Raw genomic sequence first — 144,179 nt, 5'->3', positions numbered from 1 at the left:
AGACTAGAATTTACTCAAATTTCTGATGTGATGGGATTCGGAGTTCTGACAAGTCACAAATCATGTCCTTCACAAATAGAAAATGCATATGCATGTGTGCTAAGCTGACAGGGCCATTAGCCATTAGGCCCAAATTTGAAAATTCCAAATCCAATTGAATCTAGAGCTAAGACCTCCATGCCTAACCTCATGAAGGGATTAAGAAGATAAAGTAATGATGCTTATGCTCGTGTGGCCCATAACACCCCTTGTAACTTGCTCATATCCTTGGATGTTGAGTCTTGAAGGAAGGTGGGATTAATATGATTATCTCGACTTGGTTTCCTTAGTTATGCAATACCTTTTACAAGTTTCATAGAACAGTCTGTAAGACTTGTAACCTTGTGAAACCTTCCGTATGCTTCAACTTTGATACCGGTATGTTCCTAGCGGACTAGATCAATGATTTTTTATTGCGACCTTATTTCAGTGCCACAACACTCCAAGACTTGTACTATAGTGACCGCGTCGGTGCTATGATTCCAATGCCACACGATTTGCCCCATTGTGATCCCTAGATAATAAGTTGCAGTTTTAGACACATTCCGAGGTGGGCCACGCAACGCATACGGGCCTCCACTTGCACAAATCTCAATATTGTCAAATCAATCAATCTATCTATCGATCAATCAACCCTTCGCTTCTCTCTTCCTATTAGTCAAAGCAACCCATGCCTCCCATCATGCAACCCATGTCTTGCCCATGCCTAGCCATCCCTCTTTCCTTCTTTCTCTCCCCATTAATTCTACCCCTCCATCTTCTTTTTATTTTCTCCCTATCCTAAAATTTCTACCACAAAATCTCTTAACTCTCTCTCATTTATACCATTTGCTAGAAAGAGAGTAGAAAGAAATTTAAAAAAAAAAAGAAAAAGAAAAAGAAAAAGATTAGAGAGAATTAGGAAAAGATTAAGAGAGAAAAAAATTAGAAATATGGCTTAAGATAAAAGAGAGAGCTTGAGAGAGAATTAGAAGAGATCAAGAGGTTAAGAGGAAGAGATGAGAGAAAAGAGAGATTATGGGTGGAGTAGAGCTTGGTGAGCCATCGAATCGCTGATCCAATCTAATACAACCGTTCATCCTTCGTTGTGAATGCATAGGAGGATCAAAACCCTCCATTTCCTTGTGATTTTTCCATCTTGGTGGGCACACAAGGGCGGGACCCACCTTGATCATGTATGGTGTGTATGGTGGACCACAAAGTGGCGGGGGCCACCCCGATGGCCAGATCTTCTTCCCTTGCTTTTCTTTCCTTTCCTTTCTTTTCTCTTCTTTTAAATTGTGATGTTGTGGGGTCCACAAGTGGGTCACGCTATTGGAGAGTGTGCCCTGCACGCTATCACAACGTGGACCACCTTGTGTGGCCCACTGTGATGTTTATTTGCCATTTAACATGTTGATATGGATAATAGTTTTGGATGGTGGGAAATCACCGAAATTGGTTTAATCCAAAGCCCATTGGCCCACAATGACCTGGCCAATCTAATGAATGGAGTGGATTTTTCTAGGTGGACTCCACCACCCATAAAACGAACCAAGAGAAAGAAAGAGACAGCAGTCGTGGCTGCGACATGCAAACAGTGTCTCTGAACCCGCTGCCTAGCCGCAAGTGCCACTCGGAGGAGCGAGTGGGACCCACATTAATTTATTTTTTCCATCTATGCCGTCCATCCTCTTCCTCATATCATTTTTACTTTTGGACCCAAAAATGACACTGATCCAAATCTCTAGGGGGCCACACCGTAAGGTGCAAGAGACTGGATATTCCCTACGTTAGAGCTGCCCTTGCATGGGAAGGTTGAGGTGGGTTTCCACTCGTGGGACCCACCATGCTTTATTTCTTAGATCTTCACCATCCATCTACTTTCCAGGTCAAGTTAAATATAGTGCTCAAATTTTAGTCAACCATTGAATAAACCACACCGAAGGCGACGGTGGTGCTGGGAGCACCCCTCACGTCGGCCATGCAAAGGTGGGGAGGAGGCGTCCCATCCGTGGACCCCACCTTGATGTATATGTTTAATTCTCGCCGTTCACTTGTTTCTCAAGACCATTTTATGCCATGGGCTGAAATATGAGGCAGATCGGAGTCTTGAATGGACTGCAATGAGGGAAATAATGCACGACTGTTGAAACCTTCCAGGCCCCTGTGGAGTTCTTGTTTGTCCAAACCAGTCCAAATATGAGCTATTAGACCCCGCTCGAGATGGCCAAGTCGGTGAGCAGAGTAGATCGTACTCATGGGGCCCACCTTGATAGGGCATCACAAAAGAATATTAAAAAAAAAAAAAAACAATAGCCAGCAAGAGCAACAGCGCTGCTGCCAGCGTCCAGGCAGCCAGACTCCCAGCCAGGGGCGTGGATTGGGTCCCACTCGTGGTCCCCATGATGTATGTGACTTAGCCACTCTGTTCTTCCATTTTTTTTTTTTCAGATAATGTTAGGCGATAGGCCCAAAAATCAAATGCATCCAAATCTCGGGCCGACTGCACAGGAAGGAAAAATGGGCAGGGAGTGCTGCCCATTTTGTTAGCACTTGGGGCCACTCGTGGGACCCCACGATGTTTATGTACCATCCATTCCGTTCATCCGTTTGGACCTATCATTTTAGGTAGGCTGCACCACGAGAAACTGTGGGGGTAGAAACCCCTTTTAACCTGGGATTTTTTGGACTTGGGATCCCTTCGACATGGAAATCCTTAGTTTTGGGATCCCTTGACTCCGGATCCCTTGGATTTGGGGCCCTCTTGGACTTGGGATTCAAGGTTTCTAGAATCCCTTGGCTATGTTTGGTACCCTGGATTTAAAATCTATATAATCCTAAGTTTAATGAATATGCATTTGCAAGTGTTTGTAATTAAATTAAAATCCTTAATTAGTTTGTGTATCTAATGTTAGCACTATAGTTGTATTAACCATTAAGGTATGTACTTTGCCTGAAATGACGAAATCCCAAGACTTAGATGGGCCATAAGTACAGGATCACATCCTACCAATTTATAATTGTCGATTACATTGGCAATGTTTAAACGGTGCAGATCATCCTATTAATGCCAATAATAATCTAATCGTTTTGGAATATCATCAATGGGCCATGTGCCCAATAGATTGATAGCCTAGTTGCACACAAATTGCGCATGTGGGTTGTCCATTCAGGTCATTCCCGGTGGACCCCACCTTGGTATATGTATCTTACTCATGCCTTACATCTAGTTATTAGATTTGTATGTGTAGGCCACATGAGGAGCCGATGTTATAAGTGCACTAATTTATGCACCATATTTGTTAATAACGTGAGTCCTTGTGTCACATGTCGGATGAGCCATTGGAAAGTGAAGACCGAAGATACAAGCGACGTTGAAACATCAAAGAGCATTGAACAGGTAAAAGTAGTGCCTTTGACCCTAATCATAGACCAAAAACAACCTACCTTTAAATGATCTTAGGGACCCAATTAGTAATACCTTTATTGATCATCTCAGAAACCTTAAGAGCCTAAAACTTATACTCTTATATTGGTTTAAGAGGTTTCAAGTTGCTGAAACAATTACAAAAAATTCAGCAACCTTTGGTCCCACCGAAACTAGCTAAAATGAGACGGTGAACTTAGACTTAAAAACATGCTAATTCACTCCAGCCAAACAAGCCTTCAACTAGACTTGGTGCGACCGAAGGGTGGCTTCGGTCCAACCGATCTTACCAAAATAGTACAACAAAAAAATAAAATTAATTCGGTCCCACCTTCGGCTGGACTCGGTCTAGCCGAAGGTCAAGTTCGATCTGACTGAAGGATAAGCTTAGTTCGACCGAAAGTGACCAAAATTGTCCGACAACTTTCGGTCAGAATTCGGTTCGACTGAACCATAATTAATTCGGTGCGACCAAATATATTTCGGTGTGATTAAAGAATCACTCAGTGGAACCGAAAACTATCCATTAAAGATCCGTTGGAGCATTTTTTTCTATAAAACTAACATCTAGATCTTTGCAGAGATGATGGATTTTGGCATTTTAGAGACCCTAGTGCATCCCAAGTTCTACCAAACATCCTAAACTCTATCTAAATGATATTCGTGCTCTCTTCTTAGTGAATCTTCATTCTAATAAGCATTCCAAGCTCCTCTTTAAGAAGATCATGATCTTAAGCCTCCTTTAGAGTATAGACACCATGTTTATTGGTAAATCCAAAGTGTCTATCAAACTCTAGAGTGTCCATCCAGGTGAATCCCCTAGGCATCTTAATTTCTCATTAATTATAGGAGATTTAACCAAACCTCCCATCACCTTGGTCACCGGATAGGAACACTACATGCAAGGTGTTTAATCGTGGAGTTAAGCCTTGGTGAAGCAATGACAAAATGATAAGGGGAGTAACGGGAAGCTGATTGAAGCACGGGGGAGTGACGATCAAGTTACCCAAGAAGGCACACCAACGGGGCTCAATCCAAGAAGTAAGGTTGTAATTTGTAAAGTTCATGTACATTCCTTCCTTGTGTAGGTTTGAGTGTAAGAGTTTACAAACCCAAACTTGACTAGGTTCTTATGTAGGACCCTGGCCTTTGTGTAGGGCCTAAATCCTAGGTTCTTGTGTAGGACCTTGGCTTTTGTGTACGGCCTAAATGTGAGACCCGTATCCTAGCCCGTATTGTTTCATAGGCTTCCGCGGTCCTCCCGGTCGAATTCCGGCTACTCGCGATGCTTAGATGTCAATTGCACGCGACCCTAAGTCGTATCCTGTATTCCAGAGTCGGCTCGACCTGAGACTTGTACCTTTAAGACCGCGCTGTCACCACGTCTCATGCGCCGATGCGATACCCGGGCTAAGAGATGTGGGCCCGCGCATATTTTGAAGAAATACCGTGCTTTGTAAACTTAAGAAAATCTCTACCCAAAACATCACATCAATTACCTCACTTGTCAAAGTACACCCATCACTCAACCCATTACTATATCCCATCCCCAGGTATAAAAGCAACCCCAAAAGTCAAACTTTCCATCACTTCACCCATCCCTCTCTCCCATCCATCACTCCATCCCATCTCCTCTGTAAGGCCCGTGTCCTAAATCGTACCGTTCTGTAGAATTCCGCAGTCCTCCTGGTCAAATTCCGGCGACCCGCGACTTGTAATCAGCATTTGCGCACGATCCTAAGTCATATCCCGCATTCTAGAGTTGACTCAACCCGAAACTTGTACCTTAGTGACCGCGCCATCGCCACGGTTCCGATGCCGCGTCTCGTGCGCCGAGGCGATACCTAGGCCAGGAGATGTGGGCCCACATTCAGTTCGAGGATAAACATCACATCAATCCCATTAATCACATCAATTAAGTACACATCACTCCCATCACTCACACCCATCCTCAAATACAACCACCCCCCTTAAAGTCAACTCTCTCTCTTACACAAGTACTCCCATCACTCACTCACCCATCACTCACATCTCTCATCTCTCTCATTCTCCCAAGCAACTCCCACGTCCAAGCTCCATGAGAGAACTTTGTGTGGCCCACCTCATACCTCTCATCTCCACCATCTAAAGTCCATCTCGACCGTTGAATCGCACCCCTTGGAGCTCTAGATCGCATTAATAGAAGGAGGAAGAGATCAAAGGTGGGTGATTTACCATTGAATTTCAATTCAATGGCCCACCTATGATGGGGTCCAATTTGATGTATGTGTTATAATCTTATGAGGGGCCCATAGTGACGGGGCCCTTCCATCTCACCACTTCTCTCTCTATCTCTCTTTTTCACTGTTGATGGCCCACCCGATGGTTTGCATATTATATCCATGTTGTCCATTCAATGGACCACAGCACAGTCCACTTGTGGGGCCCACCCTGCTACCTGTCCATACGGACAGGCCTTGATGAAGGAAGAACACAAAGATCAACTTGATTCAAAGCCGTTGGTGGGCCACACATGTGGACCCACCTTTATGCTTGTGTCGTGTATCAGCATCGGCCATCTTGACGGTGCCATCTGGGCTCCTATCTGGAGGGACGCAATCCAGACCATCCGTTAGATGGATATCCAAACCTTCCCTCTGGACGCTGGAATATATATTGTATTATAAATTATATATGATGTATATATAATATAATATATATTTTATATAATATTGTGATGGGCCCACGTGGGACCCACCTTGAGAAGCAGTGGTTGGAGTGCTTCACACTAGCAGCACTGCTACATCCACGTCACCAAGATCTGTGGGATCCACCCAATGTACGTGCCTGACATCCCTGTCGTCCATCACATGTACCCTATGTGGTTTAAATCCACACCGTCAATCTAGACGCTGGACTCTCTCCTTCAAATATAATACTTTATTATTATATATATGTGTGTGTGTGTATGTGTGTGTGTGTGTGATGTGTGTGTGTGTGTGTGTATACATACATGTACATATATGTACATGGTGGGCCCCATGTGGGACCCACCTGCTAACAGATTGGATGGTGTGCCTCATGCCCACCATATGGCTAGTGAATTGACGTCACCAAGTTCTGTGGTCCCCATGAGGTATGTGCCTCATCTATGCTGTCCAGATCAAGGACCCCATCTTGATATACGTATTTCATCTGCACCATCCGTTTGGACAGTGCCATGTGCGGTCCCACCATGATGCAACTGCATCGTCTGACCACCCACCATGATGCCGGCGCTGTATTTACACCGTCAACCATTTTGAGAGATAATTTTAGGGCTTAAGATAAAAAATAAGACATATAATTATCAAGTGGACCACAATGCAGAAATAGTGGGATTCAACGTCTACCATTGAAACCCCTTTGGTTACAGAAGTTTTGGACCAATATGATATTTGTTTTTCCTCCTAGTTCAGGTCCTCATGACCTTATGAACAGACTGGATGGAAAATGAACACTATGGTGGGCCCATTGAGGTTTTGACAGTGGAAAAATCATTATCTCCACCGTTATTTGTAGTATGGTCTGGATGACCTGTTGATATGATTCATTTTTTTTTTAGATAATACTTTAAATTGATCCTTAAAGGTGGATGAATGGTGTAGTTGGTATGGCTCATTTGATATGGTCCATTTGATGTAATTGGGGCCCATTTTGTGAGGCCCGATGTGATGTACTTGGGGCTCATTTGATAAGTCCCAATGTGATATTTGAGGCCCTTGTAAGAGGCCCAACTTGTTGTATTTGCAGAGGCCCATCATGATGTATATCTAGCCCATGTGATAGGGCCCACCTTGATATATTTGTAGCCCATCTATGATGGTCCATTAGTGCGGCCCATTAATGTGGCCCACTTGATGCATATGATGGCCCATGGGTGAGGCCCATTGTGATGTACTGAGGCCCATGGGTTGTAGCCCATTAAGATGTATTCCCGGCCCATATGTCGTAACCCATTGTGACATATTTTCGGCCCATGCGAGGTGGCCCATTATGATGTATTTGTGGCCCGTATGACGAGACCCGATGTGGTATAGATGTGGCCCTTGAGTGAGGCACAATCCAATGAATGTGTGGACCGATGTAATGTGTGATTTCACTATAATAAATGTAATGATATTTATGTGGGCCACTGCTCGGGAGTGATGTTGGTTAAAAGTCCACATTGATTGGCAATGATGGTTGGATGTTCACATTATGACCTTCCCTTAGGCCTTGATAGGCCCATTCTCACTAATTTCGATTGTCGAGGCCAATTTTGATTCCGATTATTGAGGCCAATTCCAATTGTCGAGGCCGATTGTTGAGGCCGATTCCGATTCCGATTGTCGATTCCAATTGATGAGGCTAATTTTTGTTTGTTGAGGCCAATTTCGATTGTCGATTCCGAGTCCGATTGACAAGGCCGATTCCGTTTGTCAAGGCCGATTGTCGAGGTCAATTTCGATTGTCGATTCCGATTGTCGAGGCCGATTCTGATTGTTAAGGTTGATCTGATTGTCGAGGCCGAGTCCGATTGACGAGGCCGATTCCGTTTGTCTAGGCCGATTCCGATTGTCGAGGCCGAGTCCGATTGATGAAGCCGATTTCTATTTATCGAGGCTGATTGTCGAGGTCGATTTCGATTGTCGATTCTGATTGTCGATCTCGATTGTCAATTTCAATTGTCGAGGCCAAGTCCAATTGACGAGGCCGACTCCGTTTGTCAAGGCCGATTGTCGAGGCCGATTCTGATTATCGATTCCGATTGTTGAGACCGATTCCGATTGTCGAAGCTGATTATCGATGCTAGTTACCGATACCGATTGTGAGTATGTGATATCGAGATCGATTATCGATCTGATTATGAGTATGTGATAGCATATCATCATGATACATGCCCATACGCATCATCTGCATGTTTGTTATGAGATGTGGTTGACCGTTGCATATGTCATTAGGGAGGTTGTTATGAGACTCCCTGATAGGCGGAGATTGTCTCAGATGAGTGCATGGTATGCGCAGGATTGATGCATGAATGGATTGTATGACTCATGCATCTTGCATTGTGTATTGTGATTACTGTACGCCCTAGCGACATAAGGGTCGTAGCCTCTACAGGCATGTCGTAGATGGCTAGATGGGACACCGAAAATGTTTGGTTCGAGCATCTGGGCACTTTGGATGTCCGTGGGTGAAAGTCTCTAAACCTCTGTAGCCAAGAGACGCCTCAACGTCGAGACCGAGTAATGCGCCCAAGTGCCGAATACTAGGAGGCCACGTCTCCCTGTGTCATGGTCGGTTGGGAGGGGGTGTGGCCTTATCCGCCCGAGAGTAGAGGGCATATCTAGACTGAGTTTGACCAGCTCGTGAATGGGTCCACTATCGACGTGCCGGGTAGATATTGGCCGACTACTAGTCAGGCGGATAGTGAGGTCTCTTCCACTTACATGGTTGCGCATCAGTGGGCGACGATTTGCATGTAGAGTGTATTAGACCCTTGTGATGATTCCAGAGATGAACAGTACTGATATGTGGACTTATCGAGCAGGAGTTGTATACTCATTCATTCATCCATTCACTATATACTCAGGCTGGTGGTATGCAACTAATTGTTGTGTACCTTCGCAATGGCCAGAATTTTAGTTGGAGCGCATGACTAACCTGAGATCAGGAGTTTACCACATTGAGTTTGACTATCCAAATTTTGGTATGGGACTAGTTTGGATAGAGGTCCTTTGTGATAGGCCCCATAGCCTGTAATACCACATACTATCATCCTGACTTCACACTGCAGCTTGGTCATGTCATTCGCACCATATGTTGCATATAACATTACATCCTCAGCATATGACATTTTGGGTTACTGTGTTCCTGCATTTATATGGTCTAGATATGGCTGACGGTATTTATGAACTCATCAGGAATTGTATAATGCATTGCATCCTCAACATTTGATATTTGGATCTTTATGACTCCTCATTTGTATAGCTGATCTGTATTGCATACTCTGATATTGTTTCACTCATGGACTTGTCAGTATTTCCGCTTACTCTAATATCATATGATTCATGATCTTACCAGTATTTCTGATATTGTTTGATTATGGCATTGTATTGTATACTTGGCACTTACCTTGTGCACACACTTACACCACCCTCTAAGCTTTCTATAAGCTTATGCATGATAGATGCGTGTAGGTGATGTTAGGTTGCAGCAGCGTGGAGCTTGGAGCATGTAGCTGACTTCTGGAGCTTTGATTTTGACATATGTATTTCCCTTTCAGCATTGTATTCAAATGTTTATATTAGTGGATATGTGATGATGATGTTGCCTTTGTGATTTGGGTAAACTTATGGTTATGCTTCTTACGAGATAAATGTACGTTGAAAAATCCTTCTTGTAGGATCCCAGGATCAGAACCTGGCATATGGGCACTAGGAACCGAAAATGGGGTACTACGGAGGTTGTCGGCACCGGATTCGGCTATCGAAATTTCTATGAATCCGACTTCTGGATTTGGGGCGTGACATCCTCTCTCCCTCCCTTTTTCTTTCTTCACTTCCAAGTAACCAACGTCCAAGCCTTTCCATGGAAGAAGAGAGAGAAGCTAGTGTGGCCCACCTTCCTACCTCTGAATCCCACCCTCCATGATCAATCTCAACCATTGAATCATGTTCCATTGAAGCTCTAGGATGCATTGGTGGAAGAAGGAAGAGGAGATCCAACGGTGGGTGTTCATAGCATTAAATTTTTTATTTTGCCTAGTTGAGGGCCCATATATGGTGGGACCCATCTTAATGTATGCATTGTATAGGGAGGGCCCATAGTAGCGGGGTCCCTCCCCTTCTCTCTCTCTCTCTCTCTCTCTCTCTCTCTCTCTCTCTCTCTCTCCCTTCTATGATGGCCCACCTATGATGTGTGTATTTTATCCATGCCATCCAACAAGTGGGCCACCTTGATCCTGATTTGGGGCCTGCATGACCAGTCGGTCACACAGGCCTAGATGAAGGGGAAAAACAAATAACAGCTTGATCCAAACCATGGTGGCCCATCCTCATGGCACCACATGGCGTATGTGCTTTATTTGCACCGTCCAGCCATAGACCCCACCCACGTGGGACCCACACATGTATGTGGCTCATCTAAACCATCCGTCCAGGTGGGACACACCGAGATGTACTTTACACACACCGTCCATCTGGACGGTGCTGTGCAAAACCACCATGATATATGTACTTATCCTTGTAGCCATCCATTTGGCACGTGTGGGGCCCACCCCACACGTACTGCACGTGTGGGATGGGACCCACTTTGATGTACGTGCCTTACATCCTAGGCATTCATCCGTTTGAAAACGGTGGAACCTACAGTGATTTATGTGTTTCATACATTTCGTCCATGCATTTGGGACGTGGGGCCACCGCACACATGTGACACGTGTGGGGGTGGGACCCACCTTGATTTATATGTTCTTATCCACACCGTCCATGGTAGGGACGGTGGGTCTCCACCGTGATGTATCTGGTCATCCTGGCCGTTCGGCCATGCACCTCACCTAATGTGTGTGTTGTCCACACAAGTGAGTCCCACATGATGCATGTGAGATATCCACACCATCCAATCTCTAGACGTGTGGACCTCACCATGATGTATGATTGTATCTGCACCGTCCAGTTGCTAGACGGTGCTGTGTAGGTCCCACCTTAACATCCAAACCGTTCACCTGGTGGGATCCACCGTAATGTAAGTGTTTTATCTACTCCATCCGTCCTTGACACGTGGGACCCACCTAATGTATGTGTTGTATCCACCGTCCAGTAGCTGGACGGTGGTACACACTATTGATGTATGTATTTCATCCACGCCACCCACCCGCCGGGCCTTCCTTGATGTATGTGACACATCCAAACCGTCCATCCATCTCGTGAGCTCATCTTAAGGCTTGAGACAAAAAAAAAAAAAAAAGACAGATCTAATTATTAGGTGGATCACACCTCAAAAATCAGTGAGGGGATTGAACGTCCACCATTGAAACCCTTTTTGGGGTCAGAAGTTTTAGAACAGTATGGAATTTGTTTTTCCATCTAAGTGAGGTCTTTATGACCTTAGAACAGATTGGATGGAAAATAAACATTATGGTGGGCCCTGTGATTTGTAAACAGTGGAAATCATTATCTCCGCTGTTATTTATGGTGTGATTTAGATAATCTTTCGATCATTATCTCCACTGTTATTTGTGGTATGGTCCAGATGGTCTTCCGATGTGATTTATTTTTGGGTAATGCTCTAAAATTATCTCTAAAAATAGGTGAATGGTGTTGATGGTGCGGCCCATGGATGCATCCCACTCGATGTATATGAGGCTCATTGGTGCGGCCCATGTGATGTTGCCCGACTTGATGTATATGAGACCCATAGTGATGTATTTATAGCCTATTTTTTGAGGCCCAATGTGATGTATTTATAGCCTATTTTTTTAGGCCCAATGTGATGTATTTATGGCTCATTTGATGAGGCCCGATGTTTTGTATATGAGGCCCATTGGTGCGACCCATGTGAGCGGCCCATTGTGACGTATATGAGGCTCATATGTGCGGCTCAATGTGATATATATTTGTGACCCATTTGGCGAGGCCCACTATGATGTAATTGTGGCCCAGGTATGAGGCCTAATATGGTATATTTGAGGCCTATGAGTAAGGCTCATTGTGATGTATATATGGCCCATGTGAGAAGGCCCACTATGATGTGTTCATAACCTTTGATGAGGCTCGATGTGATGTATGAGAGGCCCATATGTGCATTCCAATGTGATGTATATTAGGCCCATGTGATGCGGCCTATTGAGATTGTATGGGCCCACTATGTTGTGTATGAGGCCCTTGTGTGAGGTCATGGCCTACTATACGTTTGGCTCTATGTGAGCCACTCCTTGGGAGCAATGATGGTTAAATGTCTACATTGATGGGCGATGATGGTTAAATGCCCACATTGTGACCTTCCCTTAGGCGCTTTGTTAGGCTGATTATCGATTCCGATTGACGAGGCCAAGGCCGATTCCAATTGTCAAGGCCGATTCTGATTGCCGAGGCCGATTGTCGAGGCCGATTACCGAGGTTGATTTCGATTGTCGGGGCTAATTTCGATTATCGAGGCTGATTGTCAAGGCTGATTGATGAGGCCGATTCCGATTACCGAGGCTAATTCTGATTGCTGAGACCGATTCCAATTGTTGAGACCGATTCCTAGGCCGATTCTGATTGTTAAGGCCAATTTCGATTATCAAGGCTGATTATCGAGGCCGATTCCGATTGTCGAGATCAATTATCAAGGCCGATTGTATAAGCCGATTATCGGTGACGGTTGTCAATACCGATTATGAGTATGTGACAGCATAGCATCATGATACATGCCCATATGCATCCTCTGCATGTTTGTTATGAGATGTGGCTGACCATTGCATATGTCATTGGGCAGGTTGTTATGAGATTCTCTAATAGGCGGATATTGCCTCACATGAGGATTGATGCATAACTGGATTGTATGACTCATGCATCTTGCATTGTGTATTGTGATTACTGTACGCCCTAGCGACATCAGGGCCGTAGCCTCCACAGGCATGTCGTGGATGGCCAGATGGGACACTGAAAATCTGTTACTAGCATCGGGGCGCCATAGATGTCCCTAGGTGAAAATTTCTAAACCTCGTGGCCAGGAGATGCCCAACGTCTAGACTGAGTGGATACATGAGCACCCGAGTACTGAATACTAGTAGGTCGTGTCTCCTACTGTGTCGTGGTTGGTTGGGAAGGGGTTGTGGCCTTCCCCGCCCGAGGGTAGTAGGCATAACTAGGCTGAGTTTGACCAGCTCGTAATTGGGTCCGCTATCGACGTATCTGGTAGATATTGGCTGATTACTGATCAGGCGGATAGTGAGGTCTCTTCCACTTGCATGGTTGTGCGTCCAGTGGGCGGCGATTGCATGTAGAGTGTACTAGACCCCGGTGATGATCCCAGAAATGTACGGTGTTAATATGTGGACTTATTAAGCAAGAGTTGTATACTCAACATCTTACTCATTCATTCATTCATTCACTATCCCCTCGGGCTGGTGTTGGGCAACTAATTTGATATGTGTACCTTGTAATGGTTCAGGATTTCGGTTAGGCGTGTGACTAACATGAGATCAGGAGTATACCACATTGAGCATGACTATCCAAATTTAGGTATGGGACTAGTTTGGATAGAATTCTCTTGTGATGGATCTTGTAGCCTGTGATACTACATACTATCATCCAGACTTCACACTTCAGTTTGGTCATTTCATTCGCATCGCATATTGCACTGCATCCTCATCACATAGCATTTGGTTTACTATTGCATAACCTGATTAAGGTTGACGGTATTCGTGGACTTGGTATCTGATATTTGGCATACTATGTCTCCGCATTGCATAGCTGATCTACATTGTTTCCTCAGTATATGATATTGGCTTATTATGTTTTTGCATCGTATAACTTGGATAAGGCTAATGGTATTTATGGACTTACCAGCATATTTCCGCATTACTCTGATATTGTACGATTATGGATTGTCAATATTTTTGCTTACTTCGATATTTATATACTTGGCACATGCATCACACATACTTACACCACCCTCTAAGCTTTCTATAAGCTTATGCATGATAGATGCGTGCATGTGGCATTAGGTTGCAGCAACATTGAGCTTGGAGCGTCTAACTGATTTCTAGAGCTTTGATTTCGATATATGTATTTTCCCTTTCAGCACTGTATTCAAATGTTTATATTAGTGTTTCCTGTACATGAAGCTGATAGCCTGATATCCAATGGGCTTAAGGCGGCCCCTTTGTGTTAGGTACTTGACATGTGCCTCCTTGGTTGCACCTGCATTGTTAATAATTTTTAGGCTAACCCAGATAATAGAAAGTAACAAGGTGATTTTCACTTTAGCATATGAATATCTAGAAATCAAGTCAGTTGGAATCACATAAATCCAACACTTGACTTTCTTGTGCAATATCTGGAAATCAAGTCAGTTGGAGTCACATAAATCTGGCCTAAAGAGTTGGGATACATCTTGACTAACTATGACTGAGTGAAGTATGTTTTGAACTCTCATAATCACAGTAAATTTTTTTTCCCTGTATATGTGATGATGTTGTTGCATTGGTGATTTGGGTAAACTTGTAGTTATGCTTCTTATGAGACAAATGTACATTAGAAAATCCTCCTTGTAGGATCTCAGATCGGAACCTAATGTATGGGCGCTGGGAGCCAAGAATGGGGTACTACAGAGGCTGTCTGCACCAGATTCGGTGATCGGGAATTCTATGAGCCCGATTTTCGAGTTTGGGGCATGACACTAAATCCCTAGGTTCTTGTGTAGGGCCTAAATCTTAGAGTTCTTGTGTAGGGCTGTAAAGGTTAGAGGTGAACCTGATTTAAAACCTCTAATAGTGAAATCTGGTACACTCATAGGTTGAGTGTGTCCGCCAGGAGTGGAGTAGGCAAGTAACCGAACCACTATATATGATTATGTTTGGGATTGTCTTTTACGCATTTGTTTATTTATGCTTACATGTTTAAATACTTAATTATGTATGTATGACTGGATGATTGCCTTGTGTTGATAGTTAACACATCCCTCACACACACATATACATTATTATAGACTACTTTCTTATTTGCAAATCATTTATAATCTATGTTATTGGACCCTCTATTGGCTTGGAAGCCTTAGAGTTATATTGCCTTACTTAGTTTAATTGTTAATTAGTTTAAGTTAGGTTATTAGATTTTTAAAAAGCTAAAATTTTAAATTGGTCCTAGTCACCCTCTCCCCTCTAGGACATACCGTTCATTCCTTAGCTTCGCCAAGCTTCCGCACTTCATGCATAGCAGTAAGGACTACAATTTTAGATGTTAGTCTAACGTGGGCCACACTACACAGACTTATATATTTCTAGTGGAGCTTGTTGTTCGGCTCCCACTTTTTGTATATGATGTGCTAATTAAAGCTGATTATCTCATGATATCTCTAAGAACATGTTGGTGTATTTAACCTGATAGGACACACTGATAATATGCCTGGTATAATGGAAATTTTGCCCATATATATATGCCCATACACATCATTTGTATGCTTGTTGTGGATGAAGATTGATCATAACATACACCAGCATGTTCTAATCACTTTAAACAGTTCTATATATAAAAACAAGATTGTTGATTAAAAAACAAAAAAGATATTCTAATCATCCAATTAAAATTTGAAAAGAAAAAAAAAATTCCAAGAACAAAATCAAATATAGACCAAATAGCATCTAGTAAAGAACAAGAAACCCATGTCCATGAAATTCTTGTTGAAGAAAGATTCTGCAAACAAGGCAAGGGGAAACCCCCACAAATACTAACAAAAACGTACAAATCTGGTAAAAAAAAATCACTAGAACTACACAATTTTTTCTAATATTTCTGGGAAGAAAAGAAATCCACAACTCCCAAGCCAAAAGCCATCTTCATATACCAAGAAAAGTTGGAAGAGGAAAAAAGACTCCTTCACACAAGGAAGAGATCTAACATCGCATGGAAAAAAATCCATAGCAAGAAGATGTGAATACTCAAGTAGACGATATTAGGTTGCAGAGGAAATTCTATGGCAGGAAGATGCAAAACTCAAGTGGAAGAGGCCCCACTTCCCAATACAATAAGAAACAAGAAAAGCTCTCTTTTCCATAAAATAAAAATGTGAGAGAATGTTGCAGAATTATCCTTCTCTTAGCCCAACGAACTCCATGCCATTGGCACGCATGGACAAATGTCTCGATCATCCCCCAGCATCTCCCAGAACTGCTAGTGCGAACCATCTACGATCCTGTACATAATTGCTTTAGAGAAGACCTCTTCCTGCCTAAACACCTTTACATAAGCTTTACACTCTAGATAGGGGAGAAGCTCTAGTAACCCATGACCACTTGCAATTTCATTTCACCTCCATTCAGTTCACAAGATTAAAAAAAACTTCAAAGCCGCACATGCACCTACACTGCCCGTGTATGGTTCTTCTCAAATGAAATTCAAGTCAATCGCTTTCCATGGGATTTGAATCAAACTGTCTTAAACAGAGAATTTTAAAAGTACTTGGTGATGGTGATTTCTCAACAAAGCTGGAATAAGATAAATTAAAAAAGAAACTATGAAGAAACCTCGCTCTTGAGAAAGCGACAAGAGGGCCACTTGAATTTGGCCACTCACCGTTGTTGTTTTCCCTTTGTTTTCCTTAGATAAAATTTTCTCGCCATCCAAAACCAAAAGTTGTAAAGCAGCTCCATTGATGCATATGTTGGCAACTTAGCATGCTTTGTTCATGTAAGAAACAGAGAGCATCTAATGAAACAACCACTGCTGAGGTGTCTACCAGCTTCCGCTTCTAATGGTATATGAGAAATTGAAGTTCTTATTTCCCTCAAATGTGACCTAGACAAACACTAAAAAAATTATTATTCCTAAACACACGTAAAGGTCCAAGATTTATGAATGGTGCTTCATCAAGCAATCCTGAATCATGTATTTTACACCTTCACAAGCAGTCTTTTTCTTTTCTTTTTTTCTTTTCTTCTTCTTCTTTTTTGAAGGGTGATGGGAAATTTATTAAAGGCCTGCTTGCCAAAGCAAAAACAGGAAAAAGTACAACAACCAAAAAGCTAAAAAACAGCCCAAAAGGAAACCCTGTTACAAGTGATTAGAGCAATTGATAACTCATTTAGATACGGACAATTTGATAGCCTCTACAATTGCCTCGAAATGTTTAGAGGAATTCCGGAACCGTCCTCTATTTCTCTCGCCCCAAACAACGCACCACATGGCCGATAACGTCAAGAGCCAAGTAGAACAACGGTCATGCTTCCCTCCATCTCGCCCATGCCATGCCTAAGGAAGGTTTCTAACCGAGGAAGGAATAACCCATAGCACGTCAAAATCAGCAATAACATGCTCCCACACCTTGAGGGTAAAGGGGCAAAAGATGAAGAGCTGGTCAAAAGATTTGGCATCTTGCCTGCACATGCAGCACATGTTCGGGATGATCATAGACCACTTGGTCCAATTCTAAAGGTTGTCTATAGTCAACACTTCCTACCCACTAAACATGTGAAAGCAAACAGTTTAGACAGCACTCCATAGGACCAAAAGTGGTAAGCGTGCCCCTCTTGGCTAGAGCTTCCTTCAGGACAAAGCAACCTATAGAAGGATTTTACCAAAAGCGGCCTGAGCTATGGGCACGCCATACCCAAGTGTCTTCCCCTCCCATGGGGTGAACGAACTGCAACCAAGCCAAAAGGGGGACAAACTCATCCACCTCAATGTCCAAAAGATTCCTCCTACATCTCGAAGCCCAACTCATAAAGGAGCCCATCAAAAAGTAGCAGTCCACCGCTCTCAAGCCTTTAGCCGGAGACTAACGACCCAACTCACAAATGCGCGCATCAAAAAGTAGCAGTCCACCACTCTAAAGCCTTAAGCCGGAGACTAACGACCTATGTTGGGGAACTCATGATGAAAGGCATGTCCTCTTCTTCTTCTTCTTTTTAAGAAGCATCGAAAATTTACATTAACAAAAATTTCATTAAAAGAGAAAAACAACACTTAACAAATTATTTATTAATTTATTCACAACAACCTGAGCTAGATGACAACCATGCCAAAACACACCTCACAAGACCATGAATGGTCCCTGTTCACACCATGTGCATAAACTGACTCATCAATTATCTGAACCAATGGCCACCAACGGCTTGCGCTAATGAAATAATGTCTTCTCAAACTGCTACATTACATGGAATATTATACTTTATATATATATATATATATATATATATATATATATATATATATATAATTGACGATTTTATTCAAACTAGCAAAAACAGTTCAAAGCACAGGATACATACAAGGTGGATCTATGATGCAAGACAATTAACCAGTTGCTCTAAAAGCTTGAACTGTTAGAATATGTCGAATTAATCCCTTTATCTCATAGCCCAGGCTTCACATCTCATGGGTTAGGACCTCGGCCAAACCCCCCTTGTGGGCTCGTGGGCCCCAAATCACATGGGCCGCCCACCTCGAGTGTGCCCCCGCATCCCACGGGCTACCCCACTCGAGCCCGGTGTGAAATGTGCATTAATCACCCTCGGTGAGGAGTCTCGAACACGAGACTTCCCCCGTGGGCCCCAAATCACATGGGTCACCCACCCCGCTTGTGTCCCCGCATCCCACGGGCTACCCCACTCGAGCCCGATGTGAAAATGCCAATCTAATACAGAAGCAATGACCCTCTAGTCACTAAAGGATTAGGGCCCACCTAAATCCAAGATTTACAGCATAACCCATAGCCTAGACAGTTATAAGATCCCCCAGTTACCCGAGAAGGCCAATTTAGAACAACCCTAAAATTCTCATTAGCGAGAGCCCAATTAATAATCATGCATTAGATCTTCTTCCAAATATCTTCATCCAAAGAGATGTTGTTATAAAAAAAAATTCTAACATTCCTTTCATTCCACAAACCCCACAAGTTCTCAAAGAGGCAAATCTTCCACAGAATTCCTTTATGATCTTAAAAACGCCATCCAAGTATTCCATCATTGTGTGTCCTATTGAGAAATTAAATGTCTAGGCCACTCCAAATAAGGAAAGAAAAAAAAAACGCCCAACCTGCCTAGCAGCTGAACAGTGCAAAAGCAAATAATTGATTGACTGCAAATGATGGATTGACTCTGTCAACATGCATAAACAGAGCTTAAAGAGGCCAATCACTACTTTTAATATTACCAAAAATTGTATGTATATGTCATGTTGTAGGCATTTCTAGGGTTATAGTGTCTAATCACCTCATCTCCATGTATAACACCAAGACCATGTGTTTGACTAAATTGCATAGCTTAGGCCCCGTTTAGAAAAGCAAATGGCCATCAGACCTCCTTTTTCCTTTTCTTTTTCCTTCTTTGGAAACTGATAATGAAATTTCACTAAGGAGAAAAACCATGCTAATTGCCAAAAAGCCACAAACATCACAAAAGATGAAGACATTAGATCCCACTAATCCAAATTAAATGAATCGTTTAGTTGGGAATAAGCAGGGCGATCATAGCCACCTATAATAGATATATGAAGGGTAATTAAACTTTCCAATTATACTGAGAGTTCTCTGCCAGATTTTCTTTTGCAACTCAAGGAGATGGAGGCCCGTTCAATCATCCTGGCAGATGTAATCAAACAACGTTGTTAGTGAGCACTGCTTATCTGGATAAATACACCAATTCCTTCTTCTTCTTCTTCTTCTTCTTCTTTTCCATAATTCCCAGCACATCGTTGAGGGAAGGAGACACCTCGAACCTATTTAAACAGAACCCACCTTGAATTAAAAAAGTGCTCCCCATTCCTGAATGAGCAAAATACAAAGATTCCACTAAATTGGCTCGAAATGGCTATTTAGCCCATTTGAAATAGTAACTACCAAACCACTTTTATGCATCCATCATGCATATATATTTGACCTCAAGACCAAACTTCAAATGCCAGGAATATTATTTGAGTTTTAACTCAAGTAAATTAAAATAAAAGTAACTATGAAGGGCAATGCTGCAGATCAATGTCAATGTCAATGTTATGTTGCCTCATTGCTGTTGTGTCAACCATTTAGAAAAGGAGAGCTGAAAATAGATTACATCAAAATGGATTTGAGAAACCGAAAACATCATTAAGGAACTGCTAGTTTTTCCATTTGTGCTAATATATTATTTGAGTATTGTCATGCAAGAAGGTCCCAGCATACTATTTGAATGCAAGATGGGTAAAATAATCATAGCTTTTGAGGTCAGTCGGAAGCTCAGAAAAGATCCATGTACAAGTTTTATCAAACCCTCTCTGTTCCCTTGTGAAAGATTTTTACAAGAAACACTTTCATCTTTAGGAACACCAGATTAAGGCTGCATTTGGATGTACAAATGAATTGAATTGCTGACATTCAGATTAATCAAGAGGAAGTGACGACAGAAGTTGGTATATCCTAGTATTTGCAATGGACAAGTAGCCCTATAGTTGCAATTGCATTCCTTCAGAGTCAATTTAGGGCTTGTTGGATTTTCCAATTTGTTGGTAAATGCACGGTAAATGCGTAATAATTATTTCCTTATGTATTTACCGCACTCTTCCCTGTATTTGATTTGACTGCTTACTTTTTTATGCAAAAATCGAAAAGGCTGCAAAATACTTGTGGGTCCCACCGTGATGCATGTCGTTTATCCACACCGTTCATCCATTATGCCAGCAGAATTTATGACATGAGTCAAAAAAAGAGGCATATCCAAAGCTTAACTGGACCACGCCACAGGAAAAAAATTCAATCAAACACTTACCGTTAAAAACTTCTTGGGGCCACTGTTTCTTTTGGTGTGGGCCACTTGAGTGTTGGATCTACGTCATTTTTCGGATGTTGTGGTAAAATGGATGGATGGACGGAACAGATATGTCATATAATTCAACTTTCTTTTTTTTCTTGTCTATTTTATAGTAGTGATGACAATTTTATAGAAACAAAGATTAGCGGAATACAAGATTGAAGGCATGCCAATAAGTTCGAGATGATCTCATCACTCACAAAGTATTGCCAACATTAAAACCCAAAAAGAACAACAACAACACAAGATGTAATAATCATGACTGACAAGATATGGCTTGTTTGTTTACAAGGAATCCACAGTGTGGAAGTAGCTATGCGTAATAATTACCTTTTACAACACTGTGCATGGATTCCAGAAAGAAGGGGTTGTTTGTTTTGCAAGCAGAAATCCCAAATTCAAGTCACAACAGTCACCTTGTATATTGCACCAATGGGATGAGTGTAATTATTACTTTGCGGAACCCACATTTTTCTTTACAATACAAACATCCTCTGCTTCTATTATTTTTTTGTCATTGCCATCATCGTCTAAGCCTTATCCCGATATTGGGGTTGGCTACGTAAATCTTGTTCCGTCATTCCACTCTATCAAGAGTCATACCTTTAGTTAGACTATAGGTCATCAACTCTTTTCTTACTACCTCCGTCCACATCCTTTTGAGCCTTCAACTTGTACCAACTCACTCCTTCTAACCAGCACGGTTCTTAGTCTTCGTTGCACATAACTAAACCATCTAAGTCTACTTTCCCTCATCTTATTACCTATTGGTGCTACTCCTAAGTTCTCTCAGATGCATTCATTTCCAGTTCCATCCTTACTCATCTTGCCACTCATCCATCTTAATTTCCTCATTTCAGCTATACTCATCATATGAACTAATTGTTCCTTAACTGCCCAACATTTTGTCTACGACAAAAGCATTGCTAATCTTATAACTATTCTATAAAATTTCACTTTCTATTTGAGTGGTTCAAGATGATCACATGAAACTCCGAAAGCACATCTCCATTTCTTCCACCCTTCTTAATTCCATCATCCTTCTCAATCTTTTTCCACTCTCATGAATTATTAACCAAAAATATCAGTAGTGGTCATTTTGGGAAACATCTTGTTTAGCAATCTTAACTAATTCCTCATTTTCACTCATATTGTTACTAAAATTGCACTCCATATACTATGGTTTAGCCTGACTAATTTTAAATCCTTTTGATTCTAAAGTACCCCTCCATAAATCTATCTTTGTATCCATGCCCTCCCTTGTCTTACATCAAAACTATGTCATTTGCAAATAACAAACACATTAGGATCTCTTCTTGCAAATGCCTCGTTAACTCATCCAAAACGAATGTGAAAAGTTACAGGCTCAATGCTAACCCCAAGTGCAATCGTAATTCAAATTTTAATTGTCTCTCCACTAGTGGCCCTCACATTTGTTACCACTCCCCGATAGATATCACTAATCATGTCAATATGTCTTGTTGAAACTCCTTTCCCACCACCAACCAGATTATCTAGGAATCCTATCAAATGCTTCCTCTAAGTCAATAAAGACAAACCATGTGGATATCCTTCCTCAACTCCATATATTTCTCCATCAATTATCTAAGTAGGAAAATACCTTCATCTCATGACTTAGTCCTACGTCTTTTTTATTCTCCATTTTTAATCCCCCCTCAAAGGAACTAGATACCAGAAGGATCATCATGTTCTCCCTCTCCCCACAATTCAACGAAGTAGATGCCACAAGGATCATCATGTTGTAGGAAGGGTGTGCGCCGACACCTGATCTAAGGGGGTCCACCGTCATTGTGTTATCCACTACATCCATTGTGCCACCTCATATTCACTATACATAACATAATTTAGATCGATACAAAACATAAGCGAGCTACACCACTGGAAAAATGTGAAACCACAACTAAACCCACTGAATTCACCCCCGATAAAATATACCACTCACAATCCCTCCTCCATTCCTTCAATAGCAAAAGGCCCACCAGCTTAACAGATACAATTGTTCTCCCTGAAGTTTTTAGAGGTGGCCACATTCAAAGTGGGACCAACCAATGACCGGTTTGGATGACCAAACCATTGCCCAAACATGTCTTGCTTTTATTCAGCACTTAAAAAAGAAAGCCCACACTCTTAGAACAGTAAACTAAAAATTAGTATTAAAAGACACTATCAAATCATGAACTTAGAATTACTCATCGTTGGCTAAAATTACAGAAAAGAAACAAAAATCATTCTGCTCAAAACCTTAAAATTGACATCACTGTTCATCAATCAATCCCCACCATCAATCCAGCTCCTTCTGGACCTTGATCCCCATCGCGTTCGTGGTCCCAATCACTGACTTGTAGATGGACTCCAGCGGCATGTACTAGCAATAAGGATCGGACTGCTTCACCTTGGCGATCTTGTACACATGCTTGAGTGTGATTGTAGAAGCGATGGTGTGGCCGGGCTGGCTACTGCCCCACTCAGTCCCAGCGGCCTTCTTTAGGTACAACGTGACCGATGGGGATTTGACAGTGAATTCGAAGGTGTTGTCTTTGAAGGCGGTGATGGTGATGGACATTGGGGTTTCAGGCATGTATTTTTGGGTCCGAGCGTTGAAGTCTTTGCAGAACATCATGAGGTTGAGCCGGTATTGAACTAGAGCTGGCCCAACCAAAGAAGCCGGGCGGGCCACCCCGGCCGGTACCGTGAGCCGGATCGTCGCGGCGACCAGGCAGCCGGTTAAGATCTCTTTCAAGGTGGACATTTTGAAAAGAGGAAAGGAGAAATGCTCCGGAGTTGCTTCTCGATTTTTGTTGTATGCGGATGGCCAAATGAGATTAGCTATTGACAGGTTGAGTAGTGAGACTGGCTACTGAAGTGACATCACGAAGTTCTGTGGGGCCCACTATGATATATGTTTTATATCCACACTGTTCATCCATTTGGAGAGATCATATTAGGGCATGATCTAAAGAATGAATTAGATCCAAAGCTCGAGTGGACTCCACCGCATAAAACAGTGGGGAGACAAATGGATGAACGTTGTGGATACAAAACATACATCATAGTGGGCCCACAGAACTTGGTGAGGTCACTTCAGTAGGGAGTCTCCCTAATCAACCTGTCAGTAGCTAATCTGCGCCCCTAATGGACATTGCTACGTGGTCACAATCATGATATATGTGTTTTATCCACGCAGTCCATTTTTATTATTTTTTTTTTTTTTCAGAAGACATGAGGCTAAAAATGAAACAGATCCAAATATAAAGTGAACTACACCACGAGAAAACAATGTTGATTGAACACCGACCATTCAAAACTTCTTATGGGCCACTATAATGATTATTTGTCATCCAACCCATTGATTACTTGCATGAATTAAAAACAAAAATATTAAGTTCATCTAAATTTTTGTGGACTAATAAGTTTTTAAAGATGGTCGTTAAATCACCCTTCTTTATTATGGTATTGCTACATGAGAGTTGGGTCTACTTCATTTTTGGACTCATGACCTAAAATGATATAAAATATACGCACCGTGGAGCCAGGACGCAATATGCATCATTTTTGTTAGGGTTTTAAGGAGAGGTGTACAAGCCAATGGAGAGGGATTTCCTGCAAAAGCCTTTCACAGAAAGTTCATGCACTGGGATGATAGGTTGAGTCACCATGATGTTTTTGAAAAATCTGCCCTACATTTGTTTTTTTTTTTTTTTTTCTTAATGGATTATCTTAAGAGAAGATACCAAAAATCAGATGGATCCAAAACTCAAGTGGGACACATGAGAGTAAATAGTAGTGGAGATTCAGTGAACATTGATTAAACATTTGTACAGCCAAAATATTTCCGTATGAGGCTAAGTTTTTTGTTTTTTCGAGCCCAGAAGGTTTTAACTGGAGGCAAATCTTTCTCCAATTTTCCTTCTTGTATGGTAGCCTTGAGTTTTGGATCACCTGATTTTTAGTCTCACGTCCTAAAATGATTTAGGAAAACAGATGGACAATGTGGATTTTTCAAAAACATCATGATCGGCCCCACTTAGCATCCTACTGCAAGAACTTCTTGCGAAAGGCTTTAGCAAGAAATCTGCCTCCCATGCTACCTTTCTATGAAGTTCGACTCTTGGGGATACTAAATGGGAACCTTGTATAATTAATTTACCGGTTTTGTAAAATGGTCGAATTTGAGTCAGGTTTGTGGACCCAGTTCCAATCTAAAGCCCTGATAAAGCGATCAACTAGGCTTACTGCGGTCAAAATTAATATTTTTCATGATTTCGGCCATGACCAATTCAAAATCAAGGCTTGAACGAACTCTAGACCGAGTAGGATTTGGCTGCGACCCTGGAACTAGCGATGTAGGTGGGACCCTGACCACCCTGCCCTACCAGCGATGTGGGTGGGTCCCTGACCAGGGAGCCCACCACCTCAATGTGTGCATTGTATATTCATGTTGTCCACATGTTTTGACAACTTATTTTAAGGCATGGTCCAAAAACTGAAGAAGATAAAAATTTTAGATGGACCACACTACGGGATACAGTGGTCGTTAAATGCCCACCATTAAAAACTTCCCAAGGTCCACCGTAATGTTTGATGACCATCCAACCTGTTGACAAGGTCAAACAGACTTGGATGAAAGTTTTTTTTTTTTTTTTTTTTTGGTTTAAAAAAAAAATATCACCTTTATCCAAAATTTTATGTGGCTCACAAAAGGTTTTTAATGGTCAATAACCACCGTTTTCTATGGTGTGGTTAACTTGAAATTTTTCAATGTTTCTCATGGTGTGCTCAACTTGAAAATGTGTATCGGCTTCCATTTTTTATCATGCCCTAATTTAAATTGACAAAACAAATGAACGGTATGGATATACAATGCATGCATCAAGGTGAGAACTGCGGTCATGGTCCAGTCCTTCAAACTGATTCTGGCTCCTTTAGACTCGTGTCTCACCAACTCTAGTCTCAGATCCCACCCAAACTGGGGAAAGTAGTAGTAAATTAATATAAATATAGTAAAGCTTAAAATGATTAATTAATTAATATTACTTTGTATAATAAGTTAGAAATTAAGAACCTCTGGTTGAGATCCAGTGGTCACTACTAGGTTCATCCTACGTTGGAAATTGGAATGAACTATTAGTTCTTGCTATCAATTAATCTATTAAAGACCATTTATATTTGAATTTTTTCTAATATTATTACGTTTAGGTTAGCACAGGATGAATGACTTGGATGGGGATTGCCTACTGACTATGTCAGCTAGCCATTAGCTACGGATAGTGCTCTACTGACATAGTTGGGTCAAAAGAAGGTGGACCGTAAATTGACCGTAACTTTTGATCCGGGTATTGTTACGGGGCACACAACCTATCAATCCTTATAGAAACGGGCCATCTAAGGTGAATCGACTAACATGGTGGGTCACATTTGTCCGTTTCGTCAGAAAATGCATACTTTCATCTCAAAAATGAATTTTTTAAAGAAAAAATTACTATTTTTAGTAATTCTGAATTTTTTTAATATTTTTCTATTTTTAGAGTTTTTGATTTTCTTCCTTTTTAGAAATAATTTGTAATTATGCTAGGATTCTTCTAGCAAAAGTTTATTTGAAATTTTTATTTTTAGAAATTAGGCTTTATAAAAGTTTTATTATAATTAGGATTTTTATTAGAGTTAGAATTTTGATATCTTTGGTAATTATGAATTTTGGTTTATTTTTTTCTTTATTAATGATGTAGGGAGACACATTAGACATTCATCAATCAAATTATGAATTTTATAGAATTTATTTATATTTTTCTTGTTTTTTTTCCTCGTGGATTTGAGAAGTCTTTGTGAGGAGTCCAGAGAAGCTCCGTGGATTCGAAGTAGTTATCCTTGAGGAAGATGGTGATCAATCTCATCACGTGCATCCCTGCGTCAAGACCCCACCATGATGTATGTGTTTTATCAATGTCATTCATCCATTTTTCTAAATAAATTTAGGGCATGAACCCAAAATTGAGGCATATCAAACTCTCATGTGAACTACACCATAGGAATCAACTAGTGGTGATTAAACACTGACCATTAAATACTTCTTGGGGGCCACAAAAGTTTTGAATGAAGCTCATATTTGTGTTTTCCCTTCATCCAAGTTAGTGTGACCTAGTCAATAGGTTGGATGGCAAATAAACATTACAACGGGCCCTAGAATTTTTTTAATGATAGACATTCAATCAACATTGTTTTCTTATGGTGTGGTCTCCCTTATATTTGGATCTGTCTCATCTTTTGGGATCATTCCCTAAAATGACTTGAAAAAAATAAATGGACAGCGTAGATAAAACGCATATATCATGTCAGGGGTCATAGAGCATTGTCCAATAGTAACATCACTATTGACAAATGTTGGTCACGCCTCCTCATAATGGTTAAGCTGAATATATATGCGCATACATAATCATGAAATAATCACATCCATACATATAAACTCAAGTATCGAAAAATCTCAGTATAATTCAATGAATAAATATATACATGTGTCAATAATGACAGGTTGAGTAGTTACTAATAGGTTGAGTAGCTACTGACAGGATGTGGACGGAGGTAGTAAGAAAAGACTTGATGACATATAGTCTAACTAAAGGTACGACTCTTGATAGAGTGGAATGGCGGAACAAGATTTACGTAGCCAACCCCAATATCGGGATAAGGCTTAGACGATGATGGTAATGAAAAAAAGATAACAGAAGCAGAGAATGTTTGTATTGTAAAGAAAAATGTGGGTTCTACGAAGTAATAATTACACTCATCCCATTGGTGCAATATACAATGTGACTGCTGTGACTTGAATTTGGGATTTCTGCTTGCGAAACAAACAACCCCTTCTTTCTGGAATCCATGTACAGTGTTGTAAAAGGAAATCATTATGCATATGTAATTCCACACTATGGATTCCTTGTAAACAAACAAGCCATATCTTGTCAGTCATGATTATTAAATCTTGTGTTTTTATTGCTCTTTTTGGGTTTAAATGTTGGCAATACTTTGTGAGCGACGAGATCATCTCGAACTTATTGGCATGCCTTCAATCTTGTATTCCGCTAATCTTTGTTTCTATAAAATTGTTATCACTAATATAAAAAAGAAAAAAAAAGAAAAAAAAAAGTTGAATTGTATGCAATCTCTGGAATGGTTGAGATTGTAAGTTGGGTGAGAATTTTGTACCATGACCCATTCACGAGGGCTTCCAGATGATTGGCTTAGATTCCTGGACCACTATACCATGTATACCAGGTTTATGCAGTGCAAATGACAACTAAGCATATGTGTCAAGCTATAGGTTAGATTTTTCACTTTAATTTTAATCTAAAAGTATTTTTGTGAATTGGATGGATTATTGTCCCATTTCATGAGCATTTTGTTTCCTTTTCATTTCATTTGTTTATGTATGATCTTTGTTTGATGGGTTCAGTGTATATGTCAATGATTTGCTATTATCTCTACTTCATTGGGATGAATTTTTGTTATTATGCATCTTAGTTCAAACTTTTATGATGTGTTTGGATGAAGAAGAAGTCATTGTAGTTTCTTCTTTAGCATTCACAATGAGGTATGTGCCATTATGTTACCTTAAGGGCCTGTTTGATTTTTCAATGCTGTAAATACCCTGTAAATCGGTAATTATTACAGTTTCACCCATTTGAAAATCCACGGGAATTTCTGCCTTGGAAACCGGTTCAAAAGAGCTTGTTTAAATTTTTTGACCTCACAGTGATGTATATGACATATCTGTTCCGTCCATCCATTTTACCACAACATTTTGATAAGCCGAAAAATGACGTAGATCCAACACTCAAGTGGCCCACACCAAAAGAAATAGTGGTCCCAAGAAGTTTTTAACGGTAAGTGTTTGATTCACTTTTTCCTGTGGCATGGTCTAGTTAAGCTTTGGATATGCCTCTTTTTTTGGCTCATGTCATAAATTCGGCTAGCATAATGGATGAAAGGTGTGGATAAACGACACGCATCACGGTGGGACCCACAAATATTTTGCAACCTTTTCGATTTTTGTATAAAAAAGTAAGCGGTCAATTCAAATACAGGGAAGAGTGCAGTAAATACATAAGGAAATAATTATTATGCATTTACTAACGAATTGGAAAATCAAACAGGGCTATTTGTCCATTGCAAATACTAGGATATACCAATTTTTGTCATCACTTCCTCTTGATTAATCTGAATGTCAGCAATTCAATTCTTCTGTACATCCAAATGCAGCGTTAATCTGGTGTTCCCAAAGATGAAAGTGTTTCTTGTAAAAAAATTTCACAAGGGAATAGAGAGGGCTTAATAAAACTTGTATGTGGATCTTTTCTGAGCTTCCGACTGACCTCAAAAGCTATGATTATTTTACCCATCTTTACCCATCTTGCATTCAAATAGTATGTTGGGACCTTCTTGTTGGGATTTTGGCCTATGGAATCACACAGATCTAGATCTAGGATAGTAATCCAATGGCACCAAGCACACTAGAGAACACGCAGATTTAACGTGGAAAACCCTTGCGGGAAAAAACCACGGCACAAAGCGACAGAATTCCACTATGAAAGCATAAATTACAAAGAGAGAGGACTTACCGATTCGAACAACCTCGAATCTTACCCTTGCTACACCCTTTGATAACCCTAGAACCATTTAGAATACCTTTAGGAAGCCTTAGAATTACTTAGAATAGCCCTAGGGACCCCTATTTATAGTTTAGGAAACTTCCCTTTTGCACCCTTGCGAAAATCGCCTTAGATTTTCACAGTCCGCACAAGATCCGGACTTGAATCTGCGTAACCTCGACTGGTCAAAGGATGGCCACGACTGATCGAGCAACCCGCTCGACCAGTCATGCAATCCCCTCAACCAGTCGAGCATCCCAGACACCAAAAAATTGAGCTTGCTAGACTTTGAGTCGATTGGGCCACGACCAGTCGTGCAGCTCCCTCGACCGGTCGAGCAACCCAAAAATATGATGATTGAAGGTTTTCTGACAACAATCTCCACCAAGTCTTCAATCTTCATCTGTGTAGCTCATTGACCACTTCTCTTATCTCTTCATCGCATCATAGCTTCTCGTGCACACTCCATCTTTCTTTTCCGTCATCGCCAAGCCCAGAGAAGTTGCACAGAACTTGAACTTCTCTGCAGGAACATTCTTATTGATCATGTCTGTAGGATCTAAATCCACATGCTCAACCACATTTAATCCTGTCTTCTCAAAAGGAAAGACGTAGTCTTCTTACCATCTCATCGCTACCCAATATTGCTTGCCGGGGTACTTGCTCATAACACTGATAGCCTGTGAAATAACTGATCTAATCCAGACCATGGCATACACTACCAACAGCATTCGAATAAGGCTCATGAGATATCCTACTTTTGCTCATTTGTTTTGGGACATGTCCTGAGGAAAATTTGAGGAGAGACGCGTAAGGAACGCTCTCCGGCTTTACATGGTCCACCACCTCCTTGATCAATACCTACCCAAGGTATTCTACCTGAGATAACCAAAGCCTGCTCCTCTTTCAGTCTCAACGCCGAGAACTATCTTTACAGCCCTTCGATCCTTCATCCTGAATGTCCCACTTAACCGAGTCTTCAGTACATTGATTTCAGTCATGTCATAATTGGCGATCTATATATCATTAATTTCTAACTCACCATAAAGGAATCAAACCACTACCTAGGCGACAGGTCGAACCACGACCTCCTGTAAAGTCTTTTCTCAGCCCCTTTAACTTCAAACTACTCTGGTTGTTTCATGTAGATCTGCTCTTCACTTTCCCTTACAGAAGTGCAGACTTCACATCTATCCTTCCAGCTCAAGATCACATTGGCCAACCAGCGCCAATCACAGATCTAATAGACACCTGCTATACCGTCAGTGCGAATATCTCTGAAAAGCCGATCGCTTCTCTCTGATTATAACTCTTCGCTCCCAACATCGCCTGTATCTATGTTGTATCCTCCCAAAGATCCACCTACATCCAACCGCTCTCCGGCCCACTCGAAGCTCCACCCGCTCTCATATGTCGGTCTAGTACAACGAACCCATCATGTCACCCATAGTCACCTTTCACTTCTCAGCACCAGGCTTACTTAGAGCCATCTGAATAGAAGATGAATCCCCTGTGATATTGGAGTCATCCATGTACCTCGCCGATATCCTGCGATCTTGCCGTGTGATTCTTCTCACAGGTAGCTGCTCCACCTGCTCTGTATCCCTGTCTGTGCATCTCAGCCTTCCTGCCCTGCCCGCTCATGTGGTCATGCCCAACATGCCACACATGTGCAGAGGTGGATTTCGCTACATCCACTGCAGCTCCACCTTTTGAAGTGCTCCCGATCAACCTGTACAAGTTACCAAGTCATTGCGCTTTCATGATTACTCGTGCCCCCTTAGATACTTTAGGAGCACCATCAATACCTGTGTACTTGCATCCTTTTACCTCAAGTACACCAAGAGAAATCAAATTCTACTCAAATCAAGAATGTGATTGACATCAATCAGGGTACGCTCCACCCCATTAAACATCTTAATATGCATCGTACCAATAGCCACAACATTACAGGCAATCTCATTTCCCATAAACACCTGTTCACCATCTCATTTCCCATAAACACCTGTTCACCATCGCACTCCCTGCAGCTGGTGAACCAATTCCGATGAGGAATCATGTGAAAAGATGCCCCTGTGTCTAGCATCCACTCGTCCTTACGATCATCGTATGGCCGCCTGTTAGCAGACACAGACAAAACATTCCCATCACATGCACTCGATCCATCAGACGTGGCAGCATTGGCCTCCTTATATGAAGCCTTAGAATCTTCTCTCTTCGACTTAGGATTTTCACAATCCTTCTTCACATGTCCTTCCTTCCTACAATTCCAGCACTTTACTTTTCCTTTGCCCTTGCCCTTGGATTTGGATCTAGAACCTGAAGAACATGTACCTTGTTCAAAATTCCTACCCCATGTAAGCAGTGCCTTAGAAGATATCCTCATGTCGACGTTAAGCTTTCTCACAGCCTTCCCTTGAAGGGCCGAGATAATGATGTCGACACTCAGGGTTTTATTCGTGTTACATATAGTGTCCTTGATTGACTCATACGACGCCGGAAGAGAATTTAGCAACATACATGCCTGTTCTTTATCTTTCATCACTTCCTCTATATCCAATAATTTACAAACTAATTTATTAAAGTTGCTGATGTGAGCCTCCAGATCTCCACCCTCTGCCATCTTGAAGTTATACAACTGCCGCTTCACGTGTAGGCGATTTTTTGAGAATTTTTTCACATAGACATCCTCTAACTTCGCCCATAACTTAGCCGCAGTTTTCTCCCTCATGACGTTGTAGAGCACCTCATCCGTGAGACATAAACGAATCGATGATAAAGCCTTCTTATCAAGAGTATTCCATTCATCATCAGTCATAGTAGAGTTTTGCTCCTTAAGAGCACCATCTTCGCCTTGTTTGATTAAGGAACTCATCATCTTGACCTTCTATAACTCAAAATTATTTTTTCCTAAGTACTTCTCAATCTCATACCTAGTGTTTCCAGTTCAATCCCCAAGTATAGGGTTGTGAAGTAGTAATAAACTCGGTAAGACCGAGGTCGAATCCACAGGGACTGATACATGTACGTTATCTGAAACCAAGTAGAACTAGAACTAGCCTAAGATGTAATCAAAATCAAATGCAATTTAAGGAATAATTGTGGAATGAATATCTAAAACTTTAAACAATTCAGGGAAGGGAAACTAGAGATTCAGAGGATCCACTTGTAGAGATCAGGGAGATCTTATGCCTGCATTAAGAATCATGGAAATCAAACTGAACTTACTTGATTTAGTCTTCACGAGATGGAAGGAATATGAATCAGAATGGATTCCATCATCAAACCATGCCCAGGAGACAGAGCAAACAACAGAATTAAACTGATTACCAACCAATCAGATGATTATGAAGGTTAGGAAGGGTACCGCCATCCAACCATGCCCAGGAGACGATGGCGAACAACAGGGCTTCTTGACATCATAATCAAAATAAGGAAAAAGAAATACTCAAAGCCATTGCAAACCTATTGTAATTTCAGTCACAACAGACCATTAAAAACCAAAAGCATTCCCTTAATTAAAATAAAATCAACATCAGTTCAGTCTAAACAAAAGGCACATGCATAAATTCTCCCATCAGACTACAAGCTTCACCTCTTAGCCCTAGCTAAGAGGTTTAGCCCATCATAGACATGCTGGGGCTAAAAGACTCTCTAAAGGAAAGAAATAAATAAGAAAAATAGAAAAGGAAGAAAAACACTCTTGATGCCGGCCTGTTCCACGCCTCCATGGCTGGTCACGTCCCCTCCAGCTCTCCCTTGAATCCTCCTTTTTTTCCCTTTTTATAACAGCCAAGTAGGGTTGGTGGAGGAAAACTTCATGCGGACGTTTTTACGCAGCTGGCGACGCATCTTGTTTCGTAGCCAAAAGACAATGCCCAACAACTCCCACTTTCCCTGCATCTTGTCCACAAGATCAATGTCCCTTGGGATGTTTTGGACAGATACCCACGATAGACGGTCCAGATCAGCCGTCTGATCATCATCGTGGGCCTACAATGTCCCCAAAACTAGTCAGCGCCGGACACGGAAAGCAGGGCCTGCGTAAGATTCGTTGTGATGATCGGTGGGCCCCTGATCAGCGTCAAATGGAAAATCCAGTCCGTCCATTGAAAGAGGCTCGAAAAACTGGTCAGGAAGGACGTGTTGCAACTCAGGTTCGATGTGGCCCATGAAAGCTTTCCTTGCACCGTCTATTTTTCGTTTGGACGATTGGAAATCGTTCTTCGCTGCCTTCTGGGATTCTGTCACCTAGGCTGTGATAATAGGATTGGTGAGATTCCAATGGACGGTCCAGATCAAACCTTCGATGCACGGTGGTGGCCCACAAGATTTCTCCACAAGCTCTGTTGCGAAACAGAGCTTACGGACGTGACTGTGATGATCGGTGGGCCCCTTTATAGGCTTCTAAGGATAAATCCACTCCGTTCATTGTGATCCTCTCGAAAAATCAGTAAGAAATGGCTGATTTTGGATTGATTTCGGTGTGGCCCACGTAGTTTTCTTCTTTGCCGTCCAACCTGCGTTTAACTGCTGGAAACGCGCATACACTCGCATGGGGGAAAAAGGACACCTAGACGTGGGTTACACCCACCCTTTGGATGCAATGGATGGATCCGATCTTCAAACTAGATGATGAGTGGGGCCCACAACGCAGAACAGCGGCGAACGGCGTAACGCTGTTGCATTTTCATTTTTTGGAAGAAGAAGTCGGTCAAAGGTTGGTTTGACCGATTCTTCGTTTCAGTGCACGGCCAGTGCACTTGTGCACTATGCACACTCATACTCCAGTGGGGTCCATTATGATGTTTTCGAGAAATCCGCTCCGTCTATCCGCTTTGTCAGCTCATTTAAACAGTTGAGACCAAAACTGGAGAATATCCAGATATCAGGTGGGCCCCACCTAAGGATTTAAGGGGCTGATCTATCCGTTGGGCCACTTCCATAGTGATCCGAGGGCTGAAATTTGATATGTACGGTTAATTTATGGCCCTCAGGCCATGTATGAAGTTTTGAACCAATCAGATGGTGGGAACTATGTGATCTTGCATTCTTCACCAATTTCGGGCCTCTTTAACGTGAATGGCCTGATTTCCTCGGATCCCTGGTGTGTAATTCCATCGATCTTGGTCTCCTGGAGTCCGTCCCTTGCCTTGGGTGTCATCAGAGCGTTAAATCCATGGTTTAAGCACCCTTTTTCAGTTCATGCTTGTAGGTACACTCTGCATCACAAATACAATTAAATCAGGCCATTAAACGGTATCATGCTTGTAAATTCATGCAATAACTGGGTCTGATATGCAATATTTGACCCTCAACATTTCCCATTATTACTAATCCCTCAGATTCAGATCTGTGCCCCAACGATTGCTCTGATACCACTTGTTGGGATTTTGGCCTGTGGAATCACACAGATCTAGATCTAGGATAGCAATCCAATGGCACCAAGCATGCTAGAGAACACACAGATTTAACGTGGAAAATCCTTACGGGAAAAAACCACGGCACAAAGCGACAGAATTCCACTATGAAAGCATAAATTACAAAGAGAGAGGAATTACCCGATTCGAACAACCTCGAATCTTACCCTTGCTACACCCTTTGATAATCCTAAAACCCTTTAGAATACCTTTAGGAAGCCTTAGAATTACTTAGAATTGCCCTAGGGACCCCTATTTATAGTTTAGGAAACTTCCCTTTTGCACCTTTGCGAAAACCGCCTCAGATTTCTGCAGTCCGCACAAGATCCGGACTTGAATCTGCATAACCTCGACTGGTCAAAGGATGACCACGACTGGTCGAGCAACCCGCTCAATCAATCGTGTAATCCCCTCGACCAGTCGAGCATCCCGAATACCAAAAAACTAAGCTCGCTGGACTTTGAGTTGAGCGGGCCACGACCGGTTGTGCAGCTCCCTCGACCAGTCGAGCAAGGGCCACGACCGGTCGAGCAACCCAAAAATCTGATGATTGAAGGCTTTCTGACAACACTTCTTGCATGACAATACTCAAATAACATATTAGCACAAATGGAAAACTAGTAGTTCCTTAATGATGTTTTTGGTTTCTCAAATCCATTTTGTTGTCATCTATTTTGAGTTCTCCTTTTCTAAATGGTTGACACAACAGCAATGAGGCAACATAACATTGACATTGACCTGCAGCATTACCCTTCATAGTTACTTTTATTTTAATTTACTTGAGTTAAAACTCAAATAATATTCCTGGCATTTGAAGTTAGGCCTTAAGGTCAAATATATCTGCATGACAGATGCATAAAGGTGGTTTGGTAATTACTATTTCAAATGGGCTAAATAGCCATTTCGAGCCGATTTAATGGAATCTCTGTATTCTGCTCATTGAGGAATGGGGATTACTTTTTTAATTCAAGGTGGGTTTTGTTTAAATAGGTTCGAGGTGTGTCCTTCCCTCAACTATGTGCTGGGAATTATGGGGAAAAAAGAAAAAGAAGAAAGAATTGGTGTATATATCCAGATAAGCAATGCTCACTAGCAAGACTGTTTGATTGCATCTTCCAGGATGATTGAATGGGCCTCCATCTCCTTGGGTTGCAAAGAAAATCTGGTAGAGAACTCTCAGTATAATTGGAAAGTTTAATTAGCCTTCATATATCTATTATAGGTGGCTATGATCGCCCTGCTTATTCCCGTTTAAACGATTCGTTTAATCTGGATTAGTGGGACCTGAGGTCTTCATCTTTTGTGATGTTTGTGGCTTTTTGGCAATTAGCATGGTTTTTCTCCTTAGTGAAATTTCATTATCAATTTCCAAAGAAGGAAAAAGAAAAAGAAAAAGGTGGTCTGAAGGCCATTTGCTTTTCCAAATGGGGCCTAAGTTATGCAATTTAGTCAAACACATGGTCTTGGTGTTATACATGGAAATGAGGTGATTAGACACTGTAACCCTAGAAAAGCCTACAACTTGACATATACATATAGTTTTTGGTAATATTAAAAGTAGTGATTGACCTCTTTAGGCTCTGTTTATGGTTATATAGATGCTACACTAAAAAAAATGTTCTCATTGAATCGGGTGTGGTAGACTCACAAGAGTTTCAACACAAGGTCATGGATTCAAGTACCTATTGTGGTATAAAAAAGCCACTGTGGTGTGAGTGTGTGGGTGTGTGAGGGGTGTGAGTGCGTGTATTAAAAAAAAAGTGTGTAGAAATTGTTCATCCATAGAAAGGCATATTGTTCTAATAATGTTTCTGCTTGCCATGGTTGGGATGGCATTGATTGGATCTTGTATAACGAGTGTTCCATAAATGGTTTGTCGTAGATGTCTTACTTGCTTTTGTTGCTTGAACATTGATTCTCTCATGATCAAGTGTCTTTTTGATGAGAAGGCATTTTGTCAACTTGGTTATGCAAGTTGACAGAGTCAATCCATCATTTGTAGTCAATCAATTATTTGCTTTTGCACTATTCAGCTGCTAGGCAGGATGGGGGCTTTTTTTTGTTTCCTTATTTGGAGTGGCCTAGACATATTCTCAATAGGACACACAATAATGGAATACTTGGATGGTGTTTTTAAGATCAGAAAAGAATTCTGTGGAAGATTTACCTCTTTGAGAGCTTGTGGGGTTTGTGGAATGAAAGGAATGTTAGAATCTTTTTTATAACAACATCTCTTTGAATGAAGATATTTGGAAGATTATTAACTGGGCTCTTGCCAATGAGAATTTTAGGGTTGTTCTAAATTGGCCTTCTCGGGTAACTAGGGGATCTTATAACTGTCTAGGGTATGGGTTATGATGTAAATTTTAGATTTAGGTGGGCCCTAATCCTTTTCTGAACAGAGGGTCACTGCTTCTGTATTAGATTAATGCAGGGGCATTTTCACACCGGGCTCGAGTGGGGTAGCCCATGAGATGCAGGGACACTCGGGGTGGGTGACCCATGTGAATTGGGGCCTACGGGAGAAGTCTCGTGTTGGAGACTCCTCACCATGGGTGATTAATACGCATTTCACACCAGACTCGAGTGGGGTATCCCATGGGATGCGGGGACACACTCGAGGTAGGCATCCCATGTGATTTGGGGCCCACGAGCCCACGAGGGGGGTTTGGCCGAGGTCCTAACCCACAAGATGTGGGGCCTGAGCTATGAGATAAAGGGATTAATTCGCCATACTTTAACAGTTCAAGCTTTTAGAGCAACTAGTTAATTGTCCTATGTTGAGACTCAAATATTGCATAATTTTCCCCATTTACATCTTGGTTTTATGAACATGAATCAGCTTAATATTCTATTTTACTCATGTATGTGTTGCAAGGTGAATTTAAGAGCTTGGATTGAAAAATGGTACTAAAAAGCATGGATTTGATGCTCAAGAATCACCAAGGCAAGGGATGGATCTTAGGAGACCAAGATTGAAGAATTCACATGCTAAAGATCCAAGAAGGCCAAGTGAAGAACGAAGAAAATCAAAAATTTGAAGTGAAGAATCCTGAAATCGTCCTGAAAAAGTGTATTCTAAAGCTGTGAAGTTTATTTTGGAAAACTGCGCAGCAGGAAGTCTGTTTTAAATGCAGCGAGAAGTCTATTTTAAGAAAATATGTATATTTGAGGAGGTTTCTAGGGTTTTTCAACTTTGTACAAAAATTGGAGTTTACTACTTATAAATAGGGCTTCCTAGGGCATTCCTAAGCATTATTCAAGGCATCCCAAAGCAAAATTTAAGGTTTTTAAAGAGTTTTTTAGTTTTATTAAAGCTTTATAAGTTGTTTTTTTTTAATTTTAGATCTTTTCTATTTGTATTTTTTTCTTTCTTTCTTCTTGCTTTTTATTTCTACAATTTAATTATGTTTTTCTAAGTTCACTAGAAGGGAAGCACATAGGTTTAATAATTCTTTAAGATTATGATGATTGATTGTTTTAATGATGAGAAGAATGGTGTACGCATTTTATCTATTATTTAAGTTTTGTTTTTTATCCTCTTATAAGATCCATATGTTTCCATTATATGAGATCCACATTAATGGATAGGCTTACCCTAGATCAATCAGATTTCCTAGATAGGAGAGGTTCTTAACCTATTATATTTGTTTGATTTTCATTATCTCATTGATATTGAATTCTTAAAATCACTGACACTTAAGAATATATATCAATGGTGCAAATCCATGATTTTCTAATATTTTATATCACTTATTAAAATATTTAAACTGTTTTATTTTCCGATTAGGCTGACAATAGTGCTTAGATCCTAGTTATGTTATACAAGTCATCATGATTTTGGAACATTAACCTATGTGTGGAACTTTGAAGCTTGGGTGTTATTTTATTCAGTTGAATTACATCCATTTAAAAATCCCAAAATCAAATCATCAGATTAATTTTTATTACTTAGTTTGTCTTGCATTTGATTTTTTTTCTTCTTACAATTCATCTCCCTGTGGGATCGCCCCTATATTCACGAGATACTACTTACAAACCTCTGCACTTGGAGGCAAGCAATCAAGTTTTTGGCGTCGTTGCCGGGGAGAGATTGAGATAGATCAGATCTGTGCAAGATAGTTAAGGTAAGTTTTCTTCTAAGGTAAGTTTTCTTCTAAACTCTTCAAATTTTATGTAGATTTTTTTTCTCTTCTTTTTCTTTGAAAATAAATTCAGTTGGGTCTTTCAAGCACTAACTATGACATAAGGTTGCCCTGCTTGGGATTTTATCACCCAAGTGCTATGGTTGTCCTACAATTACTGTTTGATCACAAAGATCATCCGCTGAATCTATTTTCCAGATTAACATAGTTTAATTTTTGCATTAGTTTTACTTTTATTTTTTTATTTTTATTTTTTTGGTGGATTGAACCCTCATGGTCGGCCTTGCCGCCTGGGTCGTTGATTTATTTTGGTTTGTGGACTGAACACTCATGGTCGGCCCTGCCGCATGGGTTGTTGCTTAAGTTTTTATTTTTATTTTAAGTATCATACTTGCTATTTGAATTAGTGGTATTTGTTGTGTGGTGTGGATGGTTTATGTCCCGTTAGAGTAGGGATCAAAACAATCGACTCTCCTTTAAAGGGGGACTAGTTCCAAGCCTTGATCATTCACTTAGAAGAGGCACTCAACATCACTTGGATTCCATGGCAGACCCAGTTGATAATCCAAATCCAAATCTGCCAGATCCAACTATAAATCAAAATAGAGAAAATCAATTTAATCCTCCTCTTGAGGATGAAAATGAAGTTCATAAGAATGTGTTAAACCAACCACGGACTTTACGTGAACATTTACACCCTGAGAGATCAACTTTACCATCTTGTATAGTGTTCCCTGATCACACAAGGAACATTGATTTTAAACCAGGTGTGATTCAATTAATTCCTAAATTTCATGGCTTGAATTCTGAAAGCTCCTACTTGCACCTCAAGGACTTTGAGGAAGTAATTGCAACGTTACAAGTAAACAATAGCAATAAGGATGTACTTAAGCTTAGGTTATTCTCATTTTCTCTAAAGGATCGGGCTAAAGCATGGCTCAACTCTCTAAGACCCAATACCATCACTTCACGGCAAGCCTTAAGTAGAGAGTTTTTGAAAAAGTTTTTTCCCGAGCACAAAATAAGTGCACTAAAACAAGAAATCATATCATTCTCCCAAAAGGTGAATAAACTATTTTTTCAAGCTTGGGAGTGCTTCAAAGACATTCTAATTACTTGTCCACATCATGGTTATGAACCATGGCACGTGATTGATGCTTTCCGAAAGGGGCTCACCATGGATACCCGTTAGTTCATAGAGATGATGTGTAGTGGAACCTTTCTTGACAAAGATCATAATAAGGCTTGGGATTTTCTAGATATGTTAGCAGAGAATACGCAGACATGGGATGTCTCTACTAAATCAGACCAAACTAGACCCATTCCTAGAGAGAAAGTGGGAATGTATGTCCTAAGAGAGGAAGACGACCTTAATGCAAAATTCGCTGCATTGGCTAGAAAGGTCGAAGCCTTGGAAATTAGGAAGGTTGATATGGTTAAAGAAAACACTTCCTTAGGTAATTTTTTTAACATTTGTGGTGGTACAGAGCATGACATAAAGGAATGTCCAATAATCTCAGTTTACAAAATATCACGCATGAACATGATCAAGCAAATGCTATAAATAATTACCAAAGGTCAGTTATGCAACCAATGGGAAACACGTATAATCCAAATTGGCGTAACCATCCTAATCTTAATTGGAGGAATGGACTACAAATTAATGCACCCAATGTACCTCAAATGCCTCCACAAAACAACTTCTTTGGGGCACCTAACAATGCACCATATGTACCCCCGCCAAAGCGATCATCTATGAAGGATGCATGGACCACATTCATGAACTCTCAAGCTCCAATGAATTAGTCTCTAATCCAATCAAATCAGGAATTAAAGATAGCTGTGGCTAGGATTGAGATTCAACTAAATGCTAGAGAAAAAGGCACCCTTTCTTCTCAACCCGTGCCAAACCCTAGAAACACACATTTTATCGGAGACTCAAATCTAAGTGGGCTATATCATGAACAAGCTAAGGCCATCATTATCTTGAGAAGTGGAAAAGAGGTCGATAACAAGATAATGCAACAGGTAGAAATACCGGAGGATGAGCCACTGTCTCAAGAAAATGATGAACCGGTTATGGTTCAAGAGCAGCAACGGCAAAAGGATAAAGAGACTAAGTCATATGAGCCTCCAATTCCATTCCCATCTAGACTTCGGAATCCGACTGTCCCCATGAAATATCAAGAAGTGTTGGATGTGCTACAAAAGGTTACTGTCAATATTCCTCTGCTTGATGCCATTAGACAAATTCCATCATATGCTAAATATCTCAAGGACTTATGCACTGTAAAGAGGAAATTAAATGTGTATAAAAAGGCCTTCCTTACTGAGAAAGTGAGCGCTATCATTCAACAAAGGGTTGTACCCAAATACAAAGACCGGGGAAGTCTCACTATTCCTTGTATTATTGAGAATTTCCAAATTAAGCATGCTTTGCTAGATTTGGGTGCAAGTGTTAACTTAGTACCTTATTCGATTTACAAACAAATAGAGTTAAGCAAGCTTAAACCAACCACGATTACACTTCAACTCGCTAACCGCTCTATTAAGGTACTAAGAAGAATTTTAGAGGACGTGCTAGTCTAAGTGGAGAAATTCTACTTCCCCATGAATTCTATTGTACTCGACACTGAACCATATGTAAATGCCAGCGCTCAAGCTCCCATCATTTTAGGCCGCCCATTCCTAGCAACTTCAAATGTAATTATAAATTGAAGGAATGGAATGATGAACTTGTCTTTTGGTAACATGACTCTAGAGTTAAATATTTTCAATCTATGTAAGCAGCCCATTGATAATAATGAGATCCATGAGCTGAATTTCATGGACTGCTTGATAGAAGAAGAGGAATTGGAACCTAGTCTAACTGAGGAATTGATTCAAGTCATTGGGGACTTGAAAAATTCTGATTTAGAAAAAGTGCTTACTGAAATTTGTGATGATAATGAGAGCACTACCATCCAGAACATTAGTATGTGCCAATGGAGACCGCGCACTCAAATCCTATCTATTGAGGACTCGCGACCTCTGCCATCACCAACCAATGTTTCAAAGCTTGATTTAAAACTATTACCAAATGAGCTTAAGTATGTATACTTAGGTGAAAATAAAACTTATCCTGTGGTGATCTCTTCACTTTTAGAGAAGGATCAAGAGATTAAATTGTTGAAAGTTCTAAGGGACCACAAAGGAGCCTTGGGCTGGACCATTTCTGACATCAAGGGTATAAGCCCTTCTATATGCACCCATCGAATCCACCTCGATGAGGACGCCAAACCAATTAAACAACCTCAAAGGCATCTTAATGCAAACATAATAAAAGTTGTAAAAACTGAGGTGATCAAATAATTGGATATGAAAATCATCTACCCAATATCTGATAATGTTTGGGTGAGTCCAACTCAAGTAGTCCCGAAGAAATCCAGAATAACTATTGTACAGAATTCTCATAATAAACTCATACCAACATGTGTCACCACTGGTTGGCGTGTTTGCATTGACTATAGAAAATTAAACCAGGTCACAAAGAATGATCATTATCCTCTATCATTCATTGATCAAGTTTTAGAGAGGATAGAAGGTCACTCCTTCTATAGTTTCCTTGATGGATATTCTGGACATAACCAAATAGAGATAGCCATGGAAGACCAAGAGAAAACCACGTTCATTTATCCTTTTGGCACGTTTGCTTTCAAACGGATGTCATTTGGATTATGTAACGCCCCGGCAACTTTCCAACGGTGTATGTTAAGTATTTTTTCAAATATAGTTAGGAAGTTTCTTGAGGTTTTCATGGACGACTTCTCTGTATTTGGGAATAGTTTTGAGGAATGCTTCAACAATGTATCTCATCTTGTCTAGGTGTGAAGAGAAATACCTTGTCTTAAATTGGGAGAAATGTCATTTCATGGTTCAAAAGGGAATTGTTTTGGGTCATGATATCTCCAAAAATGAAATCAAGGTAGATCGCTCAAAACTTAACTATTACTAATCTAACTATCCCCCGAACTGTTAGAGATATTAAATCACTTCTAGGGCACGCTGGTTTCTACAGAAGATTCATCAAGGACTTTAGTGCCATTACTAGACCCTTGACTAATCTTCTGAAAAAGGATGTTCCATTTAAGTGGATAGATGAGTGTGTAAGTGCCTTTAATAAAATTAAATCATCCCTTACCACTGCACTTGTCATGCATCCACCAGATTGGACACTTCCTTTTGAACTAATGTGCGATGCGAGTGATTATGCCATAGGGGCTGTTTTGGGCTAAAGGAAAGATAAACGGCCCTACGTTATTCACTATGTGAGTAGAACTCTAAACTCGGCCCAAGTGAACTACTCAACAACTGAAAAAGAGTTACTTGCAGTAGTTTTTACTTTGGATAAGTTTAGGTTTTACTTACTGGGATCCAAAGTGGTCATTTTCATGAACCACTTGGCTTTGAGATATTTGCTATCTAAGAAGGATGCAAAGCCGAGACTTTTGACATGGATCGTCCAACTCCAAGAATTTGACTTAGAGATAAAATATAAGAAAGGAGTAGAAAATGTAGTGGTCGATCACCTTTCTAGATTGGTGTTAAAAGATTTCACTGAGAAGATGCATATCCAGGACACTTTTTCTGATGAACAATTATTTGCGATCTCCAAATTACCTTGGTATGCGGATATAATGAACTATCTTGTAATGGAAAAAATGTCATATAATTGGAAGTCACAAGATAGGAAGTGTTTTGAAACTGAGGTTAAGAACTTCTTCTCAGATGACCTATATTTATATAAATATGGGACTAATCAGATTTTTAGACGTTGTGTCCTAGAGGATAAGAGTGTTATTTCCTTTTATCACATGGAAGCATGTGGTGGCCATTTTTCTGCTAAGAAAACAAATGCAAAAATCCTGCAGTGTGATTTTTACTGGCCCACCATGTTTAAAGACACCTAAGTTTTCTGTGTTACTTATGATAGATGTCAAAGGTTAGGAAGAGTGTCCCGGTGCAACATGATGCCTTTGTCTCCAATTTTACCATTGGAGATTTTTTATTGTTAGGGTATTGATTTTATGGGCCCATTTCCATCTTTTTTTAGATTTCTTTATATATTGGTTGGTGTGGACTATGTTTCAAAGTGGTTTGAAGTAATTCCAAGTAGGATCAATGACAACAAAGTGGTCATACGATTCCTCAAAGAAAATATTTTTTCTAGATTTGGAACTCCAAAGGCCATCATTAGTGATGGCGGGTCTCACTTTTGTAATAGGACATTTGAGGCTTTGATGAAGAAATATAGCATCAAGCATAAAGTTAACACCCCATACCACCCACAAACGAGAGAAAACTATAAGGCCAGATAGGAAGGATTGGTCCCTCAGACTATCCGACGCTTTATGGGCTTATAGGACTGCTTATAAGACCCCGTTTGGAATGTCTCCATACAAATTGGTGTATGGGAAGACTTGCCACTTACCTGTGGAATTGGAATATAGAGCATACTGAGCAATAAAGAAATTAAACTTTGATATGGACCAAGCAAGTAGACAAAGGAAATTAGAGTTGAATGAATTAGAGGAGCTGAGGGGAGATTCCTATGAAAATTCTAAAATCTATAAAGAAATGACCAAAGCTTTTCTTGACAAAAATATCCTGAGGAAGAATTTTGAACCTCATCAAAAGGTCCTATTGTACAATTCCCATCTCTAGTTCTTTCTGAAAAAGTTAAGATCAAGATGAACAGGCTCCTTCATTGTGAAGAATGTTTATACTCATGGGGCTGTTGAAATTAAGAATCCATGTAATGGCAATGTGTATAAGGTTAATGATCAGATATTGAAGCCTTATGTGGAAAACTTTCATTTAGGAGAGGAATCATTCCCTCTTCATGAGTCAGAATATTCAAATTAATGCCCCTAGTCTGACAGAGTATTTCTGTAGGATTTGTATCATATTCAATTCTTTTTAGTGTCACATAACAGGTGAGTTTTTCATGGTAGGTACTATCCACCCTTTCTTTTATTTGTATTGTTCTCTACATTACATTATCATTACATTGGGGATAGTGTAGATTTTAAGTTAGGGGTGTGGATAGTCATTCATGTGAATGTTTTTTTTTTTTTTGGGTTTCAATTTATTTTATTATTATTTTTATTATTTTTAGATTTCAATTAGGTTTAAGTTTATTTTTTTAGGTTTATGGGGAAAATTTTTTCAACATTTTCAAAATAATATTTTTATATACAAGAATGTAAACATGATATTATGCGAATTTCAAAGGCAAAGTTAATACTTAGTCTAGGTTGATAGTAGTCAGAAATATGATAACTGAAAATTATAGACTTGAATTCAATTATCTAATCACTAATTTAAAGTGAGTTGTAATTTGATATAGTGAATTCACAATACACCCTAGCTAAGTGAGGAATATGATATATGAACTAGAATAACAACTTTTGATTCAAACAAGGTTGAATGAACTAGTACCATTGATATATGTTTAAAAGAGAGAATATTAAAGGAAAAAAAGAGTGATGGAAAAAAAAAAATTTATTATAGAGCATAAATGCAATGACCATAACAATCGTATCAGTAATCCGGAGTAAGGATACCTAAGTATCCATTACTATTACCATTATAAGTACGATAACTTAGGTTATGAGGCAAACCCGGTGGGAATCTTCATCTAAGGGTGGTCTATAATAATGAGAATATGATGATAAAATAAGAAATGTCATGAAAAAAATGAGATAACTAGAGATTTCATATTCTTGGGATGATTGAAAGGAGTTAGGATAGGGAACATGCATATTTCTCAAAGTTAGACTAGTGTCACGGAGCACCTAAAGATATTGGATCATAACTATTCTAAATTTTGATTAGGTCTCTGAACTCAAGGATGTAATGGCTTAGAAAATTGAGAATCTAACTCACTTCAGACTTAAAGTAAGTATTGTTTTGTTTTGGAATTCATATGATGAATGGAGGCATAATTGTATAAATTTCTGAGTGTTGAACTATGTTTCATGTTTTCAATATTTGTGGGTAATATTTTTGAAAACCCTCACGAGACTATAACTCATCCACTAGGAGAAACTTAAGGGTTTAAAGGCTTGTTGCATATGTTAAATGCAATCGAGATTACCTGCGAAAGTAATGTAGTTAGAATTTTGTTTTCATTTCAATTTTGTTTCTAGAATTAATTTTTATTCTTATATTTATTTTTCTTCGCTTATTTTGCTTGGGACTAGCAAAATGCTGGTTGGGGGAGTGTGTTGAGACTCAAATATTGCATAATTTCTTCCATTTACACTTGGTTTTATGAACATGAATCAGTTTAATATTCTATTTTACTCATGTATGTATTGCAAGGTGAATTTAAGAGCTTGGATTGAAAAAGGGTACTAAAAAGCATGGATTTGATGCTCAAGAATCACCAAGGCAAGGGATGGATCTTAGGAGACCAAGATTGAAGAATTCGCATACCAAAGATCCAAGAAAACCAAGTGAAGAATGAAGAAAATCGAAATTTTGAAGTGAAGAATCCTGAAATCGTCCTGAAAAAGTGTATTTTAAAGCTGTGAAGTTTATTTTGAAAAACTGCGCAGCAGGAAGTCTGTTTTAAATGAACTATGCAGTGAGAAGTCTATTTTGAAAAAATATGTATATTTGAGGCGGTTTCTAGGGTTTTTCAATTTTGTACGAAAATTGGAATTCCCTACTTATAAATAGGGCTTCCTAGGGCATTCCTAAGCATTATTCAAGGCATCCCAAAGCAAAATTTAGGGTTTTTAAAGAGTTTTTTAGTTTTATTAAAGCTTTATAAGTTTTTTTTTTTTTTTTTTAGATCTTTTCTATTTGCATTCTTTTCTTTCTTTCTTGTTGCTTTTTATTTCTGCAATTTAATTATGTTTTTCTAAGTTCCTTCTAGCCCAAGATAGAAGGGAAGCATATAGGTTTAATAATTCTTTAAGATTATGATGATTGATTGTTTTAATGATGAGAAGAATAGTGTATGCATGTTATCGATTATTTAGATTTTATTTTTTATCCTCTTGTAAGATCCATAAATTTCCATCATATGAGATCCACATTGATGGATAGGCGTACCCTAGATCAATTAGATTTCCTAGATAGAAGAGGTTTTCAACTTGTTAAATTTCTTTAATTTTCATTATCTCATTGATATTGAATTCTTAAAATCACTGACGCTTAAGAATATATATCAATGGTGCAAATCCATGATTTTCTAATATTTTATATCATTTATTAAAATATTTAAACTGTTTTATTTTCCGATTAGGCTGACCATAGTGCTCAAATCCTAGTTGTGTTATCCAAGTCATCATGATTTTGGAACATTAACCTATATGTGGAACTTTGAAACTTGGGTGTTATTTTATTCAGTTGAATTACATCCATTCAAAAATCTCAAAATCAAATCATCAAATTCATTTTTATTACTTAGTTTGTCTTGCATTTGATTTTTTTTTTTCTTCTCACAATTCATCTCCTTGTGGGATCGACCCTGTATTCATGGGATACTACTTACAAACCTCTGCACTTGGAGGCAAGCAATCATCCTGCATCATAGATCCACCTTGTATGTATCCTGTGCTTTGAACTGCTTTTGCTAGTTTGAATAAAATCGTCAATTTTATATATATATGTGTGTGTGTGTGTGTGTGTGTGTGTGTGTGTGTGTGTGTAAGTATAATATTCCATGTAATGTAGCAGTTTGGGAAGACATTATTTCATTAGCGCAAGCCGTTGGTGGCCATTGGTTCAGATAATTGATGAGTCGGTTTATGCGCATGGTGTGAACAGGGACCATTCATGGTCCTGTGAGGTGTGTTTTGGCATAGTTGTCATCTAGCTCAAGTTGTTGTGAATAAATTAATAAATAATTTGTTAAGTGTTGTTTTTCTCTTTTAATGAAATTTTTATTAATGTAAATTTTCGATGCTTCTTAAAAAGAAGAAGAAGAAGAGGACCTACATTGCATCATGAGTTCCCCAACATAGGTCATTAGTCTCCAGCTAAAGGCTTGAGAGTGGTGGACCACTACTTTTTGATGGGCGCCTTTGTGAGTTGGGTCGTTAGTCTCCGGCTAAAGGCTTGAGAGTGGTGGACTGCTACTTTTTGATGGGCACCTTTGTGAGTTGGGATTCGAGATGTAGGAGGAATCTTTTGGACATTGAGGTGGATGAGTTTGTCCCCCTTTTGGCCTGGTTGTAGTTCGTTCACCCCATGGGAGGGGAAGACACTTGGGTATGGTGTGCGCATAACTCAGGCCGCTTCCTGGTAAAAATCTTCTACAGGTTGCTTTGTCCTAAAGGAAGCTCTAGCCAAGAGAGGCATGCTTACCACTTTTGGTCCTATGGAGTGCTGTCTAAATTGTTTGCCTTCACATGTTTGGTGGGTAGGAAGGTGTTGACTATAGACAACCTTTAGAAGTGGACCAAGTGGTCTATGATCATCCCGAACATGTGCGGCAAGATGCCAAATCTATTGACTAGCTCTTCATCTTTTGCCCCTTTACCCTCAAGGTGTGGGAGCATGTTATTGCTGATTTTGATGTGCTGTGGGTTATTCCTTCCTCGGTTAGAAACCTTCCTTGAGCATGGCATGGGCGAGATGGAGGAAAGCATGACCGTTGTTCTACTTGGCTCTTGACATTACCGGCCATGTGATGGGTTGTTTGGGGTGAGAGAAACAGAGGACGGTTCCGGAATTCCTCTAAACTTTTTGAGGCAATTGTTGAGGCTATCAAATTGTCTGTATCTGAATGAGTTATCAATTGCTCTAATCACTTGTAACAGGGTTTCCTTTTGGGCTGTTTTTTGGCTTTTTTGTCGTTGTACTTTTTCTTGTTTTTGCTTTGGCAAGCAGGCCTTTAATAAATTTCCCATTACCCTTCAAAAAAGAAGAAGAAGAAAAGGAAAAAAAAAAAGAAAAAGGAAAAGACTGCTTGTGAAGGTGTAAAATACATGATTCAGGATTGCTTGATGAAGCACCATTCATAAATCTTGGAACTTTACGTGTGTTTGGGAATAATAATTTTTTAAGCGTTGGTCTAGGTCACATCCGAGGGAAATAAGAACTTCAATTTCTGATATACCATTAGAAGCAAAAGCTGGTAGACACCTCAGCAGTGGTTGTTTCATTAGATGCTCTCTGTTTCTTACATGAACAAAGCATGCTAAGTTGCCAACATATGCATCAATGGATACGCTTTACAACTTTTGGTTTTGGATGGCGAGAAAATTTTATCTAAGGAAAACAAAGGGAATACAACAACGGTGAGTGGCCAAATTCAAGTGGCCCTCTCGTCGCTTTCTCAAGAACGAGGTTTCTTCACAGTTTCTTTTTTAATTTATCTTATTCCAGCTTTGTTGATAAATCACCATCACCAAGTACTTTTAAAATTCTCTGTTTAAGACAGTTTGATTCAAATCCCATGGAAAGTGATTGACTCGAATTTCATTTGAGAAGAACCATACATGGGCAGTGTAGGTGCATGTGCGGCTTTGAAGTTAGTTTTTATCTTGTGAACTGAATGGAGATGAAATGAAATTGCAAGTGGTCATGGGTTACTAGAGCTTCTCCCCTATCTAGAGTGTCAAGCTTATGTAAAGGTGTTTAGGCTGGAAGAGGTCTTCTCTAAAGCAATTATCTACAGGATCATAGATGGTTCGCACTAGCAGTTCTGGGAGATGCTGGGGGATGATCGAGACATTTGTCCATGCGTGGCAATAGCATGGAGTTCATTGGGGTAAGAGAAGGATAATTCTGTAACATTCTCTCACATTTTTATTTTATGGAAAAGAGATCTTTTCTTGTTTCTTATTGTATTGGGAAGTGGGGCCTCTTCCACTTGAGTTTTGCATCTTCCTGCCATAGAATTTCCTCTGCAACCTAATATCGTCTACTTGAGTATTCACATCTTCCTGCTATGGATGTTTTTCCATGCGACGTTAGATCTCTTCCTTGTGTGAAGTAGTCTCTTTTTTCTTCTTTCAACTTTTCTTGGTATATGAAGATGGCTTTTGGCTTAGGAGTTGTGGATTTCTTTTCTTCCCTGAAATATTAGAAAAAATTGTGTAGTTCTAGTGATTTTTTTTTCCAGATTTGTATGTTTTTGTTGGTATTTGTGGGGGTTTCCCCTTGCCTTGTTTGCAGAATCTTTCTTCAACAAGAATTTCATGGAGATGGGTTTCTTGTTCTTTACAAGATGCCATTTGGTCTATATTTGATTTTGTTCTTGGATTTTTTTTTCTTCAAATTTTAATTAGATGATTAGAATATCTTTTTTATTTTTTAATCAGCAATCTTGTTTTTATATATAGAACTGTTTAAATGATTAGTGTCACTAGGAATGTGATCATAGTTAAAAGGCTCCATGACTCAGACTGAATCGTTTGATCCTGAGTTGAGTTGCGATTGAATTGGCCTGACTCGCCTGAGTTGGGGGTGACTTGTGGTATCAAACCGGATCATGTGCTACTGAGTCCGAGTCGACTCGAACAAGTTGCATGAGGCTTATTTGTCTTAAAACCATGAATGTGATGGTTACATGATACCTTGTTGCACGAACCTTCTAGTTCCACTTATCACACTTCGGACTTGTGCTCTGGCTTCCTAATTATTTATTACATATTCAATTAGTCGATTCCCTGCTCCTATACCTGAACTTGCTGTCTATTTGTTGGAGTGAAAATGAGAATGACTCAAATGCTTATATCTTGAAAGATATGTCTATCTGTTATTTTTCATGGATTAAAGTCCTTTTACATTGATATTTTAGAGTTTTTGGATTAAAGCCCTCTTGGATTGACATTTTAGTTTTTAGAAATCTGTTTTGATAGGTTGGACATTTGAATTGTGGAAGACGCTGTTTTCTCATTCTTCAAAAAAAAAAAAAAAAAGAGAGAGAGAAAAAGATGTTGTTTTCTCCAATTGAAAAGAAGTTGGGAAAGGCGAAGCGAGGCTGTTATTTCTCCAGTCGTCTACTTCTCTATCTCCACAACATGAAACAAACTCATACAAGATTTTTTTTTTTTTTTCTTTTTTTTTTTTACATGCAAATGAAACAAATGAATAATACCATTTTTATAAAATGACAACAAAATTGATTCGTTGCATTTTTATTTTTTTTTTGGTGAAATGAAAAATGAAGTAGTTGGGCTAGTAGGCCCCATGCAAGTGACACTCTATCATTTAGAGAAGCAAATAGCCAACCTGAATATGCTTAACAAAGAAGCAACAACATCCTCTCTAGCATTACAGGCCGTCTGATTTTTTGAGCTTCTTCTTTTTTGAGCATTCCTGAAACCGAACTCGTCTCTCTCAAGGGCCCAGTTGATTATCATAAGAAGGATTTTCTTTATTAGCGCCTGTAATGGGGAAGCTGCATCCTCAATTATTCTAGCATTTTTTTCTTGAGTGCGTCGCCTCTTGATTCCTCCATTGCATTTTATATAGAGGTATTTAGGCACTTATCAATCCCAAAACAGGGATTAAAATCCTCTGGCGACTCGGCAGTGAAGGAATAAGTGATTAAATCCATTGTTTTTTTCTAGTATTAAAATCCTCTTGTGAAGGAAAGAGTCTCGAGTGCCGTCATTAGCGCACCTAAGAGTATGATTTTCATGTTACAAATGCTCTTCTTATTTCTCATTTTTATATATGAAAGTACGATCAAGACCATAAAAATCATAGAAGGTGAGTATGAATATTGTATGTATGAAGCCACTCATTGGCTTGGGCTATGCATGCTTTTAGCTTCACATTCCATTCTTAAACTCCAGTTTGGATTGACCTGAGTCAGTTTGAGCCAGTTGAGCCAATGAGTCAAGCGTGGTCTTGATGAATTTTAAGCAGGTGGATTCAAGCCGGATTTTTTGGGCCATGCTTGAACCCTTGTCGCCCCTAAATGCAGCCTAGCTAGGGGCGTAAATGATTAGGTTGACCAGATGGATCATCCGACCCAACCTAAAATGGAATAGATATGGGTCCAAAATATGGACCCATGAAGCATCGTTGGCTCCAAAAATTTGACCCGATTACTAAAGTAATTTGGGTCTTGGAACCCCCCATATTTATTTATACGTAGCAAGAAGCTCCAAATCCTTAATTTGGCCAGGAAGTACTGCATTGCTCTGGGCCAGGAAGTGAAGGGAATGAGCTTGGCTTCTTCTCCTTCACACTTGTTTCTCGGTGCCCATTCTGCATGCGCTTCACGCACCATTAGCATTTTGCTCTCTTCTTATTCTTCATTGGACGATTCGGATGGACTACGCCGTTCTTTCCCAACTAAAATGGACTTGACCTGATTACTGAAGTAATTTGGGTCTTGGACCCCCCAAAATCAACCCAACTTGACCTAACCTTGAGGCTTTTTTTAAATGGATCTATTTTGATCCATCCTAAAATAGACCCGACCGAGGCTTGGACCAGACCTGGACCCAAAAAAGTAGGGTGGCCATGGGTAGGGCTAGCTTCACCCTGAACTTAAGACCCTAGGTTGAAGATTATCCAAGCCTGAGCCTGAAGAAAAAAAAAAATGCTTGGGATTGGATCCGATCTAAACTGACCTAGCCTGGCTTGAAATTTTGATAAAATCCCTATTACCTACTTGAATGTTCCTAACCCATTTGATCTAGTGGACTAGACCACCCATCCATTAGTCCATGTTCAAAATGAATGGGCGGTCTAGTCGATGATTGGAATTTGCATGTTTGTAGGTTAGAACAAATGCATATAAGGTTGGGTTGGATGGTGCTTGGGCCAGCTAAAATGACTTGAGCCCAAGCTCAACCTGATAATTAATCAGGCAATGCATGTGAGGCTCAAGCCAGCTTAAACCTAGGTCAAACTTGTTGGGTCAATCGGGGGCTACCGGTCCCATTGCCACCATTATAGAAATATGGTTAGTTAGAGGGTGGGAAAGTGAGAGTTGGGAGACTGCCTAATTACTAGGTTTAATTAGAAAAAAGTAGTAAGTTGGAAATTCTAATTAGTTAATTAGTGGATGGGCTGTGCATGGGTAGCCCCTATAGCTATTCGGAACGTATTAAATAAATGGATTGGCTTACTTTGACTTTACCTAATCTAGATTTTAATGAATTGGGTCTAGTGAAAAATATATAGATATTTACTACTAAATTTCAAAGTAATCTATATTTTACCAAATAATGCTTCCATGATTAAAAATTATGGAGGTGTTTTTTGAGGGATGAAAATATGCAAACAATCTCCTTCAACTTCTTTAAAAGTAGAGAAGCTCAAGACTTATATAGGGCTCACATGGTATGTGTATTACATCCAACCTGGGCAGTAAGGTTATCAGATAGGTTACATTTGAACTGGGATGTTTTGAATGGTGTATATTATTTTTTATGGATTGGCACACAAAATGATTAGATTTATCATTTTTTTTTGTTCGTCTAAAAGATTACCCAATGTGTTATATTTGAATTGAGATATTTTGAAAGGTGTACATTTTTTACTAATGCACCTTCTGATTAGATCAGCCATTTTTTTAAAAAAATTTGCCTGGAAGATTATCAGGTCGGCTACATTTGAATTTGAATATTTTGATTTGTGTGTGTGTATTAATGATTGGCTTGCCTTATAATTGAATCTGTCGCATTTTTGGTTAATCAGGAAGATCATAAGATAGGCTACATTTGAATTGAGATATTTCGAATAGTGTATATTATTTTTTACGCAGTGATAAACCTTATAATTAGATCAACAATAGTTTTTTGTTCTTCTAATAATAATATCGGTGTACATTGTTGGACAGGTTGGATTTTGCACGGAGCAAAAGAGGGCAATAACATAATTTCTCCTCTTTAAAAGAGTTATCTTAAAGTATTGGTAACTATTTTAGTAAAATACAATTCTTAACGAATTTTGTGATAAAAATCCAAAAATATAACAAATTATTAAATGGTCGAGTCAAGCCTTCCAAACCAACCCGGATGGACCTGACTTGACCCGACCCAGTTGCACCTCGCGACTATAGGGAAGTGAATTGGGTGGTGTGCCACACACCACCGACTTGGCTAGTGTAGGTACATGTGAAGACAAGCGCGCTGAAGCTTCTCAAGCTCAGTGTGAATACAATAAATACATCATTTTAGGGCCATGTAACTTTGATCTCCTTTGAACTGTTGTGCAACTCCGAGCTCATAGAGTGATGTGTACCACACCACCAGCTTGGCTAGTGTGGGTATGTGTGTGAGAAGATGAGCGCTCAGGCTATACCCAAGCTCCGTGTTCTAGGAATGACTTAGAGGAGATCCAAGTTACGCATAGTCACAATAATGTATTGTATCTACACATTTAATCATTTGTCAAAATTTAGATCATTATTTCGAAAATGAGTCATATCCAAAGTTCAAGTATACTGCACACATAACACTGACAACAATAATTCTCACCCTTAAAACATTCTTGGGCCGTCACATTTATTTTCCATCCAATCTGTTCATGAGGTCACACAGACCTCCGTATTGATCAAAGACTTATGTGACCCTAAAAGGGTTTCAATGGTAGACGTTCAATCTCCCACTTCTTTTTGTAGTGTGGTCCATTTGATCTTTGGATAAGTTTTAATTTCTTGGCTCAAGCCTTACGACGAGCTCGCCAGATGGATGGACGGTTTGGATATAACACGGAACTTGGTGACGTCAACACCCCAGCACACACCAGCCAGGTCGGTGTGTGCGGTACACCAGCCAATCCACTTCCCCTTGTAACCGGCGAGAGACAAGATAGAGTACTCAAAGCTCCCATCATCGTCCCTCTTTCTCCCTCCCTCTCTCTCTCTCTGAAAAAATAAGAAGAATTTCACATCCACCTAAAACTCTACTTCTCACATCCAAACACCCCTCTCATTTCCTCAAACCCCTTCATTTATCCTCTTCTCAACCACTACAGATGCAACACCAACAACAACAACTACAGCAAAACCTCAACGACCAGAACGACAACGGTAACCAAATCGCCCTCAAAATCACCAATCTCCTCAACCACCACCCCAACTGGCACCATCTCCTTACCTCCTCCGACACCATCCCCGTTGCCGCCCTAACACCTCAAGTCGTCCGATCCATTCTCCTCCAAGACCATGTATCCGACCCCGAGCGCCTCCTTGAGTTCTTCTATTGGGTCCAATCTCAAATTGCTCTCCCCCAATCCATTGATTCGTTCTCAATCCTTGTCGCCCGACTCTGCAATTCCGATCTGTTGGGCCCCACCAATGGCCTTCTCGAAAGAATGATAACAACCCATCTGCACCCTCCGGCCTCGGATGCAAGTACGATATCAGATTCGATTGCCAGTAGCTATCAAAGCTGTAACGGGTCGAATCCGGCCGTTTTCAATGTGCTAATCGATACATGTAGGGAGGTGCGTAGGTTGCGAGAGGCTGTTGAAATATTTTTGGGATTGAAAAACAGAGGAATTACTGTTAGTCTGCGGTGTTTTAATTCTATGCTGAGTGATCTGTTGAAGGTGAATGGGATGGATTTGTTTTGGAAGGTGTATGGGTGCATGTCGGAGGTGGGAATTACACCAGATGTTTATACATATACATCTTTGGTGGGTGCGCATTGCAAATCTGGGAATGTTGGTGAGGCGAAGTGGTTGTTTGTTGAAATGACCGAGAAGGGTTGTAGGCCAAATGCGGTTACGTATAACGTGCTTATTGCAGGATTGTGTCGAGCAGGCAGTCTTCATGAAGCTTTCCAGCTGAAAAGGAAGATGCGTGAGAATGGTCTGATGGCAGATAGCTTTACGTATGCTACACTCGGGAATGGGCTGTGCAAGGAACGGAGGTCAAGAGAGGCAAAATTGTTGGTGGCGGAGATGTGGGAGATGGGATTGAAGCCAAATTACGTTGCCTACACGGCTTTGATTGATGGGTTGATGAAAGAAGGTGATGTGGATGAGGCTTTTAGAGTGAGGGATGATATGTTTGTTCACGGAATTCAGGTGAATGTCACTGGGTATAATACACTCATTTGCGGCGTATGTAAGGTCGGAAAGATGGAGAAGGCCCACCAGCTCTTGAATGAGATAGTCGGGATGGGGTGGAAGCCAAATGCAATGACATATGGTTCAGTTATCGAGGGTTATTTGAAAGAGAAGGACACCGATAATGCTTTTGAGATGTTTGATGAAATGAAGAGAAATGTATTGCCTACGGTTGTTACATATAGCTTATTGATTAATGGGCTTTGTCATTGTGGAGATTTGCACCGAGTAAACAGTTTATTGGAGGAGATGGTTGCGAGTGGTCTCAAGCCGAATGTTGTTATCTATACGGCGCTTATAACAGGTTACTGTAGGGAAGGTAGAGTTGAAGATGCATGCAAGGTTTTGAAGAGGATGTTGGAGAGAGGTGTCGTTCCAGATGTGTTTTGCTACAATTCTTTTATAGCTGGATTATGCAAGGCGGGAAAGATGGAAGATGCCAGTATGTACTTGGTGGAAATGAAGGAGAGGGGACCGATTCCAAATGCGTTTACATATGGGGCTTTCATACGGGGGCATGGTAAGGCCGGGTAAATGCACAAGGTGGACGGATATTTCAAGGAGATGCTTGGCTGCAGTTTGGCGCCGGATGTTGTTGTTTATACTGTTCTTATCGACGGGCATTGCAAAGCAGGTAATGTAAAAGAAGCCTTCTCAATATTTCATGCTATGCTTGGAAGAGGGGTGCTTCCAGATGTGCAGACTTACAGTGTGCTCATCCACGGATTTTCGAAGGCCAGGAAGTTGGAAGAGGCTATTTGGGTCTTTTTGGAACTTCAAGAGAAGGGTTTGAAACCTGATGCTTTTGCTTAGAGTGGTTTAATTTTTGGGGTTTGTAGGCAAGGTGAGATGGAGAAAGCTTTCAGGCTTCTTGATGAGATGTTCAATAAAAAAAAATAGAGCCAAATATCGTTACGTATAATGCTATGATTGACGGATTATGCAAGACAGGTGACGTCAGGAGGGCAAGAGAATTGTTCAATGTCATCGTGGAAAAGGGTTAGGCACCAACTAGTGTGACTTACACTATAATGATCAACGGGTATTGCAAATTGGGAAATGTAACGGAGGCGTTCCGCTTATATGATGAAATGCTGTCGAGGGGACTGTTGCCAGATAGCTTTGTGTTTAATACTCTTATCGATGGATGCTGCAAGGAAGGAAACTTGGAGAATGCTCAGGACTTGTTTCACAAAATGGTGCAGGATGGCTTTGCGACAACCCTCTCCTTCAACACTTTAATCGACGGGTTTTGCAAGTTAGGCAAGCTTAAGGAAGCAAACGGATTGTTGGAAGATATGATAGAACAACAGATCATGCTCAATGAAATGACATACACAATACTGATTGATGGGCTCATCAAGGAATGGAAGTTGGAGGAGGCTACTCAGCTGTTCTTGGAGATGCAGGAAAAGAATCTGGTGCCAAATGCCATCACTTACACCTCACTCATTGATGGGCAAAGCAGACGAGGAAACACCGCAGAAGCATTCGCACTATTCGAAGAGATGGTGGCTAAGGGCATTAAGCCAGATGAAGTGACATATGGTGTGATGATCCATACTGATTCTAGAGAGGGAAACTTGATTGAGGCCTTTCGGTTGAGGAACGAGACCTTGGGGGAAGGCATGTCGATGAGCGGTACTGCATACAATTCACTGATAGATGCCCTTTGCAAGAAGGGTGATTTTCATGAAGTGTTGAAGTTACTCAACAAAATGGTGGAGCGAGGAATTAGAGCTGATGTTGCAACATGAAGTGCTCTAATCCACGGATTACGGAGCAAATGTAATATCAATGAGGCTAAAGTTCTTCTAGAGAGTATGATAAACAAGGGTTGGGTGCCCAGTAATACTACTTTTGAGTGACTTGGTCCCTGGGCGCCAAAAACTGGAGAGTGCAGAGGAAGACAGTGACCTTTAATGCTAAGGTGGCAAAGGGGGTTGTTTTTTAGCATAACAAGCTGCTCAAGAGAAGTACTTCAGCAGCCTGCTCAGGTTTAGAACGTAAATCCGCTGGGCCGAGAAGGGACATCGAGAAGACTAAAATCACTTAAGAGTTTGTTTTTTAGAAGGAGGCTGCCAAGGCTATTCATGAATCCTACAATCCCGACACTTGCCAGTGTTGCACGTGTTTGATCCTGGGAATTCACATGGCTCAAATATCATATGGGAGATGCACACATTGAATTTGGAGAATGGCTTAAGCCTTTTTAACCGTACTTTGTACACATGAGGCCCGTCTGATGGCTGGACTGACCTGACTTTTGGGACATGAAAGTACATACATGGATAGGCCCACCTGATGAATTGCCTGCATCTTGCACACATATTCCACACTGGCATGTGTGAGGAGAGTAGGATACAGAATTCTACTCTTGTAAGCATGTCCCATTGATTCGTTCTTCCTGAAGCTCCCTGCACCTTGGTGAAGTTTGCTCTCGTTGATGCTGATCTTAGATTACCAGAAGATCGGGATGCTGTTCACAAATCCTTCCGCATATCCAGGTGAATGCTTTCTTCTTTTTTGGATGTGGACATAGAATGCACCAACAATATCATCTATAGCTACCTCAAATAATCAGTGAGTACCTCACCCACTGCTTTGCTTCGAATATTAATCGGCTTCCAGCAAAGCAACAGGATTAACAGCTGGAAAAGGTTTCGATGACTGACTCTTGTACATCATCTGTATGTAGGAAGAGCTTCCCTAACTAATTTTGATTGTCTTTGTCATTCATTGGTCGACTCATTCTACCAATTAGCAAATGCTTGGATTTCTTTAGCATGCCAAAAAACGGAGTTGTCATGTAATCAACTTATTAATTCAGGCCATTATGTAAAGAAAGCCATCGTATGGGAGTATTCTTTTTGTAACAGACATCCTGTCATAAAGGGTCATATTGTGCTACAATTGGCGTGAATGGTTGTGATCTTTGGAATTTTCTGTATCTTTTTGTATTTAATTTGGTAAGCTACCATATGTGTATGTATGGTAGATGCTAATGTCCTCTCACCTTCATGGGGATGCTAGTGACATCCCAAAGCTTTTGAATGATATCCGATATGCCTAATCATCAATCAGACGGTCCATTCAGTACCACCATGACCAAGCCATGGTTCAAGAATCACGCCGATCACATGATCCTAACCCTTTAAATTGGGCCAATTTGTTACAATAGTCTGTTTTTACAGGCCATAAATTGCATGGTTAGAAGCATCAAACCAGAGTGCTACTGTGACATCATAAGCAATAAAAAGTGGGATCTATTGAATAGATTCTTCAAGGTGATGATTGGACCCATTTTGTTCTCCACTCAATCTTGATGGTCCATTTTCAATGCTACTGATAATATGTTTATGATCATATTATTGGCTTGATTTTTTATTTTATTTTTCACCACGGCTTGCCCTAGTTATATGAATAAATGGACAGTAAAAATTGATGATTGGTTGTCCCATTTATCATTTACTAGTTTTGGGGATGTTGCTAACATCCCCCCACCTTCATAGGGACAGTAGCATCCATGCACAAACACGCACACTCCTGTCAATAATACATTTTAGGCACTAGCCGAACCATGTTTCCTTTGTTTCTCCATGATGATCTTATTTATTATTATTATTATTATTATTTTTTAAAGATGAAACTCCTAGGAACTGTTCTATAGAGGTTCTCTTAATTCATTAGACCTTTTTTCAGAGATTGAAATACCCCATGCCTTGGTAAACTGGAATAGCAAACATTTCTCATCATTCTTTCTATTTAACTTTCACCTCGCAGCACCCCTGTTAGCCATGAGCTGTAGAGCTCCTTCGAACTGCCTCCTTGAGGATACTAGAATGGTCTTAGATCAAGTTATTACTTTGAGGGCAATTACTACTTCTGGTCACCAATCGCTTCAACAAGGATACTCTAACTGTTCCTTCTCAATGAATTAAGGGCCTGTTTGGACACACCCTCAAAAGGGGCATTTTACACCTAAACATCATTTTGACCCTAGCTCACATTATGCGTTTGGATGCACTTTCGCAAACCGTCTCAACCCCAACTCAGCAAAATGGGAGCTAGAAAGGTGACTCGTTTGTTGAGTTGACTGAAAAAGCAAGAGTGAAACCCCTTTTGTGGAAGTGCATCCAAATGGGCCACACATGAAGTCCCTCTAGAATTCAGGGAGCACAAGCGGCCATCCCAAAGCCAAAGAGACAATAGAAAGCTTAATGGAAACAAGAGGAGGAAGATTTGTCATCAAATGTTCTAGCACTCCACTCCCTCCAAATATGCCTACCAGGCTCCAAGAAAGGACCAGTAAGCCAGCTATGTTAACATAAAAAATAGATCTCTCCGCAGCCCCTCTGAAGGGATGGTTCACCGATTCTTCATCTTTCCTACGGACGCAGATTAAGTACTACACCTGCCTGTCCTGAGCTCGGCAAGTGCAGGGGCTCTGAAGATCCACTGTGATATATGGGTTTTATCCATACCGTCCATCCATTTTTCCATATCATTTTAGGGTCTAAGCCCAAAAATGAGGCAAGCTCAAGTCTCCAGTGGACCACACAGTGGGGATTAAATGGCTACCATAGAAAACTTCTTGGGGGGCTACAAAAGTTTTGGATCAGGCTGATATTTGTGTTTTCCCTTTGTCCAGGTCTATGTGACCTTATGAATAGGTTGGATGGCAATTAACCATCAAGGTGGGCCCTGGGAAGGTTTCAATGGTGGGTGCCATTATCACCGCTGCTTCCTGTGCTGTGGTCCGCTTGAGCCTTAGATATGCCTCATTTTTTGGGCTTAGACCCTAAAACCCATACATCACGGTGGCCCCTCAGAGCCCCTGCCTGTGCCAATCTCAGGATGGGCAGGGGTAGTATCCAAACCGCTTCCCTTTCCTACACATAATTCACATATTGTTCATCACCATATTTCTCTTGAGATTGTCAAGAGTTGATGGCAGTCGATACAAAAGCTTGAACCCTTGTGGAGGGATCGGGATTCAATTTTCTTCAGTTGTCCTGTTTGGTCAGCTAATTTGAGCGCCACACCTGGAGTTTTCTATTTGCATTATCTGTTTTTCTTTTGTTGCTATTTTTGAGTGAAGCAGAGTGACAAGTGGGTCACTTATTGCCCCTGTCTTGCCTTTCTTATCTCTGTTTCTTGGCGTGTTTAATGAAATGATCTTCTCCAATTTGAATTCTAAGGTAGGCAGTTCCAATTTGATCACTTCCTATTCATTGAATTCAATTATCACAATTCAATTTGAAGGAATTGTTTGCTTCTGAGTCCTTACTATCTGCAATAATCTAGAAATATTTAAATTTCTGTGTTATTTTATTTTGCATGTTTACAATAAATGGTTGTTTCATTGTTGTGTGTTTGGCAGGATATTCAATGATCCTAAATCCTGCTCTTATTCCAACAGAGGTAGTTTCTGTTCTGATTGGATGCAATTGCTGCCAAATGTGATAGATAGATAGCGGAATTACGTTGGTTCTTCCATAATATCTGGGCCACCAAACACACCTGGGGACCACCTCAGTGTATGCGTAGTGGATATCCACGCCGTCAAACAGGTGGGCAGAGGATTGTTTCACAGTGTAATTTTTGTTAGTTGCATGTCAAAGTTATGGGCCACCTGATGTAAGGTTCGGATTATCTGACCAATCTATCCGCGGGCATTGATCTGGCCCTCCAAGTGTGCATGTGACACAGGCAAGTTTCTCCTTCATTTACACAATGATAAGTGCTGTTATGTAACTTGAATTCCATCCCTACTGCACGTGAAACACTTTCCTCTCGTTGTGACTGGAAGTATTGATCAGGTGGGCCATCAACTAGATGGGCCATAGGGAAAAACTATAGTGAACTGATAACTTCAGACCATCCATCCAGATGTAAGTTTTGCCCTGTCCAAATCGACCCATTAGTCAGCTTTGTATCAACGGTCCATCTTTATATCTGCTGCACAGATAACTACACAGTCCACCCCTTTGGTTGGTGGCCCTGATCACCACATGTTCAACTTGGACACTTCGATTCTAACCGTCTATTTTGAAATGGGCAGCGACTGACAAATGGTTAGAATTGATGAATGATGGTGGCCCCAACTATAAAATTTTCATCTACCCTTCCAAAAAAAAAGGCAAAAAAAAGAAAAAAAGAAAAAAAAGAAACTGCCCTTTTAATAGTGTTTCGAGAATCATCTTCCACAATCTGAACCTCACCTAAGGTTTTCATAGTATGGAAATGGATCACACTTTGTTGTTGCCATTTTAAATGCATCTACTGTTTCAGGATGCATATGGACGTACAATCACTGTGGAGCACAATTATTGTTTACAGCAACGTGGAACTGAGCAATTTAAATATTCATCTGAATAGAAACATTAATCCTTTTGTCATCATTGCAATTACTCTTGTTTCATCCAACTTAAAATGAATCTGATCAGAATTTGCAGCTGGTTATTTTCTCCAAATAAAGCCTCACTTGTTGAAACTTAACTAGTGCAATCTATGTCAATAATATATCAAACAGAAGTGATAGAGAGAGAGAAAAGAAGAAGAAATAAACTTATATATGTGCATATAATTGTGTATAATCCATACTCATTTCCAATATTTTAGAATCATAATTGCAATGATGTCCATTGTTTCTAACTAGTTGTACGTGAGCATTCTGTCCTGCAATGCTAAACTCCTATGTGATTATCAATATCTGTCATCCCTCTACATGATGAAATTTTCATTTGATGGGACTTAATGGATGGCCTGAGGCTGAGGGACCTCAGTCGAAGGGGCCGAAGAATCAATAGGTAGTTTTTTGTTGGGATTCATTTATGTGTGATCTTTTACATACATATTTATGTTTTGTTACATTTCACTAGCCATTTAAGTACTCTTCAAATATTTTCTTGTGCATTTAATAGCCATGCTTAATTTGTTGCTAGCTATGGGTTTTGTGATCCCTTCGTTTTTTTGTAGTTCACCATCATTGAATAGTTGGTCCCTTTTTTTTTTCTTTTTTTTTTTCAGGTCAAGTCATATTTTTGTGTATTTATGTATTTGACACACTAATTGTTCTTTATCTACCCAACATTTTGTCTACAACAAAAGCATCGCTAGTCTTATAACTATTCTCTAAAATTTCACTTTCCATTTGAGTGGTTCACGATGATCACATGAAACTCCGAAATCACATCTCCATTTCTTCCACCCTTCTTAATTCCATCATCCTTCTCAATCTTTCCACTCTCATGAATTATTAGCCAAAAATATCAATAGTGGTCATTTTGGGAAACATCTTGTTTAGCAATCTTAACTAATTCCTCATTTTCACTCATAATGTTACTAAAATTGCACTCCATATACTATGGTTTAGCCTGACTAATTTTAAATCCTTTATATTCTAAAGTACCCCTCCATAATCTATCTTTGTATCCACGCCCTCCCTTGTCTTACAGTCAAAACTATGTCATTTGCAAATAACAAACACATTAGGATCTCTTCTTGCAAATGCCTTGCTAACTCATCCAAAACCAATGTGAAAAGGTACAGGGTCAATGCTAACCCCAGGTGCAACAGTAATTCAAATTTTACTTGTCTCTCCACTAGTGGCCCTCACATTTGTTACCACTCCCTCATAGATATCGCTAATCATGTCAATATGTCTTGTTGAAACTCCTTTCCCAACACCAACCAGATTATCTACGGATCCTATCAAATGCTTTCTCTAAGTCAATAAAGACAAACCATGTGGATATCCTTCCTCAACTCCATATATTTCTCCATTAATTGTCTAAGTAGGAAAATAGCTTCATCTCATGACTTAGTCCTTTGTCTTTTTTATTCTCCATTTTTAATTTTTACTCCCCCGAGCTAGATACCAAAAGGATCATCATGTTCTCCCTCTCCCCACAATCAAACGAAGTAGATGCCATAAGGATCATCATGTTGTAGGAAGGGTGTGCGCCGACACCTGATCTAGGGGGGGTCCACCGTCATTGTGTTATCCACTACATCCATTGTGCCACCTCATATTCATTATACATAACATAATTTAGATTGATACAAAACATAAGCGAGCCACACCACTGAAAAAATGTGAAACCACGACTAAACCCACCGAATTCACCCCCAATAAAATATACCACTCACAATCCCTCGTCCATTCCTTCAATAGCAAAAGGCCCACCAGCTTAACAGATACGATTGTTCGCCCCAGAGTTTTTAGAGGTGGCCACATTCAAAGTGGGACCAACCAATGACCGGTCTGGATGACCAAACCATTGCCCAAACATGTCCTGCTTTTATGCAGCACTTAAAAAAGAAAGCCCACACTCTTAGAACAGTAAACTAAAAATTAGTATTAAAAGACACTATCAAATCATAAACTTAGAATTACTCATCGTTGGCTAAAATTACAGAAAAGAAACAAAAATCATTCTGCTCAAAACCTTGAAATCGACATCACCATTCATCAATCAATCCCCACCATCAATCCAGCTCCTTCTGGACCTTGATCCCCATCGCGTTCGCAGTCCCAATCACTAACTTGCAGATGGACTCCAGCGGCATGTACTGGCAATAAGGAACGGACTGCTTCACCTTGGCGATCTCGTACACATGCTTGAGTGTGATTGTGGAAGCGACGGTGTGGCCGGGCCAGCTGCTGCCCAACTCGATCCCAGCGGCCTTCTTCAGGTACCACGTGATCGATGGGGATTTGACGGTGAAATCGAAGGTGTTGTCTTTGAAGGCGGTGATGGTGATGGTGATGGACATTGGGGTTTTGGGCTTGTATTTTTGGGTCCAGGCGTTGAAGTCTTTGCAGAACGCCATGAGGTTGAGCCGGTATTGACCTAAGGCCGGCCCGACCAGAGGAGCTGGGCGGGCTGCCCTGGCCGATATTGTGAGTCGGATTGTCGCGGCGACCGGGCGGCGGGTTAGAATCTCTTTCAAGGTGGACATTTTGAAAAGAGGAAAGGAGAAATGCTCCGGAGTTGCTTCTCGGTTTTTGTTGTACACGGATTGCCGAATGAGATTAGCTACTGACAAGTTGAGTAGCGAGACTATCTACTGAAGTGACGTCACCAAGTTCTGTGGGGCCCACCATGATGTATGTTTTGTATCCACACCGTTCATCCATTTGGAGAGATCATATTAGGGCATGATCCAAAGAACGAGTCAGATCCAAAGCTCGAGTGGACTCCACCACATAAAACAGTGGGGAGAGAAATGGATGAACGGTGTGGATACAAAACATACATCATAGTGAGCCCACAGAACTTGGTGACGTCACTTCAGTAGGGAGTCTTCCTACTCAACTTGTCAGTAGCTAATCCATGTCCCTAATGGACATTGTTACGTGGTCACAATCATGATATATGTGTTATATCCACGCGGTCCATTTTTTTTATTTTCAGAAGATATGAGGCTAAAAATGAAACAGATCCAAATATAAAGTGCACTACACCACGAGAAAACAATGTTGATTGAACACCCACCATTCAAAACTTCTTATGGCCCACTATAACGATTATTTGTCATCCAACCCATTGATTACTTGTGTGAATTGAAAACACAAATATTAAGTTCATCCAAATTTTTGTGGACTAATAAGTTTTTAAAGATGGTCGTTAAATCACCCTTGTTTATTACGGTATTGCTACATCAGAGTTGGGTCTACTCTTATGGCCCACTATAACGATTATTTGTCATCCAACCCATTGATTACTTGTGTGAATTGAAAACACAAATATTAAGTTCATCCAAATTTTTGTGGACTAATAAGTTTTTAAAGATGGTCATTAAATCACCCTTGTTTATTACGGTATTGCTACATGAGAGTTGGGTCTACTTCATTTTTGGTTTTGGACTCATGACCTAAAATGATATAAAATACACTCACCGTGGTGGAGCCAGGACGCAATATGCGTCATTTTTGTTAAGGTTTTAAGGAGAGGTGTACAAGCCAATGGAGAGGGATTTCTTGCAAAAGCCTTTCACAGGAAGTTCATGCATTGGGATGATAGGTTGAGTCACCATGATGTTTTTGAAAAATCTACCCTCCATCTGTTGTTTTTCTTCTTTTTTTTTCTTTCCTTAATGGATTATCTTAAGACAAGATACCAAAAATCAGATGGATCCAAAACTCAAGTGGGACACATGAGAGTAAATAGTGCTGGAGATTCAGTGAACATTGGTTAAACATTCGTACGGCCACAATAGTTCCGTATGAGGCTAAGTTTTTTGTTTTTTCACTTCATTCCAATGAGAATGTCCTCACAAATCATAAACATCAAGTGGGAGCCCAGAAGGTTTTAACTGGAGGCAAATCTTTCTCCAATTTTCCTTCTCGTATGGTAGCCTTGAGTTTTGGATCACCTGATTTTTAGTCTCATGTCCTAAAATGATTTAGGAAAACGGTTGGACAATGTGAATTTTTCAAAAACCTGTTGACAAGGTCAAACAGACTTGGATGAAAGTTTTTTTTATATATAAAATAAATAAATAAATATCACCTTTATCCAAAATTTTATTTGGCTCACAAAAGGTTTTTAATGGTCAGTAACCACTGTTTCCTATGGTGTGGTTAACTTGAAAATTTCCAATGTTTCTCATGGTTTGCTCAACTTGAAAATATGTATCGGCTTCCATTTTTTATCATACCCTAATTTAAACTGACAAAACAAATGAACAGCATGGATATACAATGCATGCATCAAGGTGAGAACTGCGATCAGGATCCAGTCCTTAAAACTGATTCTGGCTCCTTTAGACTTGTGTCTCACCAACTCTAGCCTCAGATCCCACCCAAACCGGGGAAAGTAGTAGTCAATTAATATAAATATAGAAAAGCTTAAAATGATTAATTAATTACTATTATTTTGTAGGATAAGTGAGAAATTAGGAACCTTTGGTTGAGATCCAGTGGTCACTACTAGATTCATCCTACGTTGGAAATTGGAATGAACTATTAGTTCTCACGACACCAAAATCGTTAAACCGGTATGGTTGGGATTTTGGTTCAGAAACGGCTTTAAGCCATTTCTGAATTTGAAACGGCAATGAACCATCCTAGAATCATTGCGGTTATACACCGCATCATCAAGGTGGGACATACGGTAGGGTAACACTCACTAAATTGATACCCTGTAACACCTAATCCGCTCCTAGCCAAATCCCTCAAACCCACTCTCTCTCTCTCCCTCTCGTGATAGCCCCCAAATCCCGCATTATTTCATTCTCGTGGCTCTCTCTCTCTCTCTCTCTCTCTAGAATTGCTAGGTTTCCCTCTCTCTCCCCCTCTTCGCCCCTCATTCCCCCTTCTCTTTCAAGGCTCGTTTTCGATTCATTGATCGGACGGTCCATATTCGTCCATCCATAACTATGACTCCTCCCTTAGATTTAATCTATAAAAACCAAATCCATCTCTCTACTCTCTCTTCATTTTGGGCAGAAATTTCAATTCCACTGTTACAGGGCAATATTTCTATTGTTTTGATTCAGTGGCCCATGGGGCGTGGTTTTGTTAGATTTGACCCTTGATTCGTGCTTTGTTTTATGCAGCAGGAAGATGACGAGATGCTTATCTCGTATTTTGATTTTGTCGAAGGCCCGCAACCGATGGAAGGTAAGTTTGATTCACCGTAATTTGTTTTCTTAGGGCTTTGATATCTGGTTTTGAAAATCAGAGGGTTTTTGATTTTTTTAAAAAAAAATGTTTCTTCCCCATCTGTTTATTAGTAGTGCCGCAACCAGAAGCTGCCAATACGGTGGATCATTTCAATAGCAAATTGAGTTTGCGTACATGGGCTTAGAAACTGACCTGGTTTTTTTTTTTTTTTTCTTTTACTTTTTTCTCTGGCTACTCACTGAGTCAGTGCTTGTGCATTAACAATACATCATTTGTGTTTGTATTGGTTTCTTTCTTCTTTCTTTTTTTTTTGGATTTGGTATCAAATGTCTCATTATGTGCATGCAGCTGAGGAGAAAGAGCCATATGAAGCAATGGGCAGGGTGGATCAGAAGCGTTACAAGGAAGCCATGGCTGGTTACAAGAATCCCCCCATGAACATTGATTCAGGACGTGAGTCTGATAGTGAGTGATGTGCAGCATCTACTACTTGCTGTTTTTGAAGGGTGCTGAATCTGTGGCATGAGAAGAACATGTGCCTATGCCTAACATATAGATGTAATGAAGTCTGCTCCTCATGTTGCAATGCAAATTTGTGTTTAACTGGAAAGACAGTTATTCTAGAAATGGTAATTAACTTACATGCTGAGGGCTGGTAGTTGATAGTGGGAAATGATGCATCATAGCCAGGTAGAGCCATTTCACTCCACAGTTCACTTTTGTGGTGTAACGAAGAGGGTCGTCCATCTGGTAGGCCCAAAATGAATGGTATTCCATCAGCCATTTTTCTTTTTTTTTTAATTTTTTTAAGAAAGAATACCGGTGTTCTATGCTTTAGGTTATTACATAATATGAATTATCTGGTCCTAAAATATAAATTGATTTCTTATCTTCTCTTAGCTCACATAGCTTGGAAGATTATCTGTGTCATTGAAGAATTTTGAGAAGGATCTTAAGAAAAAAGATAAATTTCAAGTATGTTTGACAAATATTCCTCTTAATTCTTGTGTGCGTGCCTTGTTATATATGAGCTGCAAGTAGGGTCTCCTAAGTAGATTTTGATTTCTTTGAAGTTTCTTTGATGATCATGGCCACAGTGTTGCATTAGTTGTCTCGGGTTAGTGTTGGAAACCAATCAATGTGGAAGTTGTGAACCATCATCTGCTGATCCTGGTAAGAAGCAAAAAGGAAATAAGAAGAAGATTAAAAAGACAGGTCTGGTGGTTCTGTTTCCTTTCAGGAAATGCAAGAAGCTATAAAGAAGTAGAAGATCACCATCATCTGTTGATCCTGGTAAGGGTTGTTGTCTATGTTTTAGGAAGCCCATTCCAGATTCTCTAATCTCATATCAGCCAACTGATCCCAATAGTCCTGAATTTGGTTATGAATTCTTTAAGAAGCAGAAAGTGTAATTATTGTTTCTACACACGCACGCACGCACGCACGCGGACTTCCTTGTTTATACTTTATTTTCAGAGTGCTTACTTTTCTTTTCTATTTTTTCCCATTTTCCTTTCTTTCCCTTAGTAAAAGATGATGCCTTTAGATTTGAGTAGAATCATAATCTACAATTGCCAAACGAACAAATTCTTTGCTTCTTCGAGGAACTTTCTACTACCTTTTCCTTTAATACTCTCGTTGTGTATGATGCTTGATACAAGTAGGTAATTGTAGGTGACACTAACCCACCCACCGCCGCACAAGCGCAAGTGGGCGAACACACAAAGAAGCTCGCATTGTCGCATGAATGAGTTTAATGTCAGTCAAGATGCATAATCCTTAGTTCAAAAACTGCGCCAACAAATTGGGATTTTACAGAATGCAAGCAGGTAACTTCTGGGCATTTGAGTTTGTAACGGGACAATTCAGATAGAATCAAATAGAACATTAGGATGAATAACAATAAAATAGAATCAATTGCACTTGAATGCACACACCCACACCCACAATACATCCTTCGCTTTTATTATAGATTCTGTTTATTCTTTCTGGCATTACGCTAATTGTTTCAAAGATTTTATTCGGAATTGAGATTGGATATTAGGAACATTGTGTGATCTAGGTTATATGAATGAAACTATAATAGTTATCAGCTGCATCTGGTTTATCTACTTAATGTTAACCATCATTTTCTGTTGCAAATTTACAATCATGATTTGTTCTTTTTTTTCTACTTTCTAGTTTCAGCTATGACTTCATTCAAGATTTACCACATGCATCATACACGTAAATCAAATTAAACCATTCAAGTTGTGAGCCATAATTTAGATGGACCATAGACCGAAAGTTATATGGAATTGATTATGTAAATAGCTAATTGGTAGATATTTATTGGATGGTTCAAATGAGAAAAAAAAAATAGATGGACCATAGACCACAGATTTTTTAGCATGTGAACACTTAGGTTGGCGCAGTTATATCTTCTTTTCTTTTTGAATGGTATCAAGGGAATGGTTGGCTGTTAAGAATTAGCTCTAAATTTCAGAGTTCAGGCTTCTTGCTTGCAATATTAGAATCCTATGGTCAGTTACTGAGAAATATTTTTCTGCAACTTATTAAGCTTTCAATACAATGATAGATGCAAATTTCGCTGTCGTTTGCACTTCTCGAGGTATTTGCACAAAAAATCATATTTTTCTCAGATATTTAAAGAAAAGATCCACTAGATTTTCTTAGGGTTTCCATGTTAATTCTTGATTGGCTCCATGATCCAGTTTGGTTTCTTATATTTGCTACTGATGCACAGATCCTACTTTCAAGTTGACCTTTTGTGCAAGCTAGCATGTATAACCTGTTTGAACGCCATGTTTGGGAATCTCATATAATGGAGCATCATAATTCTCATCTTCTAATTATCTAAGCCTTATCTCAACTAATTGGGAATCATACTGTTCCTATCAATAATAGTCAATGCACATTTTCTGTTTTTGGTTCGTGTCTTGGGTTGTAGGCTGTTTGTAAGGAAGCTAAATGAATCCCACCTAGTTTCTTTGGCGGGACAGGTGAACCAAATTGGGTCTGAGAGCATTGAGGGTCATATGCACATATGCAAGAGGGGCTGAGATACCAATTTTTTTTGGAAAAAAAAAGGCTTCTATATATATCTCAAATGCAAGCAGAAGATAAAACAGTTCAGCTGGTTGCAGACCCCACCTAGTTTTGTTGCAAAATACAAATGGCTTATTGGCTGGCCGGCTGTCTTGTATGTTTGGATTTTGAAACCGTGCATCTGGACGTTATGGAAATGAGGAACGAAGAGAGTGACTGACGTAGAGCGGGTCTCAGACACTTCCATGGAAAAGATGGACCAGAGAAGACCCTTATAACTGTCTTAAGGAATGTTTCTGCAATTTGGAAAAGATGGACCAGAAAAGATGTGCTTTAGAAAATTTTCACTAACATTTTTTATCTTGTTTTCTTACCCAAATCATTGCAAATTTCGTTGCTATCACGGAAGATCATGTATTCCAGTCTCTACCCACATGGGCCCCTGAAACTGTATCAGTTCATAGCCATGGTGACAGTGGTGATGATCCTCCTTTCTCAGCTGCCATCTTTTTACTCCCTCAGATACATCAGCCTCACGTCTCTTCTTCTTAGCTTGGGCTATACTTCTTTGGTTGTCATTGCCTGTATTCGTGCAGGTAACACATACATAAAAGACCTCTTATATTTTCTTTTATTTTTGGAAGTGGAAATTTAATCTGGCCTAAACTTGGTATGTTTTATGTTCTAATCTTAATCAGGAGAATAAAGAAGGCCTTGAGTTGCTCAAGACTGCCATTGCCAAAGCAGGTGTTGGCACAGTGTTGGTAAGTCATAATGCTGTCATTCAATTGATTCTTGAAGAATAATTTTTTTTCCAATGACAGGTGATTATTTGTAATATCTCCCCTGGTCTTAATATCTGTTATTCTCTCTACAAAATTATCCTTTCTCCTTTCATTGTATTCCTTGGTCATAATGTTTATCTGGATGTTATGCTTTAGTCATCTAAATGCAACAACTTTCCATCATTTAGGCTGCAGTATTGGTTGAGTTATAGAGCCCTGTCTCTGTCTATCTGCCTGACTATGCATGTATGTAATGTTTGTGGGATGAGAATGTTTTTCCATAACAATCTTAAATCATGTTTAGAGATATCAAAGATTCAAAACATCCTTATTCTCTTGAGGAATTGAAAGTGCTTACAGAAGATGCAGTTGAGGTGAATGATGAGCAAAGTCATGTTAGGCAAGTCCATGGCTTATGCTGCTTTTAAGTTGTCCTGTAGTTACACTGCATTTTCAATCATGTTTGTTGACATGTTTTTCATTGTTGGTGTGCTAAAAGAATGAAACCCTGGTTTCTAAAACAGGGTCACATTCACTCCTACGGTTGAACATTGCAGTATGGCTACAGTTACTGGCCTTTGCATATGCATCAAACTAATGTGTAGTCTACCTTCTCGTTACAAGGTATGTTGCTTATTGCCTCACTTTTGGTAAGCTAAGGTTGAAGAAGGAACTGGATATGTTGAGGTTTCTTGTAGCTCTATTGCTTCATGACTGTGGTGACCTGTTGAACACCAGGGTCCACCAATATCACCATGATCAGATGACGAGAAATGGGCGGTGACACTGTTTTATTATTTTATCTTCCATTTTGCAAGCCCTTCAATTTTTTCCCCACTTACCACTGTCCAATGAAGGGTACTTTTGGATCGTGGTGGAGCTCTTCCTCTGCTTGACAGACTTCATTGAATTGAGTATGTCTTTCAAAAACTATTTTAAAGTCTTTCATTGCAGATTTTGGTTTTTGTCTTTCAAAATGTATTTCAACTCCACTTGAAATGCAACTTCCTATGTTAGAGCTGCTGAAGGTAATCATTCCTTTGTATTTTTATTTGTTTTCCTTCGTTGACTAGCCAGGTTGAGTCAAGGCAACCAAGTTCAGACCAATTCGAGTTTTTTTTTTCCCTTTTTTCAAGTCTATATGAAACCCGATTGTATTTTTTCGAGTATTATATGTATATATTTCTTTTAGTTTTATATGAAATGGAACTAAATTCAAAGTCAGATGCTTTGTAGATAAGGATCTTCTCCTAATTTAATGATAACTGATCTGTAGGTGGACTTTCGCATTAGTCATTGTCTATTTTGCGGTATGTCCTGCTCTTCATTCTCTTTGTTCTGTAAGAGTATGCATTCAGTCAGGCCCTTTTTTTTTAGTAGCATTGCGATATTCATATGTATTTATTATCTAGATAATAGAATGGATTTGTACGTGCAACGTCTAGTTCGAAAATGGTAAATGAATTCCATTGAAGCTGAATACAATATTCAAGCCATTTTCAGCTTTACATATACGATTGTTGATTGTAGCTTGGCACTGTGATATCTGCTCATGGATGCTGGATGTATTCAAATCATCTCATGGAGAATGAGGAAAGTGGTGGATTCTTGGAGGTTTGTTTTTCCTCGGGTTTCTTTTTATTCTCTAAACTAAAATCAATGAATCTAGCAACTTGCATGAGATAACTAGGAAGCTTGAGTCTTGCCAAAGCCCTCGTGACATACGAAGGAATATTGTTATCATATAATTATTCTGCTTCGGTCTCCCTGATCTTTTTACCAAACTTATCTGTTTGACTGCTGCTTGATCTCGACTTTCTTTAGTCTCGAAATTGAATAGGCTCCATCAGTGGAAGCCAACTCTGAATTATGCAGCTACAAATAACTGAGTTTCAGCCTAGTCACTGACAGTACAGCCACTGTCTAGACCAACTTTCTTTGAAGCATTGGCATGCAATTTTTAATTGAAGGTAGATACTGAAGGATATCAGGTCAAAGATGATTGAGTGCATTGGTGGCTTTGACTACTGCTTCTCAAGGGAATCTGTTCACACCAAGTGATTGGCCTCTGACTTTGGTAATTGTAGCAGCCCATATAGATAAGAACTATCAAAGAAAGGATTCTTATTGTTAGGTAATCATCTTAAAGGATTAAAAGCATGCACAAGTGCTCAATTGGTCGCTGTAGCAAAGGAGCATGCTGCCTATGGCGAAATCACAGAATCAAAAGTGTCATTTTTCATAATGATTCCGAGAGTATGGCTAGATCATTTTCATAAGATTATGAAAGTAAGTTATTCTTATTTGATAAGTTATTTGGAGCTTTTTGTAAATTTGATTTTGCAATGAAACATCTTCAAGCACATTATTTTCTTATGTTTTTCTTTGGATTAATCTCTATTTTGATGGAATGCAATAAACTTCTGTTAATTTATTTCCCTTGATCCTAAATTTCGTGTGTTTATCAGGGTTTATTGTTCCTAAAATTCCATCCTAAAATTTGACTGTTGGCAACATTTTAAAATTGATTCTAGGTCTGACCATTGGCCCTAGAACGGTTTTAAACCGTTTCTAAAATTTGAAATGGTACCCAAAACGGTTCTGAACCGTTCCTATCTTTGCGACGCCTCATTTAGGAACGGTTTTAAGCCGTTCCTGAAGCACAACTGTTCCTCACCTACCATTTTGCTGTAGCTTGTTATCAATTAATCTATTAAAGACCATTTATATTTGAATTTTTTCTAATATTATTAAGTTTAGGTTAGCACGGGATGAATGAGTGGGGTGGGGATTGCCTACTGACTATGTCAGCTAGCCATTAGCTACAGACAGTGCTACCGACATGGTTGGGTCAAAAGGTGGACCGTAAATTGACCGTAACTATTGATCTGGGTATCGTTATGGGGCACACAACCTATCAATCTTTACTGAAACGGGCCATCTAAGGTAAACCGACCCACATGGTAGGTCGCATTTGTCCGTTTCATCAGAAAACGCGCACTTTCATCTCAAAAATGAATTTTTTAAATAAAATATTTACTATTTTTAGTAATTCCAAAATTTTTAATATTTTTCTATTTTTAGAGTTTTTGATTTTCCTCCTTTTTAGAAATAACTTGTAATTATGCTAGGATTCTTCTAGCAAAAGTTTATTTGAAATTTTTATTTTTAGAAATTAGGCTTTATAAAAGTTTTATTAGAATTAAGATTTGTATTAGAGTTAGAATTTTGATATCTTTGGTAATTACGAATTTTGGTTTATTTTTTTCTTTATTAATGGTGTGAGGAGACAAATTAGAGATTCATCAATCAAATTACGAATTTTATAGAATTTATTTCTATTTTTCTTTTCTTTTTTTTCCTCGTGGATTCGAGAAGTCTCTGTGAGGAGTCCAGAGAAGCTTCGTGAATTCGGAGTAGTTATCCTTGAGGAAGACGGTGATCAACCTCATCATGTTCATCCCTGCGTCAGGACCCCATCATGATATATGTGTTTTATCAATGTCATTCATCCATTTTTCTAAATAAATTTAGGGCATGAACCCAAAATTGAGGTATATCAAACTCTCATGTGAACTACAACATAGGAATCAACTAGTGGTGATTAAACACTGACCATTAAATACTTCTTGGGGGCCACAAAAGTTTTGAATGAAGCTCATATTTGTGTTTTACCTTCATCCAAGTTAATGTGACCTAGTCAACAGGTTAGATGGCAAATAAACATTACAATGCGCCCTAGAATTTTTTTAATGATAGACATTCAATCAACATTGTTTTCTTATGGTGTGGTCTACCTTATATTTGGATCTGTCTCATCTTTTGGGATCATTCCCTAAAATGACTTGAAAAAAATAAATGGACAGCGTGGATAAGACGCATACATCATGTCAGGGCTCATAGAGCATTGTCCAATAGTAACATCACTATTGACAAATTTTGGTCATGCTTCATCATAATAATGGTTAATCTGAATATATATGTGCATACATAATCATGAAATAATCACATCCATACATATAAACTCAAGTATCAAAAAATCTCAATATAATTCAATGAATAAATATATACGTGTCAATAATGATAATTTAATGGGTCGCATGAAGTCTAACAATCTAAATCCAAATGTATATTTTTCACCCGAATTTTAATGAGTGGGATATAAGCGAACATCATATTTTTTACTAACATGTACAAAAATTTCTTATGACAACAATGAGTTTATGATCTAACAGACTACCTTGAAAATGTAATAGTTAGGTTCAGTTTATATATAGATGGGCCCACTACAACCACCCACTTGCTTATGGTCATTATGGAATATGAAAGTGAAAAGACTTAGATGCACCTAAGGAGACAAGTAGTACTCAAATTAGAGTTTGGTTTTTGGATTTATACAATGTCTCCAAGTATGCGAACAATGTAAGGATTTAATGACTCCATTCCAAATGGGAACACGTGGTGGAAAACGATGGAGATTGAAACCATCAACCCAATATTTTCAATTTTATGAAGATGTGAATTGTCTTATTTCATGCATTTGATCTGGCCCTCAACGAACAACTCAATCTATTTGCACCATTTTAGAAAATTGTGTACCTGAAAGCGATTTCTCGGATCCAACGACAGTGGAAGACGAAGGCTCAAATGTTAGATTTTTTCGAATGCGTCTTACATCACAGGAAGAAGGTCACACCACTTTCACTGGCATAGGAAGATGTATAAAGGAACACCTTTCTTTATGCAAGATCCACACGGTAAATCGTGTGACACTGATGGAATCCGACTTCTTCTCCTTCACAATTGATTTCTTACAACAGGAATTGGTGCTCGAAATTTATCAGTTTTCACTCTGTCATTATTTTCATGAGTCCTTGGCACATTCTATATATAAAAAACAACCATGGTGGTTATCAAACCGCATGAGAAAACTGCTCATGTAGTTCTGAAACTATCAGAGTAATCAGCAGTCGGTTGCCTTATAATCACCACATCCCAACTCTCAATGAGTGGGGCCCACTTGGATAACCCATCTTGCAATTACACACCACAATGGATATGATGCAAATTGTTTACAATGGCAAATGAGGTCCAATGAAAATTTAGGTGTTAGTTTTGAAGCTCGGCAGAAAAAGAGTAAAATTATCAATTTCACTTGGGTGGTTTATAAGCGAATTGCCATATGTGGGATATGTTGAAAGGGAAATGTTATCATTTTATTAGGGAGAATGAATGGCTTTCATGACGAAGTAGTCATTTTACTTTTTCCTGCCCGTGGCTCAGTTAATCTTTCATGACAAATAACTGTGTAACACCACATTGGAATTTCTCTACAGATTTAATACAAAGAAAATGATGAGATAGAAGATACCATAGTTGTGTACGTGAAGGTGGCAATATATGTGAAATATTAGAATTTTTTTATGATATGGGCAAGCATGCGAAGCCCCATAAACTAAGGATGAACAGGGTTGAACGGCTACTTTCACAAATCGTGAGGGAATGATATCGCAAACATAGCTAAACCTAAGTAAGACCAGAACACATCGGGGGTTGGCTCTCCCAAGAATCACCCTGACATACCAAAATAGATCCAAACCGCTCATCGTAGTTCCATTAAGTCTGAAACTATAGAGGATCGTCCACCTCATTGGGCTCGAGGCCCCTCGCAGGTGACAAACCAAGAAAGTGCCTAAAACCGCTCAACTTGGTTCAAAAATTAAAGCTCTTGAAACACGCGAATCCCATAGGCAAACACTAAGAACACTCCTTGCCCGCAAATCCTGCAACGGAAAGCTAACTAGGGCCCACCATGATCTCTGTGAGAAATCCACCCTGTTGATACGTTTTTCTAGATAATTTGAGGACATGGGACCAAAAATGAGGCAGATCCAAAACTAAAGTGGCACTAATGACCAGAAAAGGTGAGTAGGGAAATGCCCGCCATTAAAGCCTCCATGTGGTCCACCGTCATGTTCATATTCCATCCGTACTGTTCATAAGGTCATTCTTACTTGGATGAACTGAAAACACAAAAATATTAGCCTGATCCAAAGCATCCATGGCCCCACAAACGTTTCAACGATAGAAGTTTAATCCTTACTTTTTCCTATCATGCGCCCACAGTTTTCGATCTGCTTCATTTTTGCCCATGTCCTAATATTATTTAGCAAAATGGATGAACAGGGTGGATTTCTCACAAACATAACGGTGGGCCCCACCTAACTTCTTGCGAAAGGGCTTTCTCAGGCCATCCGGCGTCGAAATCGGATTGCGTACTGAGTTACTCAGTACACTCTTATCGTACTGAGTAAACTTCCGTGGCCCCCAAGAATTTTTCGATGGTAGAATTTGCCATTCCAACCGTTTATAAGGTTATTACCATGGGGATGAAATGAAAATACCGAAAACATTTCCTGACACAAATTTTATGGCCCCAAGAATGCTTCGATGATTCACACCAAATCCCCACTGTTTCCTATCGTGTGACCCACTTAAGTTTTGGATACACATATTTTTTGGTCTTATGTCCTAAAATGAACTATAAAATCGTATGAACGGTATGGATTTCTCACAAATATCTTGGTGAACCCCACCCAGCATCCTTGTGCAGGAACTCCATGCAAAAGGCTTCCGCATAATCCATGTAAAAACTCAAAAGACTACTATTCAAACCGAAACTACAATTCCTCTATTATGTATAAATATCAGACTATTTTAGAGTAACCATGTCACATGCATACAAACACATACAGCCTCTCTTCTCCTACAATGGTTGCACCTACAAATCAATCACTCTCCTTGATTATACTCACATTTAGTGTTATTTTTCTTCTAAATCTTCCATGTGCTGCTCAAGCCATGGATTGTAGCTTCCAAGCTATATACAATTTCGGCGACTCGATCTCAGATACCGGAAACCTTATCCGTGAAGACAATCTCGGCTCCTTTTCGCCCATCGCTAAACTTCCATATGGTGAGACATACTTCCACCAGCCCACCGGCCGATACTCGAATGGGCTGCTCATGGTTGATGTCCTCAGTATTGAAAAATATCTTCCATTGTTTTTTTTTTTTTTTTTAATGAGTTAGGTCCATGGTTTAGTGGTTCAAATTGTTGTTCTAATGGGCTCCACATTTTCTCATACTCATTCAATTTTTTTTTTCTTTTTCTACAGCAAGGTGGTTAGTTCTTCCCTTTCTCAATCCATACCTTCAGAAGGACGCCACATTCAATCATGGAGTTAATTTTGCAGTCGCCGAAGCGATGACTCTCTAGCCATTCTTTTGGGTGAACAATGGCATCCTGATGCCTTATACAAATAGTTCCCTTGAAATCCAGCTAAACTGGTTTAAGGCCCCCCTCAGCTCTATCTGCTTCTCGCAAATCGGTAAGATCAACCACGATCCATTAAATTCATCTTAATTCCCATTGTATGACCATGTTTCAACTTGTGCAAGTTAGGCCCATGACTCACTCATCCAAACCATTGGCTTTTTGGACCTGTCGCAAATCCGAGTCAAGCAGTATTGGGCCTAGCCCATATATTAATTGAGCCCAACCCTGAGTATTAAGGACATAAATAGAATGGGCTAGTTCTGATCATTGGATTGGGCATTAATAGTGTGAAATTTTGCAAAATCCATGCCCAGGCCGTATTCACTTGGGCTTCAAAATCTAACCCAAGATGGACAGACTCAAAAATCTCTTCCATCTTTTAGATTTGTAGCTGATTGACACTACAAGAAAATAGGGCTTTAGCCTCAATTCAAAACTGTGGCTAAAAAGGTTAAAAACTGAGGCTAAAGCCTTTAGCCTCAGTTATCTAAACCGAGGTTGAAACCCCCGTGGCTAAAGGCTTTAGCCTTAGTTTTAACAACTGAGGCTAAAATGACTTTTATAGCCTCGGTTCTTCAAGTGAAGCTAAAAGAACCTTTTTAGCTTCAGTTTTCTCTAAATGAGGCTAAATCAAAATTTTAGCCTCCATTATTTCCAACTGAGACTAAATCCAAATTTTAGCCTCAGTTGCCTCCAATTGAAGCTAAATCTATTTTTAACCTCAGTTCTCAACAACCGAGGCTAAAGCCTTTAGCCACGGGAGTTGTAGTCTCAGTTTAGGTAACTGAGGCAAAACTGAGACTAAAGATGGATTTAGCCTTTGTTAGTATCAACTGAGGCTAAATTCACTTTTTAACCTCAGTTCTCAGAGGCTTAATCATTTATTTTAACCCATTCATAAACCTGTGCATAATTAGTCAGATCCACAACATTAGCTACAATATTTTAATGGGTTTTTCCTCTCAAATAAAACCCAAGAAAACCCAGAAAGAGTCTTCAATTCTCAGTCAAATAGACTTGGAATCCCAATCCATAAAACATGAAAAAACAGGAAGAAATGAAAAAGAAAGAAGAAAAACTGAGATTGGTTTTCTCCCTCAGTCCAAGAGACTTGAAATCTCAACACAAACAGAGAAATGTTAGAGGCTTCTATTTAAATATAAGAGAAGCAGCATTTTCTTCCTGAGTTTTGTGTGATCTGTCCAGCCACAAACATGAGATGGCATAGGCCTCACAAGGAGAAATATCCCTTGCTCTGATTCAGATATTGTAAGTATGGCTTCAGACCTGTATCTCCAGTTTCTCTCTCCTCTTCTTTAATCAGCTGATCTACTGCTGGTGCATTATCTGTTTTCTGTTGTTTCACAATAGACGCTTTCTTGATCTCTCTTTTGGCAGTTTCACATCTCAAGGGAGAAACGACCTCAGCGAGCCTTTCAGAACCAACAGTGCCTGTGTAGGTTGGATAGTGTAGTGATGCTTAATTACCAGCTATATCACGATTTTCATAGATCTTTGTGTCTGTGACCCAGAGGACATCTCCGGGAAAGATATTCGTGTCAGCCAAAGTAGAAGATTCATCAGCTTCAATTTCCCTGGAGCCTTTGTGAAGCTTCTGGTTCTCTTTAACAACCTGTAAGATATTTCACCATCAGTAAAAAGGTAACATAGAGAGGTCAATTTATCCATCTTAAGCCTACAAGGAAAATGATCCATCATTAACTAGAAAAGGAACATGGCTACTTGATGCTCAAGGGAAAATATGTAATAAGAATATTCATGTACATTCCCAGTCTGTTATAAAGAACTTACAATATCCAAAATGCTGGCTGCAGCAGGTTGAGTTCGGAATTTGGAATACCAGTCATTGTAGATGCTCATGAGTCGCCTACTCACAATAATTCCAGACCAGACCCACATGCCAAAATTACTGCATTCTGTCTGCTAAGCTGATTGGGAGTGGCATGGGAGATTTCTGATAGTTGGAAAATACTGGAACTCCACCATCAGGAGCACCAGTCGGCTGACCACCAGAACTGATGCCGCCCATTGTTGTACCTTGTAGAAGTTGAACAAGAGAGAGAAATATATCCATCCTAGTAATCTCACGGTTTGCCTAAAACATAATTAAGAACATTTCAGTTTCAATCAATCTCCATATAATTACAATCATTTAATTCTCTGAGGTTTTCATGAGGTATAAGAGAAAATAGATACTTGCCTGAATAAGTTCATCCACATGATATTTGTAAAGAGAGGTTTCCTGAGAAAACAGATAACAAACTGTTATTCATCAAAATTATAAAGAGCAAAGGCTGGGAATGATTAAAAACACTATCAATATCCTCATCCTTAATATCATACAGGCTTAGAATCTTTTAAGAGATCTTTAATTCAATACCTACGACCTTTATTGCTCACATCCCTTTCTTTTGTACAAGAGCATTTAATAAGGTAAGGAAAGCTATTGTGGATGGGTATGTTTCGTTCCTTGCTTCTACTTATTCAACTCAAACCTCATATCATAAACCTTCTAAATACACAATTTAAAAAATAAATTAATTAATTAATTAAATTAAATAAATTCATTGTAATATCACCAACAAGTTATTGCAACAGATGTGTATCATGTTTCTGTATTTATACAAATGCGTGGACATTTGAACAGACCTGCTCTGAATTGCCAATGTGTATCATGTTTCTGTATTTATACAAATGCGTGCAGACATTTGAACAGACCTGCTCTGAATTGCCAGTTTGACCTTCATCTTCCAACATCTCCCAAGCTACTTCCAATCTTCGGCATTTCTTTCGTGGCATATGTTTCTGTTTAATGAGAATTAGCAAAGAATACCAAGACCCATATGCTTAAAGTAACTTAAACCAGACAAACAAATAATTACAAGAATAGGAGGAAAAAAAATGAAATTACCTCATGCTCCCTCCGTCTGTTTTCCTTTGTTTTCAAGTCCTCTGCCTACTGGGTACTCATGACCTCAATTGTGCCACCCTGACCTTTCTCATTTGATGCCTGTCAAAAGAAGTAATGTACACCAAAAAGAAGTTTTGAAGATGTTAAACAGAGTTATTCAAACAAAGATAACAAAAAATGCTATAAATGAGAATACATAGGCATGATTTCCAACAAAAGAGGGGTGTACAGATCCAGATCTCATTTCCTACAATCATGTTGCCTCAGATCAGATATTTTGGCAATGGATCTGTGCTCCCTATAACACCCTTCTGAATCATATAGCCACAGAAATCAGAATGTCTGCTTTCTTTGGCAATTCAACATCCTCAACTTTACCTTTGATCACTAGTAATATAAAGAACAAAAACCCTCACGAAAATGAGAACAATGTAGCAACAAGGTGAGTTCGGCAAAGAACTCAAAAAAGTCAGGTATTAAGTTTAAACTGCAAAATAAAATCACTGCAAAATAAAATATTCTTATAAAAGAAATAGCAGATCTGAATGCAATGTAGTTTCCACGAGTACGAATTAGCCATGCAACCCATATAAATATACAATTTTGTGTTGAGTGAAAGCAGAGAAAGAAGGGATTCTGTAGTTCTTACCATTTGGGTAATCCTTTTATAGCACCAATGCCCATGAACGACAAGTAGTCACTCCAGAAACCGGAACTGAGCAATAGAGAAGTCACTAGGTGGTTGTTCTTGGCATTGTCATGGCCTTAGATTGATCTCAGCATGCATGGGTAATCCTCTTATAGCACCAGTGCCCATGGACGACAAGTAGTCGCTCCAGAAACCGGAACTGAGCAATAGAGAAGTCACTAGGTGGCTGTTCTTGGCATTGTCATGGCCTTAGATTGATCTCAGCGTGCAAAAGCGAGTCAGCTCTTGGATTCTTTTGTTTGTCAAACACATAAATACACATAAATATGACTTGACCTGAAAAAAACAATTAGGGACCAACTATTCAATGATGGTGAACTACAAAAAATGAAGGGATCACAAAACCCATAGCTAGCAACAAATTAAGCATGGCTATTAAATGCACAAGAAAATATTTGAAGAGTATTTAATAAATGGCTAGTGAAATGTAACAAACATAAATATGTATGTAAAAGATCACACATAAATGAATCCCAACAAAAAACTACCTATTGATTCTTCGGCCCCTTCGACTGAGGTCCCTCAGCCTCAGGCCATCCATTAGGTCCCATCAAATGAAAATTTCATCATGTAGAGGGATGACAGATCTTGATAATCACATAGGAGTTTAGCATTGCAGGACAGAATGCTCACATACAACTAGTTAGAAACAATGGACATCATTGCAATTATGATTCTAAAATATTGGAAATGAGTATCGATTATACACAATTATATGCACATATATAAGTTTATTTCTTCTTCTTTTTCTCTCTCTATCACTTCTGTTTGATATATTATTGACATAGATTTCACTAGTTAAGTTTCAACAAGTGAGGTTTTATTTGGAGAAAATAACCAGCTGCAAATTCTGATCAGATTCATTTTAAGTTGGATGAAACAAGAGTAATTGCAATGATGACAAAAGGATTAATGTTTCTATTCAGATGAATATTTAAATTGCTCAGTTCCACGTTGCTGTAAACAATAATTGTGCTCCACAGTGATTGTACGTCCATATGCATCCTGAAACAGTAGATGCATTTAAAATGGCAACAACAAAGTGTGATCCATTTCCATACTATGAAAACCTTAGGTGAGGTTCAGATTGTGGAAGATGATTCTCGAAACACTATTAAAAGGGCAGTTTCTTTTCTTCTTTTTTTGCCTTTTTTATGGAAGGGTAGATGAAAATTTTATAGTTGGGGCCACCATCATTCATCAATTCCAACCATTTGTTAGTCGCTGCCCATTTCAAAATAGACGGTTAGAATCGAAGTGTCCAAGTTGAACATGTGGTGATCAGGGCCAACAACCAAAGTGGTGAACTGTGTAGCTATCTGTGCAGCAGATATAAAGATGGACCGTTGATACAAAGCTGACTAATGGGTCGATTTGGACAGGGCAAAACTTACATCTGGATGGATGGTCTGAAGTTATCAGTTCACTATAGTTTTTCCCTATGGCCCATCTGATCAATACTTCCAGTCGCAATGAGAGGAAAGTGTTTCACGTGCAGTAGGGATGGAATTCAAGTTACATAACAGCACTTATCATCGTGTAAATGAAGGAGAAACTTGCCTGTGTCACATGTGCACTTGGAGTGTTTCACCTGATCAATGCCCGTGGATAACTGCCCTTTTAATAGTGTTTCGAGAATCATCTTCCACAATCTGAACCTCACCTAAGGTTTTCATAGTATGGAAATGGATCACACTTTGCGGTTGCCATTTTAAATGCATCTACTATTTCAGGATGCATACGGACGTACAATCACTGTGGAGCACAATTATTGTTTACAGCAATGTGGAACTGAGCAATTTAAATATTCATCTGAATAGAAACATTAATCCTTTTGTCATCATTGCAATTACTCTTGTTTCATCCAACTTAAAATGAATCTGATCAGAATTTGCAGCTGGTTATTTTCTCCAAATAAAGCCTCACTTGTTGAAACTTAACTAGTGCAATCTATGTCAATAATATATCAAACAGAAGTGATAGAGAGAGAGAAAAGAAGGAGAAATAAACTTATATATGTGCATATAATTGTGTATTATCCATACTCATTTCCAATATTTTAGAATCATAATTGCAATGATGTCCATTGTTTCTTACTAGTTGTATGTGAGCATTCTGTCCTGCAATGCTAAGCTCCTATGTGATTATCAAGATCTGTCATCCCTCTACAGGATGAAATTTCCATTTGATGGGACCTAATGGATGGCCTGAGGCTGAGGGACCTCAGTCGAAGGGGCCGAAGAATCAATAGGTAGTTTTTTGTTGGGATTCATTCATGTGTGATCTTTTACATACATATTTATGTTTTGTTACATTTCACTAGCCATTTATTAAATACTATTCAAATATTTTCTTGTACATTTAATAGCCATGCTTAATTTGTTGCAAGCTATGGGTTTTGTGATCCCTTCATTTTTTGTAGTTCACCATCATTGAATAGTTGGTCCCTTTGTTTTTATCAGGTCAAGTCATATTTATGTGTATTTATGTTTGACACACAAAAGAATCCAAGAGCTGACTCTCTTTTGCATGCTGAGATCGATCTAAGGCCATGACAATGCCAAGAACAACCACCTAGTGACTTCTCTATTTCTCAGTTCCGGTTTTTAGAGCGACTACTTGTCGTCCATGGGCACTGGTGCTATAAGAGGATTACCCAAATGGTAAGAACTACAGAATCCCTTCTTTCTCTGCTTTCACTCAACACAAAATTGTATATTTATATGGGTTGCATGGCTAATTTGTACTCGTGGAAACTACATTGCATTCAGATCTGCTATTTCTTTTATAAGAATATTTTATTTTGCAGTTTAAACTTAATACCTGACTTTTTTGAGTTTTTTGCCAAACTCACCTTGTTGCTACGTTGTTCTCATTTTCGTGAGGGTTTTTGTTCTTTATATTACAAGTGATCAAAGGTAAAGTTGAGGATGTTGAATTGCCTGAGAAAGCAGACATTCTGATTTCTGGGGCTATATGATTCAGAACGGTGTTGTAGGGAGCACAGATCCATTGCCAAAATATCAGATCCGAGGCAACACAATTGTAAGAAATGAGATCTGGATCTGTACATAACAGATCTGTACACCCCTCTTTTGTTGGAAATCATGCCTATGTATTCTCATTTATAGCATTTTTTGTTATCTTTGTTTGAATAACTCTGTTTAACATCTTCAAAACTTCTTTTTGGTGTACATTACTTCTTTTGACAGCATCAAATGAGAAAGGTCAGGGTGACACAATTGAGGTCATGAGTGCCCAGTAGGCAGAGGACTTGAAAACAAAGGAAAAGAGACGGAGGGAGCGTGAGGTAATTTCATTTTTTTTAATCCTGCTCTTGTAATTATTTGTTTGTCTGTTTTAAGTTACTTTAAGCATATGGGTCTTGGATATTCTTTGCTAATTCCCATTAAACAGAAACATATGCCACGAAAGAAATGCCGAAGATTGGAAGTAGCTTGGGAGATGTTGGAAGATGAAGGTCAAACTGGCAATTCAGAGCAGGTCTGTTCAAATGTCTGCACGCATTTGTATAAATACAGAAACATGATACACATTGGCAATTCAGAGCAGGTCTGTTCAAATGTCCACGCATTTGTATAAATACAGAAACATGATACACATCTGTTGCAATAACTTGTTGGTGATATTACAATGATTTTATTTTTTTTATTTTTTTTAATTGTGTATTTGGCAGGTTTATGATATGAGGTTTGAGTTGAATGAAGTAGAAGCAAGGAATGAAACATACCCATCCACAATATCTTTCCTTACCTTATTAAATGCTCTTATTACAAAAGAAAGGGATGTAAGCAATAGAGGTCGTAGGTATTGAATTAAAGATCTCTTAAAAGATTCTGAGCCTGTATGATATTAAGGATGAGATTATAGTGTTTTTAATCATTCCCAGCCTTTCCTCCTTATAATTTTGATGAATAACAGTTTATTATCTGTTTTCTCAGGAACCTTCTCTTTACAAATATCATGTGGATGAACTAACTTGTTCAGGCAAGTATCTATTTTCTCTTATACCTTATGAAAAACTCAGAGAATTAAATGATTGTAATTATATGGAGATTGAGTGAAACTGGGCGGCATCAGTTCTGGTGGTCAGCCGACTGCTGCTCCCGATGGTGGAGTTCCGGTATTTTCCAACTATCAGAAATCTCCCATGCCACTCCCAATCAACTTAGCAGACAAAATGCAGTAATTTTGGCATGTGGGTCTGGTCTGGAATTATTGTGAGTAGGCGACTCATGAGCACCTACAATGACTGGTATTCCAAATTCCAAACTCAACCTGCTGCAGTCAGCATTTTGGATATTGTGAGTTCTTTATAACAGACTGGGAATGTACATGAATATTCTTATTATATATTTTCCCTTGAGCATCAAGTAGCCATGTTCCTTTTCTAGTTAATGATGGATCATTTTCCTTGTAGGCTTAAGATGGATAAATTGACCTCTCTATGTTACCTTTTTACTGATGGTGAAATATCTTACAGGTTGTTAAAGAGAACCAGAAGCTTCACAAAGGCTCCAGGGAAATTGAAGCTGATGAATCTTCTACTTTGGCTGACACGAATATCTTTCCCGGAGATGTCCTCTAGGTCACAGACACAAAGATCTATGAAAATCGTGATATAGCCGGTAATTAAGCATCACTACACTATCCAACCTACACGAAGGCACTGTTGGTTCTGAAAGGCTCGCTGAGGTCGTTTCTCCCTTGAGATGTGAAACTGCCAAAAGAGAGATCAAGAAAGCGTCTACTGTGAAACAACAGAAAACAGATAATGCACCAGCAGTAGATCAGCTGATTAAAGAAGAGGAGAGAGAAACTGGAGATACAGGTTTGAAGCCATACTTACAATATCTGAATTAGAGCAAGGGCTACTTGTATATTTCTCCTTGTCAGGCCTATGCCATCTCATCTTTGTGGCTGGACAGATCACACAAAACTCTTGGATGGCTGCTAACAAATCACACAAACTCAGGAAGAAAATGCCACTTCTCTTATATTTAAATAGAAGCCTCTAACGTTTCTCTATTTGTGTTGAGATTTCAAGTCTCTTGGACTGAGGGAGAAAACCACTCTCTGTTTTTCTTCTTTCTTTTTCATTTCTTTCTGTTTTTTCATGTTTTATGGATTGGGATTCCAAGTCTATTTGACTGAGAATTGAAGACTCTTTCTGGGTTTTCTTGGGTTTTATTTGAGAGGAAAAACCCATTAAAATATTGTAGCTAATGTTGTGGATCTGACTGACTATGCACAAGTTTATGAATGGGTTAAAATAAATGATTTAGCCTCTAAGAACTGAGGTTAAAAAGTGAATTTAGCCTCAGTTGATACCAACAAAGGCTAAATCCATCTTTAGTCTCAGTTTTGTCTCGATTACCTAAACTGAGACTACAACTCCCATGGCTAAAGGCTTTAGCCTCGATTGTTGAGAACCGAGGTTAAAATAGATTTAGCTTCAATTGGAGGCAACTAAGGCTAAAATTTGGATTTAGTCTCAGTTTTGTCTCAGTTACCTAAACTGAGACTACAACTCCCATGGCTAAAGGCTTTAGCCTCGATTGTTGAGAACTGAGGTTAAAATAGATTTAGCTTCAATTGGAGGCAACTAAGGCTAAAATTTGGATTTAGTCTCAGTGGAAACAATGGAGGCTAAAATTTTGATTTAGCCTCATTTAGAGAAAACTGAAGCTAAAAAGGTTCTTTTAGCTTCACTTGAAGAACCGAGGCTATAAAAGTCATTTTAGCATCAGTTGCTAAAACTAAGGCTAAAGCCTTTAGCCACGGGGGTTTCAACCTTGGTTTAGATAACTGAGGCAAAACTAAGGCTAAAGGCTTTTAGCCTCAGTTTTTAACCTTTTTAGCCACAGTTTTGAATTGAGGCTAAAGTCCCCTTTTCTTGTAGTGTCAATAGGCTACAAATCTAAAAAATGGAAAAGATTTTTGAGTCCGTCCATCTTGGGTTGGATTTTGAAGCCCAAGTGATTAGGGCCTGGGCATGGATTTTGCAAAATTTCATACTATTAATGCCCAATCCAATGATCAGAACAGGCCTATTCTATTTATGTCCTTAATACTCGGGTTTGGGCCCGATTAATGTCTGGGCTAGGCCCGATACTGCCTGACTCGGATCTGCGACAGGTCCAAAAAGCCAATGGTCTGGATCAGTGAGTCATGGGCCTAACTTGCACAAGCTAAAACATGGTCATACAATGGGAATTAAGATGAATTTAATGGATCGTGGTTGATCTTACCGATTTGCGAGAAGCAAATAGAGCTGAGGTGGGCCTTAAACTAGTTGAGCTGGACTTCAAGGGAACTGTTTGTATGAGGCATCAGGATGCCATGGTTCACCCAAAAGGACGGCTAGAGAGTCGTCGCTTCAGCAACTACGAAATTAACTCCATGATTGAATATGGCGTCCTTATGAAGGTATGGGTTGAGAAAGGGAAGATCTAACCACCTTGTTGTAGAAAAAAAAAAAAAAAACTTCTGAATGAGTATGAGAAAATGTGGAGCCCATTAGAACAACAATTTGAACCACTAAACCATGGACCTAATGTTGTCAGAAAGTCTTCAAGACAAGTCCACTGCTCGACCGGTCGAAGCCCGCTCGACTCAAAGTCCAACGAGCTCGCCTTTTGGTTGTCCGTCAGGCTCGACCAGTCGAAGGTCATGCTCGACCGGTCGAGCGGGTTGCTTGACCAGTCGAGGCCATCCTTCGACTAGTCGAGGTTACGCAGATCCTGCGCGGACTGCATGAATTTGAGGCAGTTTCCGGATTTTTCCGGATTAGGTGCCTAAGTGGAGTTTCCTAAACTATAAATAGGGGTCCCTATGGCTATTCTAAAGCTTTCTAAAGGGTTCTAGGGTTATCAAAGGGTGTAGCAAGGGTGAGATTCGAGGTTGTTCGAATCGGGTAAGTCCTCTCTCTTGTAATTTTCTTTTCATAGTGGATTTCTGTCGCTTTGTGCCGTGGTTTTTTCCTGCAAGGGTTTTCCATGTTAAATCTTTGTGTTCCGCAGCACAAATCCCCAACAAGTGGTATCAGAGAAATCGTTGGGGCACAGATTTGAATCTGCAGGATTAGTAATAATGGGAAACGGCAAGTTTGATATTGAGAAGTACTCAGGCAAAAATAATTTTGAGTTATGGAAGGTTAAGATGATTAGCCTGTTAACCAAGTAAGGAGAGATTAAGGCTCTTGAGGATCGGAAATCTACCATGAAAGATGATGAATGGGAAAACCTTGATAGTAATGCTTTAGCCTCTATCCGTTTATGTCTCACGGATGAGGTTTTCTATAATGTTTTGAGGGAGAAAACTGCAGCTAGTTTGTGGGCGAAGTTAGAGAACATCTATGTAAAGAAGTCCTTTGAAAATCGCCTACACTTGAAGCTACAGTGTTATACCTTCAAGATGGCAGAGGGTGGAGATCTAGAAGCCCATATCAGCAACTTTAATAAATTGATGTGCAAATTGCTGGATATGGAGGAAGTGGTCAAAGATGAGGAACAGGCATGTATATTGTTGAATTTTCTTCCTGCATCATATGAGTCTTTCAGGGACACAATGTGCACCGTAAATAAAACTACGTGTTAACACCGTTATCTCAGCCCTTCAAGGGAAGGCTATGAGAAAGCTAAATGGTGACATGGGTGCATCTTCCGATGCACTGATTACGAGGGGCAGAGATTCTGAGCGAGGTACAGGATCTTTTAAACCTAGATCCAAATCCAAGGGCAAGGGCAAAGGAAAATTAAAGTGTTGGAATTGTGGGTTGTCTGGACACATGAAGAAGGATTGCAGAAATCCTAAAATGAAGAAAGAAAATTCAGCGACTTCTTCCAAGGAGGCTAATGTGGTCACATCTGATGAAGAATCAAGTGGTGGTGATGTTCTATCTATTTCCATGATTGGTCACTTACACGACAATCATAAAGACGAGTGGATTTTGACACAGGAGTATCTTATCACATGACTCATCATCGGAGTTGGTTTACCAGTTATGAGGAATGCGTGGTGAACAGGTTTTTATGGGCAATGACAATGCCTGTAATGTTGTGGCTATTGGTATGGTGAGCATCAAGATGTTTGATGGGATGGAGCGTACATTGACTAACGTCAGGCACGTTCTTGATATGAAGAAAAGTCTGATTTCTCTCGGTGCACTCGAGGCTATAAGGTGCAAGTTCACCGGTATTGATGGTGTCCTTAAAGTTTCAAAAGGGGCACTCGTGGTTATGAGAGCGCAGAGGCACGGAAACCTTTACAGGTTGATTGAGAACACTTCAGCAGGTGGAGCGGTAGCAGCTATTGCAGACTCCACATCTCTACGTATGTGGCATGCTCGTCTGGGCCACATGAGAGAGCGAGGCATGAAGGTACTTCTTGATCGATGTTTAATTCTAGCTTTTAAAAATTCTGATTTAGATATATGCGAGCATTGTATATACGGTAAACAATCTAGACTGTCTTTTAAATCTGGAAAACATGTTTGTAAGGGAGTACTTGATTATGTGCACTCTAACGTTTAGGGGCCATCGCCAGAAGTTTCCATGGGGGGTCGTCATGGTTTGTTTCATTCATTGACGACTACTCCAGGAAAGTTTGGGTTTACTTCATGAAACGTAAATCCGAAGTTTTCACTATATTCAAGCAATGGAAGGCAATGGTGGAAAAACAGTCAGGGCGAAAAATAAAAGTTTTAAGGACTGACAATGGTGGAGAATTTACTTCCACTGAGTTTAATGATTATTGCAAGGATGAAGGTATCATTAGGCACAACACAGTGCGCCACACTCCCGAGCAAAACGGTGTGGCTGAGCGAATGAATCAGACTCTCATGGAGAGGGCCAGATGCATGTTAAGTAATGTCGCGTTGTGCAGGGACCTATGGATAGAGGCCATTAACACAGCTTGTTATTTGGTGAACCAATCTCCTTCAACGGCAATTGAATATAAAATCCCAGAGGAAGTATGGAGTGGTTAGAAAATCGACTACTCAGATCTACGCATATTTGGTTGTGAGGCTTACTTTTATGTACCGTCAGTTGAGAGAGATAAGCTAGACCATAGAGCTAAAAAGTATATCTTTGTTGGTTATGGCATTGGTGTGAAAGGTTACAGGTTATTCGACAAGGTCACACGCAAGGTCATCACTAGCCGTGACGTCAGATTCGATGAAAGCTCCCTATTTCACAAGAATGATCAAGAGGAGCAAGAGGAACCAGAAAAGTTGATCATAGACGTCCAGATTGACTCAGATGATACTCAGGCAGAGACAGACGTGCAGACAAAGGTACAGGATCAGGTGGAGCAGCCACCTGTGAGAAGGAATCCACGCGTGATCGCAGGTTACCGGCAAGATACAAGGACGACTCTAATATTGCATATGCCCTCATTACAGATGAGGGGGACCCGTCTACTATTCAGGAGGCTCTTGATGAGCCTGATGCAGAAAAGTGGAAGGCGGCTATGGACGATGAGATGGACTCATTGCACAAAAATCACACATGGGAGCCGGTGAAGCTGTGGGCCGAAAAGCGATTGGATGCAAGTGGTTATTCAAAAAGAAACAGGATAGATACAAAGCAAGGTTGGTAGTGAAGGGTTATGCTCAGAGAGAAGGAATCGACTTCACAGAGATATTCGCGCCGGTGGTTAAGCAGGTATCTATCAGATTCGTGTTGGCGCTGGTTGCCCAATACGATCTCGAGCTGGAACAGATGGATGTGAAGACTGCATTCCTGCACAGGAAATTCGAAGAGCAGATCTACATGAAGCAACCAGAGGGCTACGAAGTTAAAGGGGCAGAGAAAAAGGTTTGCAGGTTAATAAGGTCATTGTATGGCCTGAAACAGTCGCCTAGGCAGTGGTATAAAAAATTTGATTCTTTCATGGTGAGTCAGAAATTTACTTAGAGTGAATACGATCACTGTGTCTATTACAAGACACTGAGTTATGGCAAATTCATCATCCTAGTAGTGTATGTTGATGATATGTTGATCGCCTGTCATGATATGTCAGAAATCAACATACCGAAGACTCGGTTATCAGGGACATTCGAGATGAAAGATCTGAGGGCTGCAAAAAAAGTTCTCGGCATAGATATTCATAGAGACAGGAAGAGAAGCAAGCTTTGGTTATCACAGACAGAATACCTTGAAAAGGTATTGATCAAGTATGGGATGGATCAGGCAAAGCCGGTGAGCGTTCCCCACGCGACTCACTTCAAGCTTTCCTCAGAACAATGTCCTAAATCCAATGAGGAAAAGCAGGTTATGTCTCATTTGCCCTATTCGAATGTGGTTGGCAGTTTAATGTATGTCATGGTCTGTACGAGACCGGATATTTCACAGGCAGTCGGTGTTGTGAGCAGATACATGTCAAACCCCGATAAGCAACATTGGGAAGCGGTGAAATGGCTACTTCGATACATTCGAGGTACGAAAGACTACGTCTTAACTTTTGAGAAAACAGGGACAAAGTTGGTAGGGTATGTGAATTCTAACTACGCGGGCAGTATAGATTCCAGGAAGTCTACTTCAGGATACTCGTTTGTACTAGCGGGTGGAGCAATTAGTTGGATGTCGAAGCTTCAGTCCGTGGTGGCTCTTTCCACGACCGAAGCAGAATATATGGCAGTGACAGAAGCGTTTAAAGAAGGTGTTTGGCTCAAAGGCATGATAAATCAGTTGGGACTTCAGCAGGAAGCCGTGCCGGTTAACTGTGATAGCGAGAGCGCTATCAATTTGGCTAAAAATTTTGTTTATCACTCTCGTACTAAACACATTGATGTTTGTTACCACTTTAGCCGACAAGTGCTAGAGGAAGGAGGTGTCACACTGGAAAAGATTCACACCAGCATGAATCCAGCAGACATACTCACCAAGGTCTTTCCTACAAAGAAGTTCAAGTTCTGTGCAACTTCTCTGGGCTTGGCGTGGGGTAAAAGAAGGACGGAGTGTGCACAAGAAGCGTTGATTGAAGCTATGATGCAATGAAAAGATAAGAGCAGATGTTAAGAAGCTACATGGTTGAAAATTGAAGACTTGGTGGAGATTGTTGTCAGAAAGTCTTCAAGACAAGTCCACTATTCAACCGGTCGAGCGGACCGCTCGACGAGTCAAGGGTCCACTCGACCGGTCGAGGCCCGCTCGACTCAAAGTCCAGCGAGCTCGCCTTTTGAGTGTCCGTCAAGCTCGACCAATCAAGGGTCAGGCTCGACCGGTCGAGCGGGTTGCTCGACCAGTCGAGGCCATCCTTTGACTAGTCGAGATTTCGCAGATCCTGCGCGGACTACGTAAATTTGAGGCGGTTTCCGAATTTTTCCGGACTAGGTGCGTAAGTGGAGTTTCCTATACTATAAATAGGGGTCCCTAGGGCTATTCTAAGGTATTCTAAAGCTTTCTAAAGGGTTCTAGGGTTATCAAAGGGTGTAGCAAGGGTGAGATTCGAGGTTGTTCGAATCGAGTAAGTCCTCTCTCTTGTAATTTTCTTTTCAGAGTGGATTTCTGTCGCTTTGTGCCGTGGTTTTTTCTCGCAAGGGTTTTCCACATTAAATCTTTGTGTTCTCTTATGATTGCTTGACGTTAGTGGATTGCTATCCTAGATCCAGATCTGTGTGATTCCGTAGCACAAATCCCCAACACTTAACTCATTAAAGAAAAAAAAAATAATGGAAGATATTTTTCAATACCGAGGACATCGACCATGAGCAGCCCATTCAAGCATCGGCTGGTGGAAGTATGTCTCACCATACGGAAGTTTAGCAATGGGCGAAAAGGAGCCGAGATTGTCTTCATGGATAAGGTTTCTGGTAGCTGAGATCGAGTCGCCGAAATTGTATATGGCTTGGAAGCTACCTACAATCCATGGCTTGAGCAGCACATGAAAGATTTAGAAGAAAAATAACACTAAATGTGAGTAGAATCAAGGAGAGTGATTGGTTTGTAGGTGCAGCCATCGTAGGAGAAGAGAGGCTGTGTGTGTTTGTATGCATGTGATATGGTTACTCTAAAATAGTCCGATATTTATACATAATAGAGGAATTCTAGTTTCGGTTTGAATACTAGTCTTTTGAGTTTTTATGTGGAAGCCTTTGGCATGGAGTTCCTGCACAAGGATGTTGGGTGGGGTCCACAGAGATGTTTGTGAGAAATCCATACTGTTCACACGATTTTATAGCTCATTTTAGGACAGAAGACCAAAAAATATGTGTATCCAAAACTTAAGTGGGGCACACGAGAGGAAACAGTGGGGATTTGGTGTGAATCGTTGAAACATTCTTGGGGCCATCAAATTTGTGTCAGGAAATGTTTTTGGTATTTTCACTTCATCCCCATGGTAATAACCTTATAAACGGTTTGGATGGCATATAGACATCAACATGGAGCTCAGAAAGATTTGAACGGTAAGAATTTCTTTCCCCAATTTTTCCTCACGTGTGACCAAACTGATTTTTAGATCTACCTCCTTTTTTGTTTCATATTTTAAAATGAGCACTCAAAATGGATGGACGGGGTGGATTTCTCATCAACATATCTGTGGGCCCCATACGGCATCCTTGCGGAGGAACTTTCTAAGATAGGTTTTGTCCGGAAATCCGCGTGACGGTATAGAGAAATTTACGAATGTAGACCCCACCTTTTATCCATTGGATATTCTTAAAGCAATACAAACTTAACATACACACTTAGACCTCCTCAGACAGACACCGAATTTAAGTACGAAAATACCCTTGCCTTCCTCTGGCTGGCGTGCGGAGACGAGCGCTGACGGACGGTCCGGCTATGGGAACTCAGGTGGGGCCCACTGTGATGTTTGTGAGAAATCCTCCCCGTCTAAGTTCTTTCATAGGGTCACAAAGACCTCGATGGAGAGGAAAAACAAATTTAATAATGATCCAAAACTTCTGTCGTCTAAGTTCTTTCATAGGGTCACAAAGACCTCAATGAAGAGGAAAAACAAATTTAATAATGATCCAAAACTTCTGTAACCCCTAAAAGGGTTTCAATGGTAGATCTTCAATTCCCCACTGCCTTTTACAGTGTGGTCCACTTGATACTTAGATCTATCTTATTTTTCATCTCAAGCCTTAATATGAGCTCGCCAAATAAATGGACGGTTTGGATATAATAAAGACCTCATGATGGGACCCACAAAAGTAACATAGAAAAAAAAAACAAAACAAAAAATCTACATGCTGCCGTGCTGCCAAACCGGCAGTAGTGCCGCGGCAGTATGAAATTTTTATTTTATTTTTTTTCTTTTTTGACAGGGAGAAATTTTTCTCCCTTACATTTTTCTCTAATACATAATTATGTAAATATGTATATATATAAGTATATAAAAATATTTTCATATCTTTTAATTCATTTTTTTGTCTTATATATTAAACAAGCATATCTCCTAAGCTAGAATTTTTTTTTTTTTACATACGCACACACACCCCCACACACTCACACTAGTGGAATTTCACCACCCCATGGATACTCGAACGCTTGACCGGGTGTTGAAACTTCTAATAGTCTACCACCCGAGCGAGGCAAACATGAAAATGAGCGGGGCAAGCATGAAAATGAGCGAGGCAAACTGAAATATGAGCAGGGCAAACTAGAAAATCAGTGGGGCAAACTAGAAAAATAGCAAGGCAAACTGAGATTTACCCATATATAAAGATTCCAAAATCCACTTTTCCTATTTGTAATGAAAAATAGCTCCCCTGCATAAATCCAAACAATGTACAATCTCAGCTCGGTAGTGATGAGGAGATCAAAAACTCCTAAGGAGATCATTCTGTTTAATGCAGAGAACTATACTATTATAACAGCCAATCAAGTCCTAGTGGGGTAAAACATGAATCGTGTATATTCAATCAAATTCGAATATCATAAGCACCAAAGAAATTCCTGGATGAAATATGAGCGGGGCAAACTAGAAAAACAGTGGGGCAAACTGAAATATGAGCGGGGCAAACTATCTGATTTTGCTGATGAATTTGGAACTTTGAACATATTTTCTTTGAGAGTAATGATCTCCTACAATCGGTTGTTGGATAGCTTACAATATAGTCCATCTAACCTATAAACCTATCATTCGTCTGGGACATGAGCGTCATGCTAAAGGAGGGACTCACCTTGAAGAATCATTTAGTGAAAAAACCAAGCCATTTGTTAAATTCTGTGGTTCTTTCTTGCTGCTTTGTCTTATGAAGTGAGTTTGGCGAAGTGTTACTCCTTTTGAACTCATGTACTTGAAAATAACCAAGCTGCCCTCCTAAACTGCCTCTGGCGATGGAATTTGGTTAGTAGAGAAGGATAAGCTCTTTATGCCAGATGACCTACAACTGAGGAAAATGTTTATGGAAGCTAGCGAAGATGGTATTCTATTTGTTTGGTACCCGCAGTCCAGTTTACAAACCATTTTAGGATGAAAACCACCTCAGGGCAATAACGATGCCAACTACTTATCTCCTGGTCTTGAGAAAGTGTGTAATTGAAGCGATAGAAATCATCAACCAGCAAATGTTTCACATTCATCACCCCGCCTTTGTAGCTTTCCTTCGCACACAAATAAAAGTGACTGCTAAATGATGAAGATTTAATGCATATCTTGGCTACCCAAATCGTCCAATGACCCAACAGCAATGATAGAAGCCCAAAGAGCATTAGCTCTGCTTGCAAAAAGGAAGGAAACAAAAAAAATCCCTCAATTAAATTCAAAATTAAAAAAGACAAGTAGTGTAGATCATACTCAAAATACAAGTCCACCCTATATGTAGTGTATATACACATAAATCTTGACCATCTGAATTATGGGCCTCAGTTTGGATGAGAATTGCCCAAGATTGCACTTCTTAGATGGTCCCTCCATTCGATGGGGAGCCACCAAATGGGTGGTTCTTATTTGTAGGAAAAGTAATGATCACATACAATCCATTGTTGCTTAGCTTAAGATACAACTAATCACATGTGTCAATATGTCACGTATAGGATATTTGAACCATGAAGAAATGTGACCCACTATGTAGGTCAGCTGGCTCAAAAATCAGCCCTACTCATTTATCAGGTGAGTCAAATGAGTACATGAAAGCACACCATCAACATCTCTGATTTAAACTCTCTGTTTTTATTCATGCACAATGGCCTGGTTTTTTCACCAAATGATTTTTCAAGGTGAGTCCCTCCTTTAGCATGGCCCTCATGTCCCAGGCAAATGATAGGTTTACAGGTTAGATGGACTGTATTGTAAGCTATCCAACAACCGGTTGTAGGAGATCATTACTCTTAAAGAAAAGATGTTTAAAGTTCCAAATTCATCAGTAAAATCAGATAGTTTGCCTCACTCATATTTCAGTTTGCCCCGTTGTTTTTCTTGTTTGCCTCATTCATATTTTAGTTTGCCCCGCTCATATTTCAATTTACCCCGCTCATATTTCAGTTTGCCCCGCTGTTTTTCTTGTTTGCCCCGCTCATATTTCAGTTTGCCCCGCTGTTTTTCTAGTTTGCTCAGCTCATATTTCAGTTTGCCTCGCTATTTTTCTTGTTTACTCCGCTCATATTTCAATTTGCCCTGCTGTTTTTTTAGTTTAACCCGCTCATATTTCAGTTTGCCCCGCTGATTTTCTAGTTTCCCCCGCTCATTTTCATGTTTGCCCTGCTCATTTTCATGCTTGCCTAGATTATTAGGAGTTTCAACACCCGGTCAAGCGTTCGAGTATCCATAAGTGGTGAAATTCCACTAGTGTGAGTGTGTGGGGGTGTGTGTGCGTGTGTAAAAAAAAATTTAAAAAAAAAATAAACATTCTATTTTAGGAGATATGCTTGTTAAATACATAGACAAAAAAATAAATTAAAAGATAGGAAATATTTTTATATACTTATATCTACATATTTACATAATTATGTATTAGAGAAAAATGTAAGGAAGAAAAAGTTCTTCCTACAAAAAATTTTTTAAAAAAAATTTACAGACTGCCGCAAACCGGCAGTAGTGCTGCGACAGTCTATAGATTATTATTATTTTTTGTTATGTTGCTTTTGTGGGTCCCATCATGAGGTCTGTGTTATATCCAAACCGTCCATCTATTTGGCGAGTTCATATTAAGGCTTGAGACGAAAAATAAGATAGATCTAACTATCAAGTGGACCACACTGTAAAAGGCAGTGGGGAATCAAACGTCTACCATTGAAACCCTCTTAGGGGTTACAGAAGTTTTGGATCATTATGAAATTTGTTTTTCCTCTTCATCCAGGTCTTTGTGACCCTATGAATGAACTTAGACGGGGAGGATTTCTCACAAACATCACAGTGGGCTCCACTTGAGTTTCTAACGGTTGACGCTCATTCAACACTGTTTCGTGTAATGTGGTACACTTGAGATTTGGATATACCTCATTTTTTGTCTCATACTATAAAATGATCTGGAAAAATATATGGACAGCATGGATGAAAAGAATACATCATGGTAGGGCCCACAGACGGCCGATGATCTGCCATTGGCGAGTGGCAGGAAGAGTGCCCATTCCTTTTCCTTGAAAAGGAGGGGTATTTTCGTCCTGAAATTTATCATCCGTACGAGGAGGTCTAAGTGCGCATGTTAAGTTTGTATTGCTTCAAGAATATCCCATGGATAAAAGGTGGCGCCCACAGCCGTAAATTTCTCGACGCTATAGGTAGGACGGACGCGAATTGTGTACTGAATAACTCAGCACGCTAAGCGTACTGAGTAAAGTCTGTGGAGTCCACCATGATTTAAATACTTTATCCACTCCGTCCATCAATTTTAAAAGATAATTTGAGGGCTCTAACCCAAAAAGAAGTATATCGAAATCTCAAGTGGACCTCATATCGGAAAACAGCGTGAATTGAAATTCCACCATCGAAAAATTCTTGGTGGCCACGGAAGTTTTGGATCAATCTATTATTTGTGTTTACCCTTAATCCATGTCTGTGTGATCTTATGAACAGGTTGGATGACAAATAAACATCACTGTGGGCCCTACCAAGGTTTCAACGGTGGAAGTCATTATTCCCACTTTTTCCTATGGTGTGGTCCAATTGACCTTTGGTCATGATTAAATTGTTGGATCAACCATTAAAATGAGCTGAAAAAATGGATGGACGGCGTGGATAACCCACAAACATTCATGGTAGGCCCAACTGAGTTTACTCAGTAAGATAAAAAGCCTGCTGAGTAACTCGCAATCCGATTTCAGGAGAAATTTACCACTGTACGACCCATTTATGGCCCATTTACACGTTGAAGCCCACCTCATTTTACCATACCAGAATAAGCCCCAGCTGTACGGACGCCTTCCTAAAGGTCGAAAATGCCCCTGCTTTTTCCTTCGACGGATCGGCTGGTGCTCGAAGACAAGCGCTGACGCTCCTCGAACTCCGAGTTGTACAAACGGTTCAAAAGAGATCAACGTTACGTGGGCCCCACAGTTATGTATTTATTATATCCACAACGTTCATCCATATTTTCGAGATCATTTGGGAGCATCATGAAAAAAAGATATCATATCCAAAGATCAACTGGACCACACCACGAAGAGCAGCAGAAAATTGATTTTTACCGTTGAAACTTTTGTAGAGCCCACCATAACATTTATTTTCCATCCAATCTATTAATAAGGTCACAAAGACCTGGATGAAGAGGACAAACAAATTTTATAATCATCCAAAACTTTTGTGACCACTAAAAGAGTTTCAACAGTAGACGTTCAAAGCAGAATGGTAATATCATATGAGATAGACAGACCTATAGTTACAAATTATAACCGTAGTAATAGATGGTTTGTCCGTAGCCATAGATGATTTGTCTGTATCCATAAAAGTTTGTCTGGGATGGGCTCACTGAACTAGCGCACACCACTCCCCCAGTTGCTAACCTATCTAGTGAGGCCACGGCCACCTGGCGGCCCTTATGGCTACGGATTATAACCATAGCTATAGACAGACTACCTTTATAATTTTATTTATTTATTTATTTTTACAAAGATAACTTTATTCTACCTTTAATTTTCTCTAACACATATTTATATAAATATGTATATATATGCATATAAATTTTTTTTTCTCTCTTTTTTTCATTTCTTTCTTTATTCATTTAACAAGAATATCTTCTAAACTAAAATTAGTTATTTGATGTACCCTATATGATTTTGGGGCAAGAGAAGCTACTTTAACCAACTAACCTAGTTATTTTTCAAGATTCCATTAAGCCGATGGTCGAAAATCCATTTCATTCACTTAGCGGTCAATTTCATTCATTTCATTTACTTCGTGATCAATTCCATGCATTTCACGGTCAATGCCGGCGATTCCGTTTTGATTCACGGTCATTTCCATGCATTTCACGGTCAATTCCCTTCACTTCACGGTCATTTTTATGTATTTCATGGTCATTTCCCTACACTTCACGGTCATTTTCATGCATTTCACGATCAATCCCGGCAATTCCGTTTTGATTCACAGTCATTTCCATGCATTTCACGGTCAATTCCCTTCACTTCACTGTCATTTCCATGAATTTCGCGGTCAATTCCCTTCACTTCACGGTCAATTCCCTTCACTTCACGGTCATTTCCATGCATTTCACGGTCAATTCCCTTCACTTCACGGTCATTTCCATGCATTTCACAATCAATTCCCTTCACTTCACAGTCATTTCCATGCATTTCACGGTTAATCCCGCCGATTTCGTTTTGATTCACGGTCATTTCCATGCATTTCACGGTCAATTCCCTTCACTTCACGGTCATTCCCAAGAATTTCACGGTCATTTCGCTTCACTTCAGGGTCATTTTCATGCATTTCACGGTCAATCCCCGCGATTCCGTGTTGATTCACGGTCATTTCAATGCATTTCACGGTCAATTCGCTTCACTTCATGGTCATTTCCATGTATTTCACGGTCATTCCCGGCGATTCCGTGTTGATTCACGGTCATGTCCATGCATTTCACGGTCATTCCCGATGATCCCGTGTTGATTCACGATCATTTCCACGCATTTCACAGCCATTTCCGGTGATTCCGTGTTGATTCATGGTCATTTCCACGTGGGGAATGACTGTGAAATGTGTGGAAATGACCATGAAGTAAAGGGAATTGACCGTGAAATGCGTGGAAATGACCGTGAATTAACACAGAATCGTCGAGAATGACTGTGAAATGCATGAAAATAACCGTGAAGTGAAGCGAATTGACCATGAAATGCGTGGAAATGATTGTGAAGTGAAGGGAATTGATCGTGAAATGCATTGAAATGACCGTGAATCAACACGGAATCGCCGGGAATGACCGTGAAATGCATGAAAATGACCGTGAAGTGAAGCGAATTGACCGTGAAATGCATGAAAATGACCGTGAAGTGAAGGGAATTGACCGTGAAATGCATGGAAATGACCGTGAATCAACACGGAATCGCCGGGAATGACCGTGAAATGCATGGAAATGACCGTGAAGTGAAGCGAATTGACCGTGAAATGCGTGGAAATGACCGTGAAGTGAAGGGAATTGACCGTGAAATGCATGGAAATGACCGTGAATCAACACGGAATCGCCGGGAATGACCGTGAAATGCATGGAAATGACCTTGAAGTGAAGCGAATTGACTGTGAAATGCGTGGAAATGACCGTGAAGTGAAGGGAATTGACCGTGAAATGTATTGAAATGACCGTGATTAAACACGGAATCGCCGGGAATGACTGTGAAATGCATGGTAATGACCGTGAAGTGAAGCGAATTGACCGTGAAATTCGTGGAAATGACCGTGAAGTGAAGGGAATTGACCGTGAAATGCATAAAAATGACCGTGAATCAAAACGGAATCGCCGAAATTGACAGTGAAATACATGGAAATGATCGTGAAGTGAAGTGAATTGACCGTGAAATGCATGGAAATGACCATAAAGTGAAGGTAATTGACCGTGAAATGCATGGAAATACCGTAAATCAAAATAGAATCGCCGAGATTGACAGTAAAATGCATGAAAATGACCATGAAGTGAAGCGAATTGATCGTGAAATGCATGAAAATGACCGTGAAGTGAAGGGGATTGACCATGAAATGCATGGAAATGACCGTAAATCAAAACGAAATCATCAGGATTGACCGTGAAATGCATGGAAATGACCATGAAGTGTAGGGAAATGACCGTGAAATGCATAAAAATGACCGTGAAGTGAAGGGAATTGATCACGAAATGCATAGAAATGACTGTGAATCAAAACGGAATCGCGGGATTGATCGTGAAATGCATGGAATTGATCACGAAGTAAATGAAATGAATGAAATTGACCACTAAGTGAATGAAATGGATTTTCGACCCTCAACCTGATGGAATCTTGGAAAATAACCAGGTTAGTTGGTTAAAGTAGCTTCTCCTACCCCAAAATCATGTAGGGTACATCAAGTAAGTAATTTTAGTTTAGAAGATATTCTTGTTAAATGAATTTAAAAATAAAAAATAAAAAAAGAGAATTTTTTTTTATAGGCTTATATATACATATTTATATCAATATGTGTTAGAGAAAATTGTAAGTAGAATAAAGTTCTCCATGTTATAAATAAATAAATAAAAAAAATGCACATATTATTTTGATGGTAGTCCGCTTATGGCTATGGTTATAATTCGTAGCCATAGGGACCGCAGATGGGCGTGGTCCCGCCGGACAGGCCAGCAACTGGCGCGGGGCTGCTAGTTCGGCGAGCTCACCCTGGATAGATTTTTATGGCTACGGATTAGGGCATATATAGCTACGGTTATAATCCGTAGCTATAGATTTAACCGTGCCAAATGAATTTACCATTCTGCTTACGTCTACCATTGAAACCTTTTTAGGAGTAACGGAAGTTTTGGATCATTATGAAATTTGTTTTTCCTCTTCATCCGAGTATTTGTGACCTTATGAATAGATTGGATGGAAAATAAATGTTATGGTGGGCCCTACAAAAGTTTCAGCGATGAAAATCAAATTTCTGCTGCTCTCTGTGGTGTGGTCCAGTTGATCTTTGGATATGATTTTTTTTTTTTAAATAATGCTCCGAAATGATCTCGAAATATGGATGAACGTCGTGGATATAACAAATACATAATTGTGGGGCCATGTAACTTTGATTTCTTTTGAACCGTTCGTACAACTCGAAGTTCGAGGAGATCAACTCTTGTCTTCGAGCACCAGCCGATCCGCTTGAAGGACAAAGCAGGGGGTATTTTCGACCTTTAGCAAGTCGTCCGTACAGCTGGGCCTTATTCTGCTCAGGTAAAATGAGGTGGGCTTCGTCGGGTAAATGGGCCATAAATAGGTCGTACGGTCATAAATTTCTCCGATTTCAGGTAGGATGCGGATGGAAGCGGATTGCGTAGTAACTCACTAATCTTAACGTACTGAGTAAACTCTGTGAGGTATATCATGATTTATATGTTTTATCCTCTCCGCCATCTATTTTAACAGATAATTTTATGGTTTGAGGCAAAAAATGAGTCATATCCAATGCTAAATTGGACCACACCACTGGAAACAGTTGAATTGAACGTTTACCTTTGAAAATTTCTTGTCGGCCACAAAAGTTTTGGATCAAGATTATATTTCTGTTTTACCTTCATCCATGTCTTTATGATCTAATGAACAGGTTGGATGACAAATAAACATCCATGTGGGGCCTGTAAAGGTTTCAACAGTGGAAATCATTATCCCCACTGTTTCCAGTGGTATGATCCACTTGATCTTTGGATGTGCTTCAATTTTAGGCTCAATCTCTTAAATTAGATGGAAAAACGGATGGATAGTGTGGATAGACCACATACATTCAAGGTGGTCCCAACTGAGTTTACCCAGTACCAAAAGAGCCTTACCCAGTTCGCAATCAGATTTCGACCCCGGATGGTCTGAGAAAGCCCTTTCGCAAGAAGTTAGGTGGGGCCCACCATTATGTTTGTGAGAAACACCCCTTGTTCATCCGTTTTGCTAGAGGACAGGGGCAAAAATGAAGTAGATCAAAAACTGTGGGCCGCATGATAGGAAAAAGTAAGGATTAAACTTCTATCGTTGAAACGTTTGTGGGGCCGCAGATGCTTTGGATCAGGCTAATATTTTTGTGTTTTCAGTTCATCCAAGTAGGAATGACCTTATGAATGGTATGGATGGAATATGAACATGATAGTGGACCACATGGAGGCTTCAATGGCAGGCATTTTCCTACTCACTTTTTCTTGTCATTAGTGCCACCTTAGTTTTGGATCTGCCTCTTTTTTTATCCCATGTCCTCAAATGATTTAGAAAAACGTATCAACGGGTAGGATTTCTCACAGAGATCATAGTGTGCCCCAGTTAGCTTTTTGTTGTAGGATTTACGGGAAAGGAGTGTTCTTACAAGTAGTGTTTGCCTATGGGATTTGTGTGTTTCAAGAGCTTTAACTTTTGAACCAAGTTGAGGGGTTTTAGGCACTTTCTTGGTTTGTCACCCGCGAGAGGCCTCAAGCCCAATGAGGTGGACGATCCTTTATAGTTTCAGACTTAATGGAACTACGATGAGCGGTTTGGATCTATTTTGGTAAGTCAGGGTGATTCTTGGGAGAGCCAACCCCTGATGTGTTCTGATCTTACTTAGGTTTAGCTACATTTGCGATACAATTCCCTTACAATTTGTGAAATTAGCCGTTCAACCTTGTTCATCCTTAGTTTACGGGGCTTCGCATGCTTGCCCATATCATAAAAAAAATTCTAATATTTCACATATATTGCCACCTTCACATACACAACTGTGGTATCTTCTATCTCATCATTTTCTTTGTATTAAATCCGTAGAGAAATTTCAATGTGGTGTTACACAGTTATTCGTCATGGAAGATTAACTGAGCCACGAGCAGGAAAAAGTAAAATGACTACCTTGTCATGAAAAGCATTCATTCTCCCTAATAAAATGATAATATTTCCCTTTCAACATATCCCATGTATGGCAATTCGCTTATAAACCACCCAAGTGAAATTGATAATTTTACTCTTTTTTAGCCGAGCTTCAAAACTAACACCTCATGTGGCAAATTTTCATTGGACCTCATTTGCCGTTGTAAACAATTTGCATCATATCCATTGTAGTGTGTAATTGCAAGATGGGTTATCCAAGTGGGCCCCACTCATTGAGAGAGATATGGGATGTGGCGATTATAGGGCAATCGACTGGTGATTACTCTGATAGTTTCGGAACTACATGAGCAGTTTTCTCATACGGTTTGATAACCACCATGGTTGTTTTTATATATAGAATGCGCCAAGGACTCATGAAAATAATGACAGAGTGAAAACTGATAAATTTCGAGCACCAATTCCGATTGTAAAGAAATCAATTGCAAAGGAGAAGAAGTCGGATTCCATTACTGTCACACTATTTACCGTGTGGATCTTGCATAAAGAAAAGTGTTCCTTTAGACATCTTCCTACGCCAGTGAAAGTGGTGTGACCTTTTCTGACGAAATGGACAAATGAGACCCACCATGTGGGTCGGTTCACCTTAGATGGCCCGTTTCAGTAAAGATTGATAGGTTGTGCGCCCCGTAACGATACCTGGATCAAAAGTTATGGTCAATTTACAGTCCACCTTCTTTTGACCCAACCATGTTGGTAGAGCACTGTCCCTAGCTAATGGCTAGCTGACATAGTCAGTAGGCAATCCCCATCCCACTCATTCATCCTATGCTAACCTAAACTTAATAATATTAGAAAAAAATTCAAATATAAATGGTCTTTAATAGATTAATTGATAGCAAGAACTAATAGTTCATTCCAATTTCCAAGGTAGGATGAACCTAGTAGTGACCACTGGATCTCAACCAAAGGTTCTTAATTTCTCACTTATCCTACGAAGTAATATTAATTAATTAATCATTTTAAGCTTTTCTATATTTATATTAATTGACTACTACTTTCCCCGGTTTGGGTGGGATATGAGGCTAGAGTTGGTGAGACACGAGTCTAGAGGAGCCAGAATCAGTTTTAAGGACTGGACCTGACCACATTTCTCACCTTGATGCATGCATTGTATATCCATGCTGTTCATTTGTTTTGTCGGTTTAAATTAGGGTATGACAAAAAATGGAAGCCAATACATATTTTCAAGTTGCACACCATGAAAAACATTGGAAATTTTCAAGTTAACCACACCATAGGAAACGGTGGTTATTGACCATTAAAAACATTTTGTGAGCCACATAAAATTTTGGATAAAGGTGATATTTGTTTATTTTTATTTTTATTTTTATTTTTAAAACTATCATCCAAGTCTGTTTGACCTTGTCAATAGGTTGGATGGTCATCAAACATTACGGTGGACCTTGGGAAGTTTTTAATGGTGGGCATTTAATGGCCACTGTATCCTGTAGTGTCGTCCATCTAAAATTTTTATCATCTTCATTTTTTGGACTATGCCTTAAAATAAGTTGTCAAAACATGTGGACAACATGAATATACAATGCACACATTGAGGTGGTGGGCTCCCTGGTCAGGGACCCACCCACATCACTGGTAGGGGGTGGTCAGGGTCCCACCCACATTGCTATTTCTAGGGATGCAGGCAAATCCTACTCAGTCTAAAGTTCGTTCAAGCCTTGATTTTGAATTGGTCAAGGCCGAAATCATGAAAAATATTAATTTTGACCGCATTAAGCACGGTTGATTGCTTTATTAGGGCTTTGGATTGGATCTGGGTCTACAACCTTGACTCAAATTGGACCAATTTACAAAACCGGCTAATTAATTGTACAAGGTTCCCATTTAGTATCCCCAAGAGTCGAACTTTATAGAAAGGTAGCATGGGAGGCAGATTTCCTGCTAAAGTCTTTCACAGGAAGTTTTCCTGTAGTAGGATGCTAAGTGAGGCCAACCATGATGTTTTTGAAAAATTCACATTGTCCATCCGTTAAATTATTTTAGGACATGAGACTAAAAATCAGGTGATCCAAAACTCAAGGCTACCATACGAGAAGGAAAATTGGAGAAAGATTTGCTTCCAGTTAAAACCTTCTGGGCTCCCACTTGATGTTTATGATTTGTAAGGACATTCTCATTGGAATGAAGTGAAAAAACAAAAAAAAAAACTTAACCTCATATGAAACTATTGTGGCTGTACAAATGTTTAATCAATGTTCACTGAATCTCCAGTACTATTTACTCTCATGTGTTCCACTTGAGTTTTGGATCCATCTTATTTTTGGTATCTTGTCTTAAAATTATCCATTAAGGAAAAAAAAATAAAAACGAGAAGTAGGGTAGATTCTTTTTTAAAAATCATGGAGACTTAACCTATCATAAAAAAATCATGGTGACTCAACCTATTATCCTAGTGCATGAACTTCTTGTGAAAGGGCTTTTGCAGGAAATCCCTCTCAATTGGCTTGTACACCTCTCCTTAAAACCCTAACAAAAATGACGCATATTGAGTCCTGGATCCACCACAGTGCATGTATGTTATATCATTTTAAGTCATGAGTCCAAAAATAAAGTAGACCCAACTCTCATGTAGAGATACTGTAATAAAGAAGGGTGATTTAAAGACCATCTTTAAAAACTTATTAGTCCACAAAAATTTAGATGAACTTAATATTTGTATTTTCAATTCACGCAAGTAATCAATGGGTTGGATGACAAATAATAGTTATAGTGGGCCATGAGAAGTTTTGAATGGTGGGTGCTCAATCAACATTGTTTTCTCGTGGTGTGGTTCAGTTTATATTCGGATCTGTTTCATTTTTAGCCTCATGTCTTCTGGAAAAAAAAAAAGAAAAAAGACCATGCGGATTAAACACATATGTCATGGTTGTGACGACGTGACAATGCCCAGTAGCGACGCAGATTAGCTACTGACAGGTTGAATAGGGAGACTCCCTACTTAAGTGTCGTCACCAAGTTCTGTGAGCCCACTATGATGTATGTTTTGTATCCACACCGTTCATCCATTTCTCTCCCCACTGTTTTATGTGGTGGAGTCCACTCGAGCTTTGGATCTGACTCGTTCTTTGGATCATGCCCTAATATGATCTCTCCAAATGGATGAACGGTGTGGATACAAAACATACATCATGGTGGGCTCCAAAGAACTTAGTGACGTCACTTCAGTAGCCAGTATCGCTACTCAACCTGTCAGTAGCTAATCTCATTCGGCGATCCACGTACAAAAAAACCGAGAAGCAGGTCCGGAGCATTTCTCCTTCCCTCTTTTCAAAATGTCCACCTTGAAAGAGATCCTAACCCGCCGCCTGGTCGCCGCAACGATCCGGCTCACGGTACCGGCCGGGGCGGCCCGCCCGGCTCCTCCGGTCGGGCCGGCCCTAGGTCAATACCGGCTCAACCTCATGGCGTTCTGCAAAGACTTCAACGCCCGGACCCAAAAATACAAGCCTGAAACCCCAATGTCCGTCACCATCACCGCCTTCAAAGACAACACCTTCGAATTCACCGTCAAATCCCCATCGGTCACATGGTACCTGAAGAAGGCCGCTGGGATCGAGTCGGGCAGCAGCCGGCCCGGCCACACCGTCGCTTCCACAATCACACTCAAGCATGTGTACGAGATCGCCAAGGTGAAGCAGTCCGATCCTTATTGCCAGTACATGCCGCTGGAGTCCATCTGCAAGTCAGTGATTGGGACTGCGAACGCGATGGGGATCAAGGTCCAGAAGGAGCTGGATTGATGGTGGGGATTGATTGATGAACAGTGATGTCGATTTCAAGGTTTTGAGCAGAATGATTTTTGTTTCTTTTCTGTAATTTTAGCCAACGATGAGTAATTCTAAGTTTATGATTTGATGGTGTCTTTTAATACTAATTTTTAGTATACTGTTATAAGAATGTGGGCTTTCTTTTTTAAGTGCTGCATAAAAGCAGGACATGTTTGGGCAATGGTTTGGTCATCCAGACCGGTCATTGGTTGGTCCCACTTTGAATGTGGCCACCTCTAAAAACTTCAGGGCGAACAATCGTATCTGTTAAGCTGGTGGGCCTTTTGCTATTGAAGGAATGGACGAGGGATTGTGAGTGGTATATTTTATTGGGGGTGAATTCAGGGTTTAGTCGTGGTTTCACATTTTTCCAGTGGTGTGGCTCGCTTATGTTTTGTATCGATCTAAATTATGTTATGTATAATGAATACGAGGTGGCACAATGGATGTAGTGGATAACACTATGACAGCGGACCCCCCCTAGATCAGGTGTTGCACACCCTTCCAAGTCATTGTAGTTTCTTCTTTAGCATTCACAATGAGGTATGTGCCATTATGTTACCTTAAGGGCCTGTTTGATTTTTCAATGCTGGTGTAAATACCCTGTAAATGGGTAATTATTACAGTTTCACCCGGTTGAAAATCCACAGGAATTTCTGCCTTGGAAACTGGTTCAAAAGAGCTTGTTTAAATTTTTTTACCTCACAGTGATCTATATGACATATCTGTTCCGTCCATCCATTTTACCCCAACATTTTGATAAGCAAAAAAATGAGGTAGATCCAACACTCAAGTGGCCAACACCAAAAGAAACAGTGGCCCCAAGAAGTTTTTAACGGTAAGTGTTTGATTCACTTTTTCCTGTGGTGTGGTCCAGTTAAGCTTTGGATATGCCTCTTTTTTTGGCTCATGTCATAAATTGAGCTGGCATAATGGATGGATGGTGTGGATAAACGACACGCATCACGGTGGGACCCACAAATATTTTGCAGCCTTTTCGATTTTTGCATAAAAAAGTAAGCGGTCAAATCAAATACAGGGAAGAGTGCGGTAAATACATAAGGAAATAATTATTACGCATTTACCGTGCATTTACCAACAATTGGAAAATCAAACAAGCCCTAAATTGACTCTGAAGGAATGCAACTGCAACTATAGGGCTACTTGTCCATTGCAAATACTAGGATATACCAATTTCCGTTGTCACTTCCTCTTGATTAATCTGAATGTCAGCAATTCAATTCATCTGTACATCCAAGTGCAGCCTTAATCTGGTGTTCCCAAAGATGAAAGTGTTTCTTGTAAAAATCTTTCACAAGGGAACAAAGAGGGTTTGATAAAACTTGTACGTGGATCTTTTCTGAGCTTCCAACTGACCTCAAAAGCTATGATTATTTTACCCATCTTGCATTCAAATAGTATGCTGGGACCTTCTTGCATGACAATACTCAAATAATATATTAGCACAAATGGAAAAACTAGTAGTTCCTTAATGATGTTTTCGGTTTCTCAAATCCATTTTGTTGTCATCTATTTTGAGTTCTCCTTTTCTAAATGGTTGACACAACAACAATGAGGCAACATAACATTGACATTGATCTGCAGCATTGCCCATCATAGTTACTTTTATTTTAATTTACTTGAGTTAAAACTCAAATAATCTTCCTGGCATTTGAAGTTAGGTCTTGAGGTCAAATATATGCATGACGGATGCATAAAGGTGGTTTGGTAGTTACTATTTCAAATGGGCTAAATAGCCATTTCGAGCCGATTTAATGGAATCTCTGTATTTTGCTCATTGAGGAATGGGGATTACTTTTTTAATTCAAGGTGAGTTCTGTTTAAATAGGTTCGAGGTGTGTCCTTCCCTCAACTATGTGCTGGGAATTATGGGAAAAGAAGAAGAAGAAGAAGGAATTGGTGTATATATCCAGATAAGCAGTGCTCACTAGCAAGGTTGTTTGGTTGCATCTGCCAGGATGATTGAATGGGCCTCCATCTCCTTGAGCTGCAAAGAAAATCTGGCAGAGAACTCTCTATATAATTGGAAAGTTTAATTAGCCTTCATATATCTATTATAGGTGGCTATGATTGCCATGCTCATTCTCGATTAAACGGTTCGTTTAATCTGGATTAGTGGGACTATGTCTTCATCTTTTTGTGATGTCTGTGGCTTTTTGGCAATTGGCATGGTTTTTCTCCTTGGTGAAATTTCATTATCAGTTTCCAAAGAAGGAAAAAGAAAAAGAAAAAGGAGGTCTGATGGCCATTTGCTTTTCTAAATGGGGCCTAAGCTATGCAATTTAGTCAAACACATGGTCTTGGTGTTATACATGGAGATGAGGTGATTAGACACTGTAACCCTAGAAAAGCCTACAACTTGACATATACATACAGTTTTTGGTAATATTAAAAGTAGTGATTGGCCTCTTTAGGCTCTGTTTATGGTAATATAGATGCTACACTAAAAAAAATGTTCTCATTGAATCGGGTGTGGTAGACTCACAAGAGTTTCAACATAAGGTCATGGGTTCGAGTACCAATTGTGGTATAAAAAAGCCATTGTGGTGTGAGTGTGTGGGTGTGTGAGAGGTGTGAGTGCGTATGTTAAAAAAAAGGTGTGTAGAAACTATTCATCCATAGAAAGGCATATTGTTCTAATAATGTTTCTACTTGCCATGGTTGGGATGGCGTTGATTGGATCTTGTATAGCGAGTGTTCCATAAATGGTCTGTCGTAGATGTCTTGCTTGCTTTTGTTGCTTGAACATTGATTATCTCATCATCAAGTATCTTTTTGATGAGAAGGCATTCTATTAACTTGGTTATGCAAGTTGACAGAGTCAATCCATCATTTGTAGTCAATCAATTATTTGCTTTTGCACTGTTCAGCTGCTAGGCAGGTTGGGGGCTTTTTTTTTCTTTTTCTTTCCTTATTTGGAGTGGCCTAGACATTTAATTTCTCAATAGGACACAATAATGGAATACTTGGATGGCATTTTTAAGATCGAAAAGGAATTCTGTGGAAGATTTGCCTCTTTGGGAGCTTGTGGGGTTTGTGGAATGAAAGGAATGTTAGAATTTTTTTAATAACATCTCTTTGGATGAAGATATTTGGAAGAGGATCTAATGCATGATTATTAACTGGGCTCTTGCCAATGAGAATTTTAGGGTTGTTCTAAATTGGCCTTCTCTGGTAACTGAGGGATCTTATAACTGTCTAGGCTATGGGTTATGATGTAAATCTTGGATTTAGGTGGGCCCTAATCCTTTAGTGACCAGAGGGTTACTGCTTCTGTATTAGATTAATGCAGGGGCATTTTCACAACGGGCTCGAGTGGGGTAGCCCGTGGGATGCAGGGACACACTCGGGGTAGGTGACCCATGTGATTTGGGGCCCACGGGAGAAGTCTCGTGTTCGAGACTCCTCACCGAGGGTGATTAATGCGCATTTCACACCGGGCTCGAGTAGGGTAGCCCGTGGGATGCGGGGACACACTCGGGGTGGGCGGCTCATGTAATTTGTGGTCCACGAGCCCACGAGGGGGGTTTGGCCGAGGTCCTAACCCATGAGATGTGGGGCCTGGGCTATGAGATAAAGAGATTAATTCGCCATACTCTAACAGTTCAAGCTTTTAAAGCAACTGGTTAATTGTCCTGCATCATAGATCCACCTTGTATGTATCTTGTGCTTTGAACTGCTTTTGCTAGTTTGAATAAAATCGTCAATTATATATATATATATATATATATATATATATATATATATATATATAGTATAGTATAGTATAGTATAGTATAATATTCCATGTAATTTAGCGGTTTGAGAAGACATTATTTCATTAGCGCAAGCCGTTGGTGGCCATTGGTTCAGATAATTGATGAGCTAGTTTATGCGCATGGTTTGAACAGGGACCATTCATGGTCTTGTGAGGTGTGTTTTGGCATGGTTGTCATCTAGCTCAGGTTGTTGTGTATAAATTAATAAATAATTTGTTAAGTGTTGTTTTTCTCTTTTAGTGAAAATTTTGTTAATGTAAATTTTCGATGCTTCTTATAAAGAAGAAGAAGAAGAGGACCTACCTTGCATCATGAGTTCCCCAACATAGGTTGTTAGTCTTTGGCTAAAGGCTTGAGAGTGGTGGACTGCTACTTTTTAATCGGCACCCTTGTGAGTTGGGTCGTTAGTCTCTGGCTAAAGGCTTGAGAGTGGTGGACTGCTACTTTTTGATGGGCACCTTTGTGAGTTGGGCTTCGAGATGTAGGAGGAATCTTTTGGACATTGAGGTGGAGGAGTTTGTCCCCCTTTTGGCCTGGTTGCAGTTCGTTCACCCCATGGGAAGGGAAGACACTTGGGTATGGCGTGTGCATAGCTCAGGCCGTTTCCTGGTAAAATCCTTCTATAGGTTGCTTTGTCCTGAAGGAAGCTCCAGCCAAGAGGGGCATGCTTACCACTTTTGGTCCTATGGAGTGTTGTCTAAAGTGTTTGCCTTCACATGTTTGGTGGGTAGGAAGAAGGTGTTGGCTATAGACAACCTTTAGAAGTAGACCAAGTGGTCTATGATAATCCAGAACATGTGCTGCATGTGCAGGCAAGATGCCAAATCTATTGACTAGCTCTTCATCTTTTGCCTCTTTACCCTCAAGGTGTGGGTGCATGTTATTGCTGATTTTGATGTGTTGTGGGTTATTCCTTCCTCGGTTAGAAAACTTCCTTGGGCATGGCATGGGCAAGATGGAGGGAAGCATGACCGTTGTTCTACTTGGCTCTTGACGTTACCAGCCATGTGGTGGGTTGTTTGGGGCAAGAGAAATAGAGGACGGTTTCAGAATTCCTCTAAACTTTTTGAGGCAATTGTTGAGGCTATCAAATTGTCTGTATCTGAATGAGTTATCAATTGCTCTAATCACTTGTAAGAGGGTTTCCTTTTGGCTTTTTTGTCATTGTACTTTTTCCTGTTTTTGCTTTGGCAAGCAGGCCTTTAATAAATTTCCCATTATCCTTCAAAAAAGAAGAAGAAGAAAAGAAAAAAAGAAAAGAAAAAGACTGCTTGTGAAGGTGTAGAATACATGATTCAGGATTGCTTGATGAAGCACCATTCATAAATCTCGGACCTTTAAGTGTGTTTGGGAATAATAATTTTTAGCGTTGGTCTAGGTCACATCCGAGGGAAATAAGAACTTCAATGTCTGATATACCATTAGAAGCAAAAGCTGGTAGACACCTCAGCAGTGGTTGTTTCATTAGATGCTCTCTGTTTCTTACATGAACAAAGCATGCTAAGTTGCCAACATCTGCATCAATGGATCCGCTTTACAACTTTTGGTTTTGGATGGTGAGAAAATTTTATCTAAGGAAAACAAAGGGAATACAACAACGGTGAGTGGCCAAATTCAGGTGGCCCTCTCGTCGCTTTCTTGAGAGCGAGGTTTCTTCACAGTTTCTTTTTTAATTTATCTTATTCCAGCTTTGTTGAGAAATCACCATCCCCAAGTACTTTTAAAATTCTCTGTTTAAGACAGTTTGATTCAAGTCCCATGGAAAGCGATTGACTTGAATTTCATTTGAGAAGAACCATACACGGGCAGTGTAAGTGCATTTGCGGCTTTGAAGCTAGTTTTTATCTGGTGAACTGAATGGAGATGAAATGAAATTGCAAGTGGTCATGGGTTACTAGAGCTTCTCCCCTTTCTAGAGTGTCAAGCTTATGTAAAGGTGTTTAGGCTGGAAGAGGTCTTCTCTAAAGCAATTATCTACAGGATCATAGATGGTTCGCACTAGCAGTTCTGGGAGATGCTGGGGGATGATCGAGACATTTGTCCATGCGTGGCAATAGCATGGAGTTCATTGGGGTAAGAGAAGGATAATTCTGTAACATTCTCTCACATTTTTATTTTATAGAAAAGAGATCTTTTCTTGTTTCTTATTGTATTGGGAAGTGGGGCCTCTTCCACTTGAGTTTTGCATCTTCCTGCCATAGAATTTCCTCTGCAACCTAATATCGTCTGCTTGAGTATTCGCATCTTCCTGCTATGGATGTTTTTCCACGCGACGTCAGATCTCTTCCTTGTGTGAAGTAGTCTCTTTTTTCTTCTTTCAACTTTTCTTGGTATATGAAGATGGCTTTTGGCTTGGGAGTTGTGGACTTCTTTTCTTCCCAGAAATATTAGAAAAAATTGTGTATTTCTAGTGATTTTTTTTTTTTTTTTCGAGATTTGTACGTTTTTGTTGGTATTTGTGGGGGTTTCCCCTTGCCTTGTTTGCAGAATCTTTCTTCAACAAGAATTTCATGGAGATGAGTTTCTTGTTCTTTACAAGATGCCATTTGGTCTATGTTTGGTTTTGTTCTTGGATTTTTTTTTTCTTCAAATTTTAATTGGATGATTAGAATATCTTTTTTGTTTTTTAATCAGCAATCTTGTTTTTATATATAGAACTGTTTAAATGATTAGTGTCACTAGGAATGTGATCATAGTTAAAAGGCTCCATGACTCAGACTGAATTGTTTGATCCTGAGTTGAGTTGCGATTGAATCGGCCTGACTCGCCTGAGTTGGGGGTGGATCAGGTGCTACTGAGTCCGAGTCAACTCAGACAAGTTGCATGAGACTTAATTGTCTTAAAACCAGGAATGTGATGGTTACATGATAACTTGTTGAACGAACCTTCTAGTTCCACTTATCACACTTCGGACTTGCGCTCTGGCTTCCTAATTATTTATTACATATTCAATTAGTCGATTCGCTGCTCCTATACCCGAACTTGCTGTCTATTTGTTGGAGTGAAAATGAGAATGACTCAAATGCTTATGTCTTGAAAGATATCTCTCTGTTATTTTTCATGGATTAAAGTCCTTTTGCATCGATATTTTATAGTTTTTGGATTAAAGTCCTCTTGGATTGACATTTTAGTTTTTAGAAATCTGTTTTGATAGGTTGGACATTTGAATTGTGGAAGACATTGTTTTCTCATTGTTCAAAAAAAAAGAAAAGAAAAGGCGAGAGAAAAAGATATTTTCTCCAATTGAAAAGAAGTTCGGAAAGGCGAAGTGAGGCTATTATTTCTCCAGTCGTCTACTTCTCAATCTCAAAAACATGAAACAAAGTCATACAAGATTTTTCTTTTTACATGCAAATGAAACAAATGAATAATACCATTTTTATAAAATGACAACAACATCGATTCGTTGCATTTTTTATTTTTTATTTTGATGATTTTATTGGTGAAATGAAAACTACAGTAGATGGGCTAATAGGCCCCATGCAAGTGACTCTCTATCATTTAGAGAAGCAAATAGCCAACCCGAATATGCTTAACAAAGAAGCAACAACATCCTCTCTAGCATTACAGGCCGTCTGATTTTCTGAGCTTCTTCTTCTTTGAGCATTCTTGAAACCGAAGTCGTCTCTCTCAAGTGTCCAGTTGATTATCGTAAGAAGGATTTTCTTTATTAGCGCCTGTAATGGGGAAGCTACATCCTCAATTATTCTAGCATTTTTCTCCATGTACCCCAAAAAATTCCAAAGAGATGTATCCTTCATAACATTTCTTTGCGGTTCTTGAGTGCATCGCCTCTTGATTCCTCCATTGTATTTTATATAGAGGTATTTAGGCACTAATCAATCCCAGGGATTAAAATCCTCTGGCAACTCGGCAGTGAAGGAATAAGTGATTAAATCCATTGTTTTTTTTTTTTTTTTTTTTCTAGTATTGAAATCCTCCTGTGGAGGAAAGAGTCTCGGGTGCCGTCATTAGCACCTAAGTGTATCATTTTCATGTTATAAATGCTCCTTATTTTTCATTTTTACATATGAAAGTAAGATCAGGACCATAAAAATCATAGAAGGTGAGTATGAATATTGTATGTATGAAGCCACTCATTGGCTTGGGCTATGCATGCTTTTAGCTTCATATTCCATTCTTAAACTCCAGTTTGGATTGACCCGATTCAATTTGGGCCAGTTGAGCTAATGAATCAGGCGTGAATTTTAAGCAAGTGGGTTTAGGCCGGATTTTTTGGGCAATGCTGGAACCCTTGTCGCCCCTAAATTCAGCCTAGCTAGGGGCGTAAATGATTAGGTTGACCAGATGGATCATTCGACTCAACCTAAAATGGAATAGATATGGGTCCAAAATATGGACCCATGAAGTATCGTTGGCTCCAAAAATTTAACCCGATTACTGAAGGAATTTGGTTCTTGGACCCCCCATATTTATTTATATGTAGCAAGAAGCTCCAAATCCTTAATTTGGCCGGTAAACACTGCATTGCTTTGGGCCCAGGAAGCGAAGGGAATGAGCTTGGCTGCTTCTCCTCCACACTTTTTCTCGGTGCCCATTCTGCTTACTCTTCACGCACCTTTAGCGCTTTGCTCTCTTCTTATTCTTCATTGGACGGTTCAGATGGACTTCGCCGTTCTTTCCCAACTAAAATGGACTTGACCCGATTACTGAAGTAATTTGGGTCTTGGAACCCCCAAAATCAACCCAACTTGACCTAACCTGACTTTTTTTAAATGGATCTATTTTGATCCATCCTAAAATAGACCCGACCGAGGCTTGAACCAGACCTGGACCCCAAAAAGTAGGGTGGCCATGGGTAGGGCTAGCTTCGCCCTGAACTTAAGACCCTAGGTTGAAGATCATCCAAGCCTGAGCCTGAAAAAAAAAATGCTTGGGATTGGATCCGATCTAAACTTACCTAGCCTGGCTTGAAATTTTGATAAAATCCCTATTGCCTACTTGAATGTTTCTAACCCATCTATTGATCTAGTGGACTAGACCACCCATCCATTAGTCCATGTTCAAAATGGATGGGTGGTCTAATCGATGATTGGAATTTGCATGTTTGTAGGTTACAACATATGCATATAAGGTTGGGTTGGATGGTGCTTGGGCCAACTAAAATGACTTGAGCCCAAGCTCAACCTGATAATTAATCAGGCAATGCATGTGAGGCTCAAGCCAGCTTAAACCTGGGTCAGACTTGTTGGGTCAATCGGGGGCTACCGGTCCCATTGCCACCATTATAGAAATATGGTTAGTTAGAAGGTGGGAAAAGTGAGAGTTGGGAGACTGCCTAATTACTAGGTTTAATTAGAAAAAAGTAGTAAGTTAGAATTTCTAATTAGTTAATTAGTGGATGGGCTGTGCATGGGTCGCCCCTATAGCAATTTGGGACATATTAAATAAATGGATTGGCTTACTTTGACTTTACCTAATCTAGATTTTAATGAATTGGGTCTACTGAAAAATATATAGATATTTACTACTAAATTCCAAAGTAATCTATATTTTACCAAATAATGCTTCCATGATTAAAAATTATGGAGGTGTTTTTTGAGGGATGAAAATATGAAAACAATCTCCTTCAACTTCTTTAAAAGTAGAGAAGCTCAAGACTTATGGGGCTCACATGGTATGTGTATTACATCCAACCTAGGTAGTAAAGTTATCAGATAGGTTACATTTGAACTGGGATGTTTTGAATGGTGTATATTATTTTTTCATGGATTGGCACACAGTATGATTAGATCTATCATAATTTTTTTTTGTTTGTCTAAAAGATTACCCAATGTGTTATATTTGAATTGAGATATTTTGAAAGGTGTACATTTTTTACTAATGCACCTTCTCATTAGATAAGCCATTTTTTTATTTGCCTGGCAGATTATCAGCTCGGCTACATTATTTGCCTGGAAGATTATCAGGTCAGCAACATTTGAATTGGAATATTTTGATTAGTGTGTGTGTGTGTATATCTATATATGCATCTCGCCAACTTAGGCCTCATGAGTAGAATTATCCTGCACACGGCCTAGAGTTAGCAGCGGTAGTTTTTGCCCTCAAAGTATGGAGGCATTACTTGTATTGGGTTAGATTCGAACTCTTTTCGGATCATAAGAGCCTGAAATACCTCTTTTCCCAGGCCGAATTGAATATGAGGTAGAGACGTTGGATGGAATTGATAAAAGACTATGATTTTGATCTTCAGTACCACCCAGGAAAAGCTAATGTGGTGGCGGATGCTTTAAGTCGTCACCCACAGGCCCAAGTGGCACAATTGATGATGCGAGAGTGGAAAATGGTAGAAGATATAGCTGAATTTGATTTTGAGATGACTCTACAATCCTCAGTTGTACAATTAGCAAACTTGACGATTCAGCCCTCTTTGATATCCCAAGTAATAAAAGCCCAACAGTTTGATCAATGGGCGTTGTTTTGTAAAGATGTGATAATAGGGAAAAGTCAACCGGAGTGGCAGATAGGTTTGGATCGTGGACTTTTGTTTTAGGGCAGATTATATGTTCCAGATATCTCAGAATTGAAGAAGGCCCTTATGGATGAGGCACATCGCACTCAATTTACTATCCACCCAGGTTCTACGAAGATGTATAAAGACATGAGAAGGCAATTTTGGTGGACTGGAATGAAACGTGAAGTTGCTAGGCATGTGTCAGAGTGTGATGTTTGCAAATGAGTAAAGGCAGAGCATCAAAAGCCGGCAGGGGAATTGCAACCTTTGGAGATACCAGTATGGAAGTGGGAACATGTAACTATGGATTTCATTGTGGGTTTACCAAGAACCTTACGTCGACATGATACTATATGGGTTATTGTAGACCGTTTGACAAAGACAGCCCACTCTCTTCCTATTTGTATTTCTTGGTCTAAAGATCGGCTCGCAACTTTGTTTATAAACAAAATTGTTAGATTACATGGTGTACCTGTTTCGATTGTATCTGACCGAGATCTGAGGTTTACATTAAAATTTTGGAAGAGTTTTCAAAAAGCAATGGGGACGACTTTAAGATTTAGCACAACATATCATCCACAAACAGATGGGCAGTCCGAAAGAGTTAACCAAATTCTCGAGGACACGCTCAGATCATGTGCCTTAGATTTCTCTAGTAGTTGGGACGACCACTTGACGTTAGCAGAATTTGCTTATAATAATAGTTTTCAGGCTACTATTGGCATGACACCCCATGAGGCGTTATATGGTAGACCTTGTAGGTCCCCAAGTTGTTGGACTGAGATTGGTGAGCGATGTCTTTTAGGTCCTGATGTTGTCCGGAAAATGTCTGAAAAGATTGATCTTATTCGACAACGCATGCTTACAGCTCAAAGTCGGCAGAAGAGTTTTGCAGATCGCCGGCGCAGACCCTTAGAGTTTGTCGAGGGAGACCGTGTATATCTCCAAGTTTCACCAGTGAAAGGTGTAGTACGATTTGGTGTTAAGGGAAAGTTAGCCCCGTGGTTTATAGGGCCCTTTGATATTGTTGAACGAGTTGGCACCGTAGCTTATGGTCTTGCTTTGCCACCCCAATTATCTGGAGTTCATAATGTTTTTCACGTCTCAATGCTCCGTAAATGTGATCCGAAGATAATAGTACCCGTTATTGACTGGCAATCCTTAGCAGTTCGGAAATATGCATCCTATATCGAGCAGCCAATTTGTATCGTAGATAGAAAAGAACAAGTTCTTCGTGCTAAAGTCATTCCCTTAGTTAAAGTCCAATGGGGTTATCATTCTGTCGAAGAAGCAACCTGGGAACGGGAAGCAGAGATACATAGTCGTTACCCTCATCTATTTGATTCCTAGGTACGTATAAATATGATATGGTTATTGTTGTATTGTACTGTTATAACTGGATATGTTTTGAATTTCGAGGACGAAATTTATTTTTAAGGAGGGAAGAGTTGTAAGACCTGAGGCCCCGAAATCTGGTTTGTACACTGAATAGTTGTTGACTATAGGTCTATTGGCCCCGAGAATGTTTTGACTTGATCATAATGTTGTTCTATTATCAAATTACTTCAACAACATTGTTATATTGCTACTATAAGTTTAAACTTTTCAAAAATCATCACAAAACATCCCATAACTCTCCTTTTTAGACAAAAGCTAATTTCAAACCATTTTCAAGTCCATACATATGAAAACCCTTTAGTAACATTCCATTTTCCAGCATTCTTTCTTGTTGAGTGTGAAGTTGAGAAGAAGAAAAAGAAGAAAAGGAAATAGAAGCTGAGGTTGGGAGCCAATCCTCTGATAGTTACAGGTGAGTGCATAGATTAGGAGCACGAATATGTGTATGTTGGGGTTTCCTTCAAAACCCTTTTGCTGGCTTTTCATTTAGGGTTAATAGATTGCTGGAATTTCTGTTTTACGGTTAGATAATTGCTGGATTTTCTGTTTTAGGGTTAGGTTTTCTCTGGGGGTTAAAAGATTGCTGGAATTTCTGTTTTACGGTTAGATAATTGCTGTATTTTCTGTTTTAGGGTTAGGTTTTCTCTGGCTTTTCATTTAGGTTTAATAGATTGCTAGAATTTCTATTTTACGGTTAGATAATTGATAGATTTTCTATTTGAGGGTTAGGTATTGCTGAATTTTTTGATTTCGAATTAGGTATTGGTGAATTTTCTTGAAAGCCCTATAAAAGATGAGATTTCTGATTTAGGGTTAGGTTCTTGCTGGAATTTCTGATGGAGTTGGTTAATTTGTTGCTGGATTTTCTTTTAAAGCCTTAAGCAGACTAGCTTTTCTGATTTAAATTCGTTAGGTTATTGCTGGATTTTCTTACGGGTATGGCTGGATTTTCTGAGTTAGGTGATTAGGTTATTAATGGAAGATTAGATGATAGAGATGATTTAGTTTTGTTTAAAGTCATACGTATTTCTAACGGTTTCTCTCTGTCCCTTACAATATCCGCCCGCTACCTGTTTGACAAAATGTTTAAAAGAAATATCCTTCATCCTTTTGATGTAGTTAATTCTTGAGAAAAAACATGCTTGTGGCATGAAATCTTATAGCAGAATAAATCCCGGATTAGATTTAGATTGGCTAAGTCAGGTGCATATCATATGCATGATTCATCGTCGTTGTATCATTGTATGATTGAGAGTGGTTAAGTCAGGCGCATATCATATGCATGATTCATAGTCGTTGTATCATTGTATGATTGAGAGCGAATGATTCATATCATGGTATGGTGATATGGTGATCATCGTGGGTTGTGTTGCGACACACGATGTGTCTATGATGAGTATGTAAACCGTCTACATACATGATGTATTACATGAGACCCCTATGAGGAACTAAAATGTATGAGGAGATCACATGAGGAAGGTCGTCCTATGTTTGCCTTGAAAACCATGACATATAGTGCTTGTGTGTGGACTTATGCATATGGTGATTGTAAATGCCATTAAACATACTTTGTTATAACTTGAGTTGGACACCACATCGGAAATGTGTAATTCGACAGGACATGATTAGAGAGTCCGTGGGTGAAAGTCCCTAAACCCCGATTGGTACCATTGGGAGCGACCAATGATTAGACCGGGTGGAAGAACAGAGCGCTGGAATGCCGAAATACCAATGTAGGCAGCGACTCCCACCGACATGTGTCAATTGGTTGAGAGGTTTGACCTGACCTGCTTATGGGCAAGCAAAGATAGGTTGTGTGTGACGAGCTCGTAAATTGTCCACTACCGTTTTGCCAGGTGACTAATGACTTTTCGCTATTAGGCAGATAGTGAGGTTCAACACAAGTGGGTTAGACTAGTTCGGCCCGTGAACTATGTAGTCCCACCTCTGTAGTTGACCACAGTGGAAAAGTCTATCCAAGTGGGTAGCAATCATATGCGAGTCCCACCTCTGTTTTAGACTTTGGTGATCCAATTTGGAAATATGGAAAGTTGTGGAAACATTGAAAGAGTATGTATGTTACAAGTGGGTAGAAGTCCCACCTCTGTAATTAAAAAGATTTGAAACATAAAAAGTGGCATAATGCATTGTATCTTTAGTTTATTGTTATCAATTCAGAAAGCATATGCATTCCTGTGCATTATATAAGCATAACATGACACATGCATTTTCACTGCACACGCACTCACTGGGCTTAGTAGCTCAAGCTTTCCTTTCTAATTTTTTCAGGTGAGAGTAGGGAGCTGCAGGAGTAGATGCTACAAACTCCAGTTGTCCTTTTTGTTTTGTATATATCAGTGTATGTATTTTTTTGTAATACCCTGAATATGTACACCAGGTATAGTAAATATGACATAGTTTATGTTTTGGTTTTGCCTTGATGTGCTCAGTTGTACACGGCAATATATGTTGAATATGATGAAATTTTGAGAAATGATACGTGTTTATCGTCTTTACTTTCAGAAATCTTCCTTGTGGAGCCCCGCTTATGGGACTTAGTATGTGATAGTTGGAAGTCCCAAAATCGGAGTTCTGCGGAGGCTGTCAACCAAATTTGGTGTATAGTAATCGTGGATTACCAACACTAGATTTAAGGTCGTGAAAGAAAATGGTATCAGAGCATGATTTGGGAACTATTTGCATAAATCCTAATGTATTTACTATATGTTGTTGTGTTAGAGTTGTTAGGTTCATGTTTTGCGAAGTAGAGGAGTTGTATGGGTATTTACTATTGTGTATATTGTATCGGTTTACTTGTTCTTTGTTCTTTTTAGGCTAATTCGGTGTTTTATCTATAGGATGCCGCCTAGAAAGAATCCTGTTTAGACTCCTCCATTGCAACCTAAGTCTAAGTCAAAATCTATGTCGAAATCTGTTCAGACTCCTCCAGTACAACCCAAGTCTAAGTCACAATCTACGTCAAAATCTGTTCCAGATCCAGTTATACCTATTCTTACAACACAACTTCAACAACTGTTGCAGACTGTCAACTATAACAGCTAATCAAAAGTAGCGATCTAGTTATACTCCTGAGACATCAGCGCAGGAGCGGGCTAGTGCTCTTTTTATGGAGTTTAGACGTCTAGATCCACCTTGTTTTTCTGGTAAGCCAAATCCTATGGCAGCCGAGTTATGGAAGTCAGAAATAGAGAAACTTTTTCAAGTTATGGGTGGTACTTCCAAGCAATGTGTTACCTTAGCGACTTATCAATTGCAAGGAGAGGCAGAACAATGGTGGAAGTCAGTTGTTCGTTCAATAGATCCAAAATTTGTGTGGACATAGGAAGCATTTAAAGACCAGTTCGATCGTAAGTTTTTCCCCGTAGCTGTTCGTTGTCAGAAAGCACATGAATTTGATTCTTTAGTTCAGGGTGAGATGTCTGTTGCTGACTATGAGGATCGTTTTATAGAATTATCTCGTTTTGCTCCACATTTAGTAGCTAATGATGATTTGAAGGCGAGGAAATTTGAGGATGGTTTGCGTCCTAGTTTGTGATCTCGAGTTAGAGGGTTTGAGTTGTCGACTCTTGAGGGAGTAGTAGCAAAGGCACAGATTTTTGAGTCTGATTGGAACCAACAACAAAGTACGCATTCATCTACTTCTAATCAACAAAGGAAGATGAGATTTATTTCAGAGAGTGGTAATAGTTTTCAGCCATTTTCATCCCCAAAGAGGCCTACAGTTAAATATGATATGTAGCCAGACCTGATGTAAGATCCCTGGTATCACCGTCTGTTCCTCAACGACAGTTTGTAGCCAGACCTGATGTTAAATCCCCAATATCACCGTCTATTCCTCAGCGACAGTTTTTTAGAGCCTGTTATACTTGTGGTGGTGTAGGGCACCGTAAAAAGGATTGTCTCAATCCGTAGAAACAACAACCATATCAACCACCTAGACATCAGCAGCCCCAGCAGCATAGGCCACCATATAGGACACAGTATAGGCCCCAACAACCACAGTCTAAACTGCAGTCACAGTGGCAGCAAGGTAGACAACCCTTACCCCTTCAGATGCAACCTCGTGTTTATGCAATCCAGAAGAAAGATTCTCAGACTAAGGTAGGACTCATAAAAGGTATACTTGTAGTATCATCCCTTTTTGCACGTGTCCTTTTTGATTTTGGCGCATCACATTCATTTATAGCAGATAGTTTTTGTCAGTCATTGGAATTGCCGAGAACATCGATGACCAAGGGATTAGAGCTCTTGACTCCTTTAGGGAAAAGAATGGTGTTGAGTTCTATACGTCAGGACTGTCGTGTTTACATAGCAGAGTATGCCCTTCCAATTGATTGTTATGTTTTGGAGTTGTTGGAGTATGATGTGATTTTGAGAATGGACTGGTTATCCAAGTACCATGCAGTGTTGGACTGTACAGCTAAGACAGTCACCTTTTTTATACCTGACCAGCCTCGATTTCAGTTTGTGGCTGATCCTAAAGATAAGTTTATAGAAACTTTGATGTCCTGTATTCATAACGAGTCCAAAGGTGTATGTATTGAACAGTTGCTGGTAGTACGTGATTTTCCAGATGTTTTTCAGGAAATTCTAGGTTTGCCACCCGTTAGACGTACAGAATTTCGAATAGATCTTATCCTTGGCACTGCCCCTATATCCAGAGCCCCTTATCGTATGGCACCGTTAGAGTTGCATGAGTTGCATGAGTTGCAAAGACAGTTAGATGAATTACGTCGTTTGGAGTTTATTTGCCCGAGTACTTCACCTTGGGGAGCGCCTGTGCGTTTTGTAAAGAAGAAGGATGGTTCTTTACGGTTGTGTGTCAATTATAGAGGACTTAATAAGGTTACGATTAGAAACAAGTATCCGCTCCCAAGAATAGATGATTTATTCAATCAATTGAGTGGTGCGCAGTATTTCTCGAAGATAGATTTACGGTTTGGGTATCATCAGATTCGGGTTCGGGAAGAGGATATCCCGAAGACAGCTTTTGTGACTCGTTATGCACAATTTGAATTTCAGGTCATGTCATTTGGTCTGACTAATGCACCTGCAATATTTATGCAGTTGATGAATGAGGTATTCCGTCCTTATTTGGACCAGTTTATTGTTGTTTTTATTGATGATATTTTAATATATTCAAAGATAAGGAAAGATCATGTGTGTCACTTAGAGATGACGTTGCAAACCCTTTGTGCGCACCAGCTATATGCTAAACTGGAAAAATGTGAGTTTTGGCAGGAAGAATTGAAATTTTTGGGGCACACAGTTTCAAAGAATGGAGTTTCAGTTGATCTAGCTAAGGTTGAAGCAGTTTTGCAATGGATACAGCCGAAGAATGCGTCTGAGATTCGGAGTTTCTTAGGTCTAGCAAGGTGTTACAGACGTTTTGTTAAAGGATTTTCTCGTATAGCTGCCCCACTGACTTGATTGACTCGAAAGGATGTAATATTTGTTTGGAGTGGAGCCTGTGAGCGGGCATTCGCGGAACTAAAAACTCGTCTTAGGACGGCACCAATTCTTACTCTTCCATCTAGGAGTGAGGGATTCGTTGTTTATACAGATGCCTCGTTTATAGGTTTGGGGTGTGTCCTAATGCAATAGGACAAGGTAGTAGCATATGCATCTCGCCAACTTAGGCCTCATGAGCAGAATGATCCCGCACACGACCTAGAGTTAGCAGCGGTAGTTTTTGCCCTCAAAGTATGGAGGCATTACTTATATGGGATTGGATTCGAACTCTTTTCGGATCATAAGGGCCTGAAATACCTCTTTTATCAGGCCGAATTGAATATGAGGTAGAGACGTTGGATGGAATTGATGAAAGACTATGATTTTGATCTTCAGTATCACCCAGGAAAAGCTAATGTGGTGGCGGATGCTTTAAGTCGTCAGCCACAGGCCCAAGTGGCACAATTGATGATGCGAGAGTGGAAAATGGTAGAAGATATAGCTGAATTTGATTTTGAGATAACTCTACAGTCCTCAGTTGTACAATTAGCAAACTTGACGATTCAACCCTCTTTGATATCCCAAGTAATAGAAGCCCAACAGTTTGATCAATGGGCGTTGTTTTGTAAAGATGTGATAATAGGGAAAAGTCAACCGGAGTGGCAGATAGGTTTGGATGGTGGACTTCGGTTTCAGGGTAGATTATATGTTCCAGATACCTCAGAATTGAAGAAGGCCCTTATGGATGAGGCACATCACACTCAGTTTACTATCCACCCAGGTTCTACGAAGATGTATAAGGACATGAAAAGGCAATTTTGGTGGACTAGAATAAAACGTGAAGTTGCTAGGCATGTGTCAGAGTGTAATGTGTGCAAACGAGTAAAGGCAGAACATCAAAAGCCGGCAGGGGAATTGCAACCTTTGGAGATACCAGTATGGAAGTGGGAACATGTAACTATGGATTTCATTGTGGGTTCACTAAGAACCTTACGTCGACATGATACTATATGGGTTATTGTAGACCGTTTGACAAAGACAACCCACTTTCTTCCTATTTGTATTTCTTGGTCTAAAGATCGGCTCGCAACTTTGTTTATAAACGAAATTGTTAGATTACATGGTGTACCTGTTTCGATTGTATCTGACCGAGATCCGAGGTTTACATCAAAATTTTGGAAGAGTTTTCAAAAAGCAATGGGGACGACTTTAAGATTTAGCACAGCATATCATCCACAAACAGATGGGCAGTCCGAAAGAGTTAACCGGATTCTCGAGGACATGCTCAGCTCATGTGCCTAAAATTTCTCTGGTAGTTGGGACGACCACTTGGCGTTAGCAGAATTTGCGTATAATAATAGTTTTCAGGCTACTGTTGGCATGGCAACCTATGAGGCGTTATATGGTAGACCTTGTAGGTCCCCAAGTTGTTGGACTGAGATTGGTGAGCGATGTCTTTTAGGTCCTGATGTTGTCCGGAAAACGTCTGAAAAGATTGATCTTATTCGACAACGTATGCTTACAGCTCAAAGTCGGCAGAAGAGTTTTGCAGATCGCCGGTGCAGACCCTTAGAGTTTGTCGAGGGAGACCGTGTATATCTCCGAGTTTCACCAGTGAAAGGTGTAGTACGATTTGGTGTTAAGGGAAAGTTAGCCCCGCGGTTTATAGGGCCCTTTGATATTGTTGAACGAGTTGGCACCGTAGCTTATGGTCTTGCTTTGCCACCCCAATTATCTGGAGTTCATAATGTTTTTCACGTCTCAATGCTCCGTAAATGTGATCCGAAGATAATAGTACCTGTTATTGACTGGCAATCCTTAGCAGTTTGGAAGATGCATCCTATATCGAGCAGCCAATTTGTATCGTGGATAGAAAAGAACAAGTTCTTCGTACTAAAGTCATTCCCTTAGTTAAAGTCCAATGGGGTTATCATTCTGTCGAAGAAGCAACCTGGGAACGGGAAGCAGAGATACGCAGTCGTTACCCTCATCTATTTGATTCCTAGGTACGTATAAATATGATATGGTTATTGTTGTATTGTACTATTATAACTGGATATGTTTTGAAATTTCGAGGACGAAATTTATTTTTAAGGAGGGAAGAGTTGTAAGACCCGAGGCCCCGAAATCTGGTTTGTAAACTGGATAGTTGTTGACTATAGGTCCATTGGCCCCGAGAATGTTTTGACTTGATCATAATGTTGTTCTATTATCAAATTACTTCAATAACATTGTTATATTGCTACTATAAGTTTAAACTTTTCAAAAATCATCACAAAACATCCCATAACTCTCCTTTTTAGACAAAAGCTAATTTCAAACCATTTTCAAGTCCATACATATGAAAACCCTTTAGCAACATTCCATTTTCCAGCACTCTTTCTTGTTGAGTGTGAAGTTGAGAAGAAGAAAAAGAAGAAAAGGAAATAGAAGCTGAGGTTGGGAGCCAATCCTCTGATAGTTACAGGTGAGTGCATAGATTAGGAGCACGGATATGTGTACGCTGGGGTTTCCTTCAAAACCCTTTTGCTGGCTTTTCATTTAGGGTTAATAGATTGCTGGAATTTCTGTTTTACGGTTAGATAATTGCTAGATTTTCTGTTTTAGGGTTAGGTTTTCTCTGGCTTTTCATTTAGGGTTAATAGATTGCTGGAATTTCTGTTTTAGGGTTAGGTTTTCTCTGGCTTTTCATTTAGGGTTAATAGATTGCTGGAATTTCTATTTTATGGTTAGATAATTGATGGATTTTCTATTTGAGGGTTAGGTATTGCTGAATTTTCTGGTTTCAAATTAGGTATTGCTGAATTTTCTTGAAAGCCCTATAAAAGACGAGATTTCTGATTTAGGGTTAGGTTCTTGCTGGAATTTCTGATGGAGTTGGTTAATTTGTTGCTGGATTTTCTTTTAAAGCCTTAAGCAGACTAGCTTTTCTGATTTAAATTCGTTAGGTTAGTGCTGGATTTTCTTACGGGTATGGCTGGATTTTCTGAGTTAGGTGATTAGGTTATTAATGGAAGATTAGATGATAAAGATGATTTAGTTTTGTTTAAAGTCATACGTATTTCTAACAGTTTCTCTCTTTGTCCCTTACAATGTCCGCTCGCTACCTGTTTGACAAAATGTTTAAAAGAAATATCCCTCATCCTTTTGATGTAGTTAATTCTTGACAAAAAGCATGCTTGTGGCATGAAGTCTTATAGCAGAATAAATCTCGGATTAGATTTAGATTGGCTAAGTCAGGTGCATATCATATGTATGATTCATCGTCGTTGTATCATTGTATGATTGAGAGTGGTTAAGTCAGGTGCATATCATATGCATGATTCATAGTCGTTGTATCATTGTATGATTGAGAGTGAATGATTCATATCATGGTATGGTGATATGGTGATCATCGTGGGTTGTGTTGCGACACATGATGTGTCTATGATGGGGTTGTGTTGCGACACACAATGTGTCTATGATGAGTATGTAAACCGTCTAGATACATGATGTATTACATGAGACCCCTATGAGGAACTAAAATGTATAAGGAGACCACATGAGGAAGGTCGTCTTATGTTTGCCTTGAAAACCATGACATATAGTGCTTGTGTGTAGACTTATGCATATGGTGATTGTAAATGCGATTAAACATACTTTGTTATAACTTGAGTTGGACACCACACTGGAAATGTGTAATTCGACAGGACATGATTAGAGAGTCTGTGGGTGAAAGTCCTTAAACCCTGATTGGTACCATTGGGAGCGACCAATGATTAGACCGGGTGGAAGAACAGAGCGCTGGAATGCCGAAATACCAATGTAGGCAGCAACTCACACCGACGTGTGTCAATTGGTTGAGAGGTTTGACCTGACCTGCTTATAGGCAAGCAAAGATAGGTTGTGTGTGACGAGCTCGTAAATTGTCCGCTACCATTTTGCCAAGCGACTAATGACTTTTCGCTATTAGGCAGATATTGAGGTTCAATACAAGTGGGTTAGACTAGTTCGGCCCGTGAACTATGTAGTCCCACCTTTGTAGTTGACCACGGTGGAAAAGTCTATCCAAGTGGGTAGCAATCATATGCGAGTCCCACCCCTGTTTTAGACTTTGGTGATCCAATTTGGAAATATGGAAAGTTGTGGAAACATTGAAAGAGTATGTATGTTACAAGTGGGTAGAAGTCCCACCTCTGTAATTAAAAAGATTTGAAACATAAAAAGTGTCATAATGCATTGTATCTTTAGTTTATTGTTATCAATTCAGAAAGCCTATGCATTCCTGTGCATTATATAAGCATAACATGACACATGCATTTTCACTACACACACGCACTCACTGGGCTTAGTAGCTCAAGCTTTCCTTTCTAATTTTTTCAGGTGAGAGTAGGGAGCTGCAGGAGTAGAGGCTACAGACTTCAGTTGTCCTTTTTGTTTTGTACATATCAGTGTATATATTTTTTTGTAATACCCTGAATATGTACATCAGGTATAGTAAATATGACATGGTTAATGTTTTGGTTTTGCCTTGATGTGCTCAGTTGTACACAGTAATATATGTTGAATATGATGAAATTTTGAGAAATGATACGTGTTTGTCATCTTTACTTTCAGAAATCCTCCTTGTGGAGCCCCGCTTATGGTACTTAGTATGTGATAGTTGGAAGTCCCAAAATCGGAGTTCTATGGAGGCTGTCAACCAAAATTTGGTGTATAGTAATCATGGATTACCAACACTAGATTTAGGGTCGTGACAGGCAGTCTTCATGAAGCTTTCCAGCTGAAAAGGGAGATGCGTGAGAATGGTCTGATGGCAGATTGCTTTACGTATGCTACACTCATGAATGGGCTGTGCAAGGAACAGAGGTCAAGAGAGGCAAAATTGTTGGTGGCAGAGATATGGGAGATGGGATTGAAGCCAAATTATGTTGCTTACACAGCTTTGATTGATGGGTTGATGAAATAAGGTGATGTGGATGAGGCTTTTAGAGTGAGGGATGATATGTTTGTTCACAGAATTCAGTTGAATGCCACTGGGTATAATACACTCATTCGCAGCGTATGTAAGATCGGAAAGATGGAGAAGGCCCACCAGCTCTTGAATGAGATGATCGGGATGGGGTGGAAGCCAAATGCAATGACATATGGTTCAGTTATCGAGGGTTATTTGAAAGAGAAGGACACCGATAATGCTTTTGAGATGTTTGATGAAATGAAGAGAAATGTATTGCCTATGGTTGTTACATTTAGCTTATTGATTAATGGGCTTTGTCATTGTGGAGATTTGCACCAAGCAAACAGTTTATTAGAGGAGATGGTTGCGAGTGGTCTCAAGCGTAATGTTGTTATCTATACGGCGCTTATAACAGGTTACTGTAGGGAAGGTAGAGTTGAAGATGCATGCAAGGTTTTGAAGAGGATGTTGGAGAGAGGTGTCGTTCCAGATGTGTTTTGCTATAATTCTCTTATAGCTGGATTATGCAAGGTGGGAAAGATGGAAGATGCCAGTATGTACTTGGTAGAAATGAAGGAGAGGGGACCGATTCCAAATGCGTTTACATATGGGGCTTTCATGCGGGGGCATGGTAAGGCCGGGGAAATGCACAAGGCGGACGGATATTTCAAGGAGATGCTTGTCTGCGGTTTGGCGCTGGATGTTGTTGTTTATACTGTTCTTATCGACGGGCATTGCAAAGCAGGTAACGTAAAAGAAGCCTTCTCAATATTTCATGCTATGCTTGGAAGAGGGGTGCTTCCAGATGTGCAGACTTACAGTGTGCTCATCCACGGACTTTCGAAGGCCAGGAAGTTGGAAGAGGCTATTCGGGTCTTCTCGGAACTTCAAGAGAAGGGTTTGAAACCTGATGCTTTTGCTTACAGTGGTTTAATTTTTGGGTTTTGTAGGCAAGGTGAGATGGAGAAAGCTTTCAGGCTTCTTGGTGAGATGTTCAATAAAAAAATGGAGCCAAATATTGTTACGTATAATGCTATGATTGACGGATTATGCAAGATAGGTGACGTCAAGAGGGCGAGAGAATTGTTCAATGTCATCGTAGAAAAGGGTTTGGCACCAACTAGTGTGACTTACACTATAATGATCAACGGGTATTGCAAATCGGGAAATGTAACGGAGGCGTTCCGCTTATATGATGAAATGCTGTAGAGGGGACAGTTGCCAGATAGCGTTGTGTATAATACTCTTATCGACGGATGCTGCAAGGAAGGAAACTTGGAGAATGCTCAGGACTTGTTTCACAAACTGGTGCAGGACGGCTTTGCGACAACCCTCTCCTTCAACACTTTAGTCGACGGGTTTTGCAAGTTAGGCAAGCTTAAGGAAGCAAACAGATTGTTGGAAGATATGATAGAGCAGCGGGTCATGCCCAATGAAGTGACATACACAATACGGATTGATGGGCTCGTCAAGGAAGGGAAGTTGGAGGAGGCTACTCAGCTGTTCTTGGAGATGCAGGAAAAGAATCTGGTGCCAAATGCCATCACTTACACCTCGCTCATTGATGGGCAAAGCAGACGAGGAAACACCGCAGAAGCATTCGCACTATTCGAAGAGATGGTGGCTACAGGCATTAAGCCAGATGAAGTGACATACGGTGTGATGATCCATACTCATTCTCGAGAGGGAAACTTGATTGAGGCCTTTCGGTTGAGGAACGAGATCTTGGGGGAATGCATGTCGATGAGCGGTACTGCATACAATTCACTGATAGATGCCCTTTGCAAGAAAGGTGATTTTCATGAAGCGTTGAAGTTACTCAACGAAATGGTGGAGCGAGGAATTAGAGCTGATGTTGCAACATGCAGTGATCTAATCCATGGATTACGGAGCGAATGTAATATCAATGAGGCTAAAGTTCTTCTAGAGAGTATGATAAACAAGGGTTGGGTGCCCAGTAATACTACTTTGAGTGACTTGGTCTCTGGGCGCCAAAAACTGGAGAGTGCAGAGGAAGACAGTGACCTTTAATGCTAAGGTGGCAAAGGGGGTTGTTTTTTAGCATAACAAGCTGCTCAAGAGAAGTACTTCAGCAGCCTGCTCAGGTTTAGAACGTAAATCCGCTTGGCCGAGAAGGGACATCGAGAAGACTAAAATCACTTAAGAGTTTGTTTTTTGGAAGGAGGCTGCCAAGGCTATTCGTGCATCCTACAATCCCGACACTTGCCAGTGTTGCACATGTTTGATCCTGGGAATTCACATGGCTCAAATATCATATGGGAGATGCACACATTGTATTTGGAGAATGGCTTAAGCCTTTTTAACAGTACTTTGTACACATGAGGCCCGTCTGTGGCTGGACTGACCTGACTTTTGGGACATGAAACATACATGGATTGGCCCACCTGATGAATTGCCTGCATCTTGCGCACATATTCCACATTGGCATGTGTGAGGAGAGTAGGATACAGAATTCTACTCTTGTAAGCATGTCCCATTGATTTGTTCTTCTTGAAGCTCCCTGCACCTTGGTGAAGTTTTCTCTCGTTGATGCTGATCTTAGATTACCAGAAGATTGGAATGCTGTTCACAAATCCTTCCGTATATCCAGGTGAATGCTTTCTTCTTTTTTGGATGTGGACATAGATGGCACCAACAATATCATCTATATCTACCTCAAATAATCAGTGAGTACCTCACCAACTGCTTTGCTTCGAATATTAATCGGCTTCCAGCAAAACAACAGGATTAACAGCTGGAAAAGGTTTCGATGACCGACTCTTGTACATCATCTGTATGTAGGAAGAGCTTCCCTAACTTATTTTGATTGTCTTAGTCATTCATTGGTCGACTCATTCTACCAATTAGCAAATGCTTGGATTTCTTTAGAATGCCAAAAAACGGAGCTGTCATGTAATCAACTTATGAATTCAGGCCATTATTTAAAGAAAGCCATCATATGTGAGTATTCTTTTTGTAACAGACATCCTGTCATAAAGGGTCATATTGTGCTACAATTGGTGTGAATGGTTGTGATCTTTGGAATTTTCTGTATCTTTTTGTATTTAATTTGGTAAGCGACCATATGTGTATGTTTGGTAGATGCTAATGTCCTCTCACCTTCATGTGGATGCTAGTGACATCCCAAAGCTTTTGAATGATATCCGATATGCCTAATCATCAATCAGACGGTCCATTCAGTACCACCGTGACCAAGCCATGGTTCAAGAATCACGCTGATCACATGATCCTAACCCTTTAAATTGGGCCAATTTGTTGCAACAGTCTGTTTTTACAGGCCATAAATTGCATGGTTAAAAGCATCAAACCAGAGTGCTACTGTGACATCATAAGCAATAAAAAATGGGATCTATTGAATAGATTCTTCAAGGTGATGATTGGACCCATTTTGTTCTCCACTCAATCTTGACGGTCTATTTTCATTGCTACTGATAATATGTTTATGATCATATTATTGGCTTGATTTTTTATTTTTTTTTCACCACGGCTTGCCCTAGTTATATGAATAAATGGACAGTAAAAATTGATGATTGGTTGTCCCATTTATCATTTACTAGTTTTGGGGATGTTGCTAACATCCCCACCTTCATAGCGACAGTAGCATCGATGCACAAACATGCACACTCCTGTCAATAATACATTTTAGGCACTAGCCAAACCATGTTTCCTTTGTTTCTCCATGATGATCTTATTTATTATTATTATTATTTTTTAAAGATGAAACTCCTAGGAACTGTTCTATGGAGGTTCTCTTAATTCATTGGACCTTTTTTCAGAGATTGAAATACCCCATGCCTTGGTGAACTGGAATAGCAAACGTTTCTCATCATCCTTTCTATTTAACTTTCACCTTGCAGCACCCCTGTTAGCCATGAGCTGTAGAGCTCCTTCGAACTGCCTCCTTGAGGATACTAGAATGGTCTTAGATCAAGTTATTACTTTGAGGGCAATTACTGCTTCTGGTCACCAATTGCTTCAACAAGGATACTTTAACTGTTCCTTCTCTATGAATTAAGGGCCTGTTTGGACACACCCTCAAAAGGGGCATTTTACACCTAAACATCATTTTGACCCTAGCTCACATTATGCCTTTGGATGCACTTTTGGCAAACCGTCTCAACCCTAACTCAGCAAAATGGGAGCTAGAAAGGTGACTTGTTTGTTGAGTTGACTGAAAAAGCAAGAGTGAAACCCCTTTTCCGGAAGTGCATCCAAATGGGCCACACATGAGGTCCCTCTAGAATTCAGGGAGCACAAGAGCCCATCCCAAATCCAAAGAGAGAATAGAAAGCTTAATGGAAACAAGAGGAAGATTTGTCATCAAATGTTCTAGCACTCCACTCCCTCCAAATATGCCTACCAGGCTCCAAGAAAGGACCAGTAAGCCAGCTACGTTAACATAAAAAATGGATCTCTCCACAGCCCCTCTGAAGGGATGGTTCACCGATTCTTCATCTTTCCTACGGACGCAAATTAAGTACTACACCTGCCCATCCTGAGCTCGGCAAGTGCAGGGGCTCTGAAGAGCCACTGTGATATTTGGGTTTTATCCATACCGTCCATCCATTTTTCCATATCATTTTAGGGTCTAAGCCCAAAAATGAGGCAAGCACAAGTCTCTAGTGGACCACACAGTGGGGATTAAACAGCTACCATAGAAAACTTATTGGGGGCGACAAAAGTTTTGGATCAGGCTAATATTTGTGTTTTCCCTGTGTCCAGGTCTATGTGACCTTATGAACAGGTTGGATGGCAATTAACCATCAAGGTGGGCCCTGAGAAGGTTTCAATGGTGGGTGCCATTACCACCACTGCTTCCTGTGGTGTGGTCCGCTTGAGCCTTAGATCTGCCTCATTTTTTGGGCTTAGACCCTAAAACCCATACATCACAATGGCCCCTCAGAGCCCCTGCCTGTGCCAATCTTGGGATGGGTAGGGGTAGTATCCAAACCGCTTCCCTTTCCTACACATAATTCACATATTGTTCATTACCATATTTCTCTTAAGATTGTCAAGAGTTCATGGCAGTCGATACAAAAGCTTGAACCCTTGCGGAGGGATCGGGATTCAATTTTCTTCAGTTGTCCTGTTTGGTCAGCTAATTTGAGCGCCACACCTGGAGTTTTCTATTTGCATTATCTGTTTTTCTTTTGTTGCTATTTTTGAGTGAAGCAGAGTGACAAGTGGGTCACTTATTGCCTCTGTCTTGCCTTTCTTATCTCTGTTTCTTGGCGTGTTTAATGAAACGATCTTCTCCAATTTGAATTCTAATGTAGGCAGTTCCAATTTGATCACTTCCTATTCATTGAATTCAATTATCACAATTCAATTTGAAGGAATTGTTTGCTTCTGAGTCCTTACTATCTGCAATAATCTAGAAATATTTAAATTTCTGTGTTGTTTTATTTTGCATGTTTACAATAAATGGTTGTTTCGTTGTATTGCGTTTGGCAGAATATTCAATGATCCTAAATCCTGCTCTTATTCCAACAGAGGTAGTTTCTGTTCTGATTGGATGCAATTGCTGCCAAATGTGATAGATGGATAGCGGAATTATGTTGGTTCTTCCATAATATCTGGGCCACCAAACACACCTGGGGACCACCTCAGTGTATGCGTAGTGGATATCCACGCCGTCAAACAGGTGGGCAGAGGATTGTTTCACAGTGTAATTTTTGTTAGTTGCATGTCAAAGTCATGGGCCACCTGATGTAAGGTTCGGATTATCTGACCAATCTATCCACGGGCATTGATCTGGCCCTCCAAGTGTGCATGTGACACAGGCAAGTTTCTCCTTCATTTACACGATGATAAGTGCTGTTATGTAACTTGAATTCCATACCTACTGCACGTGAAACAATTTCCTCTCATTGCGACTGGAAGTATTGATCAGGTGGGCCATCATCTAGATGGGCCATAGGGAAAAACTATAGTGAACTGATAACTTCAGACCATCCATCCAGATGTAAGTTTTGCCCTGTCCAAATCGACCCATTAGTCAGCTTTGTATCAACGGTCCATCTTTATATCTGCTGCACAGATAACTACACAGTCCACCCCTGTGGTTGTTGGCCCTGATCACCACATGTTCAACTTGGACACTTCGATTCTAACCGTCTATTTTGAAATGGGCAGCGACTGACAAATGGTCGGAATTGATGAATGATGGTGGCCCCAACTATAAAATTTTCATCTACCCTTCCAATAAAAAAGGCAAAAAAAAGAAAGAAAGAAACTGCCCTTTTAATAGTGTTCCGAGAATCATCTTCCACAATCTGAACCTCACCAAGGTTTTCATAGTATGGAAATGGATCACACTTTGTTGTTGCCATTTTAAATGCATCTACTGTTTCAGGATGCATATGGACGTGCAATCACTGTGGGGCACAATTATTGTTTACAGCAACGTGGAACTGAGCAATTTAAATATCCATCTGAATAGAAACATTAATCCTTTTTGTCATCATTGCAATTACTCTTGTTTCATCCAACTCAAAATGAATCTGATCAGAATTTGCAGCTGGTTATTTTCTCCAAATAAAGCCTCACTTTGTTGAAACTTAACTAGTGCAATCTATGTCAATAATATATCAAACAGAAGTGATAGAGAGAGAAAAGAAGAAGAAATAAACTTATATATGTGCATATAATTGTGTATAATCCATACTCATTTCCACTATTTTAGAATCATAATTGCAATGATGTCCATTGTTTCTAACTGGTTGTACATGAGCATTCTGTCCTGCAATGCTAAACACCTATGTGATTATCAATATCTGTCATCCCTCTACATGATGAAATTTTCATTTGATGGGACCTAATCGATGGCCTGAGGCTGAGGGACCTCAGTCGAAGGGGCCGAAGAATCAATAGGTAGTTTTTTGTTGGGATTCATTTATGTGTGATCTTTTACATACATATTTATGTTTTGTTACATTTCACTAGCCATTTATTAAATACTCTTGAAATATTTTCTTGTGCATTTAATAGCCGTGCTTAATCTGTTGCTAGCTATGGGTTTTGTGATCCCTTCGTTTTTTGCAGTTCACCATCATTGAATAGTTGGTCCCTATATATCTATATCTATATCTATATATATATATATATATATATATATATATATATATATATATATATATATATAGATGTCAAGTCATATTTATGTGTATTTATGTATTTGACACACTAATTGTTCTTTATCTACCCAACATTTTGTCTACAACAAAAGCATCGCTAGTCTTATAACTATTCTCTAAAATTTCACTTTCTATTTGAGTGGTTCACGATGGTCACATGAAACTCCGAAAGCACATCTCCATTTCTCCCACCCTTCTTAATTCCATCATCCTTCTCAATCTTTCCACTCTCATGAATTATTAACCAAAAATATCAATAGTGGTCATTTTGGGAAACGTCTTGTTTAGCAATCTTAACTAATTCCTCATTTTCAGTCATAATGTTACTAAAATTGCACTCCATATACTATGGTTTAGCCTGACTAATTTTAAATCCTTTATATTCTAAAGTACCCCTCCATAAATCTATCTTTGTATCCACGCCCTCCCTTGTCTTACAGTCAAAACTATGTCATTTGCAAATAACAAACACATTAGGATCTCTTCTTGCAAATGCCTCGTTAACTCATCCAAAACCAATGTGAAAAGGTACAGGCTCAATGCTAATCCCAGGTGCAACGGTAATTCAAAATTTACTTGTCTCTCCACTAGTGGCCCTCACATTTGTTACCACTCCCTCATATATATCGCTAATCATGTTAATATGTCTTGTTGAAACTCCTTTCCCAACACCAACCAGATTATCTAGGGATCCTATCAAATGCTTTCTCTAAGCCAATAAAGACAAACCATGTGGAGATCCTTCCTCAACTCCATATAGTTCTCCATCAATTGTCTAAGTAGGAAAATAGCTTCATCTCATGACTCAGTCCTTTGTCTTTTTTATTCTCCATTTTTAATTTTTACTCCCCCCGCAAAGGAACTAGATACCAGAAGGATCATCATGTTCTCCCTCTCCCCACAATCAAATGAAGTAGATGCCACAAGGATCATCATGTTGTAGGAAGGGTGTGCGCCGACACCTGATCTAGGGGGGGTCCACAGTCATTATGTTATCCACTACATCCATTGTGCCACCTCATATTCATTATACATAACATAATTTAGATGGATACGAAACATAAGCGAGCCACACCACTGAAAAAATGTGAAACCACGACTAAACCCACTGAATTCACCCCCAATAAAATATACCACTCACAATCCCTCGTCCATTTCTTCAATAGCAAAAGGCCCACTAGCTTAACAGATACAATTGTTCGCCCCAAAGTTTTTAGAGGTGGCCACATTCAAAGTGGGACCAACCAATGATTGGTCTGGGTGACCAAACCATTGCCCAAACATGTCCTGCTTTTATGCAACACTTAAAAAAGAAAGCCCACACTATTAGAACAGTAAACTAAAAATTAGTATTCAAAGGCACCATCAAATCATAAACTTAGAATTACTCATCGTTGGCTAAAATTACAGAAAGGAAACAAAAATCATTTTGCTCAAAACTTTGAAATCGACATCACTGTTCATCAATCAATCCCCACCATCAATCCAGCTCCTTCTGGACCTTGATCCCCATCGCGTTTGCAGTCCCAATCACTGACTTGCAGATGAACTCCAACGGCATGTATTGGCAATAATGAACGTACTGCTTCACCTTGGTGATCTCGTACACATGCTTGAGTGTGATTGTGGAAGCGACGGTCTGGCCGGGCCGGCTGTTGCTCGACTTGATCCCAGCGGCCTTCTTTGGGTACCACGTGACCGATGGGGATTTGACGGTGAATTCGAACGTGTTGTCTTTGAAGGCGGTGGTGGTGATGGACATTGGGGTTTTAGGCTTGTATTTTTAGGTCTAGGCGTTGAAGTCTTTGCAGAACGCCATGAGGTTGAGCTGGTATTGACCTAGGGCCGGCCCGACCGAAGGAGCTGGGCGGGCCGCCCCGCCCGGTACCGTGAGCCAGATCGTCGCGGCGACCGGGGGGCGGGTTAGGATCTCTTTTAAGGTGGACATTTTGAAAAGAGGAAAGGAGAAATGCTCCGGAGTTGCTTCTCGGTTTTTGTTGTACGCGGATTGCCGAATGAGATTTGCTACTGACAAGTTGAGTAGCAAGACTGGCTATTGAAGTGACATCACCAAGTTCTGTGGGGCCCACCATGATGTATGTTTTATATCCACACCGTTCATCCATTTGGAGAGATCATATTAGGGCATGATCCAAAGAACGAGTTAGATCCAAAGCTCAAGTGGGCTCCACCACATAAAACAGTGGGGAGAGAAATGGATGAATGGTGTGGATACAAAACATACATCATAGTGGGCCCACAGAACTTGGTGACGTCACTTTAGTAGGGAGTCTCCCTACTCAACTTGTTAGTAGCTAATCCGCGTCCCTAATGGACATTGTTACGTGGTCACAATCATGATATATGTGTTTTATCCACGCGGTCCATTTTTTTTATTTTTTTATTTTCAGAAGATATGAGGCTAAAAATGAAACAGATCTAAATATAAAGTGCACTACACCACAAGAAAACAATGTTGATTGAACACCCACCATTCAAAACTTCTTATGGCCCACTATAACAATTATTTGTCATCCAACCCATTGATTACTTGCGTGAATTGAAAACACAAATATTAAGTTCATCCAAAATTTTGTGGACTATTAAGTTTTTAAAGATGGCCGTTAAATCACCCTTGTTTATTACGGTATTGCTACATGAGAGTTGTGTCTACTTCATTTTTGGACTCATGACCTAAAATGATATAAAATACACGCACCGTGGTGGAGCCAGGACGCAATATGCGTCATTTTTGTTAGGGTTTTAAGGAGAGGTGTACAAGCCAATGGAGAGGGATTTCCTGCAAAAGCCTTTCACAGGAAGTTCATGCAGTGGGATGATAGATTGAGTCACCATGATGTTTTTGAAAAATCTACCCTCCATCTGTTTTTTTTTTCCTTAATGGATTAATCTTAAGACAAGATACCAAAAATCAGATGGATCCAAAACTCAAGTGGGACACATGAGAGTAAATAGTATTGGAGATTCAGTGAACATTGATTAAACATTCGCACGGCCACAATAGTTCTGTATAAGGCTAAGTTTTTTGTTTTTTCACTTCATTCCAATGAGAATGTCCTCACAAATCATAAACATCAAGAAGGTTTTAATTGGAGGCAAATCTTTCTCCAATTTTCCTTCTCGTATGGTAGCCTTGAGTTTTGGATCACCTGATTTTTAGTCTCATGTCCTAAAATGATTTAGGAAAACGGTTGGACAATGTGAATTTTTCAAAAACATCATGGTCGGCCCCACTTAGCATCCTACTACAAGAACTTCCTGCGAAAGGCTTTAGCAGGAAATCCGCCTCCCATGCTGCCTTTCTATAAAGTGACTCTTGGGGATACTAAATGGGAACCTTGTACAATTAATTAACTGGTTTTGTAAAATGGTCCAATTTGAGTCAGGGTCGTGGACCCAGATCCAATCCAAAGCCCTGATAAAGTGATCAATTGGGCTTACTGCAGTCAAAATTAATATTTTTCATGATTTCGGCCTTGACAAATTCAAAATCAAGGCTTGTACTAACTCTAGACCGAGTAGGATTTGGCTGTGACCCTAGAACTAGCGATGTGGGTGGGGACCCTGACCACCCCCTACCAGCGATGTGGGTGGGTCCCTGACCAGGTAGCCCACCACCTCAATGTGTGCATTGTATTTTCATGTTGTCCACATGTTTTGACAACTTATTTCAAGGCATGGTCCAAAAAATGAAGATAAAAATTTTAGATGGACCACACTATAGGATACAGTGGTCGTTACATGCCCACCATTAAAAACTTCCCAAGGTCCACCGTAATGTTTGATGACCATCCAACCTTTTGACAAGGTCAAACGGACTTGGATGAAAGGTTTTTTTTCTTTTATAAAAAATAAAAAATAAAAAAAACAAATATCACCTTTATCCAAAACTTTATGTGGCTCACAAAAGGTTTTTAATGGTCAATAACCACTGTTTCCTATGGTGTGGTTAACTTGAAAATTTCCAATGTTTCTCATGGTGTGCTCAACTTGAAAATATGTATCGGTTTCCATTTTTTATCATACCCTAATTTAAACTGACAAAACAAATGAATGGCATGGATATACAATGCATGCATCAAGGTGAGAACTGCAATCAGGATCCAGTCCTTAAAACTGATTCTGGCTCCTTTAGACTCGTGTCTCACCAACTCCAGCCTCAGATCCCACCCAAACCGGGGAAAGTAGTAGTCAATTAATATAAATATAGAAAAGCTTAAAATGATTAATTAATTACTATTATTTTGTAGGATAAGTGAGAAATTAAGAACCTTTGGTTGAGATCCAGTGTTCACTACTAGATTCATCCTACGTTGGAAATTGGAATGAACTATCAGTTCTCACTACACCAAAATCGTTAAACCGGTACGGTAGGGATTTTGGTTCAGAAACGGCTTTAAGCCGTTTCTGAATTTGAAATGGTAATGAACCGTACTAGAATCGTTGCGGTTATACACCACATCATCAAGGTGGGACATATGGTAGGGTAACACTCAATAAATTGATACCCTGTAACACCTAATCCGCTCCTGGCCAAATCCCTCAAACCCACTCTCTCTCCCTCTCTCGTGATAGCCCCCAAATCCCGCATTATTTCATTCTCGTGGGTCTCTCTCTCTCTCTCTCTCTCTGCCCCTCATTCCCCCCTCTCTCCACCCAGCATTGCTAGGTTTCCCTCTCTCTCCCCCTCTTTGCCCCTCATTCCCCCCTCTTTCAAGGCTCGTTTTCGATTCATTGATTGGACGGTCCATATTCGTCCATCCATGACTATGACTCCTCCTCCTCCCTTAGATGTAATCTATAAAAACCAAATCCATCTGTCTACTTTTTCTTTATTTCGGGCAGAATTTTCAATTCCACTGTTACAGGGCAATATTTCTATTGTTTTGATTCAGTGGCCTATGGGGCGTGGTTTTGTTAGATTTGACCTTGATTCGTGCTTTGTTTTATGCAGCGGGAAGATGACGTGATGCTTATCTTGTATTTTTATTTTGTCGGAGGCCTGCAACCGATGGAAGGTAAGTTTGATTCACCATAATTTGTTTTCTTAGGGCTTTGATATCTGATTTTGAAAATCGGTGGAGTTTAGTATTGGTGCTATTAGGTTTTTGATTTATTTATTTTTTAAATGTTTCTTCCCTATCTGTTTATTAGTAGTGCCGCAACCAGAAGCTGCCAATACGGTGGATCATTTCAATAGCAAAATGAGTTTACGTACATGGGCTTAGAAACTGACCTGGTTTTTTTTTCTTTTACTTTTTTCTCTGGCTACTCACTGAGTCAATGCCTTGTGCATTAACAATACATCATTTGTGTTTGTATTGGTTTCTTTTTTCTTCTTTTTCTTCTTTTTTTCTTCTTCTTCTTCTTCTTCTTCTTTTTTTTTTTTTTGGATTTGGTATCAAATGTCTCATCATGTGCATGCAGCTGAGGAGAAAGAACCATATGAAGCAATGGGCAGGGTGGATCAGAAGCGTTACAAGGAAGCCATGGCTGGTTACAAGAATTCCCCCCATGAACATTGATTCAGGACGTGAGTCTGAGAGTGA

At 39.8% G+C, this 144,179-nt stretch overlaps 7 protein-coding genes, 4 long non-coding RNA genes, 1 other non-coding gene and 1 pseudogene across 12 annotated transcripts; 7 read left to right on the top strand and 6 right to left on the bottom strand.

Moving 5' to 3' along the window:
* Positions 1-23,219: 23,219 nt before the first annotated feature.
* LOC131241536 (uncharacterized) lies at positions 23,220-23,703 on the bottom strand. The gene has a single exon (XM_058240299.1). It carries the CDS (start codon positions 23,701-23,703, stop codon positions 23,320-23,322), a length of 384 nt encoding a protein of 127 aa, XP_058096282.1. The 3' UTR covers positions 23,220-23,319.
* Positions 23,704-29,393: 5,690 nt separating this feature from the next.
* LOC131241535 (uncharacterized) lies at positions 29,394-35,439 on the bottom strand. The gene is made up of 2 exons (XR_009169099.1): positions 35,039-35,439; positions 29,394-29,455 (listed from the first exon to the last, which is right to left on the bottom strand). It is a non-coding gene; the product is annotated as an uncharacterized LOC131241535 (long non-coding RNA).
* Positions 35,440-40,185: 4,746 nt separating this feature from the next.
* On the bottom strand, positions 40,186-40,292 carry LOC131241854 (small nucleolar RNA R71). The gene has a single exon (XR_009169421.1). It is a non-coding gene; the product is annotated as a small nucleolar RNA R71 (small nucleolar RNA).
* Positions 40,293-55,100: 14,808 nt separating this feature from the next.
* Positions 55,101-56,929, top strand: LOC131238875 (pentatricopeptide repeat-containing protein At5g61990, mitochondrial-like). Its single transcript, XM_058236464.1, has one exon. It carries the CDS (start codon positions 55,101-55,103, stop codon positions 56,730-56,732), a length of 1,632 nt encoding a protein of 543 aa, XP_058092447.1. The 3' UTR covers positions 56,733-56,929.
* A 146-nt stretch (positions 56,930-57,075) lies between these two features.
* On the top strand, positions 57,076-59,005 carry LOC131241534 (pentatricopeptide repeat-containing protein At1g12775, mitochondrial-like). The gene has a single exon (XM_058240297.1). The coding sequence runs from the start codon at positions 57,230-57,232 to the stop codon at positions 57,953-57,955; it is 726 nt and encodes a 241-aa protein (XP_058096280.1). The 5' UTR covers positions 57,076-57,229; the 3' UTR covers positions 57,956-59,005.
* Positions 59,006-64,537: 5,532 nt separating this feature from the next.
* Positions 64,538-65,208, bottom strand: LOC131241533 (uncharacterized). The gene has a single exon (XM_058240296.1). The coding sequence runs from the start codon at positions 65,163-65,165 to the stop codon at positions 64,692-64,694; it is 474 nt and encodes a 157-aa protein (XP_058096279.1). The 5' UTR covers positions 65,166-65,208; the 3' UTR covers positions 64,538-64,691.
* Positions 65,209-70,919: 5,711 nt separating this feature from the next.
* LOC131241532 (uncharacterized) lies at positions 70,920-71,819 on the top strand. Its single transcript, XR_009169098.1, has 2 exons — positions 70,920-71,477; positions 71,580-71,819. It is a non-coding gene; the product is annotated as an uncharacterized LOC131241532 (long non-coding RNA).
* An 8,433-nt stretch (positions 71,820-80,252) lies between these two features.
* Positions 80,253-81,481, bottom strand: LOC131239876 (uncharacterized). Its single transcript, XM_058237777.1, has 4 exons — positions 81,223-81,481; positions 80,944-81,121; positions 80,867-80,909; positions 80,253-80,638 (listed from the first exon to the last, which is right to left on the bottom strand). The coding sequence occupies exons 1-4, from the start codon at positions 81,244-81,246 to the stop codon at positions 80,497-80,499; spliced, it is 387 nt and encodes a 128-aa protein (XP_058093760.1). The 5' UTR covers positions 81,247-81,481; the 3' UTR covers positions 80,253-80,496.
* A 950-nt stretch (positions 81,482-82,431) lies between these two features.
* On the bottom strand, positions 82,432-140,620 carry LOC131239873 (uncharacterized). The gene is given in 2 exon segments (XM_058237775.1): positions 82,432-82,922; positions 140,050-140,620. A coding segment is annotated over 1 exon segment (468 nt). The 5' UTR covers positions 140,558-140,620; the 3' UTR covers positions 82,432-82,922; positions 140,050-140,089.
* On the top strand, positions 85,482-86,548 carry LOC131239877 (uncharacterized). The gene is made up of 3 exons (XR_009168466.1): positions 85,482-85,956; positions 86,064-86,219; positions 86,344-86,548. It is a non-coding gene; the product is annotated as an uncharacterized LOC131239877 (long non-coding RNA).
* On the top strand, positions 86,755-87,888 carry LOC131239878 (uncharacterized). Its single transcript, XR_009168467.1, has 2 exons — positions 86,755-86,922; positions 87,151-87,888. It is a non-coding gene; the product is annotated as an uncharacterized LOC131239878 (long non-coding RNA).
* Positions 108,855-109,493, top strand: LOC131239874 (large ribosomal subunit protein uL11m-like). The gene has a single exon (XM_058237776.1). The coding sequence runs from the start codon at positions 108,898-108,900 to the stop codon at positions 109,363-109,365; it is 468 nt and encodes a 155-aa protein (XP_058093759.1). The 5' UTR covers positions 108,855-108,897; the 3' UTR covers positions 109,366-109,493.
* Positions 127,003-134,506, top strand: LOC131238874 (pentatricopeptide repeat-containing protein At5g61990, mitochondrial-like; annotated as a pseudogene).
* Positions 140,621-144,179: the final 3,559 nt, after the last annotated feature.

The sequence above is a fragment of the Magnolia sinica genome, chromosome 3 (genome assembly GCF_029962835.1).
Source record: "Magnolia sinica isolate HGM2019 chromosome 3, MsV1, whole genome shotgun sequence".
Lineage (NCBI taxonomy): Eukaryota > Viridiplantae > Streptophyta > Magnoliopsida > Magnoliales > Magnoliaceae > Magnolia > Magnolia sinica.
The sequence above is the reverse complement of the archived record's forward strand: the minus strand, read 5'-3'. Positions and strand labels throughout refer to the sequence as shown.

Coding starts and splice junctions, on each gene's coding strand:
- LOC131238875 (XM_058236464.1), top strand. CDS start 55,101: ATGCAACACCAACAACAACAACTACAGCAAAACCTCAACGACCAGAAC.
- LOC131241536 (XM_058240299.1), bottom strand. CDS start 23,703: ATGTCCACCTTGAAAGAGATCTTAACCGGCTGCCTGGTCGCCGCGACG.
- LOC131241533 (XM_058240296.1), bottom strand. CDS start 65,165: ATGTCCACCTTGAAAGAGATTCTAACCCGCCGCCCGGTCGCCGCGACA.
- LOC131239874 (XM_058237776.1), top strand. CDS start 108,898: ATGTCCACCTTGAAAGAGATCCTAACCCGCCGCCTGGTCGCCGCAACG.
- LOC131239876 (XM_058237777.1), bottom strand. CDS start 81,246: ATGTGGATGAACTTATTCAGGCAA. Junction 80,910..80,943: donor CCCAATCAGCTTAGCAGACA/GAATGCAGTAAT, acceptor GGGTCTGGTCTG/GAATTATTGTGAGTAGGCGA. Junction 80,639..80,866: donor ATGAGCATCTACAATGACTG/GTATTCCAAATT, acceptor AATATCTTACAG/GTTGTTAAAGAGAACCAGAA.
- LOC131241534 (XM_058240297.1), top strand. CDS start 57,230: ATGATCAACGGGTATTGCAAATTGGGAAATGTAACGGAGGCGTTCCGC.